Source organism: Chenopodium quinoa, unplaced genomic scaffold (assembly GCF_001683475.1).
Source record: "Chenopodium quinoa cultivar QQ74 unplaced genomic scaffold, ASM168347v1, whole genome shotgun sequence".
Lineage (NCBI taxonomy): Eukaryota > Viridiplantae > Streptophyta > Magnoliopsida > Caryophyllales > Amaranthaceae > Chenopodium > Chenopodium quinoa.
The window spans coordinates 3026504-3154122 of NW_018744537.1; the positions used below are offsets into that span (position 1 = coordinate 3026504).

Sequence of the window (127619 nt, forward strand, 5' to 3'; positions counted from 1 at the left end):
TGACGCAGTAAACCTCAGGTTCTTGGTCAACACTTCTTTCTCGGCGCACTTTCACATATACAAATCGGTTCAGCTCAGTTAGAGTTGAACTTGCAAGTTTGGAGAGTGCGTCGGCTTGTGTATTCTGACTCCTTGGGATCAATTCAATTTCAAAAGTTCTCAGCTTCGCAATGACTATTTTGATCCTTGTAAGGTAAGCTATCATTGAGGGCTATTTGGCCTCATATTCACCTCGAATCTGATTTACGACAAGCTGAGAGTCTGTCTTTACACAGACATGCTCGGCTTTAAATGCTATGCACAGCTGTAAACCAGAAATTTTTGCTTCATATTCAGCTTCGTTGTTTGAAGCCCTGAATGAGAATTTTAGTGCATATTCAAAGGATTTGCCTTCGGGCGAGGTTATGACTACCCCTGCCCTCGAACCATTCACGGTGGAGGATCCATCCGTGAAAACGATTCAAATCTTCTTTTCCTCGTCAAGTGTCTCTTGATAAGAACACTCGGCTAAAAAGTCTGCCAAGGCCTGAGCCTTAATGACTGCTCTCGGTTGGTAGCTGATACTGAACTCAGTGAGCTCAAAGGCCCACTTTGCTAGTCTACCAGATTTCTCTACCTTGCCGAGGACTTTTTCCAGCTGTTGATCAGTTAAGACCATTATTTGATAACAATCAAAATAGGGCCTCAACTTCCGAGCGGCTACCACTACTACGTATGCAACTTTTTCGAGTAGGGGGTAGCGAGTCTCGGCATCTGTCAGAGTATGGATGACAAAATAGATCGGCTGCTGAATTTTTTCTTCTTCCCTTAGCAACACCGCGCTTATAGTGGCTGGGATAACTGCCACATATAAGTATAAAGTTTCTCCTTCAATTGGTTTTTCCAGTGTTGGGACTTGACCCTGGTGCTCACGGAGTTGCTTAAAGGCCTCTTTTTGCTCATCTTCTCAGATGAGCTCTTTTGATTTTGGGAGTTTTAGCGCTTTGAAGAAGGGCAACCCCTTATCCGAGGCTCTAGAGATGAACTTGGACAGGGCGGCCATTCTGCCAATGAGACGTTTAACGTCCCTCTTTGTTTTCGGCTCGTGAAGATCTAGAGTTGACTGAACTTTGGCGCGATTGGCATCAATCCCTCTTTTGCTGACCATGAAGCCGAGGAACTTTCCTGACTTCACGTCGAAGACACATTTCTTTGGATTCAGCTTCATCTGATGCTTTCTAAGGGTGGCGAAGGTTTCGCCCAGGTCCGTGACATGGTCTTTATCTTTTTTTCTTTTAACGATAGAATTGTCTACATAGACTTCCATGTAACGGCCTTTTTGCTCGGCGAAGACCTGATCAACCAGCCTTTGATAAGTTGCCCCCGCATTTTTCAATCCGAAGGGCATTATTTTGTAATTGTACACCCCGGCGCTTGTAACGAACGCCGTTTTTCCTCGGTCTTCAGGATGCATGAAGATCAGATGATACCCCAAGAATGCGTCCATAAAACTATGCAGGGCATGCCCACTCGTCGAGTCGAATAACTGATCGATCCTCGGTAAGGGATAAAAGTCCTTCGGAAAGGGCCTATTTAGATCTGTGAAGTCAACGCACATTCTCCAAGTGTCATTTGCCTTCTAAACCATCACCACATTGGCCAACCATTCTGGATACTGACAAGGCTCAATGAAACCTGCATCCAAAAGCTTTTTGACCTCGGCTGCGATGTCTTGGTTCTTTTGAGCAGAGTAATTCCGCTTCTTTTGCTTAATTGGCCGACATGTAGGGTCGACATTAAGTTTATGAGAGATGAGGTTCGAATCAATCCTGGGCAAGTCTGCTGCCGAGGAAGAGAACACATCTGTGTTGTCCCGAAGGAGCTGGATAAGTTCAACACAGACGCTTGGATCAAGTCCTAGCCCAATGCTGACACATCTTCCGGAATTTCCTTCGGTCAACCGATCTATTGACTCAGTCTGATTGTCCAGCTCCATGGCTTTGGCACTAGACTCTTCACGATCGGGCATGCTGTCAATATCAGTAGGCTTCCCAGACTTTGGTTGATATTCTGAGTCTTTCGGCTCAGATGAGGAATCAGCCTTTCCCTTCCCCAAAGATTTTTCTTTTGCTGGGGTACCTTGGGCCGAAGCACTTAAGTCTTTAAGCTTTTTGGTGCATCAGTCTTTCTCTTTTTCTTCTTCATCATCTCGGTTGCCGCGGCGAATTTTAGATGGCTTAAGGTGATTGCATCTTCGGGCCTCCTTTTGGCTGCCCTGAATTTTTTCGGAGTGTCCCTCGTCTGAGACATAGATCATCATTTGATGGTACGTAAAGACAACTCCTTGAATTTCGTGAATGATGGGTCTCTCCATAATCACGTTGTACACATATGGAACATCTACGACCAAGAATTCGACCATGATATTTTGGGCTGCTCGGCCTTTGCTGATGGTGACAGGAAGTAAAATCTTCCCGTCTGGATATGATGAAGAACCATTGAACCCGGATACTAGGAAGGGTACTAGAGTCAAGTGCTTGGTCTCCAACTTCAGCTGGTCGAATGCTCCTCAAAAGAGGATATTCGCACCACTACCACCGTCGACGAGTGTTCGCCAAACATCGTGGTTAGCAATGCCCGTTATAATTACCAGCGGGTCGTCATGAGGGTACACCACCCCCGACAGTCTTCGGCTGTGAACGTGATGTTTGGCACCGGAGACTGAGGAGCTCGGATGTCAGCATGATTCACTTGATGGGTCAAGCCCCTCAAGTGGCGCTATAATGCATTCCGAGAGGTTCTTCCGGAAATGACAAGGATATCATGATTTTCTTTGTCTTGGAACTTGTTCTTTTTCCGGGGGAAATCCAGATCTTGCCGAGGATCTTTCTCAGCTCTTTTCTCCTCGCGGCGATCCGCGAGATATTTTTTTAAGTACCCCTTTTGGACCAGATCCTCGATCTGATCTTTCAGCTGGAGGCAGTCCTCGGTACGATGTCCCGGAGATTCATGGAACTCACACCATTGGTTCTTGCCTTTTTACTGATGCCACGGTGGGAGTGGCCTTGGCTTCTTGAACCTCCCCTCGTCTTTAGTTATGCTAAAGATTTTAGCATGTGGAAGAGCGAGAGGAGTGTAACAATCATATCTCCCCATATAGGGGGTCTTTTCTTTCTTCGGCTCAGGAGCCGTAGACGGTTCTGAGGCTTTCGCCTTCCCTTTCCTTTTGTCCTTAGCCTTCTTTCACCCCCTTGGTGATCCAAGCTTGAGCAACCCCCTTGAGAGTGGTTGGAAAGTACTTACACCAGGTGGCTTCGGACCTTGGGTTAAGGTACATGTGCCCCTCGTAAGAGGCAATGTGGTCCTTCGGGTCCGAAGTACTGTCATAAGTGATGTGCGCCGGGATTTTCATTGTCGGCACATGTTCTTCCAATATCCATCTTTGGAAGGGTGACCTTGTAGGAACCATTACGGCCTTCCCCTTGTGCCTGGCCGAAGGGACCTCGCTTCTCCCTATTAGAGAGGTGGAAGTAGTTTTTGTCCTCGGTTGAGACGATTCAGGGTAGGGCTCGGTTCCCTCTGGGTAATTGAGGCAACTATGCACATTCATCTCCCTTGAGCCTAGACATTCGTGAACGTTTAGGCGAGCAGGCTCGTGCCACGCGGAGGTGGAATTGCTTTTCTTGTAGCTCTTGGAGTCCCGGGTTCTGGAATCGTCAAAGAATTGAGGGTTCCTTTTCCGTTCCCGTTCGGTCCTCCAATTGGCCTCTTCATACTTGTCCCCTAGCTCCTTAAAGGAAGGAGTCTATTCACTAACCTCTTGGCCAATCCTCCTTCTAAGGTTTCTTGGCGGAAGAGGTGAGTGATCACGAGGTGGTGGAAAGTTGCCTACTTGGGCCTTCATGAGGTCCGTGAAGACCGCAAAGTCTCTCAACACTTCCTCCGTAGAGGGCCCGGTTTGAGGAGTTGCTCTCGGTTGAGACTGAGAATGTAAGCTTCGTGGAGGAGGACTCTGTGCATTTGATTGATTTGGCCAAGACGAACTTGTCGGTTGGCGAGTATGATGGGATGGTGACTTCTCCGATGCTACTTTTTTCGGAGAAGAGGGAGCTTTCGAAGAAGAGGAAGAAGGTTCCGATGATGGTGGAATCGGTTGATTCACTCTCACCGTAACTAGGTCTCTCCTCGAAGAGGAAGGCCCGTTCTTCTTAGCACTCTTGGCACTTTTACCGCTCTTAGTCATGTTTCTACTAAGATGGGTTGGATTTTTGGCTTAATTTTGTGTATCTTCCCTACAGACTGCGCCAAATTGTTTCAGTGTAAAAACAATGGGACCTTTGGCAGGTCCTTTTCGAGGGAGAAGACTGATCTCGGTCCAAGTGGTGAATGGGCCAAGGATTTCCTGCACAACAAAACACACGTAAACTAGCCTTGGGGTGGTTGCCTAGGAAGGGCCCTCCGATGCTAAAGTCAGTTCAGTGTATTGAGAGAGAAATCTATGCAAGAGAATTAATTGCTTGAGGCTTATTGTGCATCCATGTAAGAGAAGTCAATTGAAAGCTTTTATCCCTTGCTTAATTGGTGAATTAGGCCACAAGTCAGATGGGCTTGCCATGCTGACTGGGCTTGGCTAAACTTAGCATGCTTTTGGAGAGTTGAACCTTGCTTCGAGCTTTTGTAATTAAATCATTTGGATTGGCCCAATTAGATTGACTGAATTGGACCCAAACAAAACTTCTTTACTAAACTGTATTGTGGCTATGTTTTGTCAACAAAAATAAAATTGTAATGTGGCCATATTATATACTAAATGAGGGAGACCTCTTGGTGTAGTGGCACAAGAGGTCGCCACGTATTCTCGAGGTTCGATCCTCATCAGCAACAAATCCCACCCCTTACCCCTCTAGGACATTGCTAGACACAAATATCGTGTCTGTTAGAGGTGAGTTTAACCATATACAAAAAAATAAATAAATAAATAAAAATTAAGAGTAGTAACAATACATCGATATATGCTTTGAAAATAAACTTGTTTAAATTTAATTATACATGTATATACGAGTATTTAACAGCAATATAAAGATGCCAAATTATAGTTCTTAATATATATAATTTTTTTTTTTTTTAATTATAATTTTTTTGACAGGATTAATATGCATGTTCAAGCTTCATAATTTATTTAATTGTTTTTTTTTGTGGGTGTGTGTGTGGGTGGGGGGGGGGGGGTTGGGGAGGAAAGTAAATTATTGATTTTTTAATTGTTGCAAGAAATAGACTTAAGATCTTAGATAACGTAACACTTTCGATTATTTTCCAATTGAAATCTTAGGATAGTATTTAAGTATTTACGCGTAGAATATTACTGCACAATTTATATCAATAGAAATTTAATAAGGACTGTAATTCAGGCTATTGGCTAAGCCCTTATGAAGTCAAAATACATATATATTTCTTATTGTCAAGTATTCAAAATATGCATTGGAAATTCATGGTAAGATACTGTGACAATTTATTTCAATCTAATATATATATATATATATATATATATATATATATATATAAAGTAGACATTTTTGGAGAGCATTCGGAGCGCCACATAAACAAGGGTATATTTTCGACCAATTAAAAATTAGATTTCTATTTTATTTTGGAATTAAAAAATTCGTTTGCCACCCAAACAAAAGTGACGAATGAGATTTAAGAATTTTGCCACATAAGTAAAAACAACGAATATTGATTTATTAGGATTTAATTTATTTAAAAAACTAAAAAATTATCTTTTAAAATAATCATCTTTAAATATAGGATTTATATACCTACTATTATAAGATAAATTTTGATAGTGTTTATGATAAGAAATAAAAATTATCCCTGAATTAAAATAAAATTAAAATTTGTGACATTTACCATTATAAATTGACGCATCATATGACAGCAACCAAAATTTCGTATCAATGCAAAACCAAACCAAACAAATTTTGTGTCATTAATTTTGTGTCAGTTTTATTAGGTCATCAATGGAGGGGTAATTCTTAGCCTAATTTTTGAAACCCTTGTTTAAATGTATATTTGTGATTATTGCTTAAATTGTGTTCATTTGGGATACTTAATGATTATATGTTTATGTTTTGTAAACTGAATTTTGTTTTTACATGCAAATCTAATTTAATTAGAGAATTATATTCGTGCAAATATCTTTGGAATATCAAAGTACGAGCTTCTCGCCTGATGATCCTATTTGATGAGGAGGTATTATATCTTTATAAATCGTTTACATTTATTAAATCTTTTAATGAACCTTTTAGTTTTTATCAATTAATTTTATGATTAAAACAAATTTTTGTGATTTAGGTAGCTTAATTAAGTCATAAAATTAACTTAATTTTTTAGTTTTAATTACAAGGTGATTACGTTCATGCCTCAATTTAAGTCAACTTTGTTCTACAATTTGTTCAAAATTGATTGAAGGAAAAGTTTACTCTATTAGATACTTTTCAGTCGTTACAAATAAGAAGCAATATCGCACGCATTTTCAGTGACAACAAAATAATGATTCAAATTTCCAAAATACTATTGTTTGGGCGATTGGGGACGATGAAAAAATTCCAATGCATAGATTTGATTTTGTATAATTACAATTTTTAGATTAATTTCACAACAATTATTCACTTTCTGGTAAATATTTTAATTTATTTTATAAGACTATAAAGATTAATTTTATATAAATTTTATTTTTGCTAACATGTTCTATTTATCCACTTTTATTAGATGAAAGAGATATGGGTGCGAACAAAGTTGGTGATCCTATCGAATTTTTTTTTTAATACAAATTTTTTTACATCGAAATATTACATCTAATAACTATTATTTTTAATGTTCTTATCAAAATTAAATTATCCCTAACAAACAATAGAAAAGTAATAAAAATATTATGAGTATGATCTAATTACAAAAACTATTTTTATGAGATTTTATGTATAAAAAACCGTGGGATATTAGAATTTAAATTATTAAAAAAATAATAAAAATTATCTTATGAAATTAATGGTTTTATCTAAATACCCGATTAATAAGATTTTTTTTCATAAAAAAATTTAAAACTTATAATGCAATAAAAAAAAACTTTACCTTCTTTTAACATTTTATGTCTAAAAAATTAAAAAGACAGATAATTTGTTAGAGATCAAGAGATCATAAGAAATATACAAAATTTTATATAGATTTGAGAGTTTAATTGTAAGTGTAAAAAGCAACGAATAATGATTTAGAATTTAAATTATATCAAAATTAAAATTTAAAACTTATAACGCAATAAAAAAAATAAAAAAAATAAAAAAAAAACTTTATCTTCTTTTAACATTTTATGTCTAAAAAAATCGAAAAGACAGATAATTTGTTAGAGATCAAGAGATCATAAGAAATATACAAAATGATATATAGATTTGAGAGTTTAATTTGCAAAAACCAACGAATAATGATTTAGAATTTAAATTATATCAAAAATAAAAAATTATTATCTTTTCACATTAAAGATTTTATCCTAATATGTAATCAATGAAATATCATATTTACAATCTTTTTTTTTTTTGAAAGATCATATTATTGTCATATAACTAACAACAACGAATAAAATACAAAACAACAATAAATTAAGTCGCATTATAAATTACATTAAAAAAATTATACTTTTGTAATTGGCAATATCATTTTAATTAAATTATTATTTTTTTTTTGTCTGAAATTATTAAATTGTAAAATAAATCAAATAATTATATAAAAAGAAAAAAAAACTTAGAGTATATAGGAAAATATCTTTTCTTGAGATATATGTATGAAAAATCGTACATCACACGGACTTTTATCTAGTTTGATATAAAAATAAACGGATCCTTTTTAGAGCGTGCGTCATCATGTAAAAGGTACAGTGTGAAAAAAAAGGTGCGAAGATCGCAAATCAGTTTAATTTTCTTGCAAGAAGTTTTGAATTTCAAGCTTACAAGATGAGATAGTGACTATGCATAGGTCTTGGACCCGGTATGCCATATTGGTCCAATATTTTAAGATTGTATAAGTTCATGAAGGATTTGGGTTTAGCCATTATGAGTCAAGTTCAATCATTTTAAATATAAATTTGACCCATAGCTAGATCGATACAAAATGTATAAACTTTTTCTTCAAAATTATTTGAACCTCGGTATAGATAGGCATATTTAATTTGTAAGTGGTGAATCTTGTGATAGTGAATAGTAATGAATATACAAAAATAATTTTGTTGTTGTTGTTGTTGAATTGCAATCCTTAACTCTCAAGGCTAGCAATCATGCTCATGAGTTAATTTTATCATACTTACACATAAAAATCTAATACTAAAAACATATGAGAAGGATGATGCGTGAAATAAAAATAGTTATACGAAGTATAAAAAGTTTGAATCTGTTTTAGACCCTAATCAAATAGACCAATGGATTTGGTCACATGTCTAAGAACATATGTTTGCCAAAATGCCAACAATTAATCACAAACCTCCAAAAGAGGTAAAACCGATTTTTTGTGCATTGCCCCTTCCACCTTAAAATAAATAATAATTATTTGGGTCCAATTCAATTAACCTAATTGGGTCGGCCCTAATGTTTTAATTAAAAAAACCTAATGCAAGGTTCAACTCCCCAAAATCATGCTAAGTCAACAAGCCCGGTCAGCATGGCAAGCCCATCTGACTTCAAGGGCCCAGTTCTCCTCTATTGAACAAAGGTATAAAAGCCATCAATTGTCACTTCTTACATTCATTCACAATCAGCCTCAATCAATTAATTCTCTCGCATAGTCTTTACTCTCAATACACTGAACTGACTTCAGCATCGAAGGGGCCTTCCTCAGCAACCACCCCTGAGGCTAGTTTACATGTGTTCGTTGTGCAAGAAACCCTCGGCCCCGTCATCACTTGGACCGAGACCAGTCTTCTCCCTTGAAAAGGGCCTGCTGAAGGTCCTATTGTTTTCATCCAAAACAATTTGGCGCCGTCTGTGGGGAAGATACAAAAAATCAAGCAAAAAATCAATCGCCCTTAGCAAAAACATGACTAAGAGCGGTAAAAGCACCAAGAGTGCTAAGAAAATGGTTCTTCCACTTCAAGAAGAGACCTAATTACGGTGAGAAGGAACCCACCATCACTGGAACCTTCCTCTCCTTTTTCTCCAAAGGTTTCCTTGTCTCCAGAAAGGGAGGCCTCGGAGAAATCTCCATCGCAGCGCATTCACCAGTCGACAAGTTCGTCTCGGTTGAACCAGTCAACTGCGAAGAGTCCTCATCCTCAAAGCCTACACTTTCGATCCCAGCCGAAAATAACCCCTCAATCAGGGCCCTCTCCGGAGGAAGTAGCAAGGGTCGTAGCGGTCTGCATGGAGATCCTCAAAGCCCAAGGAGGCCAACTCCCATTAACACCCCCTGATTCCTCACCTCTTCAGCCGAGAAACCTAAGAAGGAGAATTGGCCAAGAGGGGGATGGACAAGTTCCATCCTTCAAGGAGTTGGGAGACAAGTAGCAAGAGGATACTTGGAGGACCGAGCAGGAGAGAAAAAAAAAAGAACGCTCAGTTCTTTGACGATCCCGGAACCTGGGACTCTAGGAGCTTCAGGAGCAACAATACCACCTCCGCGTGAAAAGAGCCTGCTCGCCTAAATGTCCGCGAACGCTTAGGTTCAAGGGAGGCGAGCGTGCATAGCCGTCTCACCTACCCAGAGGGAACCAGGCCCTACCCCGAATTGTCTCGGCCAGGGACGAAAACCACTTCCACCTCTCTAAGTGGGAGAAGCGATGTCCCTTCGACTAAGCAAAAAGGGAAGGCAGTAATGGTCCCTACAAGTTTTCCTTTCCAAAGTTGGATATTGGAAGAGCATGTGCCGACGGTGAAAATACCGGCACACATAACTTACAACGGTATTTCGGACCCGAAGGATCACATTGTCTCTTACGAGGGGCACATGTATCTTAACCCCAGGTCCGAGGCTACCTGGTGTAAGCATTTTCCAACTGTTCTCAAATGGTGTTGCGCAAGCAAGGATCACCAAGGGAGTGAAAGAAGGCTCAATAATCGGTTGGAAAGACCTTTCCAACAAATTCAAGAGCAAGTTTTCTATGGCAAATCGCTGAGAGAAGACAACTGTAGAGCTGATGAGTCTGGATCAGGGCCTTGCCGTATTTGCACTACAGAATGCCTTGCAAGATGGAAAGTTCCTTGACTTCATGGTCATGCATCCCCCACAGACCTTGGAGGAAGCTTTGGACGCCTCGGATAAGTTCATCCGAGCCGAAGAATGGAACAAGACAAAATCCCAGTCCTAATCCGGGGCCGGGAAAGTCATGGACCAGTGTCCGAAGGCCAAGGGCCGAGGAAAGGGAAGGCGAAAGCCTCAGAACCGTCCACGGCACCTGAGCCAAAGAAAGATAAGACCCCCTATACAGGGAGGTACGATTCTTATACTCCTCTTACTCTTCCTCGTGCTAAAATATACAACACGACCAAAGATGAGGGGAGATTCAAGAAGCCTAGGCCACTTCCACTGGCATTAGCACAAAGGCAAAGACCAATGGTGCGAGTTCCACGAGTCTTCTAGACATCGCACCGAGGATTGTCTCCAGCTGAAGGACCAGATCGAAGATCTGGTTCGAAAGGGCTATCTGAAAAAATACTTTGCGAATCGCCGAAAGGAGAAAAAAGCCGATAAAGATTCTTGACAAGATCTGGACTTACTCCGAATAAAAGACAAGTCACAAGACAAGGACAACTTGACATCCTTGCCATTTCCGGAGGAACTTCCCAGAGTGCATTGAAACGCCACTTGAGGGGTCTAACCCATCAAGTGAATCATGCTGAGTACCAAGCACCTCAGTCTTCGGTGCCAAACATTCTGTTCACAGCCGAAGACTGCGAGGGTTAGTGTACCCTCATGATGACCCGTTAGTGATCGTAATGGGCATTGCAAACCGCAACGTCTGGCGGTCCTTCGTTGACGGCGGTAACGGGGCGAATATCCTCTTTTGGGGAGAATTCAACAAGCTGAGGTATGAGGCAAGCACCTAACTCCGGTACCCTACTCGGTATCCGGATTCAACGGCTCTCCATCATATCCCGATGGGAAGATCCTTCTTCCTGTCACCATCAACAAAGGCCGAGCAGCACAGAGCACCATGGCCGAATTTCTAGTCGTGAATGTCCCATCTGTGTACAACGTGATGGTGGGGAGACCCCTCATTCACGATATTCAAGGAGTCATCTCAATGTACCACCAAATAATGATCTATGAATCGGACGAGGGACACTCCAAAAAAATAAAGGGCAGCCAAAAGGAGGCCCAGAGATGCAACCACCTCAAACCATCCAAAGGTCGCCGCGACGACCGGGATGATGAGGAGGAAAAAGAGCGGGACCGTTGCGTAAGTAAGCCTAAAGGTTTAAGTGCTTTGGCCCAAGGAACCCCATCAGAAGAAAAATCTTTGGGGAAAGGAAAGGTTGATTCCTCATCTGAGCCGAAGGACTCAGAGCATCAGCCAAAGTCTGGGAAGCCTGCCGATATTGACAACAGGCCTGAGCGTGAAGAGTCCAGCGCCCAAGCCATGGAGCTAGACAATCAGACTGAGTCAATAGAGTTAACCGAAGGGAATTCTGTAAGATGCGTCAGCATTGGACTGGGACTTGATCCAAATGTTCGTGTTGAACTAATTCAACTCCTTCGGGACAAAAAAGATTTGTTCGCGTTCTCGGCAGCAGAAATGCCCGGGATTGATCCGAACCTCATCTCTCATAAGCTTAATGTCGACCCAACATGTCGGCCAATTAAACAAAAGAGGCGGAATTACTCCGCCCAAAAGAACCAGGACATCGCAGCTGAAGTAAAAAAACTTCTGGATGCAGGCTTTATTAAGCCTTGTCAATATCCAGAATGGTTGGCTAATGTGGTGATGGTTCAGAAGGCAAATGGCACCTGGAGAATGTGCGTTGACTTCACAGATCTGAATAGGGCCTGTCCGAAGGACTTTTATCCCTTGCCGAGGATCGATCAATTAGTCGACTCGACGAGTGGGCATGCTCTGCTCAGTTTTATGGATGCATTCTCAGGGTACCATCAGATCTTCATGCACCCCGATGATCGCACAAAAACGGACTTCGTTACGAGCACCGGGGTGTACATCTATTAAATTATGCCCTTCGGATTGAAAAATGTGGGGGCAACTTATCAAAGGCTGGTTGATCGGGTCTTCGCCGAGAAAAAGGGTCGTAACATGGAAGCCTATGTTGACGATTCTATTATCAAAAGCAAAGAAGACACAGACCATGTCACGGACCAAGCAGAAACCTTCGCCACCCTTAGAAAACATAAAATGAAGCTGAATCCGAAGAAGTGTGTCTTCGGCGTGAAGTCAGGCAAGTTCCTCGGCTTCATGGTCAGCAAAAGGGGGATTGATGCCAATCCTACCAAAGTTCAAGCAGCTCAAGATTCATCGTCTTCATAGGAGAGCTTTTGAAAAATTCCTTTTCAACCTCACTACTGAAATGCGTGGGTCCAACAGATGCTAATTATATCCTTCTAGAAATTCATCTCGGTATTTGCGGAAATCACAGAGGGGGAAGAGCCTTAGCCCATAAAGCACTAAAGTCTAGATATTTTTGGCCAACCATGATCATAGATGCAAAGGAGCTGGTCAGAAAATACGAGAAATGTCAAAAGTTCGCACCAGTCATCCATCGGCCATCGCGAGATCTTCAGCCAACCCTCAATCCCCTCCTATTTTCTCAATGGGGATTGGATATTTTGGGACCTTTTCCCGACGCTCCATATCAAAAAAGATGGCTAATAATCGGAATAAACTATTTCAGCAAATGAATCGAGGCCGAGGCAGCTTCGAACATTATTACAAGAGCAAACAGTCAGGAAATTCATCTAGCAAAACATCATCACTCGCTTTGGGATTCTGAAAGTTTTTTTCTTTGATCATGGAAGGCAATTTGATAATCTTCCGCTGAAGCGGTACACAAATCAGCTCGGCATTAAACTGGCATATTCTACGGTGTGTCATCCGCAAAGTAACGGTCAAGCCGAAGCGGAAAATAAACAGATCCTTAACGCTCTCAAGAAGAGGGTTAAAGATCAAAAGACCAAGTAGATAGAGGAGCTTCCAGGAACCCTCTGGTCACTTTTCGGACAACCAAAAAAGAAACAACGGGACATTCATCTTTTGAGTTGGTGTAAGGATCCGAAGCCGTCCTTCTAGTAGAGATTGGCTCAGAAAGTCTATGAGTAAATCTCTTCTCAGCCGAGGAGAATGAACAACTCATGAAATATTCCCTTGACTTCTTGGATGAGATAAGAGATTCAACTCGAGATAAAATGGTTGCATACAAGCAGAGAGTTAGCAAATTTTATAACCAAAGAGTCCACGCAAGAATTTTCAAAGTTGGGGATCTTGTTCTTCGGAATGTTGTCGCTGTGAAAAAAGTCTGCATCCCATAAACTATCAGCTACTTGGGAGGGACCTTATGAAATATATGATGAGCTTCAGCTAGGAACATACCAACTTTGGCAGTTGGATGGTACTGAGTTGCCTCACTGGAACGTTGATGTACTTAAGAAGTACCATGTGTAAAGGCCTTCGGGGAAGAGTAATCTATGTAAGTACATCTCCATCATTAATGAAAGGCCTTTGTGCCACCATTTATTCAAATTCAGTAAAGTTTCTATTTTTTCTGTCCTCCATGGTTTTTGCAAATTCAAGGTTTTCGTTCGGTGCTGTCCGAAGTATTACCTAATGAGGCATTATACTTCGGCAAGTTGTAAAACCTGCCAAGACGAGGATAAATGATAAAATCCTGAAGTATTGCCTAATGAGGCCTTGTACTTCAGACGAATCAGTTCCTCTGGGCAAAGAGGCCATAGGCGCATCTAAAACATTGCCTAAAAAATATGAATTGATAAAGCCCCGAAGTATTTTCTAATGAAGCATAGTACTTCGGATGAGTCAGTTCCGGGTGATGATTGCACCCCCAAAGTATTGCCTAATGAGGAATTGTACTTCGGACTAATCATTGCCCCGGCATCGTGTTTCGGATAGTCGTTCCCTCGGATGAATTATAAGGATCACAAGAGCATTGCTCTCAGAGTCTATGGCTCTTGAGCAAGGAATCAAACCTTTTGAAAACAAAATAGAAGAGAAAAGAAAAATGAGCAGAAAATTCAAAATCTGGATTATTGCAAAAATTTCGCCAAGGCAAATTCCTCGGCGGTGCCGAGGAATTAAAAGAAATTACCTTAAAAACCTGAAGACTTCATCTTTAGATTTTTTTAAGGGGGCAGGAGGTACTCATTTAGCAAGTTCCTAGCCGAAGCTAAGTACTTGGAAATATTTTCACAGGCTGAAAAACCTGAGTAAAAAGAGCGGATAAAAGGAACTCAAGCAAAAACAATGCACTCTCAGCAAATAAAGAAGTTCTCAGCCAATAATATCTCAAGCCGAAGTTCTACAACTTAGAAAAATTTCGAAGAAATTCAAAAAAGCAACTAAGTACAGAAATCAGAAAAATAGGCAATGGGAGAGGAAAGCTGAGAAGAACTTCAAATATATTAAAAATGAGGATTTCAAATGTCAAGTACAAAGATATCCTAAATCGGCAGGCGCCAACAAGCGAAAACACAACTGCCGAACTAAGTACAAAGCAAGCAAAAATAAAAAGTTTGTACAAATTCAAGGCAAGCTGAAGGCAAAACAGAGGCAAAAGCAAATGCGACGATAATCAGTTAAGCACAAGTTGATCCGCAAGAATCTGTAGACGACTGCCTGAGTTCCTATGCCTCAGCATTGTCGGGATCAGCGCTCGGAGCCTTGGAAGCCTCAGCGCAGCCAGAAGACGAAGTAAGCTAAGCAGTATCTTGTGCTTTCCTTGCAGCCTATTCTTCTTCCTGAGCCTCGGCTTTAGCTTGACGAGCCAAGAAAGAAACTTAAGCTGGGCTAGCCTCATTCATATGTGCATCATCTGGATCCATAGACCAAGCCTCAGCTAAATCCTAGTTAATTTCGGGATCAGCATGAAAAGACAATCGCCGAGCAACTTTGAAGCCATTCTCAAAGTTCTCTTCATACTACTCTTGGGTGTAAACCCAAACTTCTAGCAGTTTTTGAGAAGCTTCGATTTCAGCTCGAATTTTGGCAGCTCCTTCTTTCTAGGCCTTCAGCTCATCCCTTAGCCGCTGGTTCTCGGCCTCTAACTCAGATTGCTTCACCTTGGCCTCAACTTCAGCTCGAGCAGTCTGAATCTTGAAGTCCTCGACCATGAGGCACCTTTGCTCAATCCGGGCCTTAAAGTCAACAAGATTTTCAGCCCCATATTCCTGGATTAGAGCATGAGTCTGCTCTAAGTCCTGGCAGAAGGTGCGGAAGTTGGCACTCATGGAATCGATCTCAGCCCTAAGGGCCGAGGCAGCTTCTTCGGCATCCAACCTCTTCAGCTCAGAGATTTCGGCCTGACTCTCAGCCTCTTCAGCCTTGTCAGCCTTTGCTTTCAATTCATCATTCATCTCCACCGGCAGAAAGTGGTTATGAACGACCTACAAAGATAAGGAAAATAAATCAGCCGAAGTAAAAACAAATTCTAAGCCGAAGCTCAGTACTTAGAAAAATTTCGTAAAAATTCGAAGGGAAAAGCTAAGTAGAAAGAGCGAGGAAAAACGGGAAGAAAAACTTGAAGAGCTAAGTTAAAAAAGCTTAAATTATGGTGAAGTTACCTGCATCAATAGCCTTTGGCTCTCCAAAAAGGGGTCTGGCACTCTAGCAAGTGGCTCAGATGCCCCTGATGCTGCTCCAACAAGCCAAGCTCTGGCCCTTTCCAACTCCGGCATATTTGGAAGATTGCCGAAGTACTTAGTCGCCGAGCTTCGCTTAGATTCAAAAAGATTTCGGGCATGCTCAGGAACAAGCACCAAGGGGGCAGAGCCGAACCCCATTTTCGAAGACTGAAAAGTCTTGAAGGACTAAGCAACCGAGGTAGAAGGTACATCAGCATTTTTGGCCTCTTCAGCCTTCTCTTCTACCACGGTCTTCTTCAGACCGTCCTCGCCCAGATCTTACACTTCATCCTCAGGATTGACGAACAGTGCATCAACCTCCCTCTAGATCTCATTAGAGAAAGGTTCAGCTACATGTCGAGGGGCAGAAGGAGGGCCCTTTGTCAAAGTATCCTCCTCGACGTGGATCTCAAGAGGGGGAGGAGTCATCTCTTTCTGTTCCTCCGGCTTTTCCTCCTCAAGCCGAGGTTTCTTTATTGGAGGAGGGGCAGCTTGGAATTGCCCAGGCAAAACAACTCGCCTTTTCCTCTTAGGGCCCGTCATTTCTTCGTCTGAAGAGAGGTTTGCTTCAGCTAGCTCTCCTCTATTGTCTTCTCTTTCATCAGACTGCAACAAAAGGAATAGGGGAGCAAAGAGTGGTATAAGAATCAAAAGAAAAAAAAGAAGAAGAAGATAAATCCAAGCCGAAGCTTAGTACTTTGACAAATCTTGAGAAAATTTAGAAAGAAAAAAGCCGAGTAGAAGGAGCAAGGCGAAAGGAAAAGAAAAAAGAGAAGAAATCTAGACAAGTCTTGAAGCCTTACCAAAGTCCTCAACAGACGTTTGTCTTCAGAATCTTCCTCTTCTTCAGCCCTTTCTACTCTCGGCCCAGCTGTAGAGGTAGAAGGCTCAGCTCCGCTTCGGGAGATTGCAGCGGCGACAGTTGCAGCTGCGTCTTCATCGGCAAAGTAAAGGAAAAAAGGGTCGATTTTTCTCGAACCAAGGCTTCTGCGTCTGGTACTCGGGGCGCTGACATTTTGAAGCCTCCTTGGATTCAGGGAAAGGGCTCGGTCCTTAGAATCAGTTATCTTTGGGGTGTTTGTGATCGGATTCCTTTTCTGGATGATCCCGAGCACTTCGTAATCAACGCCTGAGTTTTCTTCGCACAACTCTGAAAAGTCAAAGGGACAATAGTCAGCTTGGCCGAAAAAGATTAAGCATCAGAGAGCAAGAAAATAAGTGAAAATAATAAAGCCTCGGCCCTAGCCGAATATCTTACCGCCTTGGTATCTTCGGCTGAGGCCGACAACAACAAGAATCTTCTCTTGGAAGATATAGTGGCAGCAAGGCAGCCAGATGGTTGGCACATTCGCCATTCGGCCAGTAGCCCCAGGCATATGACTTCGCCCAAATAAGTCCAACTGCTTGTGATCAGCATCGGTGAATTCATCAGGACCGATGCTGGAGGACCGCCGAAGTAATTCGGATGATCTTCGTCTGAAGGCGCTCGGATCCTGATCCACTGCCCTCTCCAATCCTTGTCCGAAGTATCATTCGGATAGGTCGAAAGGAACCCCCTTTCGTCTTCGATTTGCCACCAACCAGGGCCATGCCATTTATTGGACTGGGTATTCGGCATCGACTTATGTGTGCATGCAAAAGCAATGCACGCTCGGCTCCAGCCCGTAAAACAAGCATACTCAAAGATAAGTCATTATCCTTCGGATGCTTACGGGAGTCAACTGGGCCAGGGAAATATTGTACCCATTCAGCAACTTTACAACAAAGGCATGGGTAGGGAACCGAAGCCCATACTACAATTGTCGAGTATACACCCCAATATACCCGGGTGGGGGACGATGAATTTTGTCCTAGGCAGAGGGAATTCGACTCTAATACCTGTCTTCCTCCATTATGCCATAGAACACTTCAAGTTGTTCGGCAAAGCAATACTTGGCGTCATTCTCGACCCACCAAGAATTAGGCGCAGCAGTCATTACGCCCTCATTCTCCTGGAGATCAGTCTACTCCCTTTCCTCAGGAGTTAACGGCCTAGACGCTGAAGTCATTCTTTGGCAAAAGGTGTTGGCTTCTTCAGAATCTCTCAGGGGTACGCTAGTAAGGGGCACAACCCTCAGCGCAGTTCCCCTTGGGATAGCAGCAGGCCCAGTCCTAGCATTAAGGTTCTGGCCGCTGAGAAAAGGCATCATTGCCAAAGGACGATTTTGCCTTAGAATCAATTGTGGTACTTCCTCATCTTCTTCCTCGACAATTGGTTCGGATTCAATAGGCCTTTTTCCGCGGCTGCCGGCCATTGAGCAAAGGAAGTGCAAGAAATCGAAAAAAGAGGGGTACTAAAAAAAGTAAAGAAAACCGAAGAGATTTCAAAGAAAATTACCTTTATCAAGCGCGGAATTTGCCGATCTTTAAGTTCGGGGCAATAGATTTTACTTTAAAGCTTCGGATTTCTGGGAATAAGGAAGAATTGAAATCGATTCTCAAGGGTATTTGTGAATTTCAAGGAGTTCGTGTTTGCGAAATGTGCCGGAAAAAAGCGGTGAGGGTGGTTTATATGGGCTTGCTAGAATCAAGAATTCCAAGAGCTTAAAACCGCTAAGAACCCCACTAATTCCTATTAAATCTAAACGTTAAACACATTTCCAAAGTAACTACTACCCACTAAACCTTCTATCTTCCCCAATTATTCTCCTTAATGGCAGTTACCATGTCATTAACTGTCCAAATTCCCTTTTCAAATTAAAATCATTTGTTTCCCTTCATTTTGCAAGTGAAAACCCGACCAGACATCTTTCTGAATCGGGTCTGGGGGATAGTTGTTTGGGCCCAATTCAATTAACCTAATTGGGCCAGCCCAAATGATTTAATTGCAAAAGCCCAATGCAAGGTTCAACTCTCCAAAAGCATGCTAAGTCAACAAGCCCGGTCAGCATGGCAAGCCCATCTGACTTCAAGGGCCCAGTTCTCCTCTAATGAAAAAAGGTATAAAAGCCATCAATTGTCTCTTCTTACATTCAAGAGCCCATTCGGAGGTTTTCGGCGGTTAGAGGAGGTTTTTGGCGTTTTATAAGGTGGTGGTTTCGGGGTCGGAATTTGGGTTAGGGGTGATTTTAGGGGTGGCTTTCAGTCTGCGGGGTGTTTTTTGGTATTGGGGGGGTTCCGATCGGCCATTTTCGGGGGTTTAGGGTGGCAGCCAGCCGGTTTTTGGTGGGGCTAGGGTGAGGGTTAGGGTTTCACGGTGGGTGGGAGTGGCTGGTAGGGTTTTTTTTTTATTTTTCAACCAATTACAAAATGACACGTGGCATATTAACTTACCAACAAGTTAGGGACCAATAGAATAAGATTCTCTATAAATGTGGGATTATTAAATAATAATTCAAAAGTGGGATTATTAACAACGAATCGTCTATTTTTCCTAAAAAAAAAAGGGATATGATATATGTTGGGACTTATTAGATTGAACCATTATCATCTCTATACATGATTGTAATCATTATTTGACTAAATGTAAAGTGCATTCGTGATGATAAGCATTATTGAATTAATTGTAAAAAGCACATAAATAAAATCTACTTGTTAATTTCAAATAAATAACGTTTTTTTTTTTTTTGACAGGAAATAAATAACGTAATTTGTGTAGTAATAAACGCCAAAATAATTATGTTATGGTTTTGGAGAAATAGTGTGGATTCATATGAATAATTTTGCGTTACCTAGCTAAAGTGTCCCACCTAGCTTGTCATGTGTTGTCACGAATAAGACAACGTGTTTCCGTATTTCCGCCTCTTAATTTTCAATAAACTCACTTGATAATATACATTTAAATATGCTAGGGGGCAAATTATTGCCTCCGTGAAGAATCTCAAGATTATGCGAAGTAATACAACCAATTACTCGTATTAAATAATTTGTGTTAATGTCTTATTGATTGCAATCAGAAAAATTTCAATCAAATGAGCCAATGGATGCATCATGGGATGACTTTGACTCTTTCATAGGTTTTTCCTGCTATTATTTATTATTTAAAAATTTCAATCAAATGAGCCAATGGATGCATCATGTATGGGATGACTTTGACTCTTTCATAGGTTGATTTTTTTTTTCTGCTATTTTTTTTTTTTTTTTTTTTTTTTTTGTGATCTCATTAAGTACTAAGAATCAACACAAATTATATAATCTTATACAAAGTATGTGGCTAGCCACACTAATTAATAGCTAATTTGTGACTATTTCACATATAAGCAAATAATTACATATTGGGGTTACGACAATGATCAAATAAGGTTACCTTGACGGATGAGGAGAAACTGCAATGTATATTGGGGTTATTTTAATAAATGAGTGAAATTATTCTCTTAATAGTCAAAACAGAAGAATGGAGTTAGTCGGATGAATAAATGAGGCTACATTGTTTTTAATTAATTGACGTAATAGTACAACAAGTTAAGGTTGATTTCACAAAATGTTTTACTAAACTAGGATTGTATCCGTATCATATTGTAAGAAGAGATGGGGCACCTCATGAGAATGAGCGGTGTTGTATGAACACTTTATATAAATTACACTCCGTAAGTCCGTATTATATAGATAGATATTTAACTTGATTGCTTATTACTATTTATTACATTTCTGAAAAATGTTTACGTTTGTCATTTTAAATGTTCCCCTTTATTAGTTACATTTCATATTCCCTTAATTCAAACAGATTTTACACGTCCTATAATTCTATATATAATCTGTTTCGGGTAAAAACAATGGGATCTTACCGAAGGTCCGCTGGAACGGAGAAGACTGGATTCGGTCCAAGTTATGTTGGGCCGAAGGTTTCCTGCACAGTAAACACACGTAAACTAGCCTCGGGGGTGTTGCCGAGGAAGGCCCCTCCGATGCTAAAGTCAGTACAATGTGTAGAAAGAGAACACTATGCAAGAGAATTTTTTGCTTGAGGCTTTTTTTGAGTATATGAGAATATATGAATCTATGAATGAATCCCCTAAATATATGAATATTGATGGCTTTTATACCTCTTCATATATGGAGAAGTTGGGCCTTAGCCCAATTGGCTTGCTTTGAGGGCTGACCTTTGACTTTAGCACAATTGGAGAGTTGAACCTTGACCTTGGGCTTTTAATTGGATCATTTAATGCCTAGGCCCAATTGGACTAAATTGGACCCAAACAACTTGCCCCCCAGAACCGATTTGGAAGGATGACGGGTCGGGTTTGATTTAATTCAGAAAAGGAGGGAAGTAAATGATTTAATTAATCCAAAAATTTGAATTTAAACCGTAATTAATGAGATAACAACGGTTAAGGCGGATGATTGTGGAAGTTGGACGGATAATGGGCAGTTTAATCGCAAGGTCGTGTGTTTAACGGTTACTTAGTGGGGTATTTAAGAGAAATTGAAACGCGGACTCCCCATATTCCCATTTCTGGAGATATAATCAGAGGCGCGTCATCTCTCCTCACTTATTCACCAACACAAACCCAGAATTCTCGAGAGAACCCAAGAACCCGCATCAAAACTTCGCAAATTCCCCGAGCATTAAGCTTAGAAACTGAGACTTGCCACTACGAACTCTTAAATCGGCAACTTTCGCTTCAGATTAAGGTAAATTCCTTTTGATTTCAGTTTATTTTTCTTCGAATTCGAACTCCTTCCCTTTTTTTTCGACTTTTTTCTTCGAAATAATCAATGGCAAGAGGAGTTAGAGGTAGAGCCCGTGCTCCAAGAAGAGCAAGGCCAATTCCCGATCCTAGGAACAGGATTGGGACCTGGAATGGACAAAGGCCAGAGTCTGACCCTGCTGAAGGGATTAGGGCGACTCCAATTTCCTCGGCTCCTCCTCAGAGAACGAAGGGGCCGAGCGCTTCTGGACGGGACGATGAAGTTCCCGCTGTCCTTTGGGATATCCTCCCCGGGTTTTCAGAGTGGGAGAATGCCGAAGTAGCTTCGGCCATGATAAAGAACCGCCCCTACTCATGGTGGGTGGAGAATGCCGAACAATATCGGTTTGCCGAGCAAATTGAGTTGCATTACGGCATTTTTGAAGCTGATGGGTATTGGTGCCGAATGCCCGCGGCATCCGATAGAATCCATCGTCCACCCCCGGGGTATGTGGGGGTGTACACAAGACAGCTTCAGTACGGGCTGAGGTTCCCTTTGGACGTATTTGTCCGAGACTTGCTGATCCATTACAATATCTCCCTATGTCAGCTAACTCTTACCAGCATCCGAAGGGTGATGACATACTTATGGGTCTGCAAGTTCTTCAAGTATGTGCCGAACCTGCACTGCTTCAAAAAGCTTCATCGGCTAGTGCCAAATATTCAAAGTGGGCACGGAAGCCATGGTTCTGGGTGGTACCGAATTGAATCTCGGCCCCAGTACCTGACCATGTGGTCGAACGACTCTTCAGACAAGGACTGGAGAGGTCAATGGATTTGGGTTAGGGCACCCACAGATCCGGGCCACCCTTGCGTCTTCAGCGCTCCCCGGTACCTTGCTGAGCCTGATCCCGACATGGGAAGTCTAGGTCCCCCCGCAGATAACGGGCCGGATCCGAACCTTGATCAACAAAATATCTTCGGCAAGCTGCCGAACCGAGGGGGCAGCGGCCGAATGCAGCATATCCCGGAGACTTGGCTCCCCGATACGCATTATGTTTTCCAAGAGAACATGCTAGCAGCTGTTGGCCTCAGCCGAAAGTTTAAGGATGGTAAGCTTCTTCGGCTGGGGCCGAGGCTTTTCAATTATCTCTTTTTCTCCTCACTTCGCTTTTTTATGCTGTGCCAACCTAACTGAACTGACCTTTCCCCTTTTCTTTTTCAGAGCGGGACGAGACCAACGTTGGCATTAACTACGCTCGTCTTGGCGTCAACCGAGAACGAGTTGTAACTGATCGGGCCCCGTCTATCACTGAACCGAGGCATAGGGAAGTTCATCTAGACTCTTCCCACTTCCAAATTGAGGTTGTTGCTCTGTATCAGAGGCAGAAGCCTTGGTGGAAGAAGAGGGACCCCTGGTTTCAGCTGCTGGACGAAGAAGCTGAAGCTGCCCGTACGGCCGAAGAGGTTGCACGGGTTCTCGAAGCTTGCGAAGGAGGAGAAGGGTCCTCCAGAGCTGCTGAAGAAGAAGCTGCAGCTAGGGCAGCTGAAGAAGACGAGGCTTTGCTGAAGACCTCGGTGAGCTTTCAGACTTAACTTTGTCTTCTTATTTTTTTTTTATTTTTTTTTTTTTTTGTACTCACATTCTTCCTCCCCCCTGTCTGTTACAGTCTGAAGAGAGTAACAGACACAAAGAAGGGAAAGCCCCTGTTCGTCCCGAAGACCAAATACAAGAAGAGTCTTCAGACTCAGACATGGACGAGCAGCCCCTTCAGAAAAGGTGCCGAAGAATGGCCATCATCGGGCCGCATGACTTTCAGCGGAGGCCGATGACCATCGGCGTTGAAATAAGGGAACCCGAGGAAGGCAATGGATCGCCGAGGGTTCCCCGGCCACAACCTCAATCACCTCAAAAGACCCCTCCGCCACCTCCTGAGATGGAGGTGGATCACAAAACTCCCGAATCTAAGGGAGGGGTCCAAGAAGTTCAGGAGAGTGCTGCTGAGCACAAGGATAAGGATGCCGTGATGCCCAGTGCTGAGGGTTTCACGGCAGACATTGCAAGAGAGGTTGAGGCTTTCGTCCTCACCCCTGAAGAAGAAGAGGTCATAGTAATTGACTCTTCTGAGAAGGATGATGCTGAGCCATCCAAAGCTAAAGAAGCTCCATCGTCATCCTTTCCCTCCTTCCAGACTCTGCAATCTGGAGAAATGGGTTTCTCGGCCCCCCGAATTCCAATCCCAGATCACATCTGGGACCTCATATGGGGTCAGAACCGAGAAGGTGCTGCAGCCTACTTCGGCGATTTTGCTGGCATGTCCGAAGTAGATAGGGCAAGAATCTGGTCGCTGAAGGCCACTGCTGGGATGGGCGAATCCAGCAGATCTGTTCCTGACCCAGCCAGGTCTAACCAACTGCTGATGATGCAGGTGATTTTCCTTGCCTTTATTTCCTCTAAAATTCAGCTCTATTTTTATTTATTTTTATTTTTTAACTTGTGCTCCTGTTTTCAGTTCGTGCAAAATCAGACTCTCACTGTAGAGCTGGTAGATACCCTACAAGATAGGGTAGACGCTGCCGAGCACGACAAGAAGGTAGCTGAAGAGGAATTAAAGCTTGCTAAACTGAAGCAAGCAGCAGCTGAAGAGAAGGAGCAGAAGGCTGAGGAGTACGAGAAAAAAGCTGCTGAAGCCCTCAAAACCTTCTGCGACACTATGGAGAAGGAAGTTTTTCCCCCACTGATGGAAGGGGAAAAATTCCTCCAGGAGCACATGGGAGTGGACGTCTCCAAATTCAAGGCTGCCGTTGAGAGCCGTATTCAGGAAGGAGCTGCTGCACAAGCTGAAGTGCAGCAACGACTAGAAGCTCTTGAAGCCAGCAGAATGGCTGCTGAAGAGCTGCTCCAGGCCAGGGATGTCCAACTCTCAGAGGCTGCTGCTGCTGCTGAAGCTTAGAGAGCTAAGCTCCAAGAGGCTGAGGATCTGCTGATGGCCAAAAAAGAAGAAATGGCCCAGGCTCAGACAGAGGCTTCCCAAGTTCAGCAGGAGCTGAATGAGCTGAAAGGTTCCTCCTCCAAGCTCGCCGATGAGCTGAAGAAATCCAAGGAAGACTTGGAGGAGACCTAGAAGAAGTTGGCTGATGCTGAGGCTCTACTCAAAGTCCGTGTCTATACCCAGGAAGAATATGAAATGGGTTTCAGAAACGGGTTCAGAGTACGCCGAAGAGTCTGCCTTCATGCTGAGCCGAAGCTGGACTGGTCCAAGTGTGCTGAATGGGTCCAGAATCCCGAAGACCCTCATATGAAGTATGCAACTCCAGTCGAAGCTGAAATTCTTAAGGCTGAGGAAGCCGAAGAAGAAGCTGAGAGAATGGAGTTGGAGGCTGAACAGAGGGAAAGGGAGGCTCGGCAGAGTGCAAAGCCTGCTTCTTCTGCTGCTGGGGTTGAGGCCACCCTGGGGCTCAACAATGCTGATCAGTCTGATCCTCGGGCTGAAGCATAGGAACTCGGGCAGTCGTCTTCAGAATCTTGCGGTTCATCATGCGCTTAACTTTAGACTTGCCGCTTTCTGAATTTTTTGCCTTGTTTTTTGCTTCAGCTTGCCTTGTCGTACAACAGTTTATTTTTTTGCTTATGTACGTATTTCGGCAGCTGTTATTTTCCGCTTGTGGGCGGCTACCGATACAGTTTAATTGAACTTGTAGCTCAATTTTTGAGCATAAATTATTAATTTGATACTCTTTTCTTCAGTTGCTTTGTTTTTGAATGCTTTACTGTTTCTTCAATTCTGCTGAACATAAACTTGCACTGATAGTGCTTCTTGCTCCCCCCAGAAATTGAAGTATGGCTTCAGCTGAATAAACAATTTCTTCACTTCTTAAAAATGGGTATCCGAAACATAGGGCCAACTGAAGGCAATGTTTCGGATAATGGCTTTCTGGGATACAAGGCTCAGTTAAGGCAATATCCCAGAATTGTCCATGGACTCGTCTTTGGAGAACAAGTCTTACTGAAGTTGGACTTCAGCTGAAAGACCAGTGTTCTTTAAAAAGACAAGTTTTGTCAGCAATCTGAAACCCAGTTACCTGAAGGCGAAGGTTTCAGACGAGGCTGAATAAACAATTTTCAACTGTTGCTGTTATCCTTGATTTTCTGTCTATCTTTGAAAAATGGATACCCGAAACACAGGGCCAACTTAAGGCAATGTTTCGGATAATGGCTCTCTGGGATACAAGGCTCAGTTAAGGCAATATCCCAGAATTGTCCATGGACTCATGTCTTTGGAGAACAAGTCTTACTGAGGTTTGACTTCAGCTGAAAGACCAGTGTTCTTTAAAAAGACGAGTTTTGTCAGCAATCTGAAACCCAGTTACCCGCAGGCGAAGGTTTCAGACGGGGCTGAATAAAAAACCCTTAAAGAGTAGATAGAACAAAGAAAACTTTGAAAGGATAAAAAGTTGTAAACATTTATATAAATGGCGGCTCCAAGGCCTTTCATTAGTTCAAAATGTACTTACAAAGATTGTTCTGCCCCGAAGGGTTTACACATGATATTTTTTCAGTACATCAGCGTTCTAGTGATTTTTCAACTCAGTTCCCTCCAACTGCCGAAGTCGGTATGTCCCTGGCTGAAGCTCATCATAGATTTCATAAGGTCCTTCCCATGCAGCTGAGAGTTTCCCATGGATTCGGCCTTTCTGAACTGCAGCAGCATTCCGAAGCACAAGGTCTCCAATTTTGAGAGGCCTTGCATGGACCCTTCGGTTATAAAATTTGCTGATTCTCTGCTTATAAGCGGCCATTCTGTCTCGGGTTGAGTCTCTTACTTCGTCGAGGAAATCGAGAGATTCCCTCATCAGTCGCTCATTCTCAGCCGAGAAGTGGTGCACTCGTAGGCTCTCAGAGCCAATTTCCACTGGAAGGACGGCTTCGGCACCATACACCAGTTCAAAAGGTGAATAACCCGTTGCCTCTTTTTCAGTTGTCCGAAGGGACCAAAGGGTTCCTGGGAGCTTCTCCAGCCACTTGGACTTTTGATCTTCCACCCTCTTCTTGAGGGCATTTAAGATCTGTTTATTTGCAGCTTCGGCTTGTCCGTTACTTTGCGGGTGGCATACCGCTGAATATGCCAGTTTGATGCTGAACTGATCTGTATACCGCTCCAGCGGTAAGTTATCAAATTGCCTCCCATGATCGAAGACAAATACTCTCGGGATGCCAAATCGAGTGATGATATTCTGCCAGATAAATTTTCTGACAGTTTGCTCTGTAATGTTCGAGGCTGCTTCGGCCTCGATCCATTTACTGAAGTAGTCGACACCAACTATCAACCATTTTTTCTGGTACACAGCCTCTGGAAATGGTCCCAGTATATCCAGTCCCCATTGGGCGAACGAGAGTGGATTAAGGATCGGCTGAAGATCCCTTGTTGGCTGATGGATAACTGGAGCGTACTTTTGACATTTTTCGCATTTCCGAACCAGCTCCTTAGCATCTGCGATCATGGTGGGCCAGTAATATCCAGCCCTCAATGCCTTGTGGGCTAAGGTCCTTCCCCCAATGTGGTTCCCACAGATGCCGAGATGAATCTCCCGTAGGATATAATCTGCATCTGTTGGTCCCACGCATTTCAGCAATGGGGCTGAGAAGGACTTTTTCAGAAGTTCCCCCCTGAAGACAATGAACCTAGAGCTGGTTCTCTTTATCTTGGAGGCCAAAGCTTTATCTTCGGGAGTTTCTCCCCGAAGCTTGAAAGCTAGGATGGGGTCCATCGAACTAGGCTCTGGGTCAGCGCAGCACACTTCAGGTGCTTCGTCGACACTTCTCTCTCGGCGCACTTCTACATATACAGATCTGTTCAGCTCGGTAAGAGATGAACTGGCAAGTTTGGAGAGTGCATCGGCTTGAGTATTCTGACCCCTTGGGATCAGCTGAACCTCAAAAGTTTTCAGCTCTGCAATGACTGACTTGATCTTGGCAAGATAAGCTATCATGGAGGGCTCTTTGGCCTCGTAGCTGCCGCTGATCTGATATGCAACTAGCTGAGAGTCTGTTTTCAGGCAGACATGATCGGCTTCCAGGGAGATGCACAATTCTAGGCCGACGATTGCTGCCTCATATTCGGCTTCATTATTCGAGGCCTTAAAAGAAAATTTTAGTGCATACTCAAAGGATTTGCCTTCGGGAGAAGTTATCACCACTCCTGCCCCCGAACCGTTTTCGGTGGAAGATCCATCCGTAAACACGGTCCAGACTTTCTTTTCACTGTCTAGCGCTTCTTGGTATGAGCATTCGGCCAAGAAATCCGCTAGAGCTTGAGCCTTAATGGCAGCCCTTGGACGGTAGCTGATGCTGAATTCGGTGAGCTCAAAAGCCCACTTGGCTAGCCTACCAGATTTTCCAACCTTGCCGAGAAATTTTTGCAACGGCTGATCAGTTAAGACCACTATCTGATGGCAATCAAAATAGGGCCTCAGCTTCCGAGCAGCTACTACTACCGCGAAAGCGACTTTCTCGAGTAGAGGATAGCGAGTCTCGGCATCCGTCAGTGTATGACTGACAAAATAGATCGGTTGCTGACTTTTACTTTCTTCCTTCAGCAATACTGCGCTGATGGTGGCTGGGCTAACGGCCACATATAGGTACAAAGTTTCTCCTTCAGCTGGGCTAGACAGCGTTGGGAGTTGAGCCAGATGCTCCCGAAGCTGTTTAAAGGCGTCTTTTTGCTCTTCCTCCCAAACGAGCTCTTTTGTTTTCGGGAGTTTCAGGGCTTTGAAGAAAGGTAACCCCTTATCCGAAGCTTTGGAAATGAACCTCGAGAGGGCTGCCATTCTTCCGGTGAGCCGCTGAACATCCCGCTTCGTTTTCGGCTCAGGAAGGTCGAGCGCCGCTTTGACTTTAGAGGGATTGGCATCAATCCCCCTTTTGCTGACTATGAACCCAAGGAATTTCCCTGACTTCACGCTGAAGACACACTTCTTCGGATTCAGCTTCATTTGATGCTTTCTCAAGGTGGCGAAAGTTTCAGCCAGGTCCTTTACATGGTCCTCTGGTTTTTTTCTTTTGACGATCGAATCGTCAACATAGACTTCCATGTTTCGGCCCTTTTGATCGGCAAAAACTTGATCCACCAGCCTTTGATAGGTTGCCCCCGCATTTTTCAATCCGAAGGGCATCATTTTGTAATTGTACACCCCAGCGTTCGTGACGAATGTTGTCTTTGCTCGATCGTCGGGGTGCATGAAGATCTGATGATACCCCGAGAATGCGTCCATGAAACTAAGCAAGGCATGGCCACTTGTCGAATCGACTAGCTGGTCGATCCTCGGCAAGGGATAGAAATCCTTTGGACAAGCCTTATTTAGGTCCGTGAAGTCAACGCACATCCTCCAGGTACCATTGGCCTTCTGAACCATCACCACATTTGCCAGCCATTCTGGATATTGGCAAGGTTCGATGACTCCTGCCTCCAGCAATTTTTTGACCTCGGCTGCGATGTCTCGGTTCTTATTGGCGGAGTAATTCCGCTTCTTTTGCTTAACTGGTCGACACGTTGGGTCAACATTAAGCTTATGGGAGATGAGGTCTGAACTTATCCCGGGCATATCAGCTGCCGAGAAAGCAAACACATCTCTGTTGTCCCTAAGGAGCTGAATAAGTTCACAACGGGTGTTTGGATCAAGGTCCATCCCGATTGTTACACATTTCTCAACGTCTCCTTCGGCCAACTCAACTGTTTCAGTCTGTTGGTCCATGTCCATTGCTGATGGACTGGACTCTTCATAATCTGGCCTACTGCCAATGTCAGCAGGTGTCCCAGTCTTTTTGTTCTTCGGCTGGCTCTCTGAGTCTTGCGGCTCAGCTGAAGAGCTAGCATTTTCCCTTTCGGGCCCTTTACCTCTGGGTACAGATCCTTGGGCCGAAGCACTTAGGCCTTTCGGCTTTTTTGTGCTTGGCTCTCTTTCTTTTTCTTTCTCCTCCTCATCCTTGTCGTCATCTGGGCGACTACTGGATGGCTTGAGGTAGTTGCACCTTCGGGCGTCCTTTTGGTTGCCCTGTATCCTTTCGGGGAAGCCGGCGTCTGAGACGTAAATCATCAGCTGATGATAAGTTGAGACGACCCCTTGAATCTCATGAATTATGGGTCTCCCCAAAATCACGTTGTACACTGAAGGAGCGTCAATTACCAAAAATTCAATCATGACGTTCCTGGCTGCCTCATCGCAGCCGACGGTGACAGGAAGTGTCACCTTCCCATCTGGATAAGTTGAAGCCCCGTTGAACCCGGATACCGGGTAGGGTACCGGCGTAAGGTGCTTGGGCTTCAGCTTGATTTGATTGTAGGCCTTTCGGAACAGAATGTTTGCTCCGCTGCCACCGTCAACAAGGACCTTACTGACGTCGTGGTTGGCCACCGTGGCGATGATCACCAACGAATCCTCGTGAGGGAACGTAATCCCCCGGCAGTCGGCGGCTGTGAACGTCATGTTCGGCACCGGCGACTGGGGAGATTGAATGTCAGCGTTGTTCACCTGGTGAGTCAAAGCTCTAAGGTGTCGCTTGTGCTCCCTCCGAGAGTATATTCCTCCCGAGATAACATTGATCGGAGGGAATTTCCCCTCCGGCTTTTTACTGTTTTTCCGAGGGAAGTCGAGGTCTTGCCGAGAGTCCTTTGCTGACTTCTCGGATTCTTTTTTCTCGCGGTGATCCGCGATGTATTTTTTCAAGTATCCCTTCCGGACCATGTCCTCTATCTGGTCCTTCAGTTGGATACACTCCCCAGTGTTGTGTCCCGAAGACTCGTGGAACTCGCACCACTGATTTTTATTTTTTCGTTGATACCACTCTGGGAGTGGTCTCGGCTTTCGGTAACTCTGCTCTTCCTTCGTCACGCTGTAAATTTTGGCGCGTGGAAGAGAGAGCGGAGTGTAGGACTCGTATCTGCCTGTGTATGAGGCAGATCTTTCCTTCTTTGGGTCGCTGGCCGAAGATTTCTCCGAGGCCTTTGACTTTCCCTTTGCCTTATAGCCTTGGCCTTCAGACAAGGGTATTTGTCTTTGTTTCCCTCCCCCAAATTGAGGTTGGGTTTTCGCTTTGTTCCATTCTTCGGCTCGGATGAACTTATCCGAGGCATTCAGAGCTTCCTCCAAGGTCTGCGGGGTATGCATGACCATGAAGTCTAGGAACTTTCCGGGCTGAAGGCCATTCTGCATCGCAAAAACGGCTAGCCCCTGGTCCAGCTGAGAGACGCTGGATGACTCGTTACTGAAACGGGTCAGATAGTCTCGGAGGCTTTCGGTTTCCCCCTGTTGCAGACTCATGAGTTCTGCAGTAGTCTTCTCTCGGCGGTTTGTCGTGGAAAACTTGCTCCTACATTTGGAGGACAGATCATCCCACCCTGTTATGGAGCCTTGCTTTACTCCCTTGGAGATCCACGCTTGCGCGACCCCCTTGAGAGTGGTTGGGAAATATTTGCACCAAGTCGCTTCGGATCTGGGGCAAAGATTCATATGAGTCTCATACGAGGCCACATGATCCTTCGGATCCGAGGTCCCGTCATATGTGATGTGCGACGGTATTTTAACCGTGGGCACGCGCTCTTCCAGTATCCATTGCTCGAATGGTGAACTGGCGGGTAGCATAACGGCCTTGCCCTTGTTCCTGGCCGAAGGGACCGCGCTCCGCCCTCTTAGAGAGGTAGGAGTGGTTTTCGTCCCTGGCTGGGAAGTCTGGGCCTCGGCTGCAGGGAACGAGAGGCGACTGCGCACGCTCGATTCCTTGCCGCCGAGTCGGTCGAGGACGCTTCGGCAAACAGTCTCAGGTTCTCGGTGAGTAGATTCTGGCCGAGAAGCTGAGCTGCTGCTCTTATGCATTTCTGGTCGTGAGGATGAGGATCCTTTTAAAAATTGAGGGTTCTTTTTCCTCTCTTTTTCATTCTTCCAGGTATCCTCTTCCCACTCTTCCAGTTCCCGGAAGGAAGGAAGCTTCCCACCATCATGGTCTAACTTCCTCCGCTGATGCCGGGTATGCGGAGGAGTTCGATCACGAGGTGGTGGCATATTTTGTGCCCTCATCGCCTCCATGAGTACTGCCAGCGCTCTTGCCACCTCTTCCGAGCTGAGCCCCGTCAAAGGGGTCCTCGGCCGAGTATGGGAATGAGGGCGCACAGCCGATGGTTGGCTTTGGGGCACTGAATGTGTCCTATGATCGGACTCACCCCTGCTAGACCGAGAGTGACTCGGCCTATGATGAGAGTCATGAATTACGGGAGAAAGGGAATCCTCCTTGTATGATCCTCCCCCCGAGCTGGCACCCTTGGGAGGGTTCCGGTCCGGCGAGGGTGATGGTGTAGGGATTTTAGGCTTTTCGCCCGCTCCTTGACGGAGGCTTTTGCTCTTGCGGTTCTTAGCCATTGCTACTAAGATAATTGCAAGATGATCTTGGTTAGAAATTTGGCTTAAAGATTTTTGAAAGTCTTCCCCACAGACGGCGCCAAATTGTTTTGGGTGAAAACAATGGGACCTTGCCGAAGGTCCGCTGGAACGGAGAAGACTGGATTCGGTCCAAGTTATGTTGGGCCGAAGGTTTCCTGCACAGTAAACACACGTAAACTAGCCTCGGGGGTGTTGCCGAGGAAGGCCCCTCCGATGCTAAAGTCAGTACAATGTGTAGAAAGAGAACACTATGCAAGAGAATTTTTTGCTTGAGGCTTTTTTTGAGTATATGAGAATATATGAATCTATGAATGAATCCCCTGAATATATGAATATTGATGGCTTTTATACCTCTTCATACATGGAGAAGTTGGGCCTTAGCCCAATTGGCTTGCTTTGAGGGCTGACCTTTGACTTTAGCACAATTGGAGAGTTGAACCTTGACCTTGGGCTTTTAATTGGATCATTTAATGCCTAGGCCCAATTGGACTAAATTGGACCCAAACATAATCCATACCCTATACAAAGAACATGTGGAAAATTTTAACCATATAATGCAACTAGTTGTACAACTTGTATTACCTTTCTCAAATGAACGTAGATTAATAGGTTATAACAATTTAAGAGTCCATATTATTCTTTCTCAAATTTTAATGCTGCCTAATGTCTGAGATTTTTTAATTGGCAACATATCTTATATAATCACAACTACTGAAGAAAAGCCTCAATAACTGAAAATGACATAATAGTTTGAAGCGGTATGAATTTAACGCGAGCAAAACCAGCTTCTTTCAACAGTTTCTTCCATTCATCTTCAGTCCTCTCTTTGCCACCATCAGTATTGGCCATTATCAAAAGATCGAGGGCAATGGTTGCATCGTCGAAAATCCCATGTCCATTAGGATGAAGAACTATATCAACTATAATCACCTTTCCTTTCTTCTGAGATACCGCCTTTTGACAGTTCTTTAAGATCGTTAAGCATTCCTTATCTGCCCAGTTATGTAAAACCGACTACACCACCAAAAAAACCATGTTGTAAGAGTAGACGTAATTTAGCATAACACAAAGAATTTGTTTAATTAGTAAAAGGAAAAATTGCGAGGAAGGTCTTTTAAGGAGTCGACCTTGTGAGGAAGGTCCTTTTATGAAAAAGGTGGCACAAAAGATCCTTTTATGACGTTTGGGTTGCGTGGAGGGTCCTTTGACCAAACTCCGGCGTTGACTTCCGTTTTCCGGCCAAAAAAAAGTCACGTGCTGTAACCTCTTAAATCTGATTTTTTTTTTCTTTTCTTTTTTCCCTTTCCCTCTTCTTCCACGATTTCCCCTTTTCCCTTTCAATTTCCCTCACTTGGGAAGCTTAGAAATCATGCAAATTGACTAACACAATTTTATAATTCTTCATAACTACATAACATAGACTAGTCACACACATGCCAAGATTCAAGAAGACAACAATGGAGGGAACTCCATGAGAGGCCATAGGGGGGAAGCTCAAAAATGGGAACCTATTATTTTTTCAACCAAATTGCATAAAATTCGCAACAAATTGTTCACAATTCAATATACAATTAAGTGGTGCAAAGAATTTTGAGAATAGCTTCACCAAATGAAAACCCCCAAATCGATTTTTTAGATTTCTTCGTGAAATTCGTCCAAAAATTCGACTAATATGCAAGAAGGACAAGAAATGTTCATAGCATTTGCATTCAAACAAGGAAATCACACGAAAATATAAGGAATGCGAAAAGAAAACGAAAGCAAAGATTGAAAAAAAAATATATGATATTTGCAAAATTTTACTGCTTTGAAGAAGAGGGAAAGGGAAGGAAAAGGGAAAAAAAAGAAAAAAAAAATCAGATTTAAGAGGTCACGTGCACAGCACGTGACTTATTTTTGGCCAGAAAACGGAAGTCAACACCGGAGTTTGGTCAAAGGACCCTCCACGCAACCCAAACGTCATAAAAGGACCTTTTGTGCCACCTTTTTCATAAAAGGACCTTCCTCGCAAGATCGACTCCTTAAAAAGACCTTCCTCGCAATTTTTCCTTAGTAAAATGATTAAGGTTTAAAGTTTAGATAACAAAAGTCTCTATGAGCTTTTATGGAAAGACAATAATCACAAAAGGTTTTAATGATGATATTATGATAAACACTTAGCCCCTGTACTGTTCTGTTCACCATATTTTTGCTAAATTGAAATTATTTTTATTGAAATGAAATTATTTTTGGCTAAACATATATAAATTATTTTAACAGAACTGAAATTATTTTTACTGATTTTCTATTATATTTTTTTTCCTTAAAAGTTGCTTGATTTTTTTTATTGAATTACAATTATTTTTACTGAACATGAATTACTTTTACTGAATTGGACTTATTTTTATTGAATAATTTAAGTTCACTAAAAACAATTTAAGTTTAGTACATATAATTTCATTGCAGTAAGAATAATTTTAGTTTATCAAAAATAATGAGAAGAGAACACGGCCTTGTAAAAAAAAATTGAATTAATCTGTAACGATTTTTAAAAAATCGAAAGACATACCTTGATGATGACATTATTAGCAGAAGGAATCTCCATAAACATGTCGCCACCAACATGGGTGACACCGGAGTGTTGAGGAGCATTGGCAACCGTAGGAGGCAGATCAAAGTTAATACCTTTAATCTTAGGGTACGCCTCAACGATTTCGGCCATCAAACTTCCGGTGCCACCCCCAACATCAACAAGTAATGTTCCTTCCAACTTACTAAACTCATCTTTGTACCCTTTAATAACAGCATCTAAGGTAGGTTTAGTAGCAGCAGTCATCCCAACATTAAACAAATTATTGAACTCTTTATTTTTAGATGCCATTTCCCAAACGGACATTCCATGAGCCTTAACAAATGGCATCCCACCCTCCTTAATCGAACGACTAAACTCGTACCATGGTTTTGTGATCAAAGGGTCCGAAAGGGTTAGAAACATAGGGGCCAGGCTAAGGTCTTGATCGTACAAGAGCCACTTAGATGTTGTGGTTAGACCATATAAGGGTACGACTTCTTCACTAAATGATTGGTTATATTCTATGGTGAATATTTTTTTACGGACTAGCATTCGCATGACACGTCCAAGGTACGTGACATCGAGGGAGGGAGACTCGATTTTTGAGGCTATTTGAGATAGGCTAATTGGGTGGCCGTGGGAGTGTATGATGTCCGCAATGCGGAGCTCCACGGGCTGTTCTTAGGGCAAGGGTATCGGCGTAGCCAAAGAGATGGTTGTAGACCTCGGCATGGGCTTTGAGGAGCTCAACATCTTCATTAGCATTGCCAATGTTTATTTCTGTGCTCCCCATTATTACTCTATGTATATTGTTATGTATTTGAATTAAATTATTACTAAGCTTGAATGAAAGAATCTATTTATAGGAGGGTAAATAGATTATGTCGTTGTTTGCTGGGGTGTCTTAGGATGTTTAACATGTGTTAAAAAGTCAAGAACATAATCTACGTGTGTGGAAATATTGCTCCTTTGATTTTAGTGGATATATTTGGATATTAGTACAAGAAGTCAAGAACAATATAATGTACGTCTTTTCATAATTAATCACGTAAAAGAGAGTTGAATAGTATTATGTAGCACACTTAAATGGAAATTTGCGACTGTGAGTCTGTGTCCATACTGACCAACGTTGTCTTCTTCCAATGACTTTTTAATAGGTCACGAGTTCAAGTTTTTTTAAGCCAAATTTATATTCCCTCCTTTTTTTATTTTTGTTTTAAATCCATCATTTGCATCTACGTGGAGTTTTAGAAGAGTTATTTGCTTTAATATTATGTTGTCCAAGTGTTACAAGTGGATGATTAATTTATTTTGATAAAAGTATAATGTGGGTCATGAAGTAGATAGTATGTGAGAGAGAATGATTTATTTAATTATATAAGTGGGGACCATAAAAGATAGAGAAATGATAGAATATTTTGGATTGGGTATTAGAGAAGAGAGCGAAACAATAAAATATAGTATAAAGTTACCAAATATAGAAATGATGCATTAAAAAAAACACCCCTAAATAAAAACTGATGCATTTAGAGGAAAAAAAAAAACACAGAGGGAGTAATTTTTAATGTCATTCTAATTCATTTGCCTATTCGAGCAAAAGATATGGAAATGATATGATGAGATCGAGTATCTTTTATTGCCATTGTCTGCAATTGCTACATGTTGGTAGAAACATACCTTTCAACAACAATATAACAAGCAAAGCCTTAATCCCAAAATGATTTAATTAAGATCGACTGCAATATACCTTTCATATTACTAGAGAAAAAATAACAATAAGAAAAAAAAATCCTCCCCTTTCGCTTAGCTTGTTCACGTACCCATCAAGAGAACAAGAATTTTTGAAAAAAATAAATGTAAACATGAGGCTTAACCTGCAATTACTGTATTATATAGTGTAGTGTAGTCAAGAATTTAAAAGGAATCTTTTATTATGACTGCTATTTTGTTTTTATACATGTGAAAATTGGCAATAATATAATACTCTGTACTAATATATAGTGCTGAACTTAGGTGCTATTCATTTCACCTTATAAAAAATAATATTTAGTAAAAATAACTTTAATTCAGTAAATATAATTTTGGTTCAGTAAACTTAAGTTCTTCAGTAAAAATAATTTTGATTCAGGAAAAATCAGTAATATAGTACGTCTTAATGAAGAAATATAATAGAGAATCGGTTAAACTAATTTAAGTTCAATAAAAATTATTTAAATTCAACAAAAATAATTTCAATTCAGTCATAAAAAAAATAAAAAAATAAAAATCCAAATGGGCAGGGCCTTAGAGTATGGATGAGTATAGTCAAAAATACGACGATAGTAAACAAAATCAGAGTTTAATATCATTTAGAGAAATGCATAATATATATACAACTTAGCTTATTAGAGAATGGTTGAGTATAGTATAGTCAAGACATGAATGTTAATATGAGGCTCTTGTGTTTTAAATCTACAATGCATAAAAGCAAACAAAACAATACATACCTTTTTTATATCATTGCAAATATTCAATCAGGGGTCGTTTGGTTGGGGTCAATAATTAAAGGGAAAGGGAATGAGCAAGCCTCATTTCCTTTGTTGGTGTTTGTTTGTTACTTTTAATCATTCCCTTTACCCATTTTTATTTTTGAGTTTTCCCAAAATTACTCTACATTGATTCCCCACCCCCCTTAGCCTTTTCCATTCCCTTTTTTAGCCACCATTACACCACCATGCCTACTCCAGCCACCACCCTTCTACCCTACCCCCACCGCACAACCACCACCCAGCCACCTCGTCGTCCTTCCTTCGGCCATCGTCGTCCTTTTTTCGCCACTCGCCAACCTCCGGTAAGCTCGCACCTCACTCGAAAATCTTCCCTGACCCCTTGTAAGAACTCACTGCCCCTGTTCGCACCTCCTCCACCCCTCGTCGGAGGTTGTCGCACCTCCCCCATCCCTCAAAAACCTTCCCCGACCCCTCGTCGGCCATAGCTGCCCCTGTTTTGATTGAGCAAAGTTCGAATTGAAGAAAAATGAGAATTTGTTGGATTTCTTAATTGGGGTTTTCTGGGGTTTGAAGGGTATTGATGATGAATAATTAGGGTTTATGAGCTTGGAATTGACGACAATGGCTGGTTCAGAGGAGAAGGAAAGGTGAAAGGGATTAGGGGAAGTTTTTCCGGGGAAGGGGAGATATTTTCAAGGGGAGGGGTGGGGGGGTGCGTGCGACGAGCTCCGGGGGATTCCGATAAGGTGATGGCTGGGCGGTGGGGTGGCTGGAGAAGTGGGAAAGTGAAGGAAAAGGGGTTGTGTGGTGGTGTTGGTGGTGGTGCTGTGGTTAGAAGAGTCAATTCGGATAACCAGATGGAGTTTGAGTCGGGTTTATTCGGGTCGGGTCTGTTCGAGTCGGATATGTTCGGGTCAAAATTATTCTTTAAATTCGGATCGGCTCGGGTTGAATTCAGGCCATGGTCTATCGAGTTCGGGTCGGAAATGGGTCGGGTCAACTCCAAATCGGTTTATGTTCGGTTCGGATAAATTCGAATCAGGTTCAAAACAGGTTTGACCGGGTTAATTCGGGTCGGATGAATTTGGGTTAGGTTGATTTTGGTTCGGATGATTTCGATTCTTTCAAGTTTGGTTTGATTAAGATAAGGTTGATTCAGTATGTGGTCAATTCCGATTCAAATCCTTTCCATGTCTGTTTAGATTTTTGGTCGAATTGACCAAATATCCAAATAAGGTCATTTTTAAACTAGAGTAATTATTGAATTTTTACCTTATTATTGGGTTGATATCAAGTCATTCATGTGTCATTTCTTATATTGCGTGGTTAATTATTACGAAATGCGAAGAATTAGTTTTCTCATTCAGTCAATTCTTGTATAATATTTATCTTGGAGCCAAATGTAAATTGAATAATTATCGATGACTTATCGTAGTTACGTACATAAGTAAGACGATGAGTAATGAACTAGTGATACTAATAGATTGATAGATGATAGTCACATATAGTGATATACAAAAAAGAATGTCTTTTTTTTAAGGTACCACTCTTCAATTGTTTAATCTCATGAGGCTACCAGTACTATTAGTTTGTTTTATTACTAATTCAATTTGTATAAGATATTTGTTAGAGTTTTAGACTTTCTAACTTATTAAAAATTAGTAAATTTGTAAATATATAATAGTATAAGAACTTGAAAAAAAAGGTTCTAGGTTAGGTTTAAAATTATGCCCGGGTTAAAATCGGATGGGGTTAAAATCAGGTCGGGTGAATATCAGTTCGGGTTAAAACAGATCGGATTAAATCGGTTTTTTGTCGCAACCTTGGATCGGGTTGAGCTCAAGTCGGGTCAAATCGGTTCGGTTTGAGTTCAACTCGGGTCATATCGGGTTAAGGTTGAGTTCAAGTCGGGTCAAATCGGTGCCGAGTTAACTTCAAATCGAGTTAAAAATTCGGATTCGGATTAAGTTCAGGTCGGTTATAGATCAAATTTGAATTTCTCGGGTCAAATCAGATCGGTTACAATTCGAAGTGGATGATTTTTTTCGGATCGGTTCGGTTTGGACACCTCTAGCTGTGGTGGTGGTGATTCCCTTTGTCTTTTTTATAAAAAAACAAACAATACACTACATGGAATGGTTTTTCATTTCATCCTCTTTCATTTCCTTTGTTCATTCCATTCTGTTTACCCTGTGCGAACCAAACGACCCCTCAATATATACCTACTTTAGGCCATTTTTTCTTACTTTTTCAAATGAATGAATAGAAATAAATAAAGTAACTTTAGCAGGGTTTTTTTTTTCTTCTCTACTTTATTAATTACTAAGTTAGATTCTGTGTCATGCACGATAATTTTCAATAATTATATTTTAAATTAACACTATATTAGTACATTTTTTTATATTCTTATATGATATTCATATCATTTGAATGCTGAAGAACAACAAAAATGGCAAGAAAAAATCATACTAAGAATAATTCCCATGTGTCATTCGTGGCAAGTATTATTGAAGTATCCATAGAGTATTAATTTATATATGTAAAAAAAAAATATGAATACACCAGGAGATGACACGTGCCATTAATGGTGTGTCTTTTAGTATATAGTTATTGATTATTTGGATAATTATGTCTCTCCTTACACTATAAAAATAAAAATAAAAAAATAAAAGAAGAAGAAAAAGAAAATATCCAATCATCTTTCAAAAAAAAAAATATCCAATCAGAGACACAGAGATATGAGGGGAGTAGGGAGGAGTATTATTTAATTTAGGCTCTATTATATTCAACATATTTTGACTTATTTTTAAAAAAATATGTTCAGATTTAATATGTTCGAACACTCTTACACTCACCAGTTTAGCAAGTGCTTATTGAAAGATCTTTAAGGAGCTAATATAAGAGAATTGATAACCTTGATGTTATGAAAATATTTTATTTATTTTATTTTTTATTTTTGTTTGAAACAAAAATATGTTGTAGTTAATACTACTTGTCTACTTGATCATTATTTGTTGATTTATTGTTAGCCACCCATATCTCCTAAGTCCTAATAAATCGTGGGGATTTGTAGTACGGAGTAATTTAATATGACATGATTAGCCAATATGATAGATTTTATAAGATACATACTTAGTATCATACTGTCATGTTATGAACCTTCAATTCAAATTTGGTACTATAATTTAGGTTGTGTAATTATTGAGTCTACGTTTGCCGTTTATTTTAATATGGAAAATAGGTCAATTTCAATCATATTTAAATCGGATCTATTCATCTTGAGTAAGGTCAATATTTTATTGTTTCACTATATATGCTACGTAATAAGATTTGTATCTCAGTATTTTTCAGAGCTCTCCACTCACACACGAAGACACGAAATATATAAGTATATAAGATTAGAGTTAAAACCAATGTGCTATTAACTACTTAAGTTCCAAATTGGATGATTTAGAGGTGATTAATACGGTTGATTTTTCATTAAATAAATTAAAAAAAAAAATCAGTTGATTTAATTGGCTCGCAAATTTTGAAATAATTAATGGTCCTTTTTTTTCCCAGTCAAGGCTATATATGTTTTATTTACCAAAAAAAAATTTATATAATGTGTTTAGGTATGAAAATATTTTAAGTCTAATCTAATAGAAATATGTATTTTTTTTTTTAATTAATCTTACACAAATAACCATCATTACAATCAAGTATGGCATAATTATACTACACTTTGCTATAGTGACTTGTGTTACATGAACACATACACATACACCATTAGACTCTATCTTATGCACCAAGCTAAATATAATCAATCATAAAATTCTTAATACATGATAAATGAAATTACATGTATCAAGTTTACCATGCAAGTACGTACATAATACGTACTACATACGTTCTTTTAAGATACAAGGGATATTATAGTATTCAATTTGTAACACAGAATAATAACATCGCAACACAATACTTTTTATAGGGAGAAATCCGAACCTAGCACATAACACGATACAAACACGAACCAACTCAGATCAAACCCAACTTATTATTCGTTACAACCAATTCCAAAGTGCAATAAAACTAGCTAGTCGTGCTAGCTGGTTTACTGAGGAACGGCCTCGATGATCGATAATGACATAATAGTAGGAAGGCGGATGATATTGAGGGTTGTAAAACCAGCTTCTTTCAACAATTTCTTCCATTCCTCCTCAGTTCTCTCTTTTCCACCAACACAATCTGCCATTAACCAAAGATCACAGCCTATGACAGCGTCGTCGAACAACCCTTTTCCATCAGGATTAAGAATTACATCCACAATAATCACCTTCCCTTTGCTTTGGGATACCGCCTTTTTACAGTTCTTCAGGATTTTTAAGCAGTGTTCATCTGTCCAGTCGTGTAAAATGGACTGCATAACATAAATTAAGTTGAAGTGGTTAAGTTAATTACAAGTACTCAACATATAATATTTAGATTTAATGTGATTAACCAAACAAATTGTCTGAACATACAATTATTATCTTGTATTACCACTTACCAAAAGTGTTTTACTTTTCAAAACAAATAATTTTCAAAGAAAGACTACCATTTTGTACGTCGTATAATAATATAATGGAGGAATAGATATATACTGTATTTTATAGGTAATTATATATATGTATGTACATGGTAATAATAATGTAAAATACAAAGTAATGAGGTTTACTTTTCTAATAAGAAATAATCTTATTAATGTTATTGAATTGTATGACCATGGACGCATCTTAGAAATTCCCAATAATATAACACAAAACTTAAACATATTGTTTTGTTTAAATTAAGCTTTTTTACTAGCTAAATAATAATACTTAGTACGTGTTATTGACCAAAATAACCAAAACGCAAAGCATGTTGTCTTGTATGTTTTAACTTGTATAAATAAACCACAAATAAATGTGATCTATGGAATACACCATACGTATAGACTCTGTAGATAAATGGTTAGAATATTATATATATAAATACCTTGAAGATGATAGCGTCTGCATTAGGAATCTCCTTAAACATGTCACCTCCGATGTGGGTGACACCAGGATGTGGTGGGGCACTAGCCACAACATGAGGCAAATCAAGGTTAATACCCTTAATATGAGGGTAAGCCTTAACAATTTTGGCTATCATCCTTCCAACTCCACCTCCAACATCAATAAGAGTACCTTTTAACTCACTAAAACCATCCTTATACCCTTTAACAACAGCATCTAAGGTAGGCTTAGTAGCAGCTGCCATCCCAGTGTTAAACATTGTGTTAAATTCAGGGTCCTTAGCTGCCCTCTCCCAAAATGATTGGCCATACGCCTTGTCGAACGGGGTCCCACCCTCCTTGATCGAACGGCTAATCTCGAACCATGCAGATATGATCCAAGGGTGTGTAAATGTTAAAAACATTGGAGCAAGGCTTAGGTCTTGGTCATGCAAGAGCCACATAGAAGTTATGGTCAGACCATATAAGGGTACGATTTCTTCACCTCATGAGTTATTATAATCAACAGTGAAGATTTTTTTACGGACTAGCATCCGCATGACACGTGCAAGGCACTTGACATCAGGGGAGGGTGACTCGAGTTTCGAGGCTATTTGAGATAAGCTCATTGGTTGGCCATGAGAGTGTATGATATCCGCAATGTGGAGATCTATAGCAGCTCTTAAGGCAAGGGTATCGGCGTAGGCAAAGAGGTGGTTGTACACCTCGGCATGAGCCTTGAGGAGCTCAGCATTCTCATTAACATTTTCTAGTTGTAACTCTATGCTTCCCATAATTTTTTAATTTGTTACTATTACTAGCTACAATTGTATATTTTTATTGTTTAAGTAGCTAGTGATTATGCATGTAGTTTCACTAAGGAGTGTAGTACTTTTATAGGAAGGAAGCATTGACTTTTCAACGATGAATGTGGGATTATTAAACCTTAAACTTGTTACGGTCCATTTCATATATTATTATTTAAGTGTAATTAATTTTATTCATCATTAGCAAATTTACATCTTAATGTCCGTAGAAAAGCAATATCATCCTTAAGCTTTGTGTATATATTCATAAATGTTCATTATCGCCTAACACTCTACTGTCACATTGAAAAGTTAGATAGGATAAACAAATAAGGACAAAGAAAACCCATTTTTCTCATTAGATGTTAATCTAAGTGTGTAAGGTGTACGGTCGCACAAAATGCCTGTGTAAGATGGACCTCAGAATTTGAAACGGAGTATCTACAATATTTTTTCACAATGTATAAATTAAGAGAAAACTTGATGTCTTTTCTTTTTGTTAATGTTTTTGATTGATTATATCATGTGGAGTATTTGATAATTATTATTTTTAATTCTTTTGAGGTCAATTACATGGGTCTAGACCAATTAATATGGAGAGAGTAAAAAACTTTAGCTTAGTTTGTTTTAATTTATATGACACGAGTAGTTAGTTAATTGTCCAATAACAACAATTAAATTTTATATAAATTGAATATTGCCTATGGATTAGGGTTAAATTAAAAACCTCATCTACATTACTATTCTTTGGGTCGATTTTTATGTAGATCTGATAGTAAAATTTACACTAGCTAGCTCATGACCATAACGATCCACTAGTACGTGGCTCTATCGGATTTAGGTTCCAAAGACCAAAGTAAATAAATTTTCTTCTATCACCCAACTTTCTTAAATTTTTTTAAGAAAAAATATTTTTGTATGTGCTCGTATAATAAAGTTAACTCATGAGCATAACCACTGAAGATGGAATAAGGATTAGGGTACAACATCAAAAACTAAAGAAAATATCTATCTATGTATACTACAAAATGTCGCAACTCACAAAAATGTCTACACCAAGTTTAAGATTATTTGAACTACTCTGTAATACAAAGTACGAGTACATATTTTGGGTCTATGTGTCGAATTTGGGAGCAAAATCATTAAACTTAACTCAAAGACACTGGGACCAAATCCTTTACGAACCCTTACACTCTTAATATGTTTGACCCATACCCTTACATATCGATCGGGTTCCATTACAACATGGTCCGAATCAGGTTCAAGATCTATGCTACGCTAGCTGCTGCATGCTACCTATAGATTATTGTCATTTTTTAGATCATTTCAAGAATTTTGTTAGAGGACCATCTCAATCAAAAGCTTAAACTAATAGTTGAAGCTCAGGATCGATTTATGATATTCCACTTTAAAAGGAGGGGTGAATGAGATTCGAACCTGTGACCTTTGTGTCACGCTGGCTCTTGATACCACGTTAGAGGACCATCTCAACCAAAAGGTTAAGTTAATAGTTGAAGCCCAGGATCGATTTATATACTCTATCAAATTTCTCACTCCAATTCTTGTCTTGTACTCTTGACTTCATGAGTCTAGCTTGTGTGCACATTTTTTTTTTTTTAGAAAATTAAATGATTCTACAATACTTCGTATAGTGTAATTTCCACAAGATGACGCTTCAAAATGATCCGACGAGGTGTTGTAGATGGACAGGTAGTGTCACATTGTAGCATGAATTTCTCACTCCAATTCTTGTCTTGTACTCTTGACTTCATGAGTCTAGCTTGTGTGCATATTTTATTTTTTTTTAGAAAATTAAACGGATTCTACAATACTTCGTATAGTGTAATTTCCACAAGATGACGCTTCAAAATGATTCGACGAGGTGTTGTAGATGGACTGGTAGTGTCACATTGTAGCATGAATTCCAACGCATAGCATAAATTCTTGACTTTAACAAAAGTGTCGTTGACACTAACGAATAAGATCAAATTCTAATCAACTATGAACTCAATAAGATAAATGGATTAGATCATATCAAATTAGAAAATTAAGGTAAATAAATGGATTAGATCATATGGAATTAGAAAATTAAATTAAACACTACATAAGTGATGGAAGTTCTTAATTGTTGAAAGAACACGGCACAATAATTACGCTCTAACCACTCCCTACCAGAAAAGTAGGGTTAGAAATAAAAATACCTAATTCGACAAATTAAATGTTTTATTTGAAAAATGCAACCATTGTTTACTCTTTAATTTCCACGCCCTCCAAATAAGAAAAAGTCAATTTAGATAATCAAATGTTTTTGTAGCATTAATTAATGATGTATATTGTCCTTAAGCTAAGGGTGCGTGCACTTGATCATTTTAGAGCTTATTTAGTTCATCTTATTTTTCTTATATAATCTAATTTGAACCATTTTTTTTTTTTAATATGGTCTGATTGTCTGATTTGATTGTACTTTGACCTCATATTTACGCTAATGTATATGGAAAAAATATATCAAGCGGTATCTGATTAGATTCGTAATAAAATATAGAGAAGGTATTGGGTGCGGACTGCCGCACGCAAATTATGTGTGCGATAGGCTGACTGAAATATTTTACTTGTTGGCTGATATATTTCATTTGTTGGCTGATATGGTTTAAGTGTTGGCTAATATACTCCTTTTATTGGCTGATTTTTTTTTTTATTGTTCCTTTTGTTGGCTGCTATCAAACATCAGTTGACTGAATTTTTTTTTTTGGTTGGCTGATATCTTTATTATTTTGTTGGGTGATATGTATATTTTAATTGTTGGCTTATATAATTCATTTTGTTGGCTGATGTGTTTCATCCTTTTGTTGGCTGATATGCTTCATTTGTTGGTTGATATATTTCTTCTGTTGGCTGATATGCATCTTTTGTTGGTTGATATGTTTCATTTGTTGGCTGATATGTTCCTTGTGTTGACTGATACGTTTTTATTGTCTGATATGTCCCTAATGTTGACTGATATCAGACATTAATTGGCCAATATGTTCATTTTAATGGCTGGTCTGATATGCGTTATTTGTTGGCTAATATGATACTAGTATTTTTATTTCCTTCTCTCTCTTCTTTCCCCCTCCTCTTCTCTTTCTTTCTCACGCCACCACCCAACAACCCACGACCCTAACCTCGCGCCACCACCCAACCAACCACCACCCTAACCCACGACCCTAACCTCACGCCACCACCCAACCAACCACCACCCTAACCCACGACCCTAACCTCACGCCACCATCAACCATCCACCAGCCTAACCTCACTCACTGCACCAACCCACGACCCCTAAACACCAGACCTGTTACGAGCTCAGCCACGCAGCAAGTAAGGCAGCAGCCAGCCGCGCAGCCAGGCGGAGTGCCCAACCACGCAAACCAGCAGCGAACTCCACCGTACCAGCCGCTACTTCACATCTAGGGTTTCAATCGCAAATCGTCACACCTATCTAACCGCCACCAGCACCGAGGTCCACCGTACCCGCCGCTGCTTCACATCTAGGGTTTTGAAATCAAGGAAAAATAATGGAGTCGTCATTGTCATCTTGTCTTCATCGTCGTCGTCATCTCCTCCGCCGCCGCACGAAACACATTGGGTGCGGATAGCACCCAATAGTTTTTGTAATAAAATATATTTTATTAATATGTAATTAATTTTCTTTTCATTATGAAATTAAAGGTATTTAGTGATGAAAAACCACACATAAAACAATAAACATATGTAAGAACTTTTTTTTTTCTGGTCTAATCTGAAATAGGAAAAATAAGGTGAGCTAAATATGACCTTACTTCTTCCATCATCAAATAATATTTTTTCATTTACTTTTACATACTGTTTTAGGAAGCTGGATAAATAACTTAATAAAATAGTGGAATTTGGTTGATTAAAGGTAAAAATGTAAAATAAAATAGTAGGGATAAAGATCTTTGGGTGAAATAAGACTTTAATTTGAAGACCGATAAAAGAGGTAATAGATGTGTCAATCAGTTGAATTAATATGAAGCATTTGATTAAACTTAAGTGGCCTTAGCTTGTTTAGTTGACAACATAAAGTAGGGAAAATAGAAATTTATGGGAATTGATAAGTTGGATATTTTATGTGGTTGACACATAATAGCAAAAATGGAGGAAGTGGGAATTCATGAGAATTTCAACTTCCCACAAGATATGAGAAATAAATTACTAAAGGTCCCCCATTGTCAATCAAATTCCATAAGAAGTAAATTCTTATACTGTATTGTCAACTAAATAAATTAAGGATATTTTTAGAATTTTATATTAGGAAAATAACTTCCAATAAAATGCAACATTATTTTTGTCTACCAAACGAGAGCTTAGTATTTTCAATACTTTGGTTTTCTTATATGTCACATCAGTACAGTCCGTCCAATCATCAATTGGGTTAATCGTACTAAAATTCTCTACTTCGCTTTTATTTTGGTCACTCTAATCAAATTGCAAGCAAACCTTTTCTTGTGAATAGATTAGTTCATGTTTTTGAAAAGATTTTTTGCCATTAACTTGCTACAATCAAAGATAGCGAATGTGTAATTCGATTTTGATTTCAATTTTCTATATGCTAGTCCAAATTTTAAAAGGCAAACTAGATGTAAGGATGTCACTAAGGTCAAGCCTAGTCATATCCGATTATCCACCTCGCCCCAATTGGTAGAAGCTATACTTAGTGATCGTTTGTAAATAATAAAATAACTGGATATAATTAACAATAACATAGTTTAAATTTATAATGTGTATTTTATTAATAATTCTTCCGTTTCTTTTTAGTTGACATGTTTCTTTAGTCACGGTTGTCAATGCGTTCAGTAGTCATTCATATCTTTAATTACCGATAAGCAATCATTATGAAAATTTGATATTTTGAAAATATATATCGTGACGAATCTAACAAAATCTCACGTGACTATATTTTTCATTACGTATAAAACACAAAACACGTTCAAAAGGGAGTGTATGAATAGTGCTTAAGTCAAAACGTGTCAACTAAAAAAAAATTGAGGTAGTATGTTGTTTTTAAACGAAGTGAACTAAATATAATATATATTTTATTCATAATATGTAATAAAAACCTATTAATATAAAGTAGAAAAAATAACCTCATTTTTTGATATATTTCGCAAGCAAATTTAATATGGTGTTTATAATGATTGAACTAAAAATGACTATTTTTTTCCTCCTTATGTATACAACACAAAAATATGACTTCGTTCATATGTACTCCCTCCGTTTTTAAATATTTGCTTCATTTCTCCATGCGCGGAGTTTTAGGAGAAATTGGAGAAAGTAATAAAATATCGAGGTAGTGGAGTAGGTGGAAGAATAAAAAAATTATAAAAAACAAAAGAAGGTAAGAGAGTTGGAAGAGAGAATATGAAATTTATAAAATATGATTTATGTTGGGTCCACTAGTTGAGAGAAATGAATTGAATATTGTAAAAGCTTTCCAAATAAGGAAATGGAGCAAGTATTTAAAAACAGTCGGAAATGGAAAGTAGAGCAAATATTTAAAAACGGAGGGAGTAGCAATGTAGCATTCTCAATTTTTAAATCAAGTTGTTAAACTGTCCACTACTGACCTGAAACTCTGAGAATCGAACATGTTAAAAATCGATTATCTGCGACCAAAAACAGACCCGAACAGCTTTATTCAATGCAAAACCGAACCGATACATGGATTCGGTTAATGTTAAACTATATAAGCACAATATCTCGATAACGAACATAATTGTTCGAATCCGACCTGATGAAACTAAAAACCTGAAACTAAAACCGAACTGAATACGCTTTAAGCCTTTGTTGACCGAATTGAATACGCTTTAATCCGGTAAAAAATTGTTTAAACCAAAGCACATCATAACGCAACCCATACAAACCATTTAAACCGGACCATATACAAACAGCAAACCGTTTAAATTGAATTATTTAGAACATGTTATTACCCGTTCACAACTATTATGACACGATTTCTAAAACAATTAATAATAATGTAATAATATAATGAAAAAATACTATGAGTACCTTATAAATTTCTACAGTATAATAGACTAAGATGAACATAAGTTACATAACAAAACTTGAAACATAGCATGACATAGAATCGATAAAGATCTATATAACCCCAACACCGGAAACGAACTGATGTGTTTAATTGCGGCTCGATATAAATTCAAACTTGCTATAGCCCGACAAAACTCGTTTAAAACTGATGCACCAACCAAATGAACTTGTTTTAACTAGAACCAAAATTGTTTCAACTGGAACCAAAACCTGGCCGTCAAACCAAATTGACAATGCTATTCGTATGTAAACATTGTAACTGTCCAAATAATGCAATAATGTAATTATTTAAAAAAAAATTGTTTAAATCATGAGAATTGATGGTGAAAACTTTTTTTTTTTTTAAAAATGCAATAATGTAGTTTTTTTCTGCTTTGCTTTGCTATTGTAAAAAAAAAAAAAAAAAAAACTTTTAAAAGTGTAACTTAAATATTTACATAGAGCAATCTTTTAAGGAAAAAAAAGTTTGGATATTATAACCGGGGGATGCCGCTTTAACAGATAAGACGAGACACACGACTACACAACTCCCTTCGCTTCCTGCTCCTTCCTTCACTCCCAATTCCCACCGTCTCCGACGCCGGCGACAGTCTCACTTTCACCGCCGCTTCACTACTTTCTCTGTCACCTTGGTTAGTTACTCCCCTCTCTTCCTTCAATCTTTGTATTGGTTAGCTTTTGATTGTTGTGTTATCTTTATAATGTTCCCTTCTCCCCTGTTTCTTTCCCCAATTAGGATAATGCAGCAGAAAAACAAGATGAAAAAAGTACCCATGATTCATGAATTGAGTAAATTGTTGGAAAAATGAATATTGGTTACTTATGCTGCATATTAACTGAATCAATTGCATAATTTAATTGGTAGTTATTTGTTTATATCTATAATTAGCAACCTCATTTTGTTAGTTTAATTTTGTTGTGTTCATGACTTCATGGTGATTGCTTGTGAATTGCATATGGTGATGTAACCCCATGTGGTATGGTACACCCGAGTGTATAATGGACAAATTGCTCCTTTACCCTTCAAATTGTTGTTCTTTGGCCTAATTGTTTAGTTATGGAGGAGGGGTTTATGAATGAAAATTTAACACCAAAAAAGGGGGCAACACAAATTGAAGTTATTGGTGTTTGCTGAAATAAGCAAACCCTCCACAATTTTAACTAATGTTTGTACTATGTGTAAGGACAAACTATGTTTTGTGATAGGTTGAACATCAAACGGAACAAAGGACCGCTGTAATTTGAAGAGGAGGATGGAGGGAGGACCCTTGGTATTGAGTCAATGCAGTAGCATAAGTAGCTCAAAATTTCAGTCTAGTCTTAATCAGCATCCTTCAATATCTTTTTGGCCTCACCGACAAACTTCCCTTTCTCGCTTTAGTTTTAGTTCGAGTTCTAGTTCAATTAGCAGCAGTGCAGGCAGTAACATTTGCCATCCTAAGAACCTGAAACCCTGGTTGAGAAGAGAAGTTAAAAGCCAGCACTTGGTGTCTGGGGCTGGACCGGTTACCGTAAAGGAAATTGATACTTCATCATCATCTTTGGCAAGTGGTAAAAATGATGACACATATACATTGCCCAGAATGGATAAGAATGGAAGGTTTTGCAGTCCAAGAGCTGCTCGGGAGCTTGCCTTGTACAGTAATTTTAAGCATTTCTTTCCTCTTTTTTTTTTTTTTTTTGGCAACAATCTAGATCATTTTACTAGGTTTTTCGAATCAATTTGATTTGTTTTGAATATGAAAATGGGCAGGTTGATTGTATATGCTTCATGTTTAGATGGGCATAATCCAGTTCGTTTGTTTGAGAAGCGAATGAATGCCCCTAGAGGTAACTTTTGCTTGTTTCTTGAAAATTCTTGCTCTAATATTCTAATTCCAACCTCTTCTCTTTTGGACGGTTGGAGGAAAGCTGTGTGTTATCATTAACTGCTATGTCACTACAAATTAGAATCTAGGTACGTCTTCAACAAGAACTCCTTACTTCAATATGATCACACAAGGTTTGGAGGACCCCCTGTTATCACCTCCTCCGTTGAGGAAGCTGACCAACATCTCAGTGAACTTGAAGCAGAATCAGCTATTGGTAATTTGTGCCTTTGCTTTTATTTTGTATCTTTAGTATTGTTGAACGCTCTCAGCAGATGCCATTACTGTTTCTAGATTTCTGACTATGTCATTAGTTCATCCTTCAGTAATATGGTATGTTGTCTACTTGCTTAATTTTTGGATCATAATATCTCATTTTCCATATCATTGCAGAGCATATGCATAAAAAAAATGAAATTATCACTCATGTGTTAACTTTTGTTTCCCTAGTTAGTAAGTAGCACATCTACATTGGAAATTGGCTAGAAAATTTGACACCTCATATGTACAAGTTATGAGTTACACTGCTAATCCACCATACATGCCTTCTTGTGGTACTTGTCTAGTATTGGGCTTGGCCAGCTACTAGCTTTGTAGATTGTAAGAGTAAAAATGGTAGGCAAATAATTTTTTATTTTTTTTTATTTATTTATTTTTATTTTTTTTTTATTTTTTTTATTTTTTACTTTACAAGATGGCACAGTTTTCAGCTCCCTTATCCCTTATTCTTATTAGAATTCATGAACATTATTACTTCCAGATCATGTAGAAATCCATGCCGAGTCCTAAAACTCTGTACTGATTTTAGCAGAAATACCTTTAAATAATTATGTTTCTTGCTTTCCATGGAAGACCTACAGCTTCTGCAATAAACCTGGTCTTAATTGCAGTAAAGGACTCCATCAGTCCATCCAATGAATTAATGTTATACAAGTACCTCTAGAAAGGCTCTTTCCCAGGTTTTGAGGGGGTGGGGATAGGATGTATGCAGCCTCGTGCACCATACTCTTGAAATAACACAAAGGATATATCCATGGGAGCTTAAATGAATACTTCTAAAATGAGACTGCTATCTACTTTATTTTAAGAAGCAAAGACGCTTGAATGAACTGTTTTGGTTTAGTTTATTGCAATGTCTCATTACAATTTCATGCAATTTAGCTGATTTTCCTGTCTCTTAGTAGTTTAAATTGTTGAGTCAGTAGATCTTTGCCAAAAAGGCAAAAAAGCAATCCAGCATTTTCTTCAGCAAAGTACAGAGAGAACCCTTTTGTTTTGAGCTCATCTTGTCTAATCTCGTATAGTCAGTCAAAGCTTAAAGCTGTGCCTATGAAAGGCTTCTTGGTTTTGTACCACATAGCACAACTCATTATGGGCGTCATACCTTGTAGTAGTTTGTAGCACAAAAAAGTAGTGAAGACAATATTCTTTTGGAGTAGTTGATTCCTATTAGAGTGAATCTGTTTAATGGCTGCTAAACTGTAGTATTTTACTTATTCCAGCTCTTCTAGATATGTCTTAGACCAGGGACTTGCTATGTAATACTAGTATTGGAAAAAGGGATGTCAGTATGTCACTATTTAATTATCCTAGTAATCTGTATATGACATCACAAGAGATGCCTGCAAATTGCCAATATTTACTCTATGACGATTTTAAACTATTTTCAGTTAAGTAAAGGACCCTCTCTTCAGCTTACCAAGATTTTCTATCGATTTTCAAATTTAACTCCAAGCCTTCAAGCTCATGGCTTATGGTCCATGCCAAGATCAAGTTGTTTTGAATGTCAGACACTGAAACTATTGGGCAACGTGAATGATCACTGTGGACCCTAGACTTCTTATTATCTTTCAAAATGGCCTTTTTGTGGTGTTTATAGTTCGAGATTTGACCAATGTTGACCCTAGACTGCTTGGAAGCTGAGGATTTTTCAATCTAGTTTTAAGTGGAGATGTGCAATTTTCTTTTATGCGTCGTTGTGCTGTCCTGGTTCCTTGCGAATACAGATTTTCTTTTATTCCATGTGGGGTTGGAGAGATATGCTGAACTTTACATAGTGCTGATTTTGGGATCATAATCACCCTTTAAGGCCTTTAACATGAGGTTCTATTTCAACGGAAATGGAGCAATACTATTCCGATTAAAATTATTATACAAAGTATGTCTTTGCGTGAAATGGCTATTACCATTTCAAGTTTTAACCTGATTTGCTTCACATGTTTCTGAATTCTGATTAGTTCATATATCTGGAAATTTGTGGTCGTTCATGTATGAGCTTGTAAATTGCTGAATTCCAGTTCTCTCTGTGTCCTAATATGCATCATCCTTCTTACTTTCTTGTTACAGTGGTTCTCTTAGAAATTCGAGTTATATCTGATCATAACTTTTATTACAGAAGCAGAAGTTCTATCAGCTCCTCTGAGGTTGGTATATAGCAAACTGCTTCTGAGGCAAGAATTCTATTTCTCTATAGTGTGACTTTGATATTGTACTCTCACTGTGTGCTAATACAAGTTAATGCTTTTTATCCACTGTAGATTCACGAAGAAACTATTAGGTGCAGTGGTGGATAATTGGGATAACCATGTCCTCGTGATTGATAAAGTAGCACCATCAAATTGGAAGGTCTGCTTTACACTCATTATTTCTCTCGTATGATTCTTAGAGTTGAGGCTGTGAAAATTTTTCTGTTAGTACATTTGTGTTTTTATTACTCGTGCTTCTTTTTTTTTTTTTTGGGAGGGTGGGGGGGGGGGGGGTGGGGGATTCTTAACTCATTAACTACTCTATGACCACTATGTATTACATTTCATACCATTACTATGACTAATATTGCAAAGTCATGACTGTTTATTTGAACCTGTAAATAATGTAAGTGTTTGTTTATTAGAAACTGTGTCTAATTTTTTTTTTTGCAAACTCATGCTGTCATTTTGAATGCTCAATCACTAGAATGAGCCAGCTGGAAGAATTTTGGAGTTCTCAATTCTTCATTTAGCAATGTCCGAAATATCTGCAGTTGGAACACGACATCAAATTGTTATCAATGAGGTATCTTATTCTTGATTTATGGGAACGTGCCAATTTCAAATAGATGATACTTATCATAGATATTTTTCTGCACTTGAAGGCTGTGGATCTTGCAAAACGGTTTTGTGATGGTTCAGCACCTCGCATAATAAATGGCTGTTTGAGAACCTTTGTCCAAGAACAATCATGAAAAGTGCAATTCATGAACAAGATGCATATAGTAATTTTCAGAAGAGGGTATAATTCCTCCCACCTTCTGATGAAAGTTAGACACTGCTCGTGGAAGGAACTTGTATAGCTGATTGTTTTGGGTTTTCTCCATATAGCATTTTGTGCTCTTCAAGGCTTTATTTGTTGTTCTTTCCTTTGCAGAATGTAACTGAACTTCCCACAATGTCTAGGAAAAAAAAAAAAATAAAAAATTATATAGTAGTGCTGTAGTAATGTAGTGCAGAATCCAGAGAATTTTCAACTAGCCCAATCCATCGGTTTTTGAAAAGGGTGACCATGATTCGCTGTTGTCCATAAACACTTTAATGTGCTATTATTGAGTAAATGAAATTAACATGTTTCCTTTTCACCTAAGTGAGATAGTTTGGCACCATCAGTCTGTTGATGTCAATGTGTATAGGGCATGTATCGGTGAGGTTTGCAGCAAAAATGGGTTATGAGGTTTGGGCTTGGCTTGGCAGTCTATGACGATGATGGGGACGTTGTTGGGGCAGTTTGTAGTATGATGATAGCTTGGTAGGTGGTCATGATGTGGATGAAGCTGAGCCAATGGTAGTTTGCCAATGGATTGTTATTGTAAACGATACAAGTCGTCAGAGAATAAGCAGATAGCATAGGCTGGTTGCTGTAAAACTTCTGGAAGTCCGGAAATTGATGCTCCGTAGTTTTATCTTTTTCATGTATCTTATGCTCAGAGCCAAAGGGATGGTAAGAAGGTACCCTAGGTCCATGTTGATCTTTATTTTATCAGTATGTTGCTAAGCGTCACCTTGAATTGCTCCCTCCGTTCCACAGATTGATAACAGACTGATTAAATAGTTTATTTGAATGCTGCTGTTTTTTAACGCCCCTTTTAACATTTTGTTCATTTTTTCTAGAATATATTGCTACAAGTGATACATTATTGTTACTTATAGAAATGTTGTTCAACAGTAAAATTTCTTAGAGCACTCCCAATGGTGATCAAAAAATATGCTCATGGGTATTTTGGGTAGGCAAAAAATATGCTCATGCATTACAATGGTGATCAAATGAAGAAATGCAAAAATATACTCATGAGCATTTCTAAAAATGCCTAAGACTTGGGCAAATTTAAGGAAGAATAGTGCTCTGGTGGGCCCCACAATTTGCAATGGTTATATTTTTTGTAATGCAAATTGTGAAATAAATATTTATTAAAAAAAAATTAAAATTACCAACGGTCATAAAATTTAATTTTCTATAAATAGACATGCATTTTGGTATATTTTGGTATAATTTTAGAAATACCATAAATCCTCCATATTCTTTATTTTAACGATAAAAACGACACAAATAAAAAAAAAATAAGTTACACAAATTTAGACTAGTTTTTATTTATTTGGAGTAATATTGTTAAAATATAAATGAAATTAATAAATAAAGAAGTGTTGTGTAGGAGAGAAAAAGTAATGGTGGGGTATTGAAAAAGTAAGAGAGAAAGAGTAGTGGACAAGCATTTTTTTTGCTCACCATTGGGAGAGAAATTGTGAAAAAAATTTGCCCATGGGCAAAACAGATTTGTTGAGAGAGAAAGTGGGTGGACATTTTTTTGCTCACCATTGAGAGTGGTAATACTTTTTCTTTATTTCTTTTTTTTTTTTTTTGACAATAGCACTTTTTCTTTATTTCAATATGAAGTATTGTGCACAAAAAATCATTGGTTCTTTGACGATTTTACAAAGAAAATTCCTCTCAAAAGGAGAAAAGTTACAATAATCCAAAATAATAAATATAATGGATTTTTCATGAAATACCACTGAATTTTTCCAAAATTCACCATATACCACACAAAATTTTCTAATACACCAAATACCACTAAGTTTTTGGTAAATGTCACAACATACCATTAATGACTAACGGACGTTAAACATCAAATAAGTTCGGAAAAGTTGAATTCAAATAAGTCCAGCTCCGCGACTCATAGTTTTTCCTAAGGCTGTGCACGGTGCGGTTTGGATCTCAAACCACACCAAACCGCAAAATTGCGGATTGTGATTTTTTCAAACCGCACCAAACCGCAATGCAAAATACGGTTTGGTGCGGTGCGGTTTGCGATTTTTCCACAATTTTTTTTACCTCACAAATAAGATTAAAAAAAGTAGTTTATTTTGTGATTATAAAGTTAATATGCAAATATTAAAACTCATTTTTTTAATTCTTAATTAACTTATACTCAAATATTATGTCATATTAACTCTAAGTCTCTAAGAAGAAACAAAACTTGTCCACCTTCAAAAGTGATTAACAATTCTAGTAAAGTCCAAAGTCCTACTTACATCCAACATCAAAATAAACTAATAATGTTTAATATCTAACACACAACATAAAATACTTGCATCCTACATCAACATAATGGCTGATGTCTTGAATTACAATACAATTATTTTCACTAATTCATTAAAATGCGGTTTGGTTTGAAATTTTTTTAAAACCGCACCAAACCGCAAAACCGCAATTTGATCAAATTTGAAAACCGCACCGCAATTTCCAAACCACAAACCGCACTAAACCGCAAAATTATAGTTTAGTTTGCGGTTTGGTGCGGTCTAGACCGCACTCTACACAGCCCAGGTTTTTCCGATAAGCTTATTGGTACATTCCCGGGTTAAACACACAGCACCAGCTCTTCGTTTTTCTATGCCACCTCAGTCTAATGTCCTCTCGAAAATCGGATACCTCACTTACACCCAATCGAAAACAGAGCATAAAATAAACATCTTCCTTCTCACTTCTTCTAAGCTCCAGTAAGAAAGCAACCGTAGCCACCCATAACAATGGAGGTTTTACCCCGCTTTTCCAACCGCCTTCTTTCTCTCTCCTCCATAAACCCTAACTCCAAATCTCTCATTACCCCTTTTTTCCATCTCCAATTTTGCCAATTACCCACTTCAAACCCCTTACCCATTTGCCCAAACCCGCTCAAAACGACCCGGTTTTTCAGTACAAAACCCCTCAATTCTTCTTCTTCTTCACCTTCCCCATTAACAACTCGGGCAGGTTGGTTACTGGGTCTTCGGGAAAAAAACCAGCAGAAGTTGCCCGACTTGGTTAAAGCGGGTGACCCGGTTCTTCATGAACCGGCCCGAGAAGTTGACCCGAATGAAATCGGGTCTGAGAAAATTCAGAAGATAATTGATGATATGATTAAGGTTATGAGGGTTGCTCCTGGTGTTGGACTTGCTGCTCCCCAAATTGGTATCCCTTTAAAGGTTGATTCTTGACTTCTTGTTGATTATTTTTACTACCTCCGGTACCCAAAGTCGCAAAAAATATAAAATGGAGGTAGTATTTTCATTTCGATTGTTTGATTTTGATTTTATGTTTTATTTGGTGTACTGAGAGTCAAAGGATATAATGTAGACGTAGTTTGATTAATCACAAGTGTTGCAGACTTTAGCCAACTAAGTTTTGCTTGATAAGTTGATGATTGTGGCATTTGTGGGAAATGATTGTGCTCTCACAATGCGTGTGCCAAAATCAATATTTTGGTGTGCCTCAATCAGTTTCCGATAATTGTGTGTTATTTTAGTCCTTTTGGAACCAATGTTTCATATAGTAGTCTTGTTAGGGGTTAGGTTGCGTATATTTGGCCTCAGTAAGCCTTGTCCAGTATTAGTGCCAAAGTGATTTACCGTGTACTAACGTAATGTTTCCACTAGTTTTGCTCGTTAGTGGTAAAATTGCGGACATTTGGACCTCATGGAACTTTGTCTAATGTCTTATTTTCATCATATAAAATGATATTAAAGGTTTTGGAGGTGCCAAATCAGAATAATGTGTTAAGGATATACGAAGTATGTACCAATGTTAATTTGTTACACTTTATTGAATTTTTGATGACTACGCGTTGAATTTTGAAAGAATACAGTTCTGACCATTTGTGAACTTGGAAAACAAAATTTTTGCTTTCCTAACAGTGTGAACTGTATGAAAGCTGATATTCTAGAGGAGTCAATAATAAACAAGGACATTCAATTTCCTTTTGAGTGCAAGCAATTTGAGTAAAAGCAAGATCATTTTTTTGACATGAGAAGTATAGTGCTTGTGATATGGAATGGTTGTTTGGCAAATAACAATAAGCTGTTTTTCTTTTGTAATAGCTCGACCCGACTATTCAATAACTAGGTGCAAGCCAAATATGAGCTTAGTTTTTCATTTTTGTGTAGATTATTGTTTTGGAAGATACAAAAGAGTTCATCAGTTACGCGCCAAAAGAAGAGATCAAAGCACAAGATAGACGCCCATTTGATCTTCTGGTATGATAGACGACAAGAACATTCTAAACAGTTGTAATGGTTTTTCCTTTTGGTTTTTGTTTCTTCTAAATTCTAGAAAGTGCAAAGTTCTATCTATATATTGACAAGCTATTAGATTTGAGGCAGGTTATTGTGAATCCAGTATTGAAAAAGAAGAGCAACAGAACGGCACTTTTCTTTGAAGGCTGCCTGAGGTATGAGGCATTTCCTTCATTAATATTTTCAGCCTGAGTATCTGTGATGATAGAATAGGATCGTTTCCACCAAATGGTCTCTTGCAACTCATGTATCACAACTTGACAAGATATGTGCTATTAGGCCTATTACTGCTATATTTAGCGACATAGTAGCTGTTTTTGTTGTGAAGGTATCCATTTTGTGTTTACACCGTACTAAAGTGATTCTTTGCTATATGAGGGTCTTAGGAAGAAGATCTAGTATACCCCTTTTTTTCAACATACGCTCTGTGATATTACCACCTTTGTAATTCCCCTTTCAAAACATTGAAGGAGGATGACGAAAGAATGGAGAGCTCAAATATCTTTCTTATTTCTGAAGTTCAAATACAATCCAGGATAGTGTTGAAGCGTAGGCCATTTGTTCAAAAACAATCCAGGCGGAGTGAGACCTGCCTCAAGCATAGGCCATTATTCAAACGAAACTACCTGTGACATAACATAGTACTTCCTCCGTTCTTTTTTACTTGACCCGCTTTGACTTTTATACTATTCACCACCCCTCCTTTGACTGTCTTTTGTGAATAATATGTAAGGAAAAACATATTCATGTGGGATATTTTTGAATTCGTCTCAATAAGTACTATTATAGTATACAATTTTTATAATATTTTTTTATGGAAAATTAAAGTTATTGATCATTAAAGTTTTGCATTGACAAGCGTGATAAAATAAACAGGTCAAGTAAAAAAGAATAGAGGAAGTATGTTTTTAGCTGTAGCATAGGTTGGAATGGTGTTGGCATGCTGCCCTAATTTTTGCTATAACAATTATGTTTTCAAATTTGACATTGTTCTTCCTGTTAAATGGTGTGCCAAAACTCATGATACTTAAATATTCTGAATCTAAAAGTGTTGATGATTTACAGTGTCGATGGGTATAGAGCGGTTGTGGAGCGATATCTTGATGTTGAAGTCAAGGGACTGGATCAATATGGGCAGCCTATAAAAGTGGACGCATCAGGATGGCAGGCACGCATTCTTCAGCATGAGTGTGACCATTTGGAGGGTACCCTTTATGTTGACAAGATGATGCCAAGGACATTCAGAACTGTTGAAAACTTAGATTTACCTCTTGCAGTTGGCTGTCCAAAGCTTGGAGCACGCAAGATTTCATCTTGATAGATTAGCCGATGGAGGATATTTACACCAATTACATTGGTGAAATTAGCTTGACAATTTCCAAGGGGAACCAGCATTCATTTTGATTATTTTCATATTGATTACATGCTATATTTTAGTGAGAAAGATCTCTGTGAGAGGCTCTACTTTTTACAAGTTATTTATTCCAAAGGTACTTGGATAGGAGTATTAGTCTTATTACATTTTTCTCTTCCTTTTGACAAGATTACATCAGTTTGAATGATAATTTTGGTTGGTGTTTGAAATCTTTGAATGTTTAGGTTAATTGGTTGGTTTATATTTGACCTCCTTTCAAATCCCTAGTGACTTCCTTTGATGCGTGGAAAACTGGAAAATCTCATGAAAGTCCTGTTTTCTGTATCCAAAACTTGTGGGGAAATTCTCATGAAGTCTCAAAATGACCTTTCTCTCTTCAAAAAACTCAAAAATATTTATGATATAATAATAGAATTCAAAGCAAAATTATTGATTTACAGGCTTAAAATTTCCTTTCTAAATAATATAATTGATTTATAGTTCACTTTTGTTGCGCGCTAAGTTAATGTCAAAAAAATTCCCATGAGAAGAAAGCAAGGGCAAAAATTGAAGGGAATTGATATTGGGGCTTGTGTATTTGATCAACTACTTTAGGAGACAAGTACTTGCAGCCATGAGACATAGAGAGCCTTCAAAATTGCATCTCAATGTTCTATTTATACAGTACATATATTCGGAGTAGACTACTACTATGTTCAGGCACGTATATCTACACAAGGTAAGTACAACAATTCAATCCACCAAATTTTTAAAGCAGCGATGATAAGCAGTCCGCAATGTCTTATAGGGGAAAGAGCCCATGAGTCATGACATTGCAGAAGTAGCCATCCCGTGTCATATCATCAAGATCTCATAATTTGACATAAGAAGATGATTTTTCATGATCAACTTGAATACTGAAGGGCGTTGACAGTTGGTTTTTGCTTGATCATGCTTCTGCTGGTTGGAAAGCAAGGGGAAGGATACACAAACCCAGAACTCAAACCTTGGGCTTGCCAACAAAATGCTGTTGTGATTCCTGTGTAACTTATGAGCTGGATGTCCTTCAAATACAACCCTTGGCAAGGACTGCTATCGCTGCAAGCAAATCTTATTGCTTCCTCTGACCTTGATGTTCCCTTGATGCCCACAAATGATATTTTACCAATATGTACTGCTGATGTCTGCAGGTAAATGAAATGATACTCCAATTACTCGAGTCAAGCCAGTGGGAAACTAATTGCACTGTTTTGTATTAACTGACATAAGGTTGAGGATTTTGGGCATAGAGGAAAAACACGAGAATATTGTTTTATGCTTATATTTGCTAACATCTGAGGGAGGCAAGTTAGTGGAGAAAAAAAATAGGGGGATCAAAAAGCAGGCTGACTCTCATATGCATATGTTGATGTGTCCCAGTAAACCAACTCAATCTCCTCAATATATATCTGAATTAAACTTATATTACGCACTACACGGAAATGAAAAGATATGAAGAGCGTGTATTAGAATAAACCTAAAACAACCTTATTCCTGACAGGAACCCCACTTTATATGTCAAGGAACAAAATTTGCAAAATTATAAGCAGTATATGTAATACCTGCTTTTTACATGGCTTTGGAGAATCACAATAGTATTGATCAATTATAATCGGATTAGAGACATTTTCCATCCACACATTTCGGAAAGTAATCCTTGTCACATACCCAGCACCTCCCTGTCACAAATGACATCTCTCATTACTGTGGCAGGATCTTCACTGGGCTGTTTTTGTTGAATACAAAGGTTATTTGGTTACCTGCTCCATGGAAGTAATTTTATTTTTTTCTATCATTTTTATCATTGTGAATTTTCTACTCATTATAATTGCTGCTGTAGTATGTGAACATGCTAAAATCTATATTACATAAACCATTACCTGCCAGGTTTTGATTCTTACACCATTCTGAGTGTTAGATAGGTACGCCCCATCAACCAATACATCATCCACCTCTGCCCATTCATGCTGTTTTCCCAAGCTTCCAATACTAGTGGAAAATGCAAAGAATGAGCCAAGTTCTCGAGGTAGACAAGAGATACAACAAAAAAACGTAGCAAGAAATGGTATTGTCAGTACCTTTATGCCATAGCCTGGGCCACAAAATAGACCTGTGATTACGACTCTTGAGGAATTGCTCACAAAAGAAATACAATCATCACCTGCACAAGTATGTGAACCTTTCAGAAAAACTCAGAAACACACAGAAATGGAGTTTGGTGAATGAGAAAACAACACAAATTATGTAAGCCGCAGTTGATGTTTTGCATTGGCCTTCTTATCTTAAAGGACTGCCTTTTTTTTTTTTTTTTTTTTTTTTTTGGCACAAATTATTCATCTAAAGGTCCTATTTATATGTCTACAAACTCAAAATTAAACACTAAATGCAACATGTGATCCCTTGATTCGCCACAATTATGGACCAACCAGCAAAATGACTCAGGCGTACTAACTAAAAACCCACCATATCAGCAGTTGGTCATCGAAAAACTAAGATTCATGTATTTACTAACTGGAAGCCAAGTATTCATGTGGGCATACCAATTTGGAGCTATCACTTTAACACAGAAATTTTGATAGCAGTAAAAACACCAGTAGAAAAGTAGCTAACCCGTTCTAATATTACTATCAATGATTTGCACGTCAGAAGAGGCACTAATGTGGATTCCATCAGTATTGGGGCTTTCAGCTGGTGCTGTTAGTGTGACGTTAGCAACCACAACGCTATGGCAATTGGTAAAGGACAGATGTGTTTGTTGACTGTCAATAATACTGATATTTTTAATTTTTAATTTCTTGCACCTGTGAAAAATAACAGACTGCAGCATGATTAATCTAAGCTTGCAAAAACTACATCAATTTCTTCAGAAGTAACCTATAAGATCCACAAGGTACACATACAGTTATAAGAGCCACAAGGTACAAGTTAATTTTATGATTCAAGGAGTGTCAAAAAGAAACTAAACTTATGGCTTGAGCAAGTAGCAGAACTTACAGTGGGAGCATGATGGCAAGGCTGCGAAAATCAACAGGACAAAGATATGAAGAAGATTAGATGCATCATTAAACAACATTTCAAAAGACCGAAAAGAAGCTCATGGACATAAGAACAGCATACCATTGTCTTATTAGTCTTACAGGATCTAGCCCACCATATCTCACCCATACCATTAATTGTCCCCCCACCTTCTAGAGTTAGTTTCTTTACACCATGAAAATAAAGCCATTTTCGAGGGTTCAAACCAAGCCATACTGCAGGATCTTTAGGAGCAATAATTGCTCCAAGTATCTGTTGAAGACACAAGTGAAATTCTTCAAAATAAAATAATAATAATAATAATAAAAAAGGCTTTGTTTCCCACAATCATAATGGTAATCTATCCTTGAGTTGGAAAAGACAGAACAGAAAACAGCATCACAACGTACCCTTAGAGTCACCTCAGCTCGACACCCAGCAAAATTTATTGGCTGCACCAAATAAGTAAATCCCTCTGGAATTATTACTGTTGATCGCTGAGATGAAGAACATGCCACTTTCCATGCTTTTCTGAAAGCCTGCAACGAGGTAACGCATTTGATGTATCTGACAATCGATTTAGCAGACCAAGTATCTATTGGCAAAGAAAAGTTTCATATTTCCACCAGACCACCACTGAAAATCTGATTGTCGAAGGAGATGGAAAGAATACCAAAACAGGAATCTCAATTCACAAAAAATGCTAACAAGTAGCTAGCGAGAGATAACTTCAGTTGCTCTATCTTCCTGGACATGACACATGATATAATTTTATTGAAAAATCATCCATTTTATGACATACTCTTGTCAATGATAAGAAAAGCCCCAAGGAGAGGATTCTCCTACATTCAACAATCCACAAAACGCCATAACATATCATTATGGCACATTTGACTATGACGTCACAAGATAACAATAACAATTAACAAGATAGTGTGAAATTTTGGCAAAATATACCTAAAAGTGTATGTCATAGGGAGTTGGTAATAGATCACCCCCAAATATGCTATTTTCTTCATTAATTCTCTTAGTACTCTCCCCAGCGAGCCGTTAGTAAACATTTTATCATATATTAAGGCTCTCATCTGGTCCATTATCCCATTCAATCCTAGTAAACAAAAAAATTACCCTCTGCCCACAGTGCCAAGGATTATTGGATTGCTTGTTCCAATATAAAGATGATATCATATAGCACATACAGTACTACAGTACACTTCATAGTTAACAAAAGAACAAAGGGAAAGTCTCCCATATCCAAGCCTTAGATCAAGCTATTCTAAACCCAGTAGACTCCCATTCCTCGAATACGAGCATATGAGTAACTTAGCCACAGTCACATTCCTTATTGCAATATGACATTCAGACATTCAATTGGAAGAACAATCCTAAGTTCCTAAGATGACTTCTGGAATCCCCGAAAATGCACATAGACATACTCTTTAATTTTCCAAAATTACCTAAAATTCATCAGTATCACTTCATTTAGTAGGCTTGATGCTAACAATATAATCATCACACCCCACCCAAAAAAAAAAAAAAAAAAAAAAAAAAAACAGCAGCAGCAACAATAAAAACAGATACATTGGTGATAAAATCAAATAGATAAAGCAAACAAAATGTAAAATCCATAAATTTCACATTTTTCTGACAAAAGGTTAAATGGGTATGAATAATTATACCTCAGTATCATCATGAAGGCCATCACCAACAGCACCATATGCAGTAACATGATGAACAAACCCTTCTTTTCTGGGTGTTCTGTTTCTTGAAAACCCAGATTGTGGGAGCTCAATTAAAGACTCAAATTCCACTGAACTTGTAAAATCCAAGAACACAATTATAATAACTAACAATATATAAGTATTTCTAAAATTATTGGGAAATTTCATTTGCCAAATTTGGAAATAATTAAATAAATTGTAGCACGAAATTATACTAAACAATTAACGAAGCTTGCTAATGATGTATCTGTCACTTTCGTTCTTTTTATTTTTATTTTCTGAGATTTGAAGCCGACAACAAATCAAATGACGTAAAAACTTTTTTTTTTTTTTCCTAAAAACAAATCAAATGATTTGAGATGATTTATTTTTTTTCTTTATTTGAGCGAGCGAAATCTTTACGGGATGTAATTTTCTCTAATCGAATTTTATGTATTAAAGATAAAAACAATTCGAAAAAGATTTAATATTAGGAGATTTGCAAGTTTACAACTACTAATCCCAATCTAAAATAAGATTTTAAAGTTAGTAATCAAATAAGTTTAATATAGAGTATAATTCTAATATGACTCAAACTTGATTTTTCAACTACTATATATATAAGACCAAATATCTCTTAATTAATTTATTTTTTTGTATTAATTTCTTTTGTTGTTTGGTAGATTAGTTCGTTGATGTATGTTTTTTTTTTCTCCTTGATGGAAGAGAATAAAAAGAATTCGACTATTGATAAACAAAATTATACCGAACTTGAATGGAGTGTTGCAAATATTTTATGCGACATGAAAAGGCTGGTGAGAGAAGAAGAAAAGCAAAAATATACTAAATGTGAATTAAGTGTTGCAAAAATTTCATGCGACATGAAAAGACTAGTGGAAGAAGAAGAAAAGAAGTCCAAAACATCTAATTCATCATCTCATCCTTTGTCATCTCCTCCTCCCACTACAACATCATAAGGTCATTATAAAAGGCTTCTCTTTCAATCGCATTTGCGTTCAATTTTAGAAGTTTTATTATATAATAGAAAATAATTTTTTTTGTTTTTCTTGTTCTTCTTTTTGTTTAGGGTTAAGAGTTTTATTTTTTTGTTAGTCATTGAGAAGTCTCATACGGATTAAGAAGTCAGTTTTAGAATAATTAGTGGAATACTATCTCCGTTTCACAATAGATGTAACGTTTGTCTTTGTATACTATATATCAATTTATATGTTATTGTCTAAAATTAATATTAAATGTACTATGTTAAGAAGTAAAAATATTGCATTTATTGTGAAAGGAAAGTAATAAAATTTAGATATCTTCACAATAAATTAGTAATCGTATAAGACAATCACACCTAAAAAATCTAAAACTTGCGTTAATTAATTTAAATCTTATTTTCTTTTGTTTATTACTTTGTACGGAGTATGTGTTTACTATTACCTCTTTTTTCATAGCACTTTTCAATGGTTTACTAACACTACATCACTAGCTATACGGAGTATGATTCAAGTAAAAAAAGTAAATGTGCACAACTAGGTATTATTTATTTATTTTTTTAAATAGCCTCTTTTTCTTAATATATTTTTTTTTCCCCTTGCTTATAGTTACGGTACAGGAAAACCATAAAAATACGGAGTCTGCAGCTTGTGTTTTTTTTTTTTTTTTTTTTTTTTTTTAAGATAATGAGAACTCTGTCCATACTTCAATCCTCACAGTTTTTTGGTCCACTGTCTACAGGTCAGACACTTTAAGAGTGAAGGTCTGAGGGGAAAGAGTTGTGCTACGTTGTTTTTTAGGTTGATGAAATACGGAGTGCACAGTTCTGTATTAGTTAATTAGCTTAAAATAATAATCCAATCCGTCAAACTAATTGATTTTTTTTTTTTTTTTTTGGAATCATTTTCATCTTCTCTTTTTAACACACAATTTATCTTGATCGTTGTACTACTATTTTTTTCAACTCATTGAATTTGTTCATAGAACAATGAAAGACCAACTATTTATATCCTTAATTAATTTTTTGTCTATATATGGTCGATTAATTGAACCCCATCAAATGCATCTTTTGAAAATTTAGATTTGAGAACTACGGCTTTAAAAAATGTACAAAATCTCAATTATCATTATGACATTATCAAGCAAGTAAGAAGGAATAAAATAGTAAGATAGCTTAAAACCATAGAAATTCCAATATAAATCACGAATAGGTAAATAAAGTACTAAAGATAAGAAAAGATTCGAGGAGCTAACAAGTTAAATACGATGTATCTAATACAAAGTACTCCGTATATATACTCGCCTTTACTAAATGTGGATTCAAAACACTGATTAAGGTAAGAAATGTGGTATATGCTAACTAGTATATATGCTTTGAAATCCCATAGCAAGGGGCTATAAGGGATGCACAGTTGTATCCGAGTACAACAGTTTTTTACAAGATATATTGATCACAGTACCTATTTTGTGGAGGAGGAAGGGGCAGTTTAGAAAATCCAAATTAAAATTTAAACAACTTTAAGTGGAAAGGAGGCAAAATTAACATGTACATTTCCATTTACTGAAACAATGGTAATATACCCCATTGATGCAGAAAGCCTTGCCCTGTGGTAACCTCGAGCACCAAAAGAACAAGCACGGCTAACATAGCTGCTCTTCCATTCCAAGTTTCAGCACTCTTAGTCCAACCCCATTCCCAAACTGTCACTGGAGGAGGTAGCTCTCTGCGTTGTGAGTCGTAAGTTGCCAAAAGCTCTTCTACACTGCCGAGTGGAACGAGAGACTGCATAATACCAATCCTTTGTTTTAGATAACCTATAGAACTAACCCATGCTTAATGCTAAGAGTCTCCTGCCATCAAAAGACGAGAAAACGAGAGCAGGAAACTATGCAGATCCTCTACTTGGAGTGAGGCATCAAGGGAGAATATCAAAACTGAGATACTCATTGCCTCAACCTCAACATGCCACTTTGCCAGTTTAAGCATGATGGATAGAGATGATCATTTAATTTAGGTCAGATTTGGGTGTGGAGTCAATCTGTTCAATTTCAGGTTAGGTCAGGTATGGTCAAAATTAGGTAGGGTCTATTGCCAACTTGCTTATCATAAACAATCAATCAATTTGTAATCATTTACATTCCAGTCTGGGTCAGTTTAAGACGGATTAGTTTCGGTTTGGATCACACTGAGTTACCTACTTTTGCGTATGGTGTGGGTCTAGCTCAGGCTATTTCAGGTTGGGTCGGTTTAAATTACTACTTACAGTAACCAAGCAGTTTGTGGTAGAGTGAGCTGAAGAAAAATTGCAGCCCACTACAGGGAATAAGATGCTCCATGTCTATGCAGGACATGTTTGGTTGTTCAATTGGCTATGCGCCTATACCTATATTCTATGAGTTGTAATAGTTTGTTTTGTATCAAGTGATATAATGCCAATATTTCATACCATAAAAATGCAATCAGTCATACAACACTGAAGACAAAAACTGTTCACACAGGAATCGCAAAGATAGATCCTACTTCTATTAATATAACCTCAAATAAAAAAGTTACTATTCTTGCAATCACGTCCAAAATTTAGAGCCCTTGTCAAATGCTTGATTTGTTTAATACTTAGCCTTTTTAAAGAAGTTTTCCAATGCATCTTGAACTTCCTATATAGACCTATCTTTGGCACTGTATTATGTTCTTGTTTGCTAAAAATTATTTGTCTTTCCCAATTGTATGTCTAGTATGTTACCTGGTTCTGAGTCTGACCATGTCTTTTTTGGTCAGTTTTGCAACATGTTTTGAAACCAGCACAAAGTTTAAAGTCTTCCATACTGGATGTAATATCTACTGATAGCCCCGACCCCAAAATAAGAACAAAATAAATGCAATTTTACAAGATATCCTCTAAGAAAAAGTGCTAAACAGATAAACAGGTATACATATTAGAAAACTTAAATTCATACCTGTCGTGCTTCAAGATTTGACACTGCCATTGCCCCCACATAGGGAAGGCTTTCAATCACAGCATCAGCCAGATCTGAAATAAATGTTGGTTCACATCCTAGGGCAGGAACACGTCCCCAGTTTTCTATTCCTGATTCTAGAGCTAATTCCTTGTACTCCACATCAATTTCTTCCAAAGTTTCAATATGCTCACTAACAAAACTGATGAAGTTCTTTACGAAATTAGTAATTATAAATCCTGTTGATTGTCTCCAAACAAAAACATTCATGGATGAATTGATTTTTAAGGAAATGGAAGTACCTGATTGGGACAGCAAGAAGACTTTTCACGCCTTTCTTTCCAAGGTCAATAATAGTATCATCTGTATAGGGCTTCAACCATTCTACAGGTCCAACCCTACTCTGTACAAAGATTCCAAAGTAATCCAAACCATCAACAGTGATAATGGGCATTAAAAGTTTTAAGTGAAAATGAAATGGTAAGCACAATGTGCAAAAACAACCTTCCCTATCATTGCCCACCCAGAACCCCCACAAACACATACCATGAACATAATTAATATATCGTACAAAGCATACAAACATAGAAACAAAGTTTACAAATATAAAAGAACCAGAGAGCATTTAAATTCAATACCTGGTAAGCAAGAGTGAAGGAATTGTAAATCTTTCTCTTTTCTAATTCTTCCATTATCAGGTCAACACATTCTTCCATCTCAGCCTTGTATGGGTCACCAGCTTCTTCAACATAAGCTAATGGCACACCATGAGCACTAAAGAATATCACAACCTGTCACATACAATCAGTTATATACAATAGCAAGAAATTAATTTGAAGCTTTGCATTGAACAAAAATTTGATCACAGAATCCGGGCTTCCTGGGATCCGTGTTTCAGATGCTTGCAACACTCTCTTAAAATAGAAATGTCTCGATAATCAATACTTGAAACACAGCCCAAAATGGAAATTTTTTATACATACAATTACAACTCTACCCATACTTACCAGCCTAATATTATATGACTACCCCGCTCCCCCCTCCTTATTAAATTACTTAATTAGCCCATCCCCATCCAGTAACTTTCCTTCTCATTCTCCTCAATTCCTTCCCTTACCCATTCTCAACACCAGGTCCATAACCAGTAAACCACTCACCACCATTCCCACCCCAACCCACCACCAACCTCACCTTTAACCAAGATGTTGTAACAGAAGCAAGAAAGAGTGAAGAACAACAAGCACACATAGATTAATGAGGCTCACTAACAGAGTGTTAGCTACATCCATGAGCATGCCACAAAAGTTTTACTGAGGATATTACATAAATACATATTACAGAATAGGTTACATTAAAATATAGAGTATATATAGTACTCCCAGAACAAAAACCACCACATCCTTCACAAACCAACCAACACAAACACTATCAATTACCCTCATCAAAAGTTCGAAACAATCACCGCCTTCACATAAACCACCACCACCATCACCACTGTCATCAAAACCACCACCATCAGATCTGCAAACTACAACACCTCCACCTATCAGGCTATGCCTATCATCATCACCAATCCTCCATATTAACTACCCCTACTACCGAAACCACCATCTCCACAAAATATCACTATCCCCATTGTCATCACCACCCCACCCTCAGCACAATTACCACTCTGCCTGATACTATCACCACCCATTTCCTTCCATAATTTTCTTTTTTAGAGGGGCATATCTTCTTTCGAATGACAAAAGAATGGCGGTGGTGATAATAATGGCAGCTGTGGCGATTGTGAATGTGGGTTGGGAATTTGGGGAGGAAGGTGGATTGGTGGTTTTGTAGTGGTCAAGTGTGTCATGTGCCCCTCTTACACCGATCGGTTTATATACTCTATCACGCCCCCTCACATGAGAGCCATGGACCTCCCCATAAGAGATGGATGAGATTTGAACCCGAGACCTTTATGTCACGTTGGCTCTAATACCATGATAGAGGACCAACTCAACCAAAAACTTAAGCTTATTTTGGAACTCAGGAATTAGGATTAGTTTATATACTCTGCCATTGAGGTCTTTCTCTTTTAGTTACAAAACAGAAGGGAAAAAAAAAAAAAAAAAAAAAAAAAAAAGATGATCGACTTTTAAAACAAACATTTTATATAGGCAGAGCTTGTCCTATTCAGAAGAGTAATCAATTGAAAATTCAATACCAACTAAAATTGAAATTTAGCTCTGCACATAAAGGCCTAAGGCATTAAATAGCTAAAATAGCTCACCTCTTTTGGATTGTTGAACTTTTTCAGTTCTTTTTCAATCAAATCACCCATGGCCTTAATATATCCATCTCGCTGATACCAGGAAGGAATAACTGTGTGCTGCATGTTGACAAGGTAATCGTCCTCCCTGCGATAAAGATTTTATGAATCAGAACTTATAATAATTTAAACTAAGCCCACATACAGAATTTTGTTTATAAATATATATATAAAGTAAAAAGAAAAAGTTTATACCGGAATATACTTTCCAGAAGTCTCAAGCTTGAACCGCTGGTCGATATTGAGAATTGTGGGTAAAGAGGAAGCACAACAAGCTTTGTAATGCCATCTCGTTTTATCTACGCAATCAAAGAAAGAAAGCATAAGAGCAGGATTCATGTACTTACCCTAAATCAAACACAATAATCTGAAAGAATCAATCATAACATTTAGAATCCTCTATCAGTCAGGTATGCTCATTGTGTCCTTTAATGCGCAATGTCATTGCAGCTAAGCCAAATATTGACAGTCAAATAAACTGAAAACAACAACAAGATCCATGGCTTTTGAAACATCATCTACAGAAGATCCATGGCTTTTGAAAACATCATCTATGGAAAATCCATGGCTTTTGAAAAAATCATCTACAGAAGATCAGAACCACGAACCAAATCTCATGTTAGAAAATTAGGTAACACTGCTCTTTTTAACACCATCTTTCAATAAATTGAGAGACAAACTGTACAAAACACTACTAAAGCTCAAAGTGACTATTTCATCTGCTCAAATAGGCAGCCTCGTCATTCCTTAAAAACAATGAACTTTTTATGTAAGGTTAAAAGACTAGAAAGAGAGCTTATTAGCATCTGCATACTTACTATCTACTAGGATAAGGAAACTCCAGAATGCAACCTGCCTCAAAATCTATTAGAGATCTTACCAATGATAATAACAAAGCTGTGACTGATTTCTACTGTATTACAGACTTACAGTATCACTTTACGCCTTAGCTATTACACTTGTATCTATACCTAGGCAAGAATTATGTCTAGCAACATGTAATAAAGTAACTATGCACCAAACAGGAAAAACCAAAATAAAGCTACTTAATCAGTCAATTAGTCTAATTGCAACTCAAGCCATACCTCCTCAATTGCCTCTTCAGTAAACGGATGCCAATAACGCATACCAACATATACAGTTGCAGGAACATTTTTTGCATAAAGAGCCTTCTGTAACTCTTCTGCCTGGAAGAAGGTAAACAACATATTACAGTTCCATGAAATCCCCAACTTGTTTGCGTCAGACATAAAAGGGCTGGAAAAAAAAATCTGCCACTAAAACTCAATTATATGAAAGAAAAAGGGAAATATCATTTGTAACAATGAGACAGTAACATGCCTGTGCATCTGTGATCTTCCGAAGTGGAGAACCACCGCCGATTGAAGCATAACCTTCTTTGCTCTTGGGAGCCCTTGAAACAGAAATAAATTGAGCAAGGGGCTTCTGAAGAAATCGGAACAATCTAGGCAGTCTAATGATGTCCTGTTCAATGTCTTTGGTCAGGAAACTAACAGAACTAGAAATAATCGAAATAAATTGTCATAATAAAATGACAAAAATCTTATCAAAAAATTTAAATAAAAGCCAATATGCATACTAAAAGGAAACAAAAAAAAATTGTGAAAATAATGTCATGCAAGCCATATGCAGCAATTTTCCAAAGTGGCCTTGCATATACTGACTTGCTGACCCTTCTGTAACTTTGCTAACACCCTTCCCCCCCCCCCCCCCAGATTTTTCACATTTAGTCTAATTCCAAAATATCCTATATGTATGACCAGCAACTAGAAACATTTATATATGCATTAGCTTAGTGGTGATGAGCAATAAACAGCTAGCCATAAACCTAGCAGTTAAAAAATGAATCCACCAAGAAGGGTTTGGAAAAGTTGGCCCATGAACCATATAATGATTGCTTGAAAAAAGGTTTTTTCGATCCAGGCTGAAAACCAATAAAATATTGAATTGTAATTTATAAGACTTTCTTAAGTTCTAGCTGATACCTTAATGAAGTTTATAATTAAAATGAAATAACATTTACAAAAGCACACAAGTACATAACCAATACAAGGAATAAGCAAAGCCTTTCTTAGTGTCCGATTCTCACTGCAACTTCTCACATCTAATAAACATGAGAATTGAGAAGACTCATTTGGATGCCTTCAACCTCTTCAACTAGTGGATCTTTCATGTTTGAAACCTCTTTAAGAGATGTTGCTGTACAAGTTTACACAATTTTGAATAATACTAGAGCCAATCTTCCACTTGTTTCCTTCTCTTTAACATCATTATGTTTGTTATTTCCTTTGCATACATATTCCAGCACCAACTCTTTGCCCTTCATAAGGCAGAACAGACAACACGCAAAATAAGTCTACTTAAGTAGTCATCTTCTTTGGTCATAAGTTCTCCAATATAGTTAATTTACATTCATAAATTGGTCTTCTAGAATTATAGCAACTGAAGTATCATTATAGTGTAGGACAGACAGACAAGTGGCTCAATCTGGCCCATCAAATCAACTGATGTATCAAATGCTACTGACAAAGAATCAATCAGAGCCTCAAAGCCTCAGAGGTATGAACTCATTTCAGCAAATGACATCATTAGAGTGAAATGCATCATAAAAGTTTTAGCTTTAACTGTATGAGGTATGAACACAATCAACACTCAACAGTAGCAAAAACCAGAAACGTCCATGTAATCACAAAACATACTGAAAAAGTGAAAAAGAGTGTTACATACCGGATCTGCAAAAAGGTTATACAAGAAAGGTTGCACATCATCCAAAGTCTCTGGGCCTCCAAGATTTAGCAACAATACTCCTATTTTCTCCTCACCCGCAGAAGGTGTTGTAGACACATCAGGAGTTTCAGAAGTCAATAATGCTCTAACTGGAAGTGAATTTATTTTGAATGATTGACATGTTGTAGACTCTTCTTTGGACCAACCAAAGAAACATTTCCCTACTATCAAGTGCTTTGATGTATTGGCATGAGCATTGTTCTCCATTGACACTCCTGCACAACGATATATCTTTTGAGAAGTACCGATCTCCTGTGGCAATAACCTAACAGAGAAAACATAAATCAGCTATTGGTATGGTATAATGTCATCATTGCTAGTCAAAATAGTGCTGCATGACAGATGATGACTATTACTGAATTCGACATAAATGGCTTTATTTCATGAGAGAAGAGGCAATAATAGCCTACATTACATCCTCAAAGAATCACGAGAAAAACAGTGCTGAACAATGACATATTCTAATGCAGGATACTAATCCCATTGTAGAAAGCCAGAAACCAACTGAACATGTCATAAAATGATAGCCTGACAGTCATAATCACAAAATTCATAAAGTGTAAGTGCAGCATTAAATATACATTTCAACGGTCTTCACCATACAAGTGAGAAATTATAGTATATTGCTAGTTTCTTTAAGTTACAAGAGCAAGCAGTAACTGGCTAACTCTCCAACAAAATTTTGGCTGTTTTCACTCCATTCAAAACCTAGGAAAGATTTTGTGTTTACAACACTACACAGTGACTCAAGTTAACTAAATATACTTGATTTAACAATGTACATTATTTACTCTCAACTGCAAGTGTAGGGCATAGATATGTGTCTAAGACCTAGGTTTGGACTATACTAAGACATATTTTCACGCTTTTGGCCTTATTTGGGAATCAAATATGACAGAATTTGGAGTAATTGGTACATACTTCATATACTTGAGCAATAATGAAGAATCTAGAATCAAACATCAAACTTTGCAGCATGCAAACTAGATCCTAGATTTTTGCCTTCATCATACAAACTTAATCATCCATTTGATCAGTACAACATTTATATATCTTCCATATATCTCCCACAAGCACATAGATCACTTGTAATTCTTTCATCTCGCGCTTCTAAGATTCGGGACTAGTGTGTCTAAGATGGGTTTTAATCCCCAAATATTTGAAAATGTCCTCCTTATCATCTGAATTTTTTTAGAGCTAAGTCACCTCCAACATATCATATAAATTTTTCAACCAATCAATTAATCAAAATACATAGAAGCCCTTTCCTTTTTAATGAACTCCACTAAAACAGTATCTTTCACTAGGGACTGTGAAAGTAAGTTACATATATACTCTAAAGGTCACCCACAAAGTAGGGCATGGATGTCAGCTAGCTTAACTCATAAGGTCTTCCAAGTGCCACCGAGAGATCGAATCTTGTCTACATCTTTCCCCTGTCAACCCCTACAGGATTCTCTTTCCTCCTAACACTTGAATGCTAATCCTAAATTAGGAGCAAAATTTTGCTACAAGCTAATCACTAATCACACCAAATTCAAGGCTTCAAGCATATGAATACAGCTAAATTCCAATATCATTTATTAAAAAAAAAAAACCCACAAAATTAAGCAACCAAAATTCAAACGTTATCAAACACAAGCAATAATTTTGTAACACATGCAAAACAAAAACATAAACGATAAATTAAACTTCAAAAATGAAATACCGGCAACAACATGAAAGAACGGATGTACGGTTCTTAGACAAATGCATCACATCATCACCATTAGAAACCCTCAACCCTACAAAATCAGCACAAAAAACCCAAAAAAATTACAGAAAAATTAACCAAAAAAACAACAAAATTAAGCAAAATTATGACTAAAAAACAAGAAATTACCAGTAAATCGAGCAGATTGTAAAGTAGAAATTGCACTACCAATTGCCATTTTCAGAGCTCAAAAAAGGGGAAAAGGGGTCAAAATTCAGCGCCGCATTTAGAGAGAGAAAAAAAAAAGTGAGAGAGTGAGAGTTACAGAACAGAGAAGAGGAGAGCAGCAGATTACAGGTCTGCTCAAAATGAGTATAGCCCACACTTCAACAGTGGCATTATCCGTCATACCTGAATATTTATTATTAAATTTTAAAATATGGTGGAAATTTCTGCAAGAATATGGTTCATACGTGTGACATGGATGATGTCCACGTCATCATCTTTGAAAAGACTTGGGATTTTTTTAATGGGTATTATTTTATATTTTTGTTTGATCCAATCAAGAGTCAAAGATATTCTTATTTTTAAAGAATAGAAAGTCAAATGATATTCTAGTGACAATCAGGTTGTACGGTTTGGGTTTGGATTCAAGTCACTGACTTGCAAATTCATAGTCTATTAGTGTAGGCATGAAAATTTTAATCGACCATGCGTAAGGTGCATCCGTTTCCAGAAAAAATAAATTAAAAATAAAAAGCGGAAAAAATATTTTTCTTTGGATTTTATTATGTGTCACTGCTTATTGTTTGGGTCAAAGTCAAAATATAATGAGAATCAATCCCATGATCACCTGAAATTGGGATGAAAGCTTTAACCACTTGAGTTATTCCTCACTCCCATAGTCAAAATATTAACTATTATATCTTGATTGAATAATTAATTTGAGTTATTTTGGCCAATTTTATATATTTTAGATAGACTCATTTAATTAATAATAAAACCCAACAGTTTTTCAAAAAAAAAAAAAAAAAAAAAATTAAACCCAACAAAATGGGTTTTATTAGTTATCAAATGGATTGTCTGTAAAATTAGATGAAAAGCACATTTGGGTTAATGAAAAAGAGAGTTGTCGTTAGGCCTATTTAGGTGGTCATCTTAAAACCCTAGCCTATGAGAATTCTATAAATAGAACTCACCTCTTTCATTTGAGGCATATAGAAAATCCAAAGAAAAACCTTTTTACATAAAAAAATCTCTAAACCTAAAATCATCACTAACTTCTCTAAAAACCTCAAGACAAATCTTTATTTTGCAAACTTAAATTTTGTGTCTACAATTTTTTGACACACTCAATAGGACAATTATTACTCTTTATCTTCGTTCTCTAAGTTTTAAAATCCGTAGAATTAATGGGGATTCTGTCAAATTTGCTTCCAAACTACAAGACTTAGTTGCGTCATATCTACCCAACCTATCTTGAAATGGCATTTGTTGCGATTAGTTTTAGGTGTCAAATACATATATGTAAATAAGAAGATAATATCAAAAAAAAAAAATACTTCGTATAAGATTAATAATTCTCGACTAGAATAATCACAAAGACTTCATCTCCTCCTTACTATTGGATTAAGCCTGGTAAGTACATAATATGGATTAAGATGACAACAACTCATAGGATAAGCAAATATCAAAATTGTACACCTGTCAGAGAGGAAATAATATTTATATTTCTTTATATTTTTAATTTTAGTTTGATGTGAGTCGCAATCAAATGTATTTAGAGGAATGTTTTATTGTTTCAAAGATGAGGCATGTCTTAATGTGTTGAAAATAATGAAAAGTCTTATGATTGATGGAGTTATAATTTCGAAAATTTTATCTTTAGTTGTCGATCTTTGTAAATTCTGACATGTTTTGATGTCTAGATTAAAAGATGAGGCATGTGTTAATGTTTTGATTGATGATTAATACAAGTAATTTCGAAAATTTTATCTTGAGTTGTCATTCTTGCATGTTTAAATGTCTCAAAGATGAGGGCATGTCTTAATGCTTTGAAGATAATAAAAAGGAGAGTGTTTCAATTACTTCTAAAGGTGTAATAATTATAATTGAATATTGATAAAATAATAAGGATATAAAACATTAATACTTTTATATTATACTTCCTCTGTTTCACAAATATTGCAATAAGAATGAAATTACGCATCCCAAAGCACATTTTATTTGCTAAATATTTAAAATTATGTTAGAGTAAAAATTATAAAAAGTTGATATTGTGAAAGTATTTTACGAGAGGAATCTAACAAGACCTCACATGCCTATATTTTACACGTATGAATCATAATATGTGGTCAAACAAACGTGATGAATAGTGTAAAATTTCAGTTGTTGCAATATTACTCAAACAAAGGAAGTATATATATGTATATATATAATTATTATAACAATATGTCAAAACATTCTAAATTATCATAATATTCATATCCTATCAAAATATTATGACAGAGCTATAATTAAATAAGATTAATACATTAGTTATAGCTTATAATGATGTTATAAAACACCAATATCACTATTTCTGACAAGCCATTAAAAACATCAAATTTAGGATTTGTAAACAAATTAAACAAAGCAAACAAATCAAAGCCTCTCAACCAATGTGACCATCAATCTTACAACGATCCCAAACTTCATTATTTTTTTTCCATATTAAGGACACCAATTTCTCATCAACTTCTTTTGATTTGACGGTTGCATCCGTCAAAAGGTCATGGCATTGTCTTCCCATATTCATTAGTGTTGTGCAACATTCTTGTGTAACAATTTTTGCATCAGCAAATACATACAAAAATATTGCATTTCCACAAATAGCACCTGCCTTATTTGCACATTCTACAAAAGAAACATTGTTAAAACATGTGCATGGACTTGGACTAGGCTCATTAACGGCTTCAATGATAGCATTTGGTCTAGAGACTACAAAGGAGGTTAGTAGCACCAAGAACATGACAAGTAAGTTTATGTGTATGTGTAGGGCAATTTTAGTATCCATTGTAATGGAGTAATCGAGAGAAAATGAATGTTATGATGATAAAATATTCTTATAACCACTTTTTATAGGCACAAAGATAAAAACGAAAGTTGAGATTATAATGGGGGTTTCTATACATATAAGTTATTTAATAAATGAAATTTTGTAACTTGTAACCTACTTTTCGTTTCTCTAATCACTTTGTAACTCTTTTTGTGGAGTTACATAAAAGTTATAATGAATGAAAATAATACTTTTCCGACTCATATAGAAATTTTTACATGGCTAACAAAAATATCCCATTCAAATTTGTTTAATCAAGGACTGTTTTAGATAGTGTTTATTTATAACAAACGTATCAACATTAGTTAGACTTGTGACGAGTACTATAATACTTTAAAATATATATTGATAAATATAATATTATCAAATTTGCATTTTAAAATACTTTCACAACACCTATTAGTGTTAATTATGTCAATATATATTTTTCAACCAACATTGTCAACTCAAAAACTTTTTTTTTGAAGAAACAAACTCAAAACCTCAATAGAATTATATTTTTTGAGTTTAGGAAACACAAATTTCAATCAAGAATCAAAGTTTCATCCTCTCAAAAGTCTCAATATAATTGCAAGAAACTAAAATCTTTAGAGAATCTTTAAAGTCCTAATTAGCCAAATCTATTACTCTTGTTATCCAAACAAAAACCTCAATTGACATTAACATGTCAAATTCAAATTTTAAGAACAATGAAAAAAAAAATTAAAATCTTTCCAACAATTGAAGAGTCAAACAACATTTTCAGATTGTAATAAGATCCAACATTCATAGGGGTAAAATCATAGTTCCAAGAAAACTCAAGAGATGTTAACGAAACATGACCCTTGATCCATCCTTTTTGGGAGGCTACACAACTCGTATTTCACAGCATTAAAAAATAACTTCATATCAAACCTTCGAGCTAAATCACAACCAGCTTAACGGAAAAATGTTGCATCGTTTTGAACCAATGCTCTCTACATACAAGGTGACTCACATACAATGACTCTATCAGGTGTTAAGGCTCAATTCCTCTATGTATTGCTTGCACTCAACTCTCTCATACTTTTCAATGATCCTACAAACTGTAAATGTAAAAAGATACAAAATGTAACATCTGTTGCAAGAGATAGAGACTACTAAATTCCTCGCTATCTTTTTATTTCCAAAAAGGAATATTTTGCCCGTTGAAAAGAATTACTGTAAACTCGTCAAGAATAATAACAAGCTATAATGCCATCAGTATTATGCTCCCTTCTTACAAAACTTTTCAAGCCATTCCATAGTCACACTCTTTGGCCTCTCTAGTGGTAAGCCAAGAGCTCGGTCCCATATTAGCTGCATGAGGAGATCAGATAATGTAAAAAGTTATAACGAATTACAAACAGTCATTTCCGGTGAAAACTAATGAGCAAATTTAGATAATAAAAATGATCAAACCTGTGAGCAAATGCCAAGACTTCTTGATACTCCAAATAAAACTGTATAGTACCTGTCAAAGAAGATATTTGTTATATGACTAGGAAAGTAGTTTGAAAGATTGGAATACAAAAGAGGAAAACAGGAAATGGAGGATACCTTGCTTCCGTCAAACCATAGTGGTTCAGCAAAACTCCACTATGAGCGTCAACATTCGGCCATGGATTCTTAACCTACATAATCCAAAAACATCATACATTAAGAGAAAGAGAGAAACTCGTGCAAATTCTTGAAAGAACTAGCATATCCAAAGCATTATACCTTTCCAAGTTCTGTTAGAATAGGAGGCACCACTTCGTACAACTTTGACACCTGCAAAAACATTTTATTGAGGTTTTTATCTCAAAAGTTAAGAAAGAAAATGATCATATTCTTTCAGAAAATATATACCAATTGGAAAAGTGGGTCGTGAGGCATGTGCTTCAATGCGAATTCTCTCTGACATGTGTATCTTGGATCTGTCTTTCGCAGAACTCCATGACCATATCCAGGTACCACCTATAGATTTAAAAGTGTCCATAATAAACAGCCAAGTATGTTGTAGAACCTTTATGGGAATATGGGGCATGGATGACCTTAGATGAGCAAGGACAACAACATCTAACAAGATTTAGCATGAACATATTATCAAAAATTAACGAATTGAGAAAAAACAGGTGGGCAGTTTAAGACTACTGTCAACGTATACAGTTTTTTTGACAAATGGGAGGATCTATCATAACCACAAGCAGAAGGCTCAGAGATAGCTTTCCTATTGTTACCTATGGCCCTTGTTGACAAGATGTATAAGATTTTACTATATCCACTTAGCCCACTCATTCCCTTTCTCCCCTTATCCCAAAATTTCAATTAATCACAGTCACACCAAACCACACCTTGCCAATGTTGCCATAGAATAGAGCACTCTATCATATCTGTAGCTAACTCAAAGATAATGTTGCACCATATTTGTCGATGTCTAAAATGCCTTTAATTACACTTGATGCATACATTTGTTCCCCCATCAATCAGACAATCACCCATTCCAGCTTACATGTCATAGTTGTTATAATTACAATGCGGCACAATATTCCCATTGGAATTGTAATTATCCTTTACTCAGCTTGTCACTAGAAGATAAGGGCCATGCTTTGAGAACTGAAGGCGTTTTCATATAGTAGTTTGATAGATTGATATACATACTACGTACATGCTAGAAATGCTACAAAGGAAGACCCTCTCTCACACACACACACACACACACACAAACACAAAACAAAAAAAAAAAAAAAAAAAAAAAAAGGACAACCTCCAAATAAAGAATCAATAAAGGGGGGAGGTAACTCAAAATATATAGTGAACGTAGCTAATGCTAGTTAGCAAGTTATTGTTCAACGACAGCATGACTATTGATCATAAATATGATTTATCGGCTTACCTTGCCACTGTTTAGTGTCTTCCAAACATAATCTTTCAACTGCTCAGTCGAGATGTTCTCTCCACATTCATCAACAACCGACTTAATCCACAGCAGCACTTCCTGAGACAAGAATAAGTCAGGCATGAAAATGATGAATATAATGGTGTGTTTTAGAGATTTAGCTTGTTTCAATGCATGGTAAAAATGAAACTGAAAAAACATGTAACAACTTCAAATTGTAGCCTTGTAGGAACTCAAATTCATGAACGATTACAGCTTAGTGAGGGCATGAGCACATAAGCAATCAAACATCTCATCAAAGTAGAATAAATTGTATAACTAACAATGTTTTATTATGCAGGAATAACTGACAAAAGAAATAAAAATAGGTATGGAAAAAAATTATACCTGGTTGGCTAATCCGTGGAGTGGGCCAGCTAACCCATTCAATGCAGCTGCAAATGATAGATAAGGATCCGAAAGTGCGCTACCCACCTACATTGTGGTAAGAGCAGGTCAGAGTCCTAAAGCTCAAGTGTAATATTTGATGCATAAAGATGCTTCTTATTGCTTTTTTTTCTTTATCGTGAACTCCAAAGAAACCCACAAATGCAGAAGCAAACTAACTGAAAGCCGAGGAAGAAGAAAGTTAATTTTTCAGATATTTACCAAATGGCCAGTGTGAGCGCTAACATTTCCACCTTCGTGATCACTGCAAAATAGGAGAAAAATATTTTATCTTAATGTAAGCAAATTCTATTATTCTAATCAAACACGTCTTGTCTGAACATTCTGACATGTTTACCTGTGAATTGTGACATAAAGCCGCATCAGCTCAAGCATCTGAGAGCTATCAAATCCCAACATATGTGCAAAATTTGCACCATAATCAAGGGAGTCATCCTTTGGTATAATTTCTCCATTCTTATACATCCTTCAACAGAAAAATAAAAAATAAATCAATATTTAGCCAACTCATAACTCAAAATAAACCATGAGCAACAACCTTCACACTATATCCAGGAATTGACATTAAATTGGCAGCAGGAATGCAGAAAGCAAGGCCAACCCATCTAATACTCTTTAAGCCTTCACCATCCTTTTGAGGAGCCATTATAATATATATAAAAATCATGCACTATGCAATCACTTTAAAGTAGTAAATCACGTAAACTCTTTTTCGGCAATGCTTTATAAGTTTTGAGTAAAGGATGGATGCCATCAAATTTTCAAGGGTATTTCCATATAAAGGGAGTGAACATATTTCCAAAAGATATGGAAGTTTGTCACTAAAACCCATGTACAGTTCATCTCACTAAACGGTTCTAGCTACATCAAAACTCATGAAACACACAGGGGCGGACCCACCTTTAGTCATAGTGGGTCCGGTGACACAGTATTTTTTTTAAAAATAAAATATCAAAGAGACCCCTTATTATAGATAGGTGGTCTCTTTGATGCTGCTATTGGTAACAACAAACAATATCAAAGAGACCTCTTATTAAGATAGGCGATCTCTTTAATGCTGCTATTGCTACAAAAGACTTGCTGTGGTTTTTTTAAATATTAAAGAGACCTGTTATTTATATGAGAGGTCTCTTTGATGCTGCTATTGCATTTCGCAATTTTTTTGCGCTACTTTCTTTTTTCATTAAAGAGACCAGTTATATTTAATAACTGGTCTCTTAAGTTATCTCACTTTTTTTTGTATAATTTTTTAATAATTTTTTTTCCCTTTTTATATCTTATATTTGTACAACCAATTTTAATATTTTCCCATAAAGCTTATCAATTAACTAAAAAATCATAAAGTTAATTCAATATAATAATTTTATTGTACTATTTGTTTATAACATGTTATTTGTAGTATTTTCGACTTGTAAAATTGAATTCTTAAGTATTGTATTTGGTTGTGGTATGAATTTTTGTGTCCTATTTTTGGATTGAAATCAATTTGGTGAAATATATATATATATATATATATATATATATATATATATATATATATATAATTTTTGGATTGAAATTAATTATGAACAAGACATGGAAAAAAAAAAATTGTACTTTCACAAATGATCAATAATTGATGGTGACACACTATCTCGGAAATCCTGGATCCGCCACTGCACATGATATACTACCTCCGTTACTTTTTAGATGCAACAAAGGGGTATTATTTGTGAGATATAAAATATTCCTTTGTTGCAACTAAAAAGTAACGGAGGTAGTATATATATGCCCTTTTTAAGTGTACATAAGATGGTAGACCTGGGCTCCAACAGATTGTGACTTTAACCACATAAATTCCTGGATGCTAAAACTTTAATATCTGAGAGCTCATTTCATTTACTTTCTGCTATTACACAAAACAACACCAGAAGCTGGTAAATCACCATCTCTGGAATCTGAATGACTGATAGAAGGTTTACTGACCTACGATAAATATAAGCTGCAACAACAGGAACTTGAGCAATCAAAGTAAGGCAATCCTCATATGTTGGCTCCCAAAACCTGGAATCAAAATCACCTTTAGTACTTGACTAGATGAAGAAAGTCAAGAGTCTACAAGACAGGTAAAATACAACCGCAATAAAATAACATAGTGACTCACTTTGATTTGTGGATCCCTTTCTCATATGCCTTCTGAAATTCGCTTTGAACCTTAAGGAAAGAAAGAAAAATTATACACCTTACCAGCACTCTTTTTTGAAATTATAAGGATATGAGCCAGAGATCACTAGTTAGAAGCTTTCATCAATAATGCAATAGCATGATCAGGATTCAGGAGGTACAACAATCACATTAAGAGAGACAAAAAGGAAAAGAACAAGAAACATAAAAAATAAAATAAAGATATAGCTTAAAGAGCTAAGTCAGCTAACATCCAGAAGTAAATTTTACACCATTGAGTAATTAGCAGACATGCCACAAAAACCAACAAGAGAAACCAATAAGGAAGACACCAAAATAGAGATAATATGTTTAACAATACAAGAGGGGGGCTGTATAATCAATACCTGAAGGGCCATAACACCAGTAGTAAACTGAGTCATCGGGTGAGCAGTTATTGGAAGGGCATCAATTGTTTTGTACACATGGTCTGCAATTACAACAGTTTGATAAATTTTCACATTTAATACAAAAGATATATCTTTAGCTATACAGATATGAATAAGATTGAACACATTAGTAGAACAAGAAAGCTTTTCTTAAAAGTCTCTCTATTTCTTTTCAGTTGCAACCAAGTGTAATAGAACGATTTTGAAGGATGAAGAGAGAGAAGGAAAGGGTTCCCATGTGGCCATATGTAAATGTGATGTAAGGAAAAGTAATAACTTTCCAGGTCCAAAGTTACCTTTTATAGATTGGTTGCAAGTCTTGCAACTAATATGAAATTTCCCAGGGAGAGAGAAGCGATGCAACAAAAAAGAAATGAATGAAGCATTGATAACACATCCAATGGATAAGGAAGGCAAAGGATAGGAAAGAGTTACAAATAATTGGCCACCAGTCCACTGTAGTTTTGAAAATGTAAAATCAGGAAGAAAAAAACTAAACACAAATGCAGATTAGGGGTAAAAAATATTGCTTAATACGCAAAAAATAGTGTACATGCATAGAGATATAGCACAATATACCTACAAATTAGACACCAATACTGCAAAAGGATAGATTGACCCAAACAATTTATCATTAGTGAAAAAGTGAACCTGGGATCGAAGCACGTTCCCGCAATTCTGCTGATAAAGCATCTACTTGCTCTTTGCTTGGAACCTAAATTAATGAAAAGCAAGATACAGAATATGAAATTTCAAAAAATTAGTAAAAATAAGAATATATTTCATATGAAGAGCTAACAAGATGTAGATAGCCAAGCTCAGCGATCAGCCCCAATCATTCGGCTAGCTTCGTAGACTAACACTTTACCCACTTCTGATATAACAAGCAATTTTCATACATAATAACATGAATTCCAAGGTATTAACATATTAATTTCTTTCTACAAAATAGTTCTCACACCAATCATGAAGAACAATTTAGGGAAGTCTCTTCATCCCTATCTATATCTTTAAGGTAACCAATTGGAAACAAACATCTAAACTTTTCAACAGATCATTTTCAAAGCGCAATATATTGAAAATGATAGCTAAAAACACCCAGACATGGACATAATAACTTGAAATTAGCCTTCTCTCACATTCAAACAGGAATCTTATGATCAAATTATATTCTTAATATCTCAGTCTACTACGTTCAGACAAATGGCAAAAGAGCAACTTTCTTTAAAGAGTGAGACAAACTATACGGCAAAGCAGAAGACCAAGCTTATACAGTATACTAGGAGATCTTCAGGTTCAATTATGCAAGGTATAGTAACAACCAGAGAAAAGCATAATATTTCGAAAAATGGATTATTAAAGAAACAAAGGCTAAGGATATTAAGAAGCCTGCAGACTGTATGTATAAGATGAATTTATACCTTTCCAGTTAAAAGAAGCCAAAGAAGACTTTCAGGCAATGGCTCTCCACCAGGACTTGCAGCAGGTAATAGTTTCTGACACTCGGGTATAGAATAACCCCTAAATCGAATTCCCTAAAAAGGTATCATAATCAATGAAACAAATTAACATTACATCATAATCAAGTGAAGGGAAACATTTGGAAAGAAATGAAAATTTCTATACCTCTTCTGGGTCAAGTAAGGAAGTTTCCCAAAGTAAACCAGTCATTCCTCTCATTCCTCCCAATACCTATTACATTGGCGTTATATACTTATATGAGAAAGAGACAATTAAAATATGGTAAAATGCATAGGCCAAAGAAACATAAATTCAAGTATTGTAGCTATGAATTATGACGACAACATGATTGTTTTTAATACTACGACAATCCAATGTAGCTAACCATAAGTATCCTAACACCTCAAATGGATACAAATACATGGCATGATCCTTGATAGCTTAGAAGAGATGTAGCAAAGCTTGATAAATTCACATTGTTGTCCTAAGTTCTAATGAGTCAGAAATTTCTCAAAGTCTGAGTAATGTATGATAACAAAATAAGAGTATATAACTATTGATTATAGATAAGCTAGTACCATGTCGACAGTAATGTTCCCAAGCTGCACACTTCCATTTTCTTTCTTTATCTTCTTCAACCGTTCCTATAGAAAAAGAAAATGGGATTAAGAACAAAACCACAGTAAGAACTTCATGAATGTAAACTACATTATTGCAAAATTTTAAAATTATCAAATTTGAAGTCAAAAAAACCTGTTGTTCAGGAATCAATTCTTGTAACTCGGAACGAAGGTCCTGCTCATCACATGAAAATCATTGCAATAAGACACAATAAGCTTACCAATTTAACACAAAAAACAATTTTTAAAAATGCAACATTTTAAACTTGATGATTGAACAATCATGTCAATCTTATCGCCCTTTTATAAGCTTAAATTTAAAACAAACACCTGCATTCTTCTCTAGTTTACACCACAATATGGTCACTTCTCACTTTACACTTACACTTGACATTGACAACATTCAGGTACAATAATACCTCTATACAATGCATAACCAAAATAAATTTACAGAGGTTAATTTATGTACAGATGCATTTTCACTCAATTTTACAAATTGCAAATTAATAAATCAATGGCGTAAACAAGGAGATAGAATTTACAAGGCTAGATGAACTTTGCATCTGAATCCATCTCACAGAACCACTTAGACTTGATTGTTGGCCCTGCAAGTAAAAATTCATTCATAACATTATCAAGGCTACAACAATTTTTAAAAAACATGACTCAAAACCATATATTTGTAAATTTAAATCACAGAACAATCATTTTCATAGGAATAAAAGCAAATTACAGCAATATCTAATTATAATTACCAAATGAATCAAAGGATATTGATATATGCACGTATTCAAATGCAACCCCAAAAGCTAACTAAAAACATTAATTGCACCAATTGACGCCGTAATTTTATCATAATCCCATTCCTATATTGATATCGAATTACGCTTATAGTTAGCTCGGGTTGCATATATACATCAAAACTGATAAATCAATCAAGTGTAATATTAGAAGTAAACATAATAAAATTCAACATTTTTTAACAAAGATCGAGAAGCTTACAACTCGAGAACGTAGCTTCGAGAGAGTTGAAATGCCTCGGAAAAACGACATGATCAGCCTAAAATTGCAAATTAAGAGCAAAATAATCCAAAATTAGGAAAAATTAATGCAATTACAGGAAGATTAAATCTGCAACAGTTGAAGAAATTGAAAATCTGGAAAAGTTTGTATGAATCAAATTCAAAAGTAAGAAAAAATGGAAGAGAGAGGAAATCACCTTCGTTGGAACAACGCAGAGAAAATGAGGAGATTCGAAGGAGTCTAGAATGAATGAATAACTCGATGAGGAACGAGTTAGACGGTAAAACGTGTTGGTGTTGGTGGCTTAATTGAATAGTGTTGGGCTAAACAGCTTATTGTGCTCGGAACAGTCAAGTCAATTTTGCATTGCCGAGGCCTTTTGCCAAGTTTTGAGTTGTGCATTATTTTAGGTGTAGAGAGAGCCGAAAGGCCAAATAATATGAATGATATTCAAATTCAATCCTAAATCTTGAATATCGTCACCAAAGTTTTGTTCTTCTATTATTTCAATATTGTTGGTTAAACTGATTATACAGAGGTGTTTGTTATGTGAGAATGGGAGTTTGAGAATTAGAAAATGGATTTGGATTGAGAATTTTCCATTGAACTTTATTTGTTAACTTTTCTGGCTTGCAATTGTATTCATTTAGGGAAAAAACTTGCGTGGACCTGCTCCACAATAATATTATTGTGAATCTGAGGTTTATACGCAACTGAAGTTAGATGGAACATAGTGACCCTAATATTAACATAGTAACCTTATTTTTAACATAATAACCTTTATTAAAACTTGTGTAACTTTTAATATTATTGTCATATTGTAAACCTGAAGTACGACGATATGATAAACATAGTGACCCTAATTTTAACATGGTAACATTTATTATTCATATTGACCTGTATATAAAAAATTTCATTAAAACAAATAAAATAACCTCCTATAGTCTTTATAATGCCATAATGATTTTATTTCAACATAATAATCTTTACTTTATTATAGTGACTTTTTTTTATTAATAAAATAACCATAGTGTTTCTAATATTAATGGTCCACAATAAATTAGTGTGAACCTGGTCCATTTAAGAGTTTAAATTTCAATTCAATAAAAATAAGTTCAGTTAGTAAAAATCAGTAAGTTCAAAGAAGAAATATAATATCTGTCAGGAAAATATATATATATATATATATATAATAGAAAATCAGTAAAAATAATTTCAGTTCAATAAAATTAATTTTACTTCGTTAAATTAATTTTAGTTCAGTAAAAATAATTTAACATCAGCAAAAATAAGGTGAAGTAAACAGGGCTTTGGTATACAATGCTATACATAGACTCTTAGGACTACATACAAGGAGCTACTAAAAAAAACACATTAATTAACCTGATTTGCACGTAATTTTGTCGTGCATTCTTAAATTAATATCAAATTAAGTAGATATCAAATGTTTATCTTTAGCTCCAAGGGCTACATATAACATTACCCTTAACATAATTTGAAGATGTTTAAGTTGTAAATTAAACTTGAAAATCCCTTTATAAACTTTATTTAGACCTATTACTTTTATATCCAAATTAAAATTATTTGGTTGAGCTAGGGGTGTTTTTTATATCTGAAATTCATGGCAGTGCACCTATGGAAATTGGGAAACTTTTTTTTTTTTTTTTAATTTTTTTATCACGTTAATATATCTTATATAATTTTAATAAAATTAGTGTTAATTCAATCATTGTCTAATTTGTAGGGACTAGTGATGTAAAACATAAAAGTGAACAATATACTTTTTCCGTTCCCTTTTTTTTTTTTTTTTTTTTTTTTTGACACAAGCACTCCTCCGTTCCCTTAATATTGCAACAATTACTACTTTAGGATGTTTCACAAATATTGCAACATATTCTTTTTTTTTTTTTTTGAACGAATTAATAATATCATTAAATAATAGCCATACGGCATCTACAATAATAAAGATCTGTAAACCACAAATTTAGAAGAAAATACCATAACTTTTACAATCAAAATCATAACTAATTTGCATATTTGACATAGCTCATACTCTACCGCTTCAAGCTTGACGCGAGCAATGATTTTCAATATCTTTGCATCTTTTCAAGTAGAGACCTTCGCAATCTGCACTGACATTTTGATTGAAAAGTTGATGACAAACCCCAAACCCATAAGAAACCAAATCACCTTAGCTTCCCAATTATTATAAGAACCTTAAAAATTAAACAAAATTCTCATCCATGGATGATCAGAATCAAAATCCCAAAAAATTGAGACAAACTCTCAGATGGAGAGAACAAAACAAACCAAAACGTAAAACAAAGCAAAAAAAAAAAACTAAATTGAATTAAAGATAAAGGGTCGGAAGTCTAATTTTTGGCCTAAACGACGAAGAAAACTAAAACCCTAGAAGAGAGAGGAGAGAAAATGAAAAGTGCAACATTTTCTTTTTTGCATATGTTTTCTCTCTATATCATGGCTGAGAACACAAAGGAAAGAAGCCTAGGTTCCAACCTTAAACCAATTGGCAATATAATAGATTAATAGAGGAGTAGTCTGCTTGGATTATAAACTGAAAGCCCTTTGCTTTCTTTTTCAGTGTGGGACAAACACTACTTACACTTGTATCTAACAATATATATATATATATATATATATATATATATATATATATATATATATATATATATATATAATTGTCAATTTCATGCAATAAACGATTAAAATTTCATCATTGGACGCAAATTTACCTCATTGGATGTAATTTACCTCAGATCATGTCCTAGCTTGCGTTCAATATGAATTCCAGGGCTTTCAGTTGAAATTGGAAAAGGGATACATGCTTTGAGCTTAATGTGAGATGATGACATCAATTAGGTATAAGAAAACAAAAAGGCATTATTATAAATTTATAAATTATACTTGTATATTGTTTTTAAAAAATAAATAAAATAAATAAAACAAATAAATAAAAATTATACTTGTATATACTTAGTAATTGACATTTTATTAAACCAAAATATATTCAAAGATTGAAAAAGTCAAAGAACAGGTTGAAAAATTAACAAGAGTTATTTGGTGCTTTTAGATACGGACTTGTCATAAACAAGTAATCTAAAAGTCAATCAACAATTCAACATACACTACGCTCTCATATTCTCCTTTCATGAGGGGTGGCAGAACCATAAATTTATCATTCAAAGGGCCAAGACACAAATATGTTATTCTTTCTGAATTAATGTATACAATTATACGTATTATTACAATTAATAAAAACAAGGACAAAACAAAAAGAAAGAATGAACCCTTGAGCACATAATTAATTCAGTTTTATTTAAAAAAAAAAGGCTAATTCCCAAAAATTATGAATAAGAATACCAAGTAAGTTATACACAGTTAACGTAACTACGGATTATTGCTCAAAATTAATTTTTAACATAAATCATTAGGTCGGAGTGGCACTGATACATCCCCCTCTGCTCCCGCCCTTGAGCACATATGGGAGAATATGAGATACGGAGTAGTATAAAATTAAGTATGATGGAGATATTTGTATATTTATCTACTAATTAATACATAGTATATTTTATCCACTTTCATTAAATAAAAATATTGTAAAAATATTGAGCACACAATAAGTTTTGTGTAAGGTGGGTGTACATTAATTTTATTGTAAGACGAACATCAGTTTGAGGGTAACTTTAACTATTTTTATGGTAACTTTTAATCGTTAAACGGTAACTTTTAATTTGTCCTCAGTTTGAATTTTATTAGATAATATGATTAATCTAATACATTATAATAAGTTTTTTGGTAATATAAAATTTATTATTAGAAAAATAATAAAGGATAACTTTTGTTATTAATTTAATAATAATAACTTTTGTAGTATAAAGGATAACTTTAAATACTTTTAAAATAACTTTAACCCATCGTACAATAAATTAACTTACACCCGCTTTTTAGAGAAACAAATTCATACAATGCATTTAATTGATGATAAACTTTCACATTCGAGAAAAAAGTACACTTACAATTAGAAAAAAAAGTTTTTGGTTGATTATTATACGTTTAAAAACTTTAAGAAATATTAACAACTCTTAAACATCAAATATTTACATTCATGCAACTCAAAAAAAATAAGGGCAGTATAACCCAAAAAATCAACAAAAACTATCGTTCATACTCCGTAATAAATTTCTTAATGCCTTAACATTATCCAAAAATTAAACATAATTGTTTTTTCCTAATTAAAAAAAATAGCCGTTGACTTTTGAAACCTCATCCTCGCCTAGCCGCATTACGTAAACATTAACAAAAAAAACTACCTGGGCCGGGATCTAATATTCCGTACGACCGGACCGCGGAGTTCTCCTTAATGCAGCACAACACCCACAACCTTTAACCCGAGGCGAACCTGGTTCATCAATCTCATCCTGGTTCGACCGTGCGGTCTTTATTGGCTTAATATTAATCGTAGGATTATTAACGTTTACATCATCGTAAAAACGTGATCGTTGTCGTTGATGACCGTGTTGCGGTTTGTTTGGTTGATTGAATTCTTGGGAATAAAACCGGGGTTTAGTCGACTTAGACCGGTCCTTAGGCTGAGTTATTTCACCTGTTAAAAATAAGTCGTCCCAAACAAGGCCAGAAGAGCCTTGACGCCTGAATGAAATTGCTGATCTTTTTAATCCTCCTGCACTTACTTGCGCCATTAAGTTTGATTTTCTCTCACTCTTTTTTTTTTCCTTATCTTGTATGGATAATGAATTGTTGTTTCAGTTTTTTTGGTTGGCGAACTATTTTGAGAGAGGGTGAACTTTTAACACTATTTATTAATAGACTATGGAGGGTTTGAAGGAATAAAATAAGGGGTTGTTTAATAGGAGTACTAAGTAGTATAGGATTCGGAGATTTGATTTCTTGAGTGTTTCTAAATATAGGTGTCGTGGATAAAGTTTAAGATTTAAAAAGATAAATTTTGTGGAGGAAATCCCTTCAAAAAAAAAGAAAAAATAAAATAAAATAAAATTTGTGGAGTAAATTTAAGATTCAAGTCAAGAGATACTTGTTATGGATAATACTAAGTCTTTGCTTTGGATATAATTAAGGTTTAAAATTATCCGATGATTAAAAATTAAAAAAATAATAATATTATGGCTCACAAGATCTATAGTTTTATTTTTTTAATGGAAGATCGATAGGTTGAACAAGTCATAGTTTGTTATAACTTATATGTAATGTAGGATCACAAACTTTGATTATTGTATAAAACCATTGTTGATTATTTAATTAATTAAGCTTTAATTATTTGAATGTTCAAGGAAATTAAAATTTGGTAGATAGCACAAAAATTAAACTACCATTATATACCATGTACTTCATTTTCGTTTGACACGCATTATCATAGAATCATCGCCATACATCGTCATAATCATAAATTCATTAATACAAAGTTTTTTTTTTTTTTTTTTTTTTTTTTTTTTTTTTTTTTTTTTTTTTTTTGACAAATAATACAAAGTTATTTAGAAAAGAAAGGTCAACTCACAATGATCCATTAATTATTTACAACCAATGTTCGTCACAACTATGAGAGGAATTATTGTCAATGAATTGCCCAAATTTTAAGGTTTGTGATTTGCATGATAGTATTAATCTAACAACTAGCAATGAGACAATTAGCATGAAGCCATGAAGTCCATGAACTTTTTTTTTCTTTTTTTTTTTTTCTTCTAGAGATCAGAACTTTTAATCTACTAGTGCTTATGCACGAGATATATTCAATTTGCAACGAAGATTATCTTTACATGTTAATAAAAGTAGAAATTATAGCAAGTTTTTTTTTTTTTAATTTTTTCAAATTGAAGTGCATGAATTTGGTCCATCGTAGATTTAGAGCATTGCCATTAAAAGTGCTTCCAGTGTACAAATTTGCTTCGTTGAAGTTTTGGATTGTTCCCATTAAAAATGAAAAGTAGTTTATTACGGAGTATATTAATTAGATAATAACTTATTTAAATTTATTAAAAGTAATCTGAGTTTTTTAATTAGGTATTGATTGTTCTTTTTAGTTATAAATCGCACTTAAATATTTGGTATTATAACTAGTATTCTGGTCCGTGCATTGAATGGGTTGCTCATAAGTATATAATAATATAATTTTTTGTTTTATAATATGTTTTAATTTAATGGAAAAATAAATAGTTTATGAAGGAGAAGAAGGGGTGAAAATTGAATAAACTTGAAAGAGATAATGGAAAAAAAGAACTAAACAACATTTATATACGTATTGTATTAAGGCTTAATTATTTTTTTTAATTTTTTTATTAAATGTTAGGAGGGGGATAAAAAGGATAAGGAAAATGAGATGACATGTGGCATTGTTCAACAAGATGATTTGTGTTTTATAATACTAGGAATGGATAGATAGCCTTAATACAAATATGTAAGTAATTATGAAATGTGTCTCCCTAGTTCTTCACGTTTGGTTGTAGTTGTTGATCGACTTGTTAGGGTTTCTTATATATTAAGATCAATTTGGGGCCAAAAATATATGGGGCCTTAAAATTAAATGGGAGGCTTGAATTTTGATTGGGTGAGAGTTAGTTAATTAAAACATGTTGACAACTAAAATTGTTATAAATTGGCCAAGTCAATTGCTTGATGATTTAAAGTTATTATATCCCATTAGACTTTCTGGATCATACATTCATACATGAACAAAAGCTACACCCAATCCATAATTTTTGTCATGGAATGTCTAACTAACTACCTTGAAAATTGAACATTGTACCAATTATGACATAATTTGCTAACTATATTCTGTTGCACTTAAATTGTTGTTAGGCCTCATACAGTAGGCATACTTCATTGAATACTCAAGAGTTTTGTACATAGCCGCCGATAAGTGATAAAGTATAAAATATATTATTGGGCCTCAATCATCAGTTTAATTTTTTGGTTGAGTTGGTCCGTTAACATGGTATCGGAGCCAGCGTGATTTAAAGATCACGGGTTCGAAGCGCGATAGAGTATAAAACATATTGCTGAGTCTCAACCATCAAATTAAGCTTTTGGTTGAGTTGCACGTTAACAATAAGCAACAACAAGACTCAATATTATTATTATAAATTAAAGTCAGCCCCGCATACACTTCGATCTCACCTCAATGATCGGAACCGGGGGGTGCTTGGCGTGGGCCATGGCCTCCCCCTTGGTTTTGATTATGTATTAAAAATTGCAATAATTTATATTAAGGGTGTCATAGTTCAGTTGGTAATAGAATAACTAGATCTATTTTAGAGGTCTTAGGTTTGAAGCTTGCTCCTAACATTTTTTTTAGCTTTTATTTAATATTGCTCCTCATATTTTTTTCCTATATTATATTTGTACACAATAATAGATATATTAAGTTTGCCCCCCCTAATAAAAAAATTCTGACTCCACCCCTGCAGTGATCCATTGTGAAATATACTGTGAATCATTGTGGTATAGACCTGGCAAAACCAACCAATACTTGATTTACATAATGGACTATATTTTAAAACTCATTGCGATGTGGCCTGGTTGAATTGAAGTAGTCCAAGTCTTATGACCATCATCATTAGAGGTTCATACTTTAAGCCTAACCCTAACAACATCACTTCCTTCGTCCCAGAATATCTGGGATATTGAACTTTTCTCACTATTTATAATTTTTTACTAACATAATAAAAACATTTTTTATCCTAAAATTTACTGTTAGATAGGTATTAATATAAAGTTTCATAATATAATTTCTAAAATAATTTTCATTAATATTTAATTATATAAAAATAATGTCAAACAAGTGCATTGACATGCGTGCAAAGTTGACAGTGTCAAATATTCTGGGACAGATGGAGTATTATTGTACTCCATACATGGCTGACTTCCAATGTCGCAATAGTAACTATTGGAGTATGTCCTGCAAACATTTAGCATTAGGAAGATGCTAATATAGGCTAATGGATTGAAAATGCTATAGTATGTTTGATATCACTATAGTTTTTAGTTTTAAAAATTGCGGTATAGGCTCGGTTGAATGAAGTAAGACAAGTCATGTGACCATCCTCATTAGATTACACTATGTTTATCTTCTTCCCCACCTTTTAAAAAGTGTGAGAAAACACTTATAAATAGTGTGAAGACTATTATATCCTTAAAATATTTGTTTACCTATATACCCCTATTGATATGATGTTAATTGCTTATAAGTTTTTCCATGTGTTATTTAATAATTGAACTCTTATGAATAGTGTTAGGACAATCATACCCTATAAAATGTTTATTTACTTATTTGCCCTCATTAATGTTAATTTTTTTTTTAACTTTATAGAATAGTGTATGGACATTTATACCCCTAAAAATATTTGTTTATATATTTTTCCTAATTATGTTGACAACTACTGAAAAAATTCTCCGAACATGGCTAGCTCTGAGGCGCGAATGCACAATCGCGCGCGTTAGCCATCCTAGTAATGCTAAATGTTTGCAATTTATGAAATCACAATGCAATATATATTAGTGAATTTGTTACACACCTCGGAAATAAATTGCAACATTCCTTAAATTTTTTTTAATCAATTGCCACATTCCTTGAATAGAGCAAGGTAGATTTTGATTTTGATTTTTTTTTTTGGAAAAAACCTAAAGAAAATCGATGGTTAATATGATGACACGTGTTAGGCTAATATTGGTGGAAAAGCCCCATATATCGTGAAAGTGCAGAACCACTAACCATCCATGAAGAGGTTGACTTACCAAATATGGGTTGAAAAAAATGGTTGGTCCACTAAAAGTCAGTTACTAAGAAAAGAACCCCAAAAATAACAGAAGAATGCAAAAAACAAACATGAAATCACCTCGAAAATGGGCAAAATCCATTTCTTCTATTTCTTCTAGCCTTTATTTTCTTCTCATCATCTTTCAAGTCCCTCTTTTCAGGTACACATACACTATTTTGTTTACATTTATTCATAATTATAATCAATTTGACACGATATTTGTTGCTACAATAGTCACAATGTTCAAATTTGGTTATAACCTCTGTTTATAGTTAAGAAATTGATCAATGTCCATATTATGCGTTAAGATTGTGAGTTATTTAGCATCAACTAAAGTGGATTATTGTCGTAACACGTTTTCATCTAAAAAGTTAATGGGTAAAGTTGTTGTTTATATAATGTTAATGCGGTGTGGAAATAGAATGAAAATGGTGAAATCATACTTTGTATTAATAAATTCTCCCCCTCCAAAAATAAGGCTAATGAGAAAGTAATTGGAATTCAATTCATATAGTTACCTATCTTAATTAGTTGATGGAAAAAATTTAACAAGTGGTATGCCAATATGAAGACATTTAGGATTCGAAAAATACATATTTGGCTATTAGCAAATCTTGTGTATATTTTACTTGATGAATGTTTTTCTTGACATTGTGTTTTAGCTAGAAAAATGTTGAGTTCAACATTTACAATGGCCAAATCCTAGAATCATAATAAGTTATTATTCTTGCTTATGAATACAGGGTTCCATGTCGAAGTGGAATATGCATAACTCCGGTTCAAGTAACTTCTTCTCAACTAATAGCAAGCGAAGTCTTGCCTGTTTCATTTGTGAAGATCCTTCTTTACCCGGGTGCGATTGTTAATGCTCTTTTCAATGGTATAAGCATCCCTAGCTATGATGATCTGCTGGAAATATATAATTTTACTCATGTGAAAGAGGCTTCTGCAATCATTGATCTTAGGCATCTTGAGGTTTGTTACTACTAATTACGGAGTACTATTTAAACTTGTACTATTGCATCTCCTAATATGATCATGTGACTTAGATTTTGTTCTTTTCACCTTCGATAAGTAAATTCAATCTTAATCTTCGCGTAAGTGCTGCTGCTGTTTTCATTATTGCTGTATTCCTATGACAGTATAACAGATAATAACTCTGACATTTTTCTGAGGACTGTCATTCAGATTCTAGCAGGGAGCTACTTCTGTGTGGTTGGGGGAATACTCGGTCTGCTGAAGAATGGCAGATTAAGCTTATTTGGAAGTTTGCTGCTTATATGGGGCTTGTTTAAGGAAATCATGAGGCAGAAATCTACTTGTTTAGACACTTGTCAGACAGTCCAAGTTTCTCCGATCATGTTAGTGGCTCTCTTTACGGCGTTATCATCTATTAAAAGCGATGTGAGAGCTGTCGTAAAAAGCTTTCAAGCTCACCAATCAGCAACAGCAGCAGTTGATGTAGATGAGCATATAAAGAAAAGGAAGAAGGATAGGGAGATGAAGAGGCTTGAATGGAATGTAAACTATGTTAACAGTGCTACAACTCCTAGGTCTACAAAAGTTGCACAGGAAGGAATTAAAAATACTTTTTACTGAATTTTCCTCTGCTTTTTTGTACAAGTATGATTTTAGTGTTAGTATTTTTTATCTCATGGATTTTCTAGATTTTGGGGTTTTTCCCGGTTAATTTCTAGGTTTCTTTTCTATTTGGAAGGGCGAAGATTGTTACAAATCCAAATCCTCTCACATTTCCGTGTGATGGCATATATTTTAGCAGTGAAACACAATATCAGTTTACAATTTTTTCACTGAAAATTTTGAGTTTGGGTCGGCCTTCATATCAGCTATTTCCAATGGGGTACTGGCTTCATTTCTTTACACTAGTGATTTGTGAGTCAAAATTTTGCACTTTCTTTTAGTATCAAAACACACATCAACCTGTTGAGTTTTTGTTTCTGTTTAATTAGCAAAATCTATGATGACCGAGCATTGGTTTGAAAAATAGAGGGAGATATTACTCATATTAGCTAGGGAAGTATTTTGTTTTCCTTGAAGGATTATCGGTTCAATAGACTACTCCTAATCTAAGGATGTCTTGTCTTGTGCTTTGATGGTTCATTTGATAGACGATTATAATAATGATAACAATTTTATTCTCCATATTGATAGTTTTTAGCAAGTGAGTAATCTGTAACCACTCAACATGTTGCATGAAGACATTCCCTTGCTTAAGTGACTAGAGAAAACTAGAGACGATCCATCTCCATGATGACCATGAGTAACCTTGTCAAAAATAAACTTTCTCTACTCGAAGGATAAATTACCCACTTATAGTGATTGTATCCATTCAAATACATAGTGATAGCGAGTGAATATGACATTGAGTTTAGCTAGCTAGTAAAGACATTTCTCGAGATGTATTATCAATTGTGTTGGGTCACAAGTCATATCTAAGCTATTTTTTTTTTTATAGATATAAGTATGAGAACTTGGCCTAGGCACAAGCACAAACCGACATACAACTACGATGGGCCATATTATGTCTAGGTTAGCCATTCAAAACTGCAATATGATCCGTAATTAGCGAGTCGGGCTTACAGATAGTAGCGAAACCTAAGCACGCAACTACAAGCCGAGACATGACCTAAACTAGATATCTTCATCTCTCTCATTCTTCTTATTTTGATGTTACATTGCCTTAACAAATCACAATCGTTCACCAAAAAAAAAAAACAAATCACAATGACATTAGTCACGTTACCATCAAAGGCATCAATCATTCATTGTCCAACTGGCCTTATCAAAATTTGCTCAAGTTGGAACAAATATGATATGATCATCCATTATTTTGTAAATCTTGTTACCATATATAGCCAAAAATCACGTTGATTAATTATTAATTACACATTTAAAACTCAAATCTGATTTGTGCTCTTAGTATTGGACCATCCCATGACTAGAATGTTTGGTGTGAATTTAATGGCATTATCACAGGTTTTCTCTCTCTTAATTTCTCTTCAATCTGCCCATCATCATCCCACCTTTTGTTGTCCTATGTTTCCAATTTCCTTTTAGATTTATTATGTTGAAAATGAAAGGTGGGAATTTTAGCTTCATGTTCTCAAAAATCATGACAAAAACATTACAGAGAGCCACAATTTTTTTCTGGTTTTGAAATTTCGATCAATTTACTGTCATTTTTTTCTGGGCACTTTTTCATAACTAGGGAAAGGCCTCAAATTTTTTAAAATTTAATTGGATTTTCTCAATTTGCTTAATCGCTGAGTGTTTGTACTAGTTTTGGGATCAATTATTACAAGATTAGAATTTGGGTAGGGTTCAAATTCAAACATTTGAATTGGATTTTTCCCAATTTGCAGATTGCTTGTACTAGCTTTGTGATCAAATTACAGTGTTGTCAACAAGATTAGAACTTTGGAGCAAATTTCAGATTTCTGAAGTGGGTTTTGTTCATGTAGCAGATTTCTGAGTGATTTACAGGTAAAATCAAATAGTTTCTGAAGTGGGTTTTGCTTGGATAATGTAGAAATGTCTTTTATTATGTATTTACATTCATGAAGCTTTGATTGTGAAGCAATGATTTTGGTAGTAATTTGAGGCACACCTAGAAGTAGGTGTTTGATGCCTTGGTGTTAGAATTCGAGCAATCGAACCGCGACACTTGGGTATTGATTAAGGTTATTGGTTTATAGATGCAAGCAATTGATTGATGAATGGTATATAAGAGATGTTTGATGGAATTATGACAATGTCTTTTCATACATTGAACTATCCAATACATTTTTTAGGGAGGACATATAAACATGGCACTTTAAAAAGCTCAAGAGTAATTCCTGCTTTAGCTACTCCCCCTTCTTCAATACTTGTGCACACTGGTGAAAGTGACAACTCTTTGAAATGTGGGGGAAATTATGTTCCAAACATGTCTTTATCAAAGAAAGATTTTAGTACTAGTTCCATACTTAACCAAGGAAATGCAATTGGTGTGATAGGAGGAGTATCTCTTGATTCTACATTAAATTTCGTGAATAAGTTTGCGCGTTGGGGATCGAATGAGGGGAAAGATTGTCCTCCCTTCATTCTTTGTTCTGATCCGCAGCTGATGGAGGAGCTGTTGATCTATGAGAGAAGTTCTTTTCCTTCGTTGTATGCTCAAGTGAGGCCCTCTAATTTGGATCATACTCCGATTGTAGAGAACTTGAAGCGCAAAAGGGCGTTTCTGGAGCAAGGGGGTGCCCAGTGCCTTGTGATGCCTTGTCATTTGTTGCATTCATGGCATGCTGATGTTTCTAATGGATGCAGTGTGACGATTCTTCATATGGCTGAGTGTGTGGCTAAGGAACTTAAGGAAGCCAAGTTAAGGCCTCTTGAAACTGGATGTCCCTTGAGGATTGGTGTGGTTGGTAGTGATGCTGTACTGAAATCAGGGTTCTATCAGGAAAAGCTACAGAATGAGGTATTGGTTTCGATGCTTTGCTCCTTTTACTGTGCACTTCATACATTCTGGATTGAGAATATTGATTAGGAAAGCTTATTTAATGTTGGAATGTGCCATCATCAATTAGGTGGAACTTGCATATTGTTTTGAGTTAAAGACTTAGAATTTGCATTGCTTTAGGATTTTAGGCGCTGATCATGCAAGCTGACACATCATGATATTTTCTGTGAATGAAACATGAACTCAAAGTGCTGAAGTATTTTGATCTTGTGAAGTAACTAAACTCTTGGATGAAACTTGTAGTTATTTAAGTATGAATCGGGACTTATCTTTTTAGTTCAAAAGTTTCATTAATGTTGCTGGAGTTTACATACATTATTGTTGAACCTTGTAAAATGTTGAGCACTAGTCTTTCAAGGTTCTTATTCACATTAATGTGTAGACAATAATCACAATATGTAATGTCCAAAAGTAGAAGTACATATACAAAGAAAACCTGTTTTCAACTCCTTGAATCCTCATCCCACCCTACCTCCCCAAATATAAAATAAGAAGAAAAAAGGTCTTTTGTCCTTCCTCTGCTTTCTTCTTGGAGTCTATAACTCTATAATGATGAAATGTGCTGGCAGTATGATTGGGATATAAGTTTTGGGTTTTGCTGAAATGTACTTAAGTAAACTGTTAAAGAAATGATACATGTGAGTATCTCATGAGTCTTTAAGACTCGTATAAAATAACACATCTCTTCTTGTTCCAGTGCCTTTGCGTTACCACTCCTTAGCCCTTCCTGTTGAACTTCCCATAACATTTGGCATGTTTAAAAGGTTTGTTCTATGCTGATCAATTCAGATAGGGAAAGTTTTGCTTTAGTTATAAGCAGCACTTTGAATTTGAGCAATCTTGTTGTGATTTTCTTTACATTCATTAGGGTTATGAGTAGAGTTTTCTGTTCTATATTGAGTATTGAATTTGCTCTCCTACAACAGTTGAATTAAGCATAGGCTTTTCTGTTGTTAGATGTCTGATGAGTTGCTGCAATTTTCTTGGGCATCAAGTTCTAAGATGCACAACGAAACTCTTTTTTTTTAACCCTGGTTTGCCTGCATTCTGGGGCATCTGTTGAAGTACAATTTGTGTGTATGGTTTACATATGATTTGGTTTTGTAGCTTTGCATTATGAATGTGTGACACTTGATCTCTCTTTTTTAAACCCCTGCTCTTATGAGTGATCAGGGTTAATATAACACCGCCATAATATACCAATAATTCGTGTTCCTTCTGAATTCCTTGGTAGGGATTTGAGGTCGTGCTTCCAGATAAAGCAACCATGGAACACACCGTGCGTCCTGCCATTGAAGCTTTGGACAGGAAAGACATTGAAGGGGCTCGGAACTTGTTAAGAATTGCGCTTCAAGTTCTGTTAGTGAGGGCTGTAAACAAGGTCATCATTGCATCTCATGAAATGCATGAGCTTTTACCCCATGATGACCCTCTGCTTAAGAAATGTATTGATCCAATTGATGCTTTGGTGAGGTCAACTATCAAATGGTCTCAATCTGTGGAAAGAAGTTCTTAGTGAGCAGATCTTATATTTTCATTTAGCAGTATGAATCTGAATTATCATTATGTAAATGCCTCCTCTTATAGCCATTTATTGATGCAGGACTTTGTCAGTTTACAGATTTTATTGAAATTGTATTGATTCAGGCATAGTAGCGAAGGACGATTGTAAGGGCAGACTTAATGGCAAAGTTCTTCAAATGTTTGATATTCCACCCTCTGCAAGTGAAATTCAGTCCATTCCTCAGTTTTTTTTTGGTTCATATTCTCTTATCCAACCATTTCATTGAATGAATGAATTCGTCAAAATCTGATTGTAGATGAACCTAGGCACAGGGGCTGAAATGTCCTAAAGAAAAATGTATTGCGACCTAACTGTTGGGAAATTAGCACGTCTTGGCAATGACAACAGATAGAAACAGGAATACTACCAGAATTTCCCTCTCAATGAAAAAGATCAATCTATGGCATGTACAGTTTATGTATTTCTATGTCTAATACAGTTGCAGAACAAATATCTACACCATCCAAGTGGTATATTGCCAACAAAAACTTGAATGGATTCTAATACGTACACTTCAAGACCTTGGTTCTGCACTTCTGTAACGGTATTTCTAAACTCCCCTAATATACTGTTTCCAAGCTCCGCCTCAAGTACCAAACCCAAATCTAGAGGTACCCCAACATAAAACCAAATCTAATACTCATTTTTTACGCCCACTAGCCAAACCAGGCACCGGGGATTCCTCATCAATCCAATCAGCATATGCCAACAATTTTCTTGGGCCTTTTCCATTTGAATGAGCTCACTCGTGGTGGTGGCAGTTTGTGCTTGGAAGCAGTTGGTTTGAGCGGTTTCTGAGCCTCACTAGGAAAGGCATCCTTGACCAAGGTCTTAGGAGCAGTCTGTGCATTTTCAGATTCTGATGCAAGTACAGGTGCGGATCTTCTTGAATCTGAAACGAAACACGGGAGATATGGTAAGTAGAAAGCCTATTTTTCTTGTATGTGAATAAGTCAAGCATAAACACATCACACATGTATATCCACATAAATACATTAAAACAAAGCTTAAGATTAAAAATAGGTTACAATTAATACAAAAGGCTTCAGACAATGCCCGTGTCAAACAATTTTCAAAGCTGGTGATTAATGCACTGAAACCAGCCTAATATAATATACACATTTGAAACTGAGTCAAACTTTCTGTTTCAAATTTCATGCTTGAAATACTGAAACAAGATTTGTTTTATGAACTTGAAGCAGCAATTTTTTATAGATACATGGTGTTACAGCTACCATCCAAATCATAATGCAATTCATAGCAACAAAGTGAACAAACTGACGATGAATGGTAGCACATAGCTGTGACTAGAAAGCATAGATTGGTCCATAGTCGCCTAAATTTTCAAGGATTGTAGTTGCAATGAATGTGACACACATATTTCAGTTCTCATACATGTCAAAATTTTAGAAACAATAATGCAGTAAGCTACCGTATTGAAGTTTCACATATCTTAGCATAGTAATTTAACAAAGAACTCCAGTCGCAAACTACAGAACACATATACTACATAATTTGCTGAAGGAAAACAGCCAACACAGCCTATTACCTTCTTGTCCAAGAGCATAAATGCCTGTGGAACCATAAGTATTGATGTCAACAATCACTAAGTTTGTACATTGCCTTCTGTTGCTTCTTGAATCAACATCCACTGGCTGAATGTTATTAGCAGAGTTCTCTGTATACAAGTCCTCCCTCCTCTCTGCGTAATAATCTGATTCTCTATGCGAAAAAATACATCGTTCACCATAAGGGCATGTAGGTTGTACCTGCAACTATTCTGACTTTCCTCAGGTAAATGAATAAATTTGCATCTGTCCCCAAAATGGCATCTTCTAGTAAAGTTCCTGCATGGAGTAGTCTTGTACTTGGAATTAACAGTAATAGAGCCTCTATTAGCAGAAAACCGCGCTTCTGAGGGTCTTTCGACTATACTGTAGTTCGTCATAGGAGATTGGTAATCAGTTCCTGATTGAGAAAAAAAACCAGCAACAGAAGGCAGTCTTGTAACTCGCCTGCAGACTAAGTCAGGATCTATCACATATGCACCTGCAAGGCTGCAACAACATTTTATTTCTTTCAATTAATCAAACAGAAAAACAAATTCAATCAGAGTTTAAATTAGCATTTCACAAAATCAAGAACACCCATTGGATTTCTTTTAACAACTCTACACCTTGACAGAATGACAGGAGAAATATAGAACAACTTGAATTCAATTCCCATAATAAGCAGAAATTGGTGAAAAATACATGATCCAAGAAAATTCAGACCCACCCATCTTTCTTGGGGTTAATTAACTCCTAATCTTTCCCAAAACTATCAAATAATTAACACAGACATTAACATATAAGCCGTTTTTCATGATTATAATTGCGACCCACAATCACATATTAACTTAGATTAAACAAAAATCAACACCCCTAAAACCCCTTCATCAAGCTTCTTCCATTTTATCAATTTTCAATCCTTAACACATTATATGAAGCTTCTTCCATTTTATCAATTATAGGTCGGTTGAGTTCCAGTGCCTTTGCGTTACCACTCCTTAGCCCTTCCTGATGAACTTCCCATAACATTTGGCATGATTTAAAGGTTTGTTCTATGCTGATCATTTCAGATAGAGAAGTTTTTTCTTTAGTTATAAGCAGCACTATGAATCTGAGCAATCTTGTTGTGATTTTCTTTATATTCATTAGGGTTATGAGTAGAGTTTTCTGTTTTATATTAAGTGTTAAATTTGTTAGGGATTTGAGGTCGTGCTTCCAGATAAAGCAACCATGGAACACACCGTGCGTCCTGCCATTGAAGCTTTGGATATGGAAAGACATTGAAGGGGCTCGGAACTTGTTAAGAATTGCGCTTCAAGTTCTGTTGGTGAGGCCCGTAAACATGGTCATGATTGCATCTCATGACATGCATGAGCTTTTACCCCCGAGGGAGCCCCAGTTTCTCGTTATGAGAAACACTTTTGTTTCTCATAATGTCATTTTGGAAAATAATGTGATATTTTTCACTGGTGGGACCGCGTATGTGTCATGAGTGGGAGCCCCAAATCTTGACACATATCCCATGAGAAATAAAACTTGTTTCTCACAATGAGAAACAGAGAATTACCCTTTACCCCCTGATGACCCTCTTCTTAAGAAATGTATTGATCCAATTGATGCTTTGGTGAGGTCAACTATCAAATGGTCTCAATCTGTGGAAAGAGGTTCATAATGACAAATCTTATATTTCATAAGCTGTATGAATTCGAATTATCATTATGTAAATTCCTCCTCTTATAGCCATTTATTGACGCAGGACTTGGTCAGTTTACAGATTTTATTGAAACTGTATTAATTTCAGGCGAACAACGATTGTAAGGGCAGACTTGTTGGCAAAGTTCTGCAATTGTGTGATATTCCACCATCTGCAAGTGAAATTCAGTCCATTCATCATATTTTTTATTTGTTCATGTTCTCGTATACAACCAGTCCCTTGAGTGAATGAATTAATCAAAATCTGATTGTAGACAAAGTCCATTTGTGTAACTAGGCACAAAACGTCATAAAGAAAATCGTATTGCAACCTAACTGTTGGGAAATTAGCAAGACTTGACAATGACAACAGATAGAAACAGGAATACCATCAGAATTTCCCTCTCAATGAAACGATCTATCTATAGCATGTGTGATTTATGTACTTCTATGTCTAATAAAGTTGCAGAACAATATCTACACCATCCAAGTGGTATCTTGCTAACAAAAACTTGAATGGATTCTAATACATACACTTCAAGACCTTGTTTCTGCACTTCTGTAATGGTATATCTGAACTCCCTTTATATACTGTTGCCAAGTTCCACCACCAGTACCAAACCCAAATCTAGAGGCACCCCGACATCAAACCAAATCTAATACTTATTGTTGACGCCCACTAGCTGAACCAGGCACCGAGGGTTCCTCATCAATCCAATCCGCATAGATGCCAACAATTTTCTTGGGCCTTTTCCATTTCAATGAGCTCGCTCGTCGTGGTGGCAGTTTGTGCTTGGAAGCAGTTGGTTTGAGCGGATTCTGAACCTCAGCGTTGACCAAGGTCTTAGGACCAGTTTGTGCATTTCCAGATTCTGATGCAAGTACAGGTGCAGAACTACTTGAACCTGAAACAAAACACGAGAAATATGGACATATGGTAAGAAGAAAGCCTATTATTCTTACATAAGTCTAATAAGCATAACCACAAGTATATCCACATATATACATTAAAACAAAGCTAAAAATTAAAGTTTGGTTACAACTAGTACAAAAGGCTAAACACAATGCCTGTTTCAAACAATTTTCAAAGCTGGTGATGAATGCACTGAAACCAGCCTAATATAAATATAGACAATTTGAAATTGAGTCAAACTTTCTGTTTCGAATTGCATGCATGAAATACTGACAAGATTTGGTTTATGAACTTGAAGCAACAATTTTTATAGATACATGGTGTCACAGCTACCATCCATACCATGATGCAATTATTAGCAACAAAGTGAACAAACCGGCGATGAATGCTAACACATAGCTGTGACTAGAAAGCATACATTGGTCTATAGTCGCCTAAATTTTCAAGGATTGTAGTTGCAACATTTAGTTATATTTCTGCACCACCAACAATGATCATTCCCTGGGAATTTCAGATATATAGCCCGTTACATGATTTTACATCTGCTACAGATTGAAATCACAGTTGAAGGGTAAATGCACCCCCCTTCAAGAATTCAAATCATTCAGCTCATTTGCCACGAATGTGTCTCACATATTTCAGTTCTCATACACTCATACATTGATACATCATGTCAAATTGTTAGAAACAATAATGCAGTAACCTACTGTATTGAAGTTTCACATGTTATCTTAGACAGCATAGTAATTTTACAAAGAACTCCAGTCTCAATCTACAGAACACAAATACTTACTAATTTGCTGAAGGAAAACAGCCAAATTTCAAAGTGCACATAAAACACAGCCTATTGCCTATTACCTTCTCTTTTACCATGACTTCTTGAATCAACATCCACTGGTTCTGTATGCCAAAATTTACATTTTTCACCATATGGGCATGTCCTCTTAAAGTTGAACTTGCAGGTTTTATGAGAAAATTTGCATCTGTCCCCGTAATGGCATTTTCCAGTATTCCGAAAATTCCAGCATAATGCTATTCTGTACTTGGATTTACCAGTAACAGAGCCTCTATTAGCAGGAAACAGTGCTTCTGAGGGTCTCTTGGCCATACTGAAGTTTGTAACAGGAGATCAGTAATCAGTTCCTGACTGAGAAAAATAACCAGCAACAGAAGGCGGTCTTGTAACTCGCCTGCAGACTGCAACAACATTTTTATTTCCTTTCGATTGATCAAACAGAAAAACAAATTCAATCAGAGTTTAAATTAGCATTTCACAAAATCAAGAACACCCATTGAATTTCTTTTAACTCTACACCTTGACAGAATGACAGGAGAAATTTAGAACAACTTGCATTGTCTTTTTTTTTTTTAAACAATGTAACAATAATACTGTAACATTTTCAGATAACTAAAAATTCCCAGAAATATAAACCCATAATTAAGAATTCAATTCCCATATAAAGCAGAAATTGGGGAAGAATACATGATCCACGAAAATTCAAACCCACCCTTCTTTCTTGGGGTTACTTAAGTCCTAATCTTTCCCAAAATTATCAAATAATTAACACATACATTAACATCTAAGCCCCTTTTTATGAATTATAATTTCGACCAACAATCACATATTGACTTAGATAAAACATAATCAAGCTTCTTCTATTTTAATTATCAATACTCAATTCTTAACACATTATAGCAAGTTAAATATCATTTGGGTATCTCAATTATAAAATGGCTGAGATTATAAGACTCAAATTACAAATAAAGATAAAAAATTTCTTGCCTGAGATTGGCGAACTCCTTAAGTCTTTGAACAAGAAGGCTTCAAGATTAAGATCATACAAGTATAAGATCATATAAGAATAAGCAATGACGGTATCCGGGGAATAAGCATCGGCTAACTCTGTGGCAGCAGCCGCCCTATCGTAATGATAAACGGCTCGTCTCGCCGTGACCTTCTCTTTCCAAACTTCTGTCACTGCCTCAGCTGTGCTATCTGCAGTGACGGGGAAGTAGGAATAGGAGAGCACTCATCTTGGGGTTGGCTAAGGAAACTATTCTCTGCTTTCTTTGAGAATTTTTAAAGTGATAAATATGCGAGTAATGCAATTGGACAGAAATGGGAGTGTTATTGTTGTTACATTAGAAATTGTTCCGTTTTAAATGTCCTCTTTTTTTCCCGGGAAGAAGAAAAATAATTTATTGTATCAGGATGATTTTTGTATTCCCGTCAAATTGATTATACCTTTCTCATAACGGGTTAATCTTACTTTTTTATAGATGCTTCTTATAATTTAATCATAAACTTACAAATCTCGTTCATTAAATCATTCATGAGACTTCCAACATTAGATTTTATTAAGTTGAATGTACTTGTTATGCACTATATACCAAAGAAGTTCTTAGCAACAGCTATAGTCATTTAAAAGTTCGGTTGTACTCCCTGTTGGAAATTCTCGACGGAAAAACAAAGAAAAGAAAGAGAAAAAAAAGTGAAAAAAAGTTCCGAATGAAAAGAAAAAGAGTGTTTTTCCTTAGTTATATTACGCATATTGTAGTACTTTAATACTGTAATACTTAGTTGAGAAAGTGAGAGATGGGTTTTATACCACAGCACACGCGCACCTAGTCGGGTTGACCTCGAGACTTGAGGAATGCAATGCGTGGGTGGGCCTCTTTAGTTTTGGTTTGATTTTATTCCTTTTTTGAACTGGCCTTGTTTTTGGAATATTGTAATTAGTAACGATATTTTCTAGCGGTTGGGATTCCGGTTGTTATGCCTTGATTGTTGCTGACTGTTATAAACTTAATGGGTGTTTAATTGCGCCATTAAGTGACCGTTTTACCATTTTCTTATGCGGGACGTTGGCTTCTACTCTACTATATTCACCAACCTTCGATCTCAACATCAGAAACACGGCAAATACTCTCATACATCCTCACTTCTTTAAACATTAAACACACTAGTATCCTTTATGGGCAAGTATTCTGAGTTCCAATCGAATTTGTGAGTACACACAAACTTCGGCACCGTGCTTATCCTGAAAGGCGGCTACTTCACGTTTATTGAATCAGGGGTAGCGCGGAATCATCTTTTAGGTCATTGGTTCACCACAACACAACCATTGTCAGGTTCCGCAACATCAAGAAAAGTAATTTATGTTTTTTTAGGAAACGGATGGAGTAACTTAGATTGCTTAAGAATATTTCCATAACAACAAATCCTGTATAGTAATGTATAAGGCAGACTTTCGTTTAATTTTATTGAAAAATGGTCAAAGGATAACTTTAACAATGTATACTTTATAAAGGCTTGTATGATTATTTAATTAATACGTCATGAGTATTTTTTAAAGGTAAAAATTGTGTTTTAAAAAATGGTAAATTCCACCTATTAAGAAATAATTAAAATGCAGCTAGTAAAGGTAGGGGTATCTGTTCGGTTTAGATTTAGGCCAAATCCGATCCGATCTGAAATATAATTTGGTTATAAAATTTCCAATTCGATCCGATCCGAATTTCATTTCCAATCCAATTCGAATTAAAATTCGATTATTTGGATCCGATTCAAAAAATCCGAATTAAAATACGTTAATTTTCAGCGCCTTTTACGATTATGAAAATAAAAATGCAATATAAAAGTAAGAATTGTCTAAGCCTTAATATGAATACAAGTCTACAAAATCTTGCTTAAATTAAATAGTTCAACAAGGCTTCAAAATAGTAACATCTAGTCATCAATTTATTTTATACACCCTTCGTTTTTAAATACTTGCTCTACTTTTCATTTTCGGCCGTTTTTAAATACTTGCTTCATTTTTTTATATTGAAAGTTTTTACAATATTTAATTCATTTCTCACAACTAATGGGACCCAATAGAATTATATTTTATTACTTTTAGATTCGCTCTCTTCCAATTTACCTTCCACTAACCCCACTACCTCCATATTTCATTACTTTCTCCAACTTCTCCTAAAACTCCCCGCATGGAGAAATGGAGCAAGTATTTAAAAATGGAGGGAGTAGTAAGTATTTGGACTAAACTCCAAAAGCCCAATTTTCAAAGTAGTCCATATTCATTACAAGCTTAATTTTACAATTCTGTTTGAATCCAATTAGAGTCAATCCAATCCAATCCGAAAATTCAAATTTTCAAAAAATCTCAATCCGATCCGATTTAAAGTTCAAATCCAATCCAGTTAATGATTCAGTTTGGATTGGATTGAATTTCGATTTTAATCTAAATTATGGTCACCCATTAAAGGGAAACGGGGCCTATCCCCTCGAGTGCACCAAAAAAAAAAAAACAAAAAAAAAAACCTGTTAAACGGGCAAAAGTAACCCTGTTTTGGAAACGGATAGAGTACACAGTGAATAAATAAAAACAAACGTACAAAAAACAACTGGAAATCGGATTGTTTAAGGCACCCTTCTTGAATAAGGGTCTATCAGAAACCAAAGAAGAGAGATCGAATTGGAAGAGGTGATCCGAGCAACTGACGAAACAGATTGAAAGGTAGAAGATTATAGAGGATCCATGTCTCAACAGCTTTTTGAGCTTCTTTCTTCTCTCCTCAATGAGGTATACACCATTAATCTTTTCCATCTGTCAATTTTACACTTGCTAAACTCTTACAATCTACCTTGATTTTGTTGGAATTCTCTTAATTTTGAATTGGGTACTTACAATTTGTAGATTTAGTGGAATTCAATTAATATTGAATTGGGTATTTTAAATTTTGTAGAATGTGTAGAATTTTAGGTGATTGAGTTGATAGAACATGTTGGATTTAGACATTAGTAATACACCCTTTTGGATTTTGATGTTTTGTACTCAAATTTCACATCTTTTATTTGAGGAAGTTAGTCAATGTAACATGTTAATGGAGCTGGTAATTGTGGTAAGGGGAGAACTAATGACTGGGTTTTGCTTCATCTATTGGCTGAGAAAGCAGTTTGGGTTACTAAGATTTGAACAGAATTAGTCATAGTTTAAACTCAAACTATTATAGGAAACGACTTAGGATTGGAATTGTGTCGTTAATGGATCGTGGGGATTGTACAATTTATTCAACCTCGTGTGGTTATGCCTGAAACTTACAGATTTGTTTCAAGCATTTGGTCCCTGTGTAAGCGGTGTCTAAATTAGCTTGGACTTCACATGATTTTGATCATTCCTTGTTGCCGTGGAAGAAGATTTTTTTTAATATAATTTCCCCTTGACTCAGCCCCTTTGGTGGAGCTTGGCTCTCGTACGCAGTGTTCCAATCAACTTGAAATCAGATAATATTTTCTTATTTCTCCTTGCTGCAGCTGTAGAGCTCTATCTAACAATTGTTTCTGAACAAAATACAGCAAGGGGCCATGGGGCTGTGGCATCTAATTTGATCATGCTCAAGGTTCTGTATCTAATTTACCTAATTACTCTAGTTGCATGATGTCGCATAACTCACATCTTTCCAATATACTTTGTCCCTGAACCAGCCTACTTTTGTCCAGTTTATTTCACAAAAGTCATTAGATTAGAAGCTATGGTGACTTGGTGAATATAAGTATATTACAACAGAACCATTCTATAAAAATTAACATTTTGTTTGGATAGAAGGAAATGAAAAGAAAAGAAAGGAAAGGAAGAGAAAGGGAGGGGGACAAACTCTCTTGTTTGGGTAAAGGATTGGGGGAAGGAAGGGAAAGGAGAGGGAGGGATCCATTTTCCCTCTCTCTTTAATAAGCATTTCTCCAAATTTGGAGAGATTTGGAGGGAAAATGGAGCTCACCTCCCCCTCCCTTTCTTCTCTCTTCCCTTCCTCTTCTATCCCTCCCCTTCCTTTCCTTCCTTGTTTCCTATCCAAACAAAGCGTGAGGCTCATATTTTGTAGCTTCCACAGTCAAATCATGAAACCTTCAGTAAGTCAGTCGGGTTTAATAAAGAAATTCCTGAAAGGGAATTATTTGGTCCATTTTGACTTTTGACTTACTATTATTGTGATATTCTATCTGTTCTTTTAAGCATTTTGGGACTAAGCTGCTGTTGTTGCTGTTGTTGTTATTCTATCTGTACTTCCCCTGATTGTAGCTGCTAGCTCCTGTTATTCTTTAATTGTAACTTAATTTTCTATCCATTACTTGAAACCTAGGCATTAATCCAGCTGTCCTTGGCAATCTCAGTGCTTTTTTTCAGTTTACTTGTTCCAATAAATCTCTTTGAATTAAGGGTCCATTGTTTGTCCAAGAATCAACCCATGCAGTTAAGTAGCTGGAAATTGCAGTGCTTCTTATGATTGAGGGTTGAAAAAAAGGGAAAAATTGTTAGAAGTTAACCTTTTAAATGACATTTTTTTTGTCAAAAACTACCTTATAAAAAAAAAAAAAATTGTGAGAACATACCATTTAAACAAAATTTTTTGCGAGGACATACCACTCACCAAATTTTCAAGTTTGACCTCAAAAACACGGCGTTGACCAGTCATGTGCCGATCACGTGACTTCATTAAACCCTTTTTTTTTTTTTTTCTTGTTTCCTATTCTTTTCCCTCATCTTTTTCACCACTTACCCCTTAATGATACCCAATACCTTCTCTCTCCTCAATTTATCTCTCCTCTAACACTATGTTTGGATAACACTAATGAACGGAAAGGGAGGGGAAAGGGAGGAGGTGACCTTCCATTTCCCCTCCAAATCTCTCCAACAATGGAAGGATTTGGTTTATTAAAAGGGGAAGGAAAATGGATCCTTCCAATTCCCTTCCGTTCTCTCCTTACATTAGGTATCCAAACAAAGGATGATGCATCCTTTCTTTTCTCCTCCTCCTTTCCCTCCCTTTCTCTCTATCCGAACATAGTGTAAAAGCATTCAATCAAAATTTCTTCTAGAAATTGAATCTTTGTAGAAATTACAGACGACAAGTCTAAATATCTTAATTCGAATATGTATGTTACTTTAATTTTTGAAAATTTAAGTGTAGTGGTTGTTTGACAAATTGTGTAACTATATTAGAGTTTAATTGGGGATTTCTGTATGTTAATATTTCTGGCCTATTCGTGCAGGTCAATGGCATCTTTAAATAGTAGTTGGTCCCTCTTGCTTCCCGTGCTTGCTTTAGCTTTCCATTTCTCTATGACTGCACCTTTAATCATGTTTAATAGTTGGAGAAACTTAGATGCAAAGCCAAAAAAAAATAAAAGAAAAATTGATAGCACCAAATAAGTAGTACACTTACCTTAATTGTGGTGGTTAAAGTCCTAGCGTGTAGTATAATTTTCTTCAATGTAATTTAATTTTTGACATCCTTTGCTACAGTAGATCGATGGAGTTATTGCAGGAGGGGATGAATTGAGGAGAGAGAAGGTTAGTCAGGGGTAAGGTGTGAGAAAGATGAGGGAAAAGAATAGGAAAAACGGAAAAAATTGGGTTTAATGAAGTCACGTGACCGGCACATGACTGTTCAACCGCCGTGATTTGAGTTCAAACTTGAAAATCCGGTGAGTGGTAGGTATGTCCTTGCAAAAAAATTTGTTTTAATGGTATGTTCTCACAAAAAAAAAAAAAATTATAAGGTAGTTTTTGACAAAAAATGTCATTTAAAAGGTAGTTTCAACAATTTTTCCAAAAAGATATTAGTGAGTAATAAAAATCCTATAAGCTGAGGATAAAGGAAGTGGGTTGAATCTTTTGTACCCTTCTTATTGTTGGAGATCAAATTCAATCTGACAAAACAAAACACTGATCTGGTGCTCCTTGCTGGCATGAAAGAAAGTACAAACAAGCTGTACTGTGCCTTACTAGCTCATTGCTTATGAGTGATGAACTTACTTCAGTGAAATTTCTCTCTTGGCTACTGGAAGACAGTTCCATACTGGAGTTTCATGCTTGCTTGATTTCATATTCTCCTTTGGACCAGAAAAGAATCTTTGATTGTTTGCTTTTAATTGTACACTCTATTTGTTTAAGCCTTAGATAATGTCAGCTTTGTAATATTTTGATGTTGATATCTCATATTGTCCTTACAGTAAACAAAGAGGCCAGCACCTTGCGCTTTAGCACTGTGCTCTAATACCTCTTACAGATACCAGTTAAGACTTTCTATATTCCCTTATAAGGAAAGATGTGTCTCTTTGGTATGATAATTGAGCATCAATGTTCTTTGTTGCGTACTCTGTTTAACACATTTATGCATTCAAAGTGAAGACACTAGTAATTATATGGGGAAACTACAGTTGGTAATATTTTGTTAATCTGCTTTCTGAAGAGATTCGCCAACTGGTTTTGAAGTTTTAATTTGTTTAAATGTTCCTTTTCTTTTATTATAATACTCTTTTTTCTGGGAGGCAATAGTTGTCTTTTACGGTGTATATTCAATCCCCTGATATTTGTATTGCTGGATTTATTTCCCCTTCAAAATCACTCATTGCGGCCTGCTGTGTAGGTGGAGTCATTATCAAATGAAGAAGAAGTTGATTTACGTGCTAAAATTGAAGCACTTAAATCAGAAGTTACAAAAGTACCTTCTCAATCTCAACAACATACTGATGATGAGGTATCTTCCTTCTCTTGGGACTTTTTCCTTGCAAAATTGGGTTTGAGGTACTTGATTCTCATCATCTGTTGCTTGTGTCACTCAGTTGGAGCTGGCCAGTAAAATGGATAATTTGTCATCGAAGCTTGATGAAGTGGATAAGATGATTTCATCTACAGATCCTCAAGTAAAATCACTATTGAGTAGTACTGCTGATGTATGGATGCCTGTTATAACAGCTACTTCAGAGGAACGTCGTAAATTTTCATCATCAGTTGAAGGTCGAGAGCCTGAAGTAAAAGCAAACGCATCCAAAAAGACACCGTAGGGCAATTATGCCTTATAAGTAACAATTTTATGCAAATGCAATGATTCACTCCATTTGGTACTATTTTGTATGTTTCGGAGAAAAAGTACTTATTTGCTGTTTGTAAAATAAGCACATAGCATGCTGGACAGTTTCTTCATTCCTTTGTAAATTCAATATATGAGCCTAACATCCTTTCTGATATATGTACGTATATACTATGTACATGCCTTTAAGTAACAAGTCCATGATCTATGTGACTGTTTTGTGTCAATTTATTCTGCCTTTCTGGTGTTCTAAAATTATTCATTTGAAGTTGTTCAAAATTCATTGGCTACTTTACAAACTCTTTCAAGTCTCTGAGATTGTTTCACACAAGCTTACTATGAAACATCAGAAGTTGTGAACTGTTAAACATCGCCCGCAAATTCCTACATAAAGCCCACAAAATAAGAGTGAAATGACACTTTTGCCCTCAAACTAAAAAACACAATTTCTCTCTCTACTCTCTACTTCCACTTTCTCTCTCTAAATTATTTCCAGAGCTATGTCGAGGCGGCCCGGCAAGGAAGTGGCGGCACCGGCGGTGGGCGGAAGGCGGTTTGCCGGCCAGAAGTTAATTTTTTAAATTTTTGTAATTTTTTTTTTAAAAAAAAAACCTCCGGCGACGGTGGGGCGCCAAGGCGAGACGCCACCACCACGGAGGAAACGCCTAGGCAAGACGCCCATACGGTGGTGGCGGCGCCTAGCCCAGACGCCACTACCACGGCGGCGGCGCATAGGCTAGGCGCCACGGCCGTGGTAGTGGCGTCTGGGCTAGGCGCCGCCACCACCGTACGGGCGTCTTGCCTAGGCGCCTCCTTCTCTTTTTTTTTTTAAAATTTTTTTTTTTGTTTTTTTTTAATTTTAAATTTTATTTTCGAATTTTTTTTTTTTTTTTTTAAAAATTTGTTTTTCTTTTTTTTAAATTGTATGTTCCCTTTTTTTTTTTATCTTTTTTTTTTTAAATTTTGTTTTTTTATTTGTTTTAATTTTATGTTCTATTTTTTTTTAAAAAAAAAAATTGTTTCTGGTTTTAATTTTTAATTTTATGTTCCTATGTATTTTTTTTTTTTTTTTTTTGAATTATATTTTTGTATGTAAAAAAATTATAAGTTCCCTTTTTTTTTTATAAATTTTCTTTAAAATTTTGATGTTCTTCTTTTTTTAAGTTTTTGCAATTTTAAATTTTTTAAGTTTTGTTAGTTTTTTGTTTTTGGTTTTTTCTTTGCATTTTTGATTTTTTGTTTTTGTTTATGTTTTTCATTTTTTAGTTTGTTGTTTATATTTTTTGTTTTTGGTTATATATTTTGTTTTTGGTATATTGTTTTGTTCATATTTATATTTTTTTATGTTTATATTTATATTTTTTATGTTTTTATTTATATTGTGTTGTTTATATTTTTATTTTTTATGTGGGGTGACTGCCATGTGTGACCAGCACTACATGGAATGGTACATCCGGCACTCGCACCCGAGGTTGATCAAAGACATCGACGACGCAGATGATGACGATGTGCCACCTGCCACTGCCTCTTATGCGGTACGTCTCATCTTTTATTTGTTGTTCTCTTATTTTAATATATATATGTATAATACGTCGTTTCATGTTTTTTGTTTTGTGTAGTGGATGGGCAAGATTATGCAGTTGGGACACCGACTTTTTGAGGAAAGGGACTGCATGACGAGTGCATCAGGCAGAGCTGTTATTGACGATCTGGAACGGACCCTTGAGCAGTGGCAGTGGGCGTCACAGAGGGATTACTGATATTTGAAATTAGACATTATCTTTTTAGTTTGTAATATTTGAAATTATTGTTCTTAGTTTTTAAAATTCAATATTATCTTTTAAAAATGAACACATAGAAATGACATAGTATTGACAATACAAGGCCTCATAGTAAAAGGTAGGTGTACATCAACAAAAACTACATGGCAATTAAATTGTTCCACTGTTGCACGCGAGCATGGTACAAAGCATCCCAACCCTCCACGCTTGCTCTACGAATTTCATACCACTTCGGTATGATATGTGGGACCGGAAAATCGGGTGACATGTCTAATCGGATAAAATGTCTGTATGACGGCCCAAGAAATCCAATAGCAACGTCCCTTACCGGTCTGGTGACGGTCTCGCGCGAACACCAGGGCAGAACCGTTGTACATGGATAATAGGCTCGACTATGTAAACCAAGGCCGAAATGCATGACTGCACACTTGTAGATGTTTGCAACGGCAAAGAGATCAAGTGGCGCATCGAACCAATGATTTTGATCGCAAGGTCCCCCTCCCCACCGGATACGCTGCAGAGACCTATCCAAGTCCTCGCCGTACACATGGCCATACACATCTCGGTTTGATGCGATTTCACTGTACATCAACTGCCGCACTAAACCGTAGTTGTCTTCACCCATTTGAAACACATCCGCCACAACCCGAAATCCGCAGTTACCATCTGCAATGACATCATTCCACCCGTCCAAGAATGGAATCATGATATTAGGGATCCTGTCCTTATATGGAAAATGTTCAATGTCCATTCTCCCTGTTACACACATCAATAAACACAATAAACAAGTCAACAGTAAACTAATCAAACAGTCAACAAAAGAAATTGAAGTCGAATGTCTTACCGGTGCCGGGCATATTCACCGACGACGATGATTGGCTGCCACTTGATGAGGATGTACGACCACGGCCACGGCCACGGCCACGACCGCGAATGTACTCAAACGCACTCTTGTTCCGCCGTGGTTGTCGACCCCTAGGTCGCTCGACCCCTTCCGGTTCCTCGGTATCCAAACACGATGTATTGAACATGTCATGAAGTATGTGTGTAGCACTACGAATGATCGAAGGGTGACTGGAGGACACTTGGTCAAACATCAACTGAAACTGCTCCAACTCCTCCTGTTCACGGTGAACCGTATGCGGAACAGCATGCTCTCCGATAACGAGCGTCCGCCAGAATGGATGAACCTGATCGACATGTAACGACGCCCTGTCTTGCGTAATTACGCGGTGAATGGTGCATGCACAAGGTAATCCATGAGTCACTGATATAGCACATCCGCACCGAATAGCCACTTCATCGCCCAACTCCCTCATCCTGGTATACTCGCTCAGAATCAACCCCAAACAGTGGTGTGACACACGACCGTGGAGAATCTTAAATATGAAATGGCCATACAACATGCCATGTCGTCGTCTGGAGTCCTCGAGATAGTTCTTGATGCCGTTCCTCTGAGTATCAATAGCCTTGTTTATTCTCTCGAACAGTGTATCCAGAGCAGCCGTGGAAGAATCAATCCAGTCCTTCAAAGCTCTATGAGCGCTCTCGACTCTGCATGTCGTAGTGTTCCCAAAATGAAGAACTTGGTTCGTCCAATATTTGACAAACTTTTCCCTCTGAGGTACCCACTGGTGCATCACATAGTCTACGATTGGCGGGCACCACTTGTACGCATCCTTGAAGTTTTCCAAGGCTCGATCGTACTCTGCCTCTGTGGTAGCTTGCATGATCTTCCGCCACTTACCATTTACCAATGTCTCTGCTGTTACTAAATTCTTGTTGAAAAGATTGTAGGCTTTGACTTTCACGCAGTTGTTGATGTGCCATGTGCACAGTAAATGGCTCGACTCCGGAAACAGCTCCGCTATAGGGGCAAAAAGACCTCCCTCACAATCACTTACGATGGCCGATGGCTGTACATTTGGGCCGATGTAGTTTCTCAACTTTTCCAACACCCAACGGTAACTCGCAGCCGTCTCATCCTTCATGACTGCATAACCAATCAGAAAGTTCTGGTTCGTTGGAGCCATCCCAACCATCTCAACCAGTGGGAACTTGTACTTGTTTGTCTTGTACGTTGAATCGATCAAAATCACAGATGGCCAAGACGAAATCATATCAGCACAATCAGTATGGACAAGGAACAAATGAGTTACCTCCGATGTGTCTTCGTCAGATTCAAACCAGTAAAGGTAACCACGTGCTTGTGCCTGGTGCAGAAGCTGCTGTATAGGGTTCCTTCCCTCTGACCGTTCAAACCTCAATTTCTGTCTGACGTTGTAGATGTGTCTTCGGTTTGGCTGGTCTTCGGGGAATTTCTCTAACACAGACGCTAATATTTTAGCGGGCTTCACTTGAGCATCACTCATTTCTTTTACAACTAGTTTCGCAGCTGGACTTAGGCCGCTTAACTGCCGATGCCCCACTTTGTATGCTATCAGCTCATGGTTGTGATATCCCCATTTGCCGTAACCCTTCACTTCCCAACCGTCACGCCTTTGATGTTGTCGAACCTTAACTCGGAACTGACACCCACAACCTTTCCGCTTTGAGTCAAACCGAATCGCTTTACTGAAATCTCGTTCTTCTCTTTTGCGATAACGGTCGCATCTCAAAATGCGATCCATTCTACCATCCCGTTGAGATTTATGAGTTGCTACTACTAAACAAAAGCCTGATCTAATTGCAACCTGTTTTGCCCAATCAATCGCTTGTTGAGCATCTTCGAACAGGCCATCATGTACAAAAATCCCACTGTAATCATTTCCGTCTCCACCATAATCCTGTAACAATAACATATAACGTATAAATATAATTACATTAAGATTAAATTAATACACTTAACACAAAATTATCACAAACGCAATTTCTAAATTTTAAATTTCTAAATATCATTTTTATATTTAACGCATAATACATTTAAAAAACAAAATAATAACACACATTTCATTTCAAATTTATCAAACATAAATAAACAAACAAATTAAAAAATAAAAAAAAAATAAAAAAAGAAAAACAAACAAAAATAAAAACAAACAAACAAATAAAAAATAAAACAAAAACAAAACCAAAAAAAACAAAAAAAAAAAAAGGGGATTAAATTAAAAAATAAAAAAAAAAAAAAAATATATATATATTCCCCTAGTGGCGCCTGGCCAGGACGCCGGAGCCACGGCCAGGGCGCCTGGTCAGGACGCCGGAGCCACGGCCGGGGCGCCTGGTCAGGACGCCGCCGCCATGGTGGCGGCGTCCTGGCCAGGCGCCCTGGCCGTGGCTCCGGCGTCCTGGCCACGCGCCACTACCATGGTCGAGGCTTCTCCACCAGGCGCCGTTACCACGGTGGCGGCGTCCTGGCTAGGCGCCACAACCACGGCATGGCCTTTTGGCTAGGCGCCAGCCACCATTTCGTCCTTACGATGCGTTACGAACCTCGTTTTCCGATGACGACGGCGATTCTCCGGTGATCCTCGGCGATCCGGTGCTGCTCCACATTTTTTTAGTGCGAAAAATTTATCTTCGGTTAAAATTATAAAAAGGGCAAATTTGTCAAAAAATTATAAAATGTGGGCTTTATGTAGAGATTTGCGGGCGACGAATAACAAGTCCCCAGAAGTTACCCCTTTATTATTCTGGAAATAGGATATATACAACTTTATGGAGTAAGTATAGCCCACTACCAGGTATGGACAACAAAAGGTTCATACCTACTTTGAAAAGAAAAAAAAAATCGCTAAGTGTTGGAAAACACATCATTTTCTGTTTTAATACTGTTATTTTAAGTTTGAACTTGTTATAATAAATTTAATACTGCTATATGTATGTTCAATATTGTTTTTGAGGTGTCATTTTGCTCGTTTCAGTAGTACTTATATATTAAAAGACTAAGTATTTGTATTAGAAATAAAGTGTTATATTTGTATACTGTTATTGCATAAGTGAAATCTGTTATTAAGAAAGATAATATTGTTATTACAAATCAGGAACTGTTAAGCTGCATGGATTTGGTATCAGAGCCAAGTTGCTATTTAACTAAGTAAAAGTGGAGAATACAAGTCCGTCTATTGAGTGTAAGAAACCTAATTTTAAGCACTACTATCATATTCCTGAAAATACTAATAATTTTGATCTAGTCCTTAATTATATAGTAGATCAAATTGGTGAACTAAAAGTAGAAGTTGATAGCATACATTGTCGTTGCATGAATATTGAAAATAAGTTGTTAGCAACAACATCTGATATTAATAAAAATTTAAGTGAGCTAAGAGAACAAGTTAAACAAGTACAACTTACTTTAACAAACGAAGTATCACCTAGTAAAGAAAAGATTGTTCCTTATAAATATAAATATCCTTTTCAAAATTTAGATAAAAATAAGAAGTTTTCTATATCATTCCCTAAAAGAACCACTAGTGAAAAGGAAAAGAACAAAGAAACTAAAGATGAGTCATCATCTTCAGGAGAAAACGATTGAAGAATTACAAACCTTATTTGATAAAGAAGAAAACCCTGATAAACTAAATGAGATTATGAAAATAATTTCTGAAAAAGGGATTGCTTCTAATAATGAAATAGAAGAATATAATTATGTTACATTAGAAGAAGATTTGTATCAACAAATGGGATTAATAAAGTTAGAAAATTTAGATTTTTTACCTATTGAAGTTGTTCAACAAAAGATTGACAATAAACTAGGTAAAAGGGTAATGGATAATAATCACGTTGGAGAAGAAATTATAAATAATGTAAACAATGTTATCCAAAGACCTAGGTATCAAGGAGAAGGAAGTTGTACACGACCAAGATACATACCAGGGAAGACTACCCGGTTTAATGTTAAGGTTATGCCTAAACAAATACCTAAACAAGAAGAAGTAACTCTTGAACCCATAAGCCAAACTGGATATAAACTTAAATTAGACGGGGTAGAGATAGACAAGATGTTTTAGATTAGTGGAAAAAGAGCATGAGTAGTGTACTTAGCCTAAACACTGAATGGACTTTTGAAAATTTCTTGAATTACATTGAACATAGCTTTTATGGCTGTGTAGAAGACTAGTATGATGGTATTGATGAAGAACTTAAAACCGAATTAAGAACTAGTGAATCTCCCACCAGAATGTTTAGACAATTATGTCAATACATTGAGTTAGAATTCATTGGTACTAGAGCTTACCCTAATGAAAAATGAATGGAATATCAAAGAAATTAAGTAATCTCTCCATCTGTAATATGAAATATGTTGAGAGTTACATTACGGAGTATGAAACGTATTATTATAAAATTGGTGAAAATGAAACAAACCCTGGAATATTCTATGATAAATTACCAAGTCCTCTTAATGAAGAAATTATTGAAAAATATCAAGAATGGAGAGAAAAATATATAGCTAGGGATGCCCTAGGTAACCGAATTGCTTTCTTAAGAAAATGGATTGAAAAGAAATGTAGAGAGGTTGCAAGAACTCAACAAATGAAGAGACAATTTCTCACTTGTTGGGATTTCCCAAATAGCTATGGATGTGAAAGAAAAAATTATAACAAGAAGAAAAACTATAAGAAAAATAAATTTGATAGATCAAGAGGAGAAGTCTATAAGAAGAAGTACTATAAACATAAATATAGAAAACCCAGTAGGTTTTTCAGAAAAGCAACTATTGTCCTGAGAAAAAGAAAACATGCAAATGTTGGTCTTATGGAGAATTAGGACACTATGCTAATGAATGTAAGAAAACTAATCATAAACTAATGGAAGCCTTTGGCAGTTGAGGCTACATAGAAATACCTAAAGATGAGGCTTTGGAATTAGCTTTAGGCAATAACAAAGGAATAGTGGAAATAATCGAGGAAGAAAATGAGTATAATGAAGAACATGATGACAGTGATTTTGAAGAAGAAAAATAAGAAGAAATAAATAATATGATTGATGGAGAAGTGTTAGAAAATTCTGAATCAAATGATGAGGAAGATAAGAGTAAAATGACCATAGATCAACTAAAAAAAGCTGAATATTCAATTGAAAATAAAGATCTAGATCAAATGAACAAAGAAAGTTGGAATTTTCCTCAGATTACAAAGATAAAATATTTAAAACTTCTTTCTTTAAAACTAGAACTAAATATATTTGTGAAGAAATGGAAGGAAGTATAGTAATTGAGGATTGTAAAAGAAAGCAACAGAAATTAATATCATAAACTGGAAAAGCATTAAGAATCATAAAGAAAAAGGAAATTATAGTTATATTTGTATTGGTGCAGTACAAGTGTACATAACTCCTTTACAAGATTTTGGTAAAAATGTCAAATGTTTAAGCTTTGTGTGTGATGTTAGACATAAAGAGTTCTACGATCAAATTATTAGTGGTATCACATGTAGCTTAAGTCAGGGAACTATAAGTTATAAATGTGAACCAAGATATTATGTGAGCTTAGAAGATTCATATGCTCCAAAGTTTCTAGCAATCAAGTTATTAACTGATGGAGTAAACAAGCATAAAAGAACTCGACCTATTCAATTAAGATGGAAGGTAGTCTATAAGTTGGTTAATACTATAGATTCATCTTTCAAGAAATTACTTGTAGATGCTAAAAAATATGAGCAAGGAGAAGATCCTAAGAAGAAGATTATCCCTATAAAGGTAAATCCTAATGAAATAGAAATTGAAAAAACTTGGGAAGAATTCTTCATGAATCCTGCAGTAAAAAATAGGTCAAGTAAGTTATTAATTGATGAATCAGGATTGCTTCATATTGGGATAACTACAAATCCTAAAATGCAAAGAAGTATGAGTTTTAGATCACCAAGTCTAAGTAGACAAAATTCATCTATAATAAAAGTGAAAAAACAAGTCAATGAAAAATCAGAAGAGGAGGAAGAAGAAATTTTAGCTTTAATAAAGAAGCTAAATGAAAAATATGAAACTAAGAAAGCCTTAAAGCAACCAGCACGACATAGTATAGATATTAGTTCATGTTCTAATTTAGAGATAAATGAAGATCTGCATAATCATATTATTGAAAAAAGAAAGGTAATTGGATATAAGACCAAAACTGTAAGTTAACCAGTATATGAAGATGAAGTAAATATGCAAATGGAAGCTTGTAATGAAATATTCAGTACTAATCCAAATAGCATTTATATTCCAATTGATATATGCATTGAAGATTATAATAAATATAAATTATGTGCATATATTGATAGTGGTTGTTCTACATGTTTTGGAAAAAGATCATTATTTCCAGAATTCTTGTGGAAAAAGGCTAAAAATCCTATGCAAGTTAGAATTGCTAATAAAAGTGTCATGATATACACGGAAATAATAGAAGAATTACCAATAGAAATTGAAGGTGTTCAATGTGTTATTCCTATTTTATGAGCAACTGATGAGCCTAGTCATGATATGATAATAGGAAATAACTTTCAAAGACTATACTCTCCATGCACTCAAACTATTGATCAAATTATCGTTACTATTAATGGTCATTTTGTTCCTATACAGAAGATAACTAAAGCTTGTACTCATTAGACTATGGAATTTACGCGTAGCTAGCGTGGTGATAGGGTTACACCTACACAACGAGAGGTTGCACTTAGAATTTCTGAGTGTGAATCATCATTAATAGATCAGATAATTAAGCAACAGGAAAAATAATGTGAAAAATTAATTCAACAAATCCATTAGAACATTGGGAAAAGGATAAAGCATTTGCTAAGATAACTTTAACAAATCCAAAAAAGATTATAAGAGTAAGACAAATGGTTTATACCTACCAGGATATATTGGAATTTGATGAACAATAAAAGAATTGTTGAATAAGAAGTTGATTAGGAATAGCAAGAGTCCTCATAAAAGTCCAGCATTCATGGTTAGAAATCATGCAGAAGAAAAAAGAGGTAAAGCTAGAATGGTCATTAATTATAAATAGCTAAATGACAATACTGTGTTTGATTGCTATTACATTCCTAATAAAACTGTGTTATTCAATAGAATACAAGGAGTCACATGGGTTTCTAAAATGGATTGCAAGAGTAGTTACTGGCAAATTAAAATGGAAATAGAAAGCAATTCCATTAACCGCGTTCAGTGCCCCTCAAGGACATTATGAGTGGTTAGTAATGCCTTTTGGATTAAAATATGCTCCACAAATATTTCAAAGAAAAATGGATAATATTTTCAGAGAACTTAATCATTGTTGCTTTGTTTATATAGATGATATTCTAATCTTCTCAAAAGACTTAGAGCAACATAAAAATGATCTTAAGGCTGTAACTCAAAAATGTGTTGAACATGGAATTACCCTTGGAAAAGATAAATGTGTATATGCTAAACAAGAAATCGAGTTTCTAGGATTAGAAATTAAAGCAGGCAAATAATCTTGCAAAAACATATCCTGGAAAAGATTGAAAAATTCCCGGATGAAATTGAAGATAGAAAACAACTAGAGAGATTTCTAGGATGTTTAATATATGCCTCTGATTTCATAGAAAATCTTTCTTTATTAAAAAAAACCATTACAATAAAAACTTAAGAAAGAGATAACTTAGAACTAAAAGGAAAACGATTCTAAAATTGTTCAAAATTTAAAAGCTATGTGTAAAGATCTACCTGTACTAACACTTCCTACTAGTGAAGATGATTTAATCCTTGAAACAGATGCTAGTAATGAGCACTGGAGTGCTGTGTTAAAAATCAAAGAAGGAGAAAGGCTTTGCAGATACTGTAGTGGAAGTTTTAATAAAACTGAGTTAAACTATCCAACAATGCAAAAAGAAATCCTTGCAGTCATTAGAGGGATCGAGAAGTTCTTAATCTTCTTAGCCCCTAAATCGTTTCCAATTAGAACTGATTGCAAAGGCATACTTGGCTTTGTTAAAAAGAATTTGTCTAATATGCAAGCGCAAGGGAGACTCCTGCGTTGGTAATTATGACTTAACTAGTTTTCCTTTACTGTTGTTCATATACAGGGATTAAAGAACTCATTAGCAGATAGTCTCACTCGAGAACTAGCTAATGGCAAGGAAATCCAAGAAACCTCAAACACCTCCTGCAGACCAACTACAGAAGATGGATGCAGAAAGGAAAACTCTTATTGAAGAAACTGAGAAAACAATGGAGTGGGTTTCACCCTCCACTTGGGCCTTAATGGAGGCCTTGATCGTTTCATCAAAAAAGAGATCTAGAGATGGTTTGATAAAAATTTGTCATGTAGCAGCACGAAGGTTTCTAATGTATGAAGTACTGATCATAATCCTGTGACTCATTCCTGATATTTAGGACATAATACTAAGTAAAATAAGAGATAACGAATTCAAATTTTGGTACAATCTAGTAGTATCAAGATCTTATAAGTTATATGATGTATTTGATCTATGGGGAAGTAGAATAACCTTCAGCACATACTCAAGGGTAGGAACGGTGTCAATACATCCACATTCTCGAGAATGGGTAGCTCCTTATGTTGCAGAACATTATCGAGCTTGGGATTATGGAATGGTTCATAGCATTGTGCCATTTCTTGATGAAAATACTACATTCTTTGAGAAATTTACAAAGTTCCAAAGATATGTTTTCAGATGAATTTATGATGCGACAAGATACAAGGGAAGAATTGAACAGATCCAAGTGCAAAGTGCTAATATCGAAATGATTGAAGGAAGGATTAGTTCTCCACATTTCTTAATCATGTTTGAAGATGTTCATCGCAAAGTTAAAGATCCAATCTATGCTCAGCAAAGACGAGTAAGAGACCCTACAGAAGCAAGAGCATATGGATTTTTCTATATTGCTCAGTATCTTAATCAGTTCTTAGCAATAAAAGAAGAGCCCCCAGTCATAATACATGTTGGAAATACTACTATAGTTGCGCCAGAATGGTTAAAAAATTACTTAGAAGAAGGAGTTTTACATGGTGAATCAGTATACAATTATCTCGAAGAAGTTGAAGCTCGAAGATATTTATCCTTAGAAGGAAAAGAGCATCTATTCGAAATTTTTGTCAGATGGGATGAATCATATGCTGCCAAATGTGTTGTAGATCTTGGCATAGAAGAAGACAACCCCATGTAAGTCCACTATGAAGATGGTAAAGATAGTAAAGGTGGACCACAAGAGGAAATGATGGATGAAATGGTGGAAGACTAATCCCCACAATAGTAATCATGCACATTACTGTAGCCACGTTTTAAAATGAGTGATCTGTATTTCTTTGTAAAAAGCAATGGATGAGATCCATTTGCTGGGTCAGGATGGAAATCCTAGGCACCTTTAGTTTCCCTATATAAAAGGACTTAGGTAAAGAGTGAAGGCAGGCTTGAAGTGAGTTGGATAGAGCGTTTTTGAAAATAAGAAAATTCTCTAGAGAAAATCCTCACCGTAAGAGACAGATTGGTTCTCCATCTCTCTTAAAGTAGAGAAAAACTTTATGTCTTATCATGTCTGTTTAAGCTTTTTGTTTTAGTTTTGTAAGATATGAGTGTTGCAATCTTTTAAAATTAAATAAAAATTTCCTTTCAAAAGGGAACGTTATCCTCTCGAAACTTATATCTCAAATGAGTTATTTTTATATTTAAAAGTACCATCACAAATACAATAGAGATTATTTGAGTAGAGACTACGATCTAAGGTAGGAAACTAATTAGATCAGTGTTGTGCCTAATCTAAGGAAAACAAGGTTGGTGTTTAGCTACCTTG

At 36.5% G+C, this 127619-nt stretch overlaps 9 protein-coding genes and 2 pseudogenes across 13 annotated transcripts; 5 read left to right on the plus strand and 6 right to left on the minus strand.

Moving 5' to 3' along the window:
- Positions 1-32283: 32283 nt before the first annotated feature.
- On the minus strand, positions 32284-35238 carry LOC110698672 (annotated as a pseudogene).
- A 5344-nt stretch (positions 35239-40582) lies between these two features.
- LOC110698894 lies at positions 40583-42752 on the minus strand (annotated as a pseudogene).
- A 6389-nt stretch (positions 42753-49141) lies between these two features.
- Positions 49142-54269, plus strand: LOC110698673 (N utilization substance protein B homolog). Its single transcript, XM_021876170.1, has 8 exons — positions 49142-49423; positions 49998-50427; positions 50545-50621; positions 50742-50876; positions 53055-53109; positions 53197-53284; positions 53612-53710; positions 53790-54269. The coding sequence occupies exons 2-8, from the start codon at positions 50045-50047 to the stop codon at positions 53877-53879; spliced, it is 927 nt and encodes a 308-aa protein (XP_021731862.1). The 5' UTR covers positions 49142-49423; positions 49998-50044; the 3' UTR covers positions 53880-54269.
- A 1958-nt stretch (positions 54270-56227) lies between these two features.
- On the plus strand, positions 56228-59752 carry LOC110698674 (peptide deformylase 1A, chloroplastic). 2 transcript variants are annotated; one of them, XM_021876171.1, is made up of 4 exons: positions 56228-57150; positions 58108-58197; positions 58324-58391; positions 59302-59752. In XM_021876171.1, the coding sequence occupies exons 1-4, from the start codon at positions 56716-56718 to the stop codon at positions 59552-59554; spliced, it is 846 nt and encodes a 281-aa protein (XP_021731863.1). In that variant the 5' UTR covers positions 56228-56715; the 3' UTR covers positions 59555-59752. The 2 variants fall into 2 exon arrangements, with proteins under 2 accessions (XP_021731863.1, XP_021731864.1); XM_021876172.1 differs by having other exon boundaries at positions 57149-57223.
- Positions 59753-60200: 448 nt separating this feature from the next.
- LOC110698676 (probable polygalacturonase At1g80170) lies at positions 60201-66487 on the minus strand. Its single transcript, XM_021876174.1, has 9 exons — positions 64324-66487; positions 63055-63183; positions 62747-62917; positions 62624-62644; positions 62240-62447; positions 61712-61790; positions 61510-61621; positions 61192-61308; positions 60201-60774 (listed from the first exon to the last, which is right to left on the minus strand). Exons 1-9 carry the CDS (start codon positions 64531-64533, stop codon positions 60496-60498), a joined length of 1326 nt encoding a protein of 441 aa, XP_021731866.1. The 5' UTR covers positions 64534-66487; the 3' UTR covers positions 60201-60495.
- Positions 66488-66579: 92 nt separating this feature from the next.
- Positions 66580-75523, minus strand: LOC110698675 (ferrochelatase-2, chloroplastic-like). Its single transcript, XM_021876173.1, has 11 exons — positions 75300-75523; positions 75126-75201; positions 73358-73682; positions 71951-72094; positions 71695-71796; positions 70805-70908; positions 70571-70697; positions 68937-69089; positions 68601-68701; positions 68299-68500; positions 66580-67126 (listed from the first exon to the last, which is right to left on the minus strand). The coding sequence occupies exons 1-11, from the start codon at positions 75346-75348 to the stop codon at positions 66902-66904; spliced, it is 1608 nt and encodes a 535-aa protein (XP_021731865.1). The 5' UTR covers positions 75349-75523; the 3' UTR covers positions 66580-66901.
- A 3409-nt stretch (positions 75524-78932) lies between these two features.
- On the minus strand, positions 78933-87624 carry LOC110698677 (citrate synthase, mitochondrial-like). The gene is made up of 20 exons (XM_021876175.1): positions 87424-87624; positions 87207-87264; positions 86747-86809; positions 86338-86379; positions 86163-86228; positions 85750-85815; positions 85545-85658; positions 84775-84838; positions 84082-84164; positions 83676-83725; positions 83498-83575; positions 81870-81998; positions 81734-81776; positions 81473-81559; positions 81083-81184; positions 80056-80163; positions 79927-79977; positions 79765-79838; positions 79627-79678; positions 78933-79524 (listed from the first exon to the last, which is right to left on the minus strand). The coding sequence occupies exons 2-20, from the start codon at positions 87255-87257 to the stop codon at positions 79432-79434; spliced, it is 1416 nt and encodes a 471-aa protein (XP_021731867.1). The 5' UTR covers positions 87258-87264; positions 87424-87624; the 3' UTR covers positions 78933-79431.
- Positions 87625-95816: 8192 nt separating this feature from the next.
- Positions 95817-97889, plus strand: LOC110698895. The gene is made up of 3 exons (XM_021876400.1): positions 95817-96197; positions 96781-97012; positions 97226-97889. The coding sequence occupies exons 1-3, from the start codon at positions 96091-96093 to the stop codon at positions 97634-97636; spliced, it is 750 nt and encodes a 249-aa protein (XP_021732092.1). The 5' UTR covers positions 95817-96090; the 3' UTR covers positions 97637-97889.
- Positions 97890-98894: 1005 nt separating this feature from the next.
- LOC110698678 lies at positions 98895-102274 on the plus strand. 4 transcript variants are annotated; one of them, XM_021876177.1, is made up of 3 exons: positions 98895-99034; positions 99421-100517; positions 101794-102274. In XM_021876177.1, the coding sequence occupies exons 2-3, from the start codon at positions 99789-99791 to the stop codon at positions 102073-102075; spliced, it is 1011 nt and encodes a 336-aa protein (XP_021731869.1). In that variant the 5' UTR covers positions 98895-99034; positions 99421-99788; the 3' UTR covers positions 102076-102274. The 4 variants fall into 4 exon arrangements, with proteins under 4 accessions (XP_021731869.1, XP_021731871.1, XP_021731868.1 ...); XM_021876179.1 differs by lacking the exon at positions 98895-99034 and having other exon boundaries at positions 99041-99541; positions 99850-100517; XM_021876178.1 differs by lacking the exon at positions 98895-99034 and adding an exon at positions 99047-99138.
- A 3754-nt stretch (positions 102275-106028) lies between these two features.
- On the minus strand, positions 106029-107386 carry LOC110698972 (zinc finger CCCH domain-containing protein 56-like). Its single transcript, XM_021876476.1, has 2 exons — positions 107137-107386; positions 106029-106270 (listed from the first exon to the last, which is right to left on the minus strand). Exons 1-2 carry the CDS (start codon positions 107384-107386, stop codon positions 106029-106031), a joined length of 492 nt encoding a protein of 163 aa, XP_021732168.1.
- A 3242-nt stretch (positions 107387-110628) lies between these two features.
- On the plus strand, positions 110629-115378 carry LOC110698680. The gene is made up of 3 exons (XM_021876180.1): positions 110629-110861; positions 114706-114816; positions 114902-115378. Exons 1-3 carry the CDS (start codon positions 110817-110819, stop codon positions 115121-115123), a joined length of 378 nt encoding a protein of 125 aa, XP_021731872.1. The 5' UTR covers positions 110629-110816; the 3' UTR covers positions 115124-115378.
- The last annotated feature ends 12241 nt before the right edge of the window (positions 115379-127619 follow it).

Excerpts from the sequence above, each read along its gene's own strand:
- LOC110698673 (XM_021876170.1), top strand. The coding sequence starts at position 50,045 with ATGGAGGGAGGACCCTTGGTATTGAGTCAATGCAGTAGCATAAGTAGC. Across the intron at positions 50,428-50,544 it reads GCTGCTCGGGAGCTTGCCTT|GTTGATTGTATATGCTTCAT; the intron begins GTACAGTAATTT and ends GAAAATGGGCAG. Across the intron at positions 53,711-53,789 it reads ATCAAATTGTTATCAATGAG|GCTGTGGATCTTGCAAAACG; the intron begins GTATCTTATTCT and ends CTGCACTTGAAG.
- LOC110698674 (XM_021876171.1), top strand. The coding sequence starts at position 56,716 with ATGGAGGTTTTACCCCGCTTTTCCAACCGCCTTCTTTCTCTCTCCTCC. Across the intron at positions 57,151-58,107 it reads AAATTGGTATCCCTTTAAAG|ATTATTGTTTTGGAAGATAC; the intron begins GTTGATTCTTGA and ends ATTTTTGTGTAG. Across the intron at positions 58,392-59,301 it reads TTCTTTGAAGGCTGCCTGAG|TGTCGATGGGTATAGAGCGG; the intron begins GTATGAGGCATT and ends GATGATTTACAG.
- LOC110698676 (XM_021876174.1), bottom strand. The coding sequence starts at position 64,533 with ATGAAATTTCCCAATAATTTTAGAAATACTTATATATTGTTAGTTATT. Across the intron at positions 61,309-61,509 it reads TAAGAATCAAAACCTGGCAG|GGAGGTGCTGGGTATGTGAC; the intron begins GTAATGGTTTAT and ends CATTTGTGACAG. Across the intron at positions 60,775-61,191 it reads CAAAGCCATGTAAAAAGCAG|ACATCAGCAGTACATATTGG; the intron begins GTATTACATATA and ends ATTTACCTGCAG.
- LOC110698675 (XM_021876173.1), bottom strand. The coding sequence starts at position 75,348 with ATGGCAATTGGTAGTGCAATTTCTACTTTACAATCTGCTCGATTTACT. Across the intron at positions 72,095-73,357 it reads ATAACCTTTTTGCAGATCCG|GACATCATTAGACTGCCTAG; the intron begins GTATGTAACACT and ends GACATTGAACAG. Across the intron at positions 68,501-68,600 it reads CTTCTTGCTGTCCCAATCAG|TTTTGTTAGTGAGCATATTG; the intron begins GTACTTCCATTT and ends GAACTTCATCAG.
- LOC110698677 (XM_021876175.1), bottom strand. The coding sequence starts at position 87,257 with ATGTCGTTTTTCCGAGGCATTTCAACTCTCTCGAAGCTACGTTCTCGA. Across the intron at positions 84,165-84,774 it reads GGAACGTGCTTCGATCCCAG|ACCATGTGTACAAAACAATT; the intron begins GTTCACTTTTTC and ends TTGTAATTGCAG. Across the intron at positions 79,978-80,055 it reads ACGACCCACTTTTCCAATTG|GTGTCAAAGTTGTACGAAGT; the intron begins GTATATATTTTC and ends ATGTTTTTGCAG.
- LOC110698895 (XM_021876400.1), top strand. The coding sequence starts at position 96,091 with ATGCAAAAAACAAACATGAAATCACCTCGAAAATGGGCAAAATCCATT. Across the intron at positions 96,198-96,780 it reads TTTCAAGTCCCTCTTTTCAG|GGTTCCATGTCGAAGTGGAA; the intron begins GTACACATACAC and ends TTATGAATACAG. Across the intron at positions 97,013-97,225 it reads TTGATCTTAGGCATCTTGAG|ATTCTAGCAGGGAGCTACTT; the intron begins GTTTGTTACTAC and ends ACTGTCATTCAG.
- LOC110698678 (XM_021876177.1), top strand. The coding sequence starts at position 99,789 with ATGTTTGATGGAATTATGACAATGTCTTTTCATACATTGAACTATCCA. Across the intron at positions 100,518-101,793 it reads AGGAAAAGCTACAGAATGAG|GGATTTGAGGTCGTGCTTCC; the intron begins GTATTGGTTTCG and ends ATTCCTTGGTAG.
- LOC110698972 (XM_021876476.1), bottom strand. The coding sequence starts at position 107,386 with ATGGCCAAGAGACCCTCAGAAGCACTGTTTCCTGCTAATAGAGGCTCT. Across the intron at positions 106,271-107,136 it reads AAGTCATGGTAAAAGAGAAG|GTTCAAGTAGTTCTGCACCT; the intron begins GTAATAGGCAAT and ends GTTTTGTTTCAG.
- LOC110698680 (XM_021876180.1), top strand. The coding sequence starts at position 110,817 with ATGTCTCAACAGCTTTTTGAGCTTCTTTCTTCTCTCCTCAATGAG. Across the intron at positions 110,862-114,705 it reads TTTCTTCTCTCCTCAATGAG|GTGGAGTCATTATCAAATGA; the intron begins GTATACACCATT and ends CCTGCTGTGTAG. Across the intron at positions 114,817-114,901 it reads AACAACATACTGATGATGAG|TTGGAGCTGGCCAGTAAAAT; the intron begins GTATCTTCCTTC and ends TGTGTCACTCAG.